The sequence below is a fragment of the Neovison vison genome, chromosome 7, assembly GCF_020171115.1.
Source record: "Neovison vison isolate M4711 chromosome 7, ASM_NN_V1, whole genome shotgun sequence".
NCBI lineage: Eukaryota > Metazoa > Chordata > Mammalia > Carnivora > Mustelidae > Neogale > Neogale vison.
In genome coordinates, this window is record NC_058097.1 from 147,147,798 (window position 1) to 147,261,994 (window position 114,197).

Consider the following 114,197-nt stretch of genomic DNA (forward strand, 5'->3'; position numbering starts at 1 on the left):
CAGAGACAGAGAGAGCACAAGCAGGTGGAGTGGCAGGCAAAGGGAGAGGGAGAAGCAGCTCCCGGTTAGGAAGGAGCCTGATGTGGGGCTCCATCCCAGGACCAAGGGATCATGACCTGAGCCCAAGGCAGATGCTTAACCAAAGCCATCCAGGCACTGCCGTAGGTATTTTTTTTAAATGGGGCAGTTCTATTTTTCTGATATGAAAACATAGTTGACATATTTCTTAGTTGAAAAGCCAAATGGCAGAACAGTATATGAAGAATAATTTTATCATAATGTATACATAAATGTATATATAATGTATATATTGTGCGTGTTCCTATCTGCACTGAAAACATTTTATAAAAATATATACCAAACTGTCAAACTCTCACTTTCTCTGGTCTGCAAATTTTAAAGTAGATCATTCATCTTAGTATTATGTTAAGAGAAATTTTGTATAAATGGACAGTGCTAAGAAATTTTTAATGACCTTTAAATGATACCAAAAATAGAGCAAAGACATTACAGAAGAACAAGACAAGATGGGGGAGTTTTGTCCTACCAGATATTAAGACTTAGTACAAAATTCTAGCAACGAATATTGTGAGATGTTGTTACAGAGACAGAAGAGAGAGGCGACAAGCAATATAGATTGATGTTGAACAGATGCTTATCTATATTTTAAAAACGAAACTAGCACCCTACTTCATGCCCTACACAAAAATCAATTCCAGATGAATTAAAGAGGTATGTGAAAGGAAGTATTTTAAATTTTTAGAAAAATATAGGAACCTCTCTTATAACCTTGAAATAAAAGCGTTAAAAAAAATTTATTTGTTTATTTGACAGAGAGAGAGTATAAGCAGGCAGAGCAGCAGGCAGGAGAGGAAGAAGCAGGCTCCCCGCTGAGCAAGCAGTCTAACCCGGGGCTCGATCCCAGGACCTGGGATTGTGACCAGAGCCGAAGGTAAACACTCAAACAACTGAGCCACCCAGGCTTTATAGAAGTGTTTTTAGGGGCACTTGGGTGGCTCAGCCTCTGCCTTTAGCTCAGATCATGATGCCAGGGTCCTGGGATCAAGCCCCGCATCGGGCTCTCTGCTCAGTGGGGAGCCTGCTTCGTCTTCTCTCTCTTTCTGCCTACTTGTGATCTCTGTCTGTCAAATAAATAAAGAAAATCTTTTTTTAAAAAAGGGTTTTTATAAAAAAGTGTTTTATAAAAAAAATGGTTTGTTAAAGCAGACAACAAAAGCACAGAGCATAAAGAGAAAAGATGGGTAACTTTGACAATGTTAAAATGAAGACCCTCTGTTCATTACAAAGCTTCACATAGAATAGGAAAATACAAGTCCCAGACTAGGGAACATAGTCAAAATAGAATAAATAGAACAAAACACATAATAAATTTATTATCCAGTAGGCCAATCTATTTTTCAATCTATAGATACATTTATGAATTCCCAAACTCAGTAAGACACACTTCATATCTCCACCTAATGGCCACCTGCTCCCTCATCTATATGCCCAGTGATGGGGCGCTCATTCCCCAGGAGCAGACACCTCCTCTGAGGACTCGCTCTGACTGGGAGAAAGTTTTTCCCCACATGAAGCTGAGAATCGGGTTCTGTTCTGCCCCAGGTCCCAGCCTATTTGTGTCCTGAGGAGAACCACCTCAGCTGTTTGAGTTTCCCAGGGACGCCATAACACGTGGATGGCTTAGAACAACAGAAATGTGTTCTCTCAACGGTTCTGGAGGCTGGAAGTACAAATCTAGGTGTTGGTTCCAGGGGAGGCTATCCTTCCAGGGGAGGCTATCCTTCCTTGCCTCTTCCAGACTCTGGTGCTCCAGGAATTCCTTGGTTCATGACAACATGGACCCCACCTCTGCATTTGTCCTCACACTGCTGTCTTCCCTCATCTTAGGAGAGCATCGGCCATCTTGGATTAGCACCCATCCTAACGGCCTCATCTTAACTTCATTACAGCTGTCAAGACCTTTTTTCCAAATAAGGTCACAATCACAGGTGGAGGACTAAGGCCTTCAACATGTCTTTTGCAGGAACACAATTCAACCCACAACGCCAGCCTCCCTCTGACCCCGAATTGGGTCTTGGTATCGCAGGACCTTGGGCTACCCGCAGCCCGTGGGGAAGGGGAACTCTGCACACAAGTCAGTCCAGGTCTCATTCTGTCCACCCACCAGCCCCCATGGGTGAGAACCAGTATAACGCAAAACACAGTCTTAGAGCCAAGTAATATAAAATCCGGTCCTGGGTCTCCCATACACTGGTTGTGAAACCTTGAACAGATCACACCCATTCTGAGCCTCATTTTCTTCATCTGTAAAATGGGTAGTGACAATATACAAAGGCTTACTGGGAGGGTCGAAAGGAATGATGTTAGGTGGAAGTGTCTGGTATAACCAGGCACAGGGTTGGCTCTCCCTAAGTATTAGTGCCCTCTCCCCCAGTTTCCACGAGCGCTTCAGGGAGAGAGGAAGCCCAGCCCTGCCACCCTGCAGCTTGTAAGCCCCTGGAGAACAGAGTTGTGTCATAGATTTCTTAGCTCTTTCATGCATCACCAAGTCTGAGATGAGTGACCCCTGGGAAAGGACAGCCTGACACCAAGAGAAAAGCCAGTCACCACTGGGAAATCCGTGGGAGTCTCCACACTCATGTCATAAAGCAAAGTCTTGACCCTCAAGAGAAGAACTAAAAGAACAGACGCTGGACTTCTCAGTAGGCAGCCGGGCACGTTCTTGTTCCCTTTCCCCCTCTTTGGAGTCTGGCCCCATTGAGATTTGGGAATGTTTATTTAATTTTATTTATTTATTTATTTATTTATTTATTTATGATGGGAAAACAGACTAGGATAAAATATTTCCTTGCGTCTGGAGAGCTATTTTGAGCCGGGCCAGCCGGGGGATGTTCCTGGTGATGGACGCTGGCTGACCTGGGCTGGGCCCCAGGCTTCCGGCCTCTCTCCCTCCCAGGCCAACCAGAGAGCCCTGGCAGCAGCACAGCCTCTGGGAGCCTAGGTTCCAACCCCAGTCTCGTGACTCATCCCAGGGTAGGCCTGAGGATACCCTTAGTGCTCCTGGACCTTGTCTCGGGAAGGGGAGACTGAGGCCTGTGCTGCCCCCTCCTGGGGATTGTGACAGGGACACCCAGCTCATGGCTATGACTGTGCTGTAGGGATGAGGAAGACGAGCACAGGACCGCCAGACAGCTGGTCCTGCTCAAGATCCCAGAAGTGGAAGGGAGCTCGCTGGGGGCTCACCAGACCCCCGCCAGCCTCCACACTTCTGGCTGGGCCGTCTTCCTGTCCATCTTCACTCAGGGGCCACGCTGTATGTCTGGAGAGCCAACCTGATTTGGCCCTAAACTTGTCTAATCCTCTACCAGCTCCCACGGCTCCCAGACGGAAGTCGCACTGCATGTGAGGGCTGCAGGCCCCGTCCGCGCCGGACGCCCTCCACCGCCCACTGCAGCCTCCTCCTCCCGTGCTCTAAAGCCAGGCTGGCCTCTGTGCCCTCTTCTAGCTGCTGACCCGTCACTCAAGACGTTCACATGCTTCGTTCTATTTCATCCTCTCAATGACCTTCCAGGCAAATGGACCTTCCAGGGCCAAGGGGTCGTCGGAAGTGATGTTTGTGAATGTGCCCACCACACAATAGGACCTTAATAAGTGTTGGGTTTCTTCCTTCCTTGTGAACACACACCCTCTTTTCTTTACAAACCCCTCCACGGCTTTCACATAAATCTCACTCCAACGGCGGCGGCTGTCGGGCCGGTGGGTGTGGAATGGGGGCAGGAAAGGGCAGCGGCAGGGGCCAGGCCTCTGGGAGGGACGTTCCTAGGAGCCTTCCCTCTGATGCATCCCAGCCTTCACAGGGAGCTGGAAAGCTGTCTAACAAGCTCCCGGCTTCCCCAGTGCAGATGGGGCTCTGTCTCCTGCAAAAGGCTGGAAGAGGGTCTTTGTGAGGCCATCCCAGCAGGAGGGAGAAGAAACTTGAGACTTCTTGATCCTGAAGGTGAAGCAGGAGCAGACAGAGGGGAGAATGGCCCAGAAGGAAGGACTTACTCCCAAGGAGGAGCTACAGGAACCCTTGAAGAGCTCAAGGACTGGGAGTGCTGGGCAGAGGGAAAAGGGGGCATTAGCTTTCAGAAGACTAGACCTGGAAACCCTTAGGTCTCCTCCAGGCTCTTGCGCTTAAAATGTGGTCTACGGCCGGCGGCATCAACAGATGATGGAAGCTCATTCGAAATGCAGACTCTCAGGCCCTGCAGGCCCCAGAGTTGCCGAATCAGAATCTGACTCTTACCAAGATCCCAGTGATTCATAAGCCTGTGCAAGTCTGATAAATAAAGAAATAATAAAAAAGAAATGGAGGCTCCACGAGGAGATTCCCACAGCAAGTGGGCGGCAATGCTAAGCCTGCAGCTGAACCCCCCAGGCCCCAGCAGGTATCCCAGGATTAAGGCCACCTCCTCTTGGGCCCCCATGCAGGAGGCCATCTTCTCTTCCTGGGTGCGTTCAAAAGGGAAAGGACTGAAACTGGAGTCGAAGAGCCCTGGTTGAGGAGACAGGGGGCCTGGAGTCTGGTCCCAGCTCTGCAACGAGTTCAAGGTATGATCTGCGCTGCTGGGGCCTCAGTTTCCTCCATGGTTCTCTGAGTTGAGCTGGAGGCAATGCAATCAGGTAGTACATTTATTTTCTCACAGGTGCCTGGTGAGGCAGGCAGACCAAGAAATCTCATCCCTGTTTTACAGATGGGGAAACTGAGGCCTGTCAGGAGTGGCTTTCCTGAGGCTGCCAGCTCTGGCTGCCTTCCACGCCCACCCAGGTGACTCTGAAGTGTGCCCCACGACCAGGCCGTCCTCTGCAATGGTTCTTTCAGCTCCTGTCAGTTACCAGGGCCCCTGGCTCGGCTGACAGCCAGCGTGTCTGCTGCTGCTGCTTGGATGCCCACATTCCTGGGCTGTGACGGGGAGCACACCCAGAGCCCAGGCAAGGGGCACCCGGAGGGGTTCCACTTGGCTGCAAGCCCTGGGGCCTGGCTGTCTGGGGAGTGTCGGGACTCAAAGAAGTTTCTCTCCTTCTCACTGACAGGGAGGCTGGGGATGTCTCTAGAGGTCGACATGGCAGGAGCTGGGTAGGGTGCAGGCCCAGCCTGGCCCCAAGGCAAGGCCTACCCCTGTAAATGCAGGGTGGCAGTGTGAGCACAGTCAGTAGCTGATCGGGGAGAAATGTTTGATCATCAAGATGGAAAGACCTCAGGCTAGAAGGCCAGACCTGGCTGGAATTTGGTTCAGGCTTTGACATCTTCTAGCTGTGTGCCTGGCGGCATGGTGCCCATCATCTCTGACCCTCATTTCCTCACCAGTAAAGTCCTCGACACAGCCTGGTGCTACCTGCTAAGCCTGCAGTGTGAGCCTTACAAGCCTAGAGATACTCACGGCTCAGCCTCTGGGGGCATTGCATTTTAAAGATTTTATTTATTTATTTATTTATTTGTCAGAGAGAGAGAGAGAGCGAGCGAGCGCACAGGCAGGCAGAGGGGCAGCAGAGGCAGAGGGAGAAGCAGGCTCCCGGCTGAGCAAGGAGCCTGATGCGGGACTCAATCCCAGGACGCTGGGATCATAACCTGAGCCGAAGGCAGCCACTTAACCCACTGAGCCACCCAGGCGTCCCGGCATTGCATTTTAAAAAATCCGCTCCTGGAGCACCTGGGTGGCTTGGTTAACTAAACTGTTTTACTAAGCCACGGACTCTTGATTTCCACTCAGGTCCTTATCTCAGGGTCAAGAGATAAAGAGAGCTACATTGGGCTCTCTGCTAGGCGTGGAGGGTGCTTAAGAGTCTCTCTTTCCCTCTCTCCCTCTGCCTCATTCCCCTTCCCCGCCTCTCGAGCTCACTTTCTCTGTTAAAGAAAAAAAAAAAGAAAAGAAAAGAAAAACGGCGCTCCTAAACAGATAAAGCCTTTAGAATAACCTAAATAATTATATTATTAAGTAATAATAAATAATCTAAAATAAGTCATTCTTGGGCGCCTGAGTGGCTCAGTCATTAAGCATCTGCCTTCGGCTCGGGCCATGATCCCACGGTCCTGGGATCCAGCCCCATGGTGGGCTCCAAGCTCAGCGGGAAGCCTGCTTCTCCCTCTCCCACTCCCTGTTTCTGTTCCCTCTCTCACTGTCTCTCTCTGTCAAATAAAGAATTAAAATCTTTTAAGAAAATAAAATATAATAAAATAAAATAAGTCACTTGTTTCCTCGATTCCCGCAAAGAGAAAACGAATCTAAAGACAGTCGGTGCGAGGCTCTCAGGATCCACTCTTCTCCTGCTCATGTCTATCCTCTGCCTGGTTCGACTCATCTCTCCTCAAACGCTGTGAAAACTTCAACCCCAAACTATCCACCTTTCTTCCTCCCTCGCCCCCAGTCCTTTATTACGTGGATCAACTTGGCCTCTTATCCAGCAATAGGGAAAATAAAGTGGGAAACTGCAGGGTCCCTCCCGGGCTCCCGTTGGCAGGATGGGGACCCCGCACAGGGACCGGAGGCCCATCCCAATTACTATTTCTTTGTTACTAGTGTTTTTTAAAGCTGCGACAGGACAAACAAGACTGACACAGGAATATCAAGGGCTGCCCCTAATCCCTGCCCACTGACAAGTCTCTGCCTTTTCCCTCCAGTTCCTTCCCATCCTTGCCCTGGCAGGGGGGGTCTTGCAGCACCAGATAGGGTCTTTTACTTTGGGAATGGAAATGGAGCTGGAGCGCAGCCAGCAAAGAGCCAGATCAGAGGGCAGCGGGGAGGGCGAAGGACTCAGTGAAAGAAATGAAGCCTGTTTACTAAGAATACAGGAGGGAGGTTTCACTACTGTCCAAGATGTAGTGAGCTGGAGACTGGCTCTCATCCCCTCTTGCGCTCTCTCTCTCTCTCTCTCTCTCTCTCACACACACACACACACACACACACGATAAACTACAAATCAGAACTTTTCTTGAACTCATCACAGATCTGAGGTCAGAGGACAACAAAGTACTCGGACTCGTCCAGAGGGACAGGCCCCTCCAAGGAGAGATCAAACCAGGGACCAGCTCACCTGAGACAGAGCGAGACATTATACGGCCCCAATACAGGCAGATAAGCAGACAACAGCTATAAGTTTCATAACTGCTCATGGCCGAGTGTTAGCTAGCATGACATAGCTAGCATCGAGCCCCAGACTCAAGGAGGATTTTAACATATTTCGAGGCTCCTTCCCATGGACCTCTACCAGATACTTATAAGAAATACTTCAGGAGGCCTGAGAGACTGTGGAAAGCCACCTCCAGGACTATAACAAAATATGACCGTAACAAAAATCAGAAGAGTGGTTTTCTTTTGAGAAGAGAGGAGGAATGTGAACAAGAAAGGTCACACAGACTTGTGCGGCTACTGGAGAGTAGTTACATGAATATTTGATTTTATAGTTATTCTCTAAACTGTGTGTATATGTTTTGTACACTCTTCTGCATGTGTTTCTAAACCGAAAAATTATTGAAGAGTATAGAAATATCTGTTCCTACAGTACTAGCCTCCTTCCAGACACTTAAGCCTGCTAACCTCCAGAAAGCCATCGATCTGTCTCCTTCCAGCCACACCACTCCTAGAGGCAATGTTGGTGTCATTTAGGCACAACCTTCATCCACTCTTGCAAACTTTCATGCCTTGCTTCCTAGTGCCACTATTTTTACCAGCGCAGACTTCTGGCAATTCTCTCTGGCCCAGATAGCTCTTATCCTGTCAACAACTGTGTCCCAGCCATTACTCCATGAACACTGGATACAGCAGGTAGTAAGACAAGAAATCTTTTCCTCAATGAGCTCACACTACATTCTAGTAGAAGAAGCACATACATCAATAAACAAAAGGTCGTTTCAGGTACCAAGTTCAGTGAAATAGGTAAAATAGAGTAATGTGAAATAAGAAGTAGGCTTTTTCCAGGATAATCGGGGAAGACCTCTCTGAGGTGATACTTGAGATGAAACACAACTGATGAAAAGGAAGCAGTTTTGTTTGAAGAGCTGGGAGAAAAGCCTTCTAGGCTAGCTCTTTAGCCTTCTAAGAGTTGGGGAAAAAGCCAATAAGTGTAAAGGTCCTGAGACAGGAATCAGCTTGCCATGTCCAGGGGCAGAGAGAAGGACACTGGCTGAAACATGGTGAATAAAGAGAATGGAGGAAGATGAGGTTGGAGAGGTGGGCAAGGATCAGTCACACCAGGGATGGGACTGGAGTGTTATGATAAGGGCAATGAGAAGCCAGCAGGTGTTTGTTTGATACTTAACCCAGGAGATATTTACAAAATTTAGAACTACTTTTTAATAGCAGCTGAATTGAGCTATAATTCACAAACCACAAAATTCATCTATGTAAAGTGCAAAACTAAATTATTTTCACAATCTAATATATATTTACAGTTAGGCAGTCACCTCCACAGTCAATTTTACAACATTTGCACCACACCGAAAGACAGGGAAAGAGAGAGGGAGAGAGAGATAAAGAGAGAAATACCCCCATACCCACGAGTAGTCACTCCTTCCCACTCCTATCCCCAAGCCCTAGGCAACCACCAATCTACTTTCTTTCTTTCTTTTTTTTTTTAAGATTTTATTTATTTATTTGACACACAGAGATCACAAGTAGGCAGAGAGGCAGGCAGAGAGAGAGGGGGAAGCAGGCTCCCTTCTGAGCAGAGAGCCCGATGCGGGGCTCGATCCCAGGACCCTGAGATCATGACCTGAGCTAAAGGCAGAGGCCCAACCCACTGAGCCGCCCAGGCGCCCCACCAATCTACTTTCATTATGGATTTGCCCATTCTGGACATTTCATATGAATGAAATTATACATCTTTTGTGACTGGTTTCTTTCATTAGTATAATGTTTTATTTGTTTGTTTGGGATTGGGTTTTTTGGCTTTCTTAGTGTGAAAGTTTTTTCTTTACTTCTTTTCTTCTTTTTTTCCCCCTTTACTTACTTCCTGTTTGTTCTATTAACAGGAAAGGAATGTTGAAGATCCTGGGCATAAATGTGAATTTGTCTCTTTCTCCTTGCAATTCTATCAGTTTTCTCCAATACAGCTAGAAATTCTGTTATTAGGTGCATATGCTTTTAGGATTATGTCCTCTTGATGAATTAACCTCTTTCTCACTAGGAACTGGTGTCCTTTATCTCTGACAATATTCTTTGCTCTGAAATCTACTTTATCTATTAATATAATCAATCCAAATTTTTTGGTATTCTTTATTTCTGGGCATATATTTTTCAATCCATTTACTTTTAATCTATTTTTTACTTTAATTTTGAAGTGTGTTTCTTGGAGGTAACATATAGATGGATCTTGATTTTATATTTAATATAATGATCTATGCCTTTTACATTTAGTGTGATTATTTATCTGGTTAGGTTTAAATCTATCATCTTGCTATTTGATCTATCAATTCTTGTTCCCATGTACACTCACCCAGATTCCCTTAATGACAACATCCTATATAACCACAGTGTATTGTCAAAACCATCACCTTCATTTTTAAAACTTATTTTCAGTGGGTTCCAAATTCTAGGTTGATAGTTATTTTCAGTATATTAAAGATGCTGCTCCTTTCTCTTGCCTAGAAGGTGTTTCTTGCAAAAGAAACTATTATGATCTTTATTTTTGTTCCTTTGTATTATAATGTGTCTTTTCGCCTCTGGTTCTTTTAGGGTTTTCTCTTTTCTCTCTTTTCACCGGTTTTGAGCAACTGCCTGTGAGGTGTCTTGGTGTACTCTGTCATGCTTCCTGTACTTGGGAGTTCTTTGAGCTTCTTGCATATGTGAGTTTATAGCTTTTATCAATTTTTGGAAAATGCTGGCCATTATTTTCAGGATTTTTTTTTTTTTTTGGCTCCTCCTGCCTTTTATTTCCCATAGGATACCAAATTATTCATGTTAGACCACCTGAAGTCGTCTCACAGTTAACAGATGCTGTGCTCATTTTTAAAATGTTTCTTCTTGGGGTGCCTTGGGTGGCTCAGTGGGTTAAAGCCTCTGCCTTCAGCTCAGGTCATGATCCCAGGGTCCTGGGATCAAGCCCCACATCTGGATCTCTGCTCAGCAAGGAACCTGCTTTCTCCCTCTCTCTCTCTGCCTGCCTCTCTGCCTACTTGTGATCTGTCAAATAAATAAAATCTTTGAAGAAAATAAAATAAAATGTTTCTTCTTTCTCTGTTTCATTTGTATTATTTCTATTACTGTCATCAAGTGCACTTCTGAAATGCCTAATCTGGTGTTAACCCCTTTTACTCTACATACGTATGTATACAATACATATACAGATATTGAAGTTTTTCATCTCTAGAAGTTTGATTTGGATTTTTTTATGTCTTATGTGTCTCCATTTAACATTTGAACACACATATGCTATTAGAACTTTTTAATGTCTTTGTCTGCTTATTTCTACATCTGTGGTGGTCCCGGGTCTGTTTTGATTGCTTGGTTTTTCTCATTGTAGGTTGTATTTTCCTTCTTCTTTGCATTTCTGATCATTTTTATTGATGCTAGTAATAGTGAACATTACCTTGTGGAGTGCTGGATAGTTTTGTATTTCTATAAATATTTCATGAATTTTGTCCCGAGGTACGGTTATAGTCATTGGAAATAATTTGACCCTTTGGGGTATTTCTTTTAAGATGTGTGAGGTTTAGGATTAGAGCAGCATTTAGTCTAGGGCCTGTTACTCCTCCCTACTGAGATGAGACTTTTCCGAGTGCTCTACCTGAAGCCTTGGGAAGTACAAAGTTTTTCAGACTGGTTGGTCAATATTACTCCCGGCCCTGTGTGAGTGTCAGCTAGTGTTTCCTCTAATCTGTCCAGGTGATTCTGTCCCTACTCCTGAATAGTTTCTTCACATGCATATACACATCAGTACTCTGGTGAATGCTCGAGTCCTCTGCAGATCTGAGGAGGGCTGTGATGCTCTCCCTTTTCCAGTACATTGTCCTGCACATTTGATCTACCTTAGTCTCTCTGGGCTCTTAGTTCAGTCTTCCTCGACTCAGGGAGTCCGTCAGGCTCTGCCTGGGTTCTCCTCCCAAGTGCTGGGGCCTGGAAACTCTCTTGTGCGTTTGTTTCCTATCTCTCAAGAATCACTGTCCTTTGAAGCTTGATGTTCGGTGTCTTGAAAACCATTGTTTCATATATTTTGATTGTTCTTGTTTCGAGCAAAAGAGAAAAATCTTGGTTTCTGTTACTCCATATTTCCAGAAATCAGAAGCATGTGGCCTCAAGGGACATACTGAGGCATGTTTGCAGGTTGGAATGATCTAGGAGAGAAAAACATGAAGGAATGATGCCACAGAGAAAAGGGATAATTGCAGGAGAGAAAACCTTAAGAAACAAGAGGGAGATAGTTTAGGTCCCTGGTAGAGGATATGTGACCTTATTAAGGAACTGGAATACTTTCTCCATTAGCACTATGGGAAAATCAGGTATGTGGGTCCAGAGCTAAGTGGATCAGTAGAAAGAGTGGTTGAAAGAAGTGTCTTTTTAAAAATATATATTATTTATTTGAGAGAAAGAGAGAGAACAAGCAGGGGGAGTGGTAGAGGGAGAGGGAGAAGCAGGCAAGCCCGAGCAGGGAGCCCAACGTGGGGCACAATCCCAGGACCCTGGGATCATGACCTGAGCTGAAGGCAGATGCTTAACAGACTGAGCCACCCAGGCATCCCAAAAGAAGTGTCTTAATGGGGTTCCCCCAATAGACCCTGAGATTAGGGTGTCTGTAAGTCACTTAGAAGACGATCCTAGGAAACACTACTGAAGGATTAGAGTAGCCAGGCAAGGAGAGGAAGGCAGCTGATAAAGGCAACATTATTGAGCAAGTTACCACTATGGGTAACTGGGGCTTAGTGGGGAGAAAGTGTCCCAGAGTTGCCCTGAATTAAGAGGAGAGAGAGTTGGCTTATTTTTACATCCACTCCTACCAATCCTTGGCTGACTGAGCAGCATGAATTTCCCAGCGCTTCAGTGCCTGCATGGCCAGAGAAAGCCCTCAGGCAGAGAGGCCCATTGCTGGCAGAGGGAGCTGGCCAGTCTGTCCTGAAATGGAAAGGCTCAAAGGGACAAAGAGTGGGGCACTGACAGCATTTCTGCACGTGCTAAGATGGTCGCTGGGATTCCAGCATTTTGTCCACAAGAGTCAAGGTCATCATGCAAAGACGGAGATTTGAGGGGAGAGGAAATGTGACTTTCTGTCTGAGTGTCCTACCTGAGACTGCATGGGTCCCATGTGCTACAGCTGTTGATAAGCCTTTTAATATTGGCACACGGGGACATGTACGTGCACTGTTTTCCCCACAGCATTCCCACAGTGCTGAGTCCACAAGGCTGAGTACAGCACACAGCATACACATGGTGGAGACAGCAAGAAGTAGTGAAAAGAGCACTAAACATGAAGCCATGAGCCCTGGTTCTGCCAATTACTCAGCTGTACAATGTCAAGTTGGTTTCCCAGCTGGTGAAATGGTGCTGACTTACCTCTCAGGACTATTGTGAGAATGTGAAGAGAAACAGGGAACATGAGACCCCTCTATAAACCTTAGAGCACTGTGCACATGGAGGAATTATTAGCACCACAGGCCACGTGGTGCTTCTAAGATGCCCCAGACAAAGAAAGAGCCGCTAGATAAGCTTCCCAATAAAACCCACTAAAGATCACAAGAAAAGCTCTAGGGGGTCAAATAAAGACTTGATATTAAAACTGTGGTCTGTGGTCAGCAGCATTTGACATTGCCTGAAGTCTTGTTTAAAATGCAGACTTCAGATTCCAGGCTAGAACTGAATCCAAATCTACTGAACTAGGAACTACATTTTAACAAGTTCCTCAAGGGGGCTCAACTGCACACTAAGGCAGAGTGACCAGCCCTATCATTGGGGTCAAGCTCTGCTTCTTCCCCTCACTCAGCCCTCAGGTTTCTGGGGCAGCTCAGAGACCTCCATCTCAGATTCTGAACACTAGTGTGGGAGAGACCGAGCCCGAGTTACTCCTCCTCTTATTCCTTTAGCGAGGCTGTGTATTCTTGTAGCTGAGATGGAAAATTATAACGATGTTCATGACAACATGATTCTGAAGAGACAAAGAATGTGTAGACTCATGTTCAGAAAAGTATGATAATGCATTTCTTAAGTTTACCATCTAAAATGGTTAAATTTAACAACAACAACAACAATGTCCTGTTGCTTCATTTATTTTAACTGTGGCAATCCGGAAAAGTCGTCAGTACCAAATGACTCATTCCCTGAGGGTTCTGAGTAAGATTCTAAAATCACCACCCATGGTTTTCCTGTACTTTGAAGTGACAGAACAAATGACAACAGAGATGGGTACTGTCCTCTGGGTCCAGAGTGACTGATACACAAACATTTCACAACAATAACATCCTCATCCCAAAACAACCTGCAATAGGGATGTTATTTCTGGATTTGCTTGTGCATTTTAGTTAACAAGCATTTGCGCACCTGTGGGCAGGGCCTCAGGACCAGTCTGGGAGTTTTCTACATGGCCAGTCAACAGACCCGACGGTGCCTCCTACACACCAGGTACTTTTTCCTAACGCCATGAAGACGATCCAACTCTCAGAGCAAAACTTCCATGCAATAAGAATTAGGAGCCATAAAGGAGATGTAGAACAGCCATAAAGGAGATAGAGATGAGGAGGCAAAGGAGGAGAGTCAGGGGAAGCATGCCAGGTGACCTTGGAGATGCAAAGAGGAGACTGGTCAATAATCAGAGGTCAGTGTGTTGTGTGTGAGGAGGGAACAGCCTGTGCCAGACTCAGAGTGCGAAAGGACTTGTCAGGGTTCTTCTTCAGCAGGACAACAATCTAACACTAAGGAAGAAAAACTCAAAATAAATAGCTCTTTAAATCCTGTAACCGCCTCCAGGTGACTGCTCTGAGTTCACTGCCATCTGGTCACCAGACACCCCATCTTAGAGTGCTCTGCCTACTTCGTTTTACTTCGCTTTACTCCCTTGCCCATGGAGGAAATCCACCCTTCTTCCAGCCTCAGCTCTGGGGCTGCCTTTTTATTGAGGCCTACACCCCAGGCCAAAAGCTGGCCTTTCTTCTTCTCAGCATGGATTGGGTGCCATGGACAGGTAGTAACACAGCAGGGAGCATGAATCAGAAGATAGTTCATTTGGGACAACGTTAAGTATTTGTAGGAAATCCAGTCAGGGATGTCTCAAGGCAGTAGGCTTTGGCCCAAGGAAGAGATAACAATTATAGACAGGAATTTGGGAGTCATTAGAAAATGGGAGACAGATGTAGCTACCTGCCTACCCACTACTACCCCTGCATATCTTCTCTTCTGTTATAATGGATGAACCCAGAACCTCCACAAATCCTAGCTCCTACCACTATTCTAAGAGTACACCAGCGATTTGACTGTCTTCTGCATTACAAACACTTTCTTCTCTCCATTGGATCAATCTCATCAGGAATCCCATTTCCTTAAATTAAAAAACAGCAGACCTCTTGACCCCATTTGCCTTTCCAGCAATTGCTCCATATCACTGCTCTTTACAGCAACTCATTGAATTATCTGTATTCTCAGTCTGTAATTCCCTCTTCACAACCTCTTCTAGCTTTTTTCTGCAACTCCACCAAAACTGCATTTTCCAAGGTCACTTATGACTTCACATGGCTCACTCCCGGAGTCCTCACCTTTTTTGATTTAGCAGCTTTATCTGTTCCCAAGATGAACATCTTATGTTTCCAAGACACTAGAATCTCAATTTCCAGCTTTACTTCCCATCCTTCTGGCCAGTCCTTCTCAGTCTCTTTTTTGGTTCTGCTTCATCTTCCTGACTGCTATGTGCTGGACCACCCAGGGATCGGCCCTTGGGAGCTCTTTTCTTTTCTACCTACCTACTTGGCTTCTCCACTTGATGTCTAATAGGTGTCTTGAATTTAATTTATCCCCAACTGAGCCTTTGATATTCTTCAAAATTAGATCCTCCCACAGTCTTTCCTATCAGTAAATGGCTAGTCTACTCTTCCAAATTACTCAAGACAGAACTGTAGTGTTGAGAGTGATGTCAGCAAAATAGCATAGCAGATAGCTCCAAGCTCCTACACTACCCACAGAAACTGAAACACAAGCAGAAACTACCCAAACCAGTTTTGTCAGAACTCTGGAAAATAGTCAAAAAGTTTTATATAGCAACACCAAATGCGGAATCAAAAAAAAGGTAACTTTGGAAGTATAGGGTGCTTAATAAGGGCTGGGGGAGGTGGGAAGGGGAATTATCATATAATGGCTACAGAGTTTCAGTTTGGGATGATGAAAAAGCTCTGGAAAAGAACAGTGGTGATGACTGAACAATATGAATGTACACAATGCCACTGAACTGTATGCTTACAAATGGTTAAGTTTTATCTCATGTATATCTTGCCACCTAAAAAAAAATGAGACAGAAACAAAACTACAGGAAAACTCTGTGGCATTTCTACTGGCCTTTACCCTAGCCTCTCCCTGGCTCAACAATGACCTTAAGGATGCCCATGTTGCCAGGGTGAGGCACTGGTCCTTGCTTTTGAAAGGAACACAGGACACTTTATTTGCAAATTACTGTGTACAGTTATTCTAACCTGCCTCGGGGCTATTTGAAGGACTGAAGAAAGGCAATCATTTCTGTTTCACCTAATTCAGAACTCGGTCATGCTGGAAATGCAGAATACATTGTTTGAAAACACAGTAAGGCCGACAAACAATCTGCAGACTGCTAAGGCAAAAGATTATGGTTGAGGCATGAAAGAACACCTAAGGCCTGGGAGGAAAAGATCAGGAGAGTTCCTTTGAGAAATTAGGACATTCAAAAGCACTTTATATAAAAGAGGAATTTACAAAGCCACATACACGCTTAGAAAAGAACTGAGAAGACCTCAAGCTTTCACTTCAGGTTGGTCCCTAGACTCAGTGGGAGTCTGGGTAAGTGCTGAAGAAGGACCACAGCACAAGGCTAATCTGCAAAGACCAAGAGGTGTGAGTGTGTATGTGTGTGCTTGCTTAGCTCCCGGGGTTCAAAGAAATCTGTCAAACACTAGTCGAACACATGCTGTGGAACAGAAACTTCAGTGACCACACATGAAAAGAATACAGTGTCGGGTTGGGGTGGGGGAAGATGTCAGTAGACAAATGAACCACTACAGCCTTTAACAATCAAAAAAAAAGAAAGAAAAACCCAGCAAATCCTGGGGGGAAAGGGAAACTCTGATTTCTAGTTACCACACCACAATATCCAAATGTTCGCTTTTCAACAAAAAAAATCACGAAGTATACCCATAAACAGAAAAATATGACCTATTCAAAGGAACAAAATTACTTGACACAGTTCTCACGAAAACCCAGACACTGGACTTATTATACAAAGACTTTAAAATAACTGTCTTAAATGTGTTCAAAGAGCCAAAGATGAAGAACTAAAGGAAATACAGAAAGTGATTTGAGAACAAAATAAGAATTTCAATAAAGAGAAATTATCAACGGAACCAAATGGAAATTCTGGATAGAGAGCTACCATGTGATCCAAAAATACCACTTCTGGATATATATTCACAGGAAATGAAATCAGTCTCTGTTCACTGCAGCATTTCATTATTCACAATGGTGACAACCTAAGTGTCCATCAGTGAATGAATGAAGTAGATACAGTATGTGTGTGTGTATATATATATATATATATATATGTGTGTGTGTGTGTGTGTGTGTATACATATACACACAGTGGAATATTGTTCAACCTTAAAAAAGAAAATCCTGTCATTTGCAACAACATGGATGAACATGGAGGACATTGTGCTAAGTGAAATAAGTTAGAAACAGAAGACAAATACTGCATGATCTCACTTATATGTGAAATCTTAAAAAGTCAAACTCACAGAACAGTGTAGAATGGTGGCTGCCAAGGGCTGCAGAAATGGAGAGATGTTGGTAAATGAATTAAAAAAAAAAACAACTTTACTAGAGGGGGTTCAACTTCTAGAAAATTTGAGCATGCAGAAGACAGAATGAGTGAACTTGAAGATAGGACAACTGAAATTATCCAGTTACAAAATTATCCAGGAACAGAACGGGGGAAGAAGAAAAAAGGAGCTATGAGACCTGTGGGATACTATCAAAAGGCTCAATATATGTATTATGGGAGAAAGCGAGAAAGGGGCAGAAAGAATATTTGACGACAATTGAAAATTTACCAAGTTTGATGGAAGACATGAATCTACACATTCAAGAAGTTGAATGAACTCCAAGTAGGATAAACTTACACAGCTACACTAAGACACGTCAGAGTCAAACTGTCAAAAGACAAAAAGAAGATCTGGAAAGAAATAAGAGGGCAGCAACTTGTCAGGTACAAGGTCTCCTCAGTAAGGTAAACAGCCGCTTTCTCACCAGAAACCATGAAGCCTAGGAAGGCAGTGAGATGACACGAAGTGCTGAAAGAAAAAACATAAAACCTGTCAATCAAGAATTCAATATCCAGTAAAACTGTCATTCAAAAAAGTTAGACATTCTCAGATAAACAAAAGCTCAGGGAGCTCATTACCACTAGATCGTCCCATAAAGAAATACTAAAAGGAGTCCTTCAAGGGCTTCTGGGTGGCTCAGTCGGTTGAGCATCTGACTTTTGATCTCAGCTCAGGTCTTGATCTCAGGATCCCGAGTTCAAGTCCCATGTTTAATAAATAAGTAAAATAAAAGGAGTCCTTCAGATTGAAACAAAAGGCCACTTGACAATAAGTTGAAGCCATATGAAGAAATAACGTCCTCCAGTAAAGGTACCTACACAGGAAAATATAAGAGCCAATATTACTGCAGCTTTGTTTTGTAATTCCACTTTTTATTTCCTACATAACTGAAAAGGCAAATGCATAAAAATAATTATAAATCTGTTATTGGACACACAACATATAAAAATGTAATTTGTGATGATAACAACATAAAGGGGGGAATGAAGCTATAGAGGGGCAAAGTTTTGTATGCCACTAAAGTAAAATTGGTATCAATTCAAACTGGGTATAAATTAAGGATATTAAATGTAATCCCCTTTGTAACCACAAAGGAAATATCTAAATAACTAAAAATCTACACAAAGTAAATGAGAAGGAAATAAAAACATCTCAATACAAAAAAAAATCAATTAAACATAAAAGAAGGCCATGGGAAATAGGGAATTTTAAAAAGTATTAGACATGGCAAACAAATATTAAATGGCATAAATAAACCCTTCTTTATTCCTAATTACATTAAAAATAAATGGATTAAACTCTCCCATCAATAGCAGATTAGATTTAAAATGATCCAATATGCTGTCCATAAGAGACCAGCTTTCAACGCAGACATAAGTAGGCTGTAAGTTAAAGGATAGAAAAATATATTCCATGCAAATGGTAACTAAAAATGAGATGAGGTGACTATACTAATATCAGACAGAATAGACTTTAAGTAAAAACTGTTACAAGACACAAAGAAGAACTATATACTGATAAAGGGGTTGATTCACCAAGAAATAACAATTATAAATATACATGTACCAAACAGAGCTCCAAAATATATGAGCCAAATATTAACAGAACTGAAGGGAGAAATAGCTCACAATAATGGAGACTTCTGGAGACTTCAGTACACCACTTTCAATCATGGACAGAACATCCACAATGGAACAGAGGTAGAAATCAGTAACAGAAGGAAAACTGCACATTTCACAAATATGTGGAAATTAAGCAAACTCTTAACCAACCAGTGATTGAAGAAATCATAAGAGGAACTAGAAAATACCTTGAGATGAGTGAAAAAAAAGCCCCATAACATACCAAAATTTATAGAATGCAGCACAAACAGTGCTCAGAGAGAAATTTACAGCTGTGTATACCTACATCAAAAAAGGAAATATCTCAAATCAATAATTTAACTTTACACCTTGAGGAACTAGAAAAAGGGGGAAAAACAAAACAAACAAAGCCCAAAGCTAGCTAAAGCAAGAAAATAATAAAAAGATTAGAATGGAGATAAATGAAATAGAGAATAGAAAAACAAAAGAATCAAAGAAATCAAAAGTCAGCTCTTGGAAAAGATCATCAAACTTGACAACCCTTTAGGTAATGACAAAGAAAAAAAGAGAGAAGACCTAACTCCCTCCATCCCCATTCACTCTGACCCTAAACCCTATCTGGTCTTTTTTTTTTTTTTTTTTTTTTAATTTATTTATTTGACAGAGAGAGATCACAAGTAGGCAGAAAGGCAGGCAGAGAGAAAAAGGAGGAAGCAGGCTCTCCACAGAGCAGAGAGCCCGATGTGGGGCTCGATCCCAGGACCCTGGGATCATGACTGAGCTGAAGGCAGAGGCTTTAACCCACTGAGCCACCCAGGCGCCCCATATGCCAGGCACGGATCTCAGGGGCTTTGTACTTGCTGTCCCCTTCACGTTGAACACTCTTTCTGCAGACATCAGTCCAGCTGACTTCCTCATGTCCTGGAGGTTTTTTCCAATTTCCCTTCTCAGTGAGAACTTCCCTGTCTATTTCATTTAAGATTTAACACCAACAGATCCTAGAGTTTCATATTCCCCTTTCCCACTTTGCTTGTTATAATTATCATAAGATACCATTTATTTTTAATTTACACTTATAGCCCATTTAGAATGTAAGCTACATAACACAGATTGCTTTATTTTTCAACTATTTTGTTCACTGCTATATCCCTAGTGGCTAGAATAGTGTCTGGGTCACAATAACTGCTCAATATTTATTCAGTGATTTAATTAATTAATCCATATATGGTAGAGGTCAAAGTGATAGCATAGATGATAGACCCTGGTGAACGCTGCCATGCAAGGAAATAGCAGTTGATCCTGTGGAAAACCAAACAGGATAGTACTGACTTGAATGAGTGAATCTTAAGATTACCAACGATCTCACTAAACTCTAACAAACTTGAATAGTAAGTCTTGAAAAAAAAAAAAAATCCAGAAAGCTCAGCATTTCTTACTTAAGCTAAAAGAATGTAGAATGACTCCTTAGAATACTGCATTTCAAGGGCTCTCCCAGAGGCATACTGTAAAAATTGCAACTAATTCACAGTAAAGAACCAATGGTAAGTGCTACGTAAACGTGTATTTCTCCCCAAATGCTAGAGGAACTCAGCAGTGGGGTAGGATTAAGTTCCCCTGCAACACATCTGGGCAGTCTTGGTGAAGGATGTGGTTGTTTTTTGTTAAGATTTTATTTATTTATTTGACAGACAGAGATCACAAGTAGGCAGAAAGGCAGGCAGGGAGAGAGAGGAGGAAGCAGGCTCCCCACTGAGCAGAGAGTTCGATGCGGGGTTCGATCCCAGGACCCCGAGATCATGACCTGAGCCGAAGGCAGAGGCTTAACCCACTGAGCAACCCAGGCACCCCAAGGATGTGGTTTTTAATCAGGGCTTTGGGAAATGAGTGAGCCTGTCAATTACAGAGCATAAACTGTATGTGTGATGGGGGAGACAGGCAGTAGGTCGGGGTAGTGAAATGGGTTATGAATCTACAGATGTAGACTGCAGCTCTGGCTAAGAACCTTGAATGCCAGACATAAGGAGATGAGACTGGCATTAAAAAAAAAAAAGTTAAATATATTTTTCTGTACTAATGAACTTAACTCCAAGTATTTTGTACATATATTAATTCATTTTGCCAGGGTCAATGGCTTAAAACTTTTCAGTGACTTCTTGTTCTAAGAATAAAACCTCAAACCTTTATCATAACCTGCAAGATCCACATATAGGTATGTCTCTACTTTCTGCTCCCACGCTTGCTGCCTTCACTTGCTGCGTTGCTGTCACATTAGCCTACTCAAGTTCCCCTCTCCCCAAGCCCCTCCTACCACAGGCCTTTCATAGCTGCTATCCTTCTGCCCCCCCCCCATCCTTCTTGCCTAGTTAAATCCCTTCCATCAAATCACTTTAAGAATCCCTTTCTGGGGGCGCCCAGGTGGCTCAGTTGGTTAAGCGGCTGCCTTCAGCTCGGGTCATGATTCCAGGGTCCTGGGATCGAGCCCCACATCAGGCTCCCTGCTCAGCAGAGAGCTTGCTTCTCTCTCTCCCCCTCTCCCTGATGCTCTGCTTACTTGTGCTCTCTCTCTAAAATTTAAAAAAAAAATAAAAATAAATAAAAAAGAATCCCTTTCTGAGTACAACTCCCCAACTTCCGTATTTACACACTATCCTAGCACTACTTATTTTCCACCATAGCACTTAGCAATGAATATATTTACCTGTAATCTTTGATCCATGTATCTCCTAAAGGAGATAAAGGCTCAAGTTCCAAGAGGGTAGGGGTGTCTTTCCCTGGCTATTATATCCCCAACGTCTGCACATAAGAAGTGCCCAGTAACTATTTGTTGGAAGGAAAAGAAAAAGTCAGGACATTTAAAAAATGGTTATTAGGTGACATAGTATAAACCATTCATTCCATCTTGTGCTAACTGAAGCCTTTTGGAGCTTGTCCAGCCACATGGCTTGTCAGGATTCAAACCTAGGCTTGCCTTTTTGTCTTTTTCTGAAGTGCCCTGTTTTCAGTTACAGTCTGTGTAAGCAAGGAAGAGGTAAGAAAGCAGAGCAAGACTTCTCACAAGTACAAATCTGATTCTATGGTGTTTCAATCCTTTTTTCAGTATGTAGGTCATAGGCCTCACTTAAAGTCTTATAAAACCTGTAAGCAGAGGCAGCAGACTGTTTTCTCACTCTTCTTGGAAAGGCCTTGCTTACATGGTGCTTTTTCACTCTACTTCCTCTTATCTGGGATTTGTGACAAATCAAAAAACAAACTTGTGTGTGAGCACCTCTGTGTGAAGGCACCCAAGACAGACAAAGAGATTATGTTACAGGCCAACATCAAGTTCCTCTGACTTTCCAAAGGCCAATTCTGTGTCTGGTGGCACACATACACTCCCATATAGAAAGTATCAACTTGGGGATAAGCATGATGCCTATTAGCATATAATCTGTGTGTTTTGGTACTTCATTTGTCTCTGAGCCCTCGTTTTCTATTTATAAAGTGGGACTGTTAATAACTATTAGACTTAAAAAATAGAGCACCTCTGTGCCTGGCATTTTTACATGCACTATTTCATGCACTCTTCACGATAACCCCAAGTGGGTCAGAAACTCACACTTTGTATTACAGGGAATGGGACCTGCTCAAGTTCATATGATCCATTAACACAGGAGCCTGGGACTCAAATCCAGACCACTTGGGTACTATTTCCTTTGTACTATGTCTCCCATCCAAGCAGGTCATTGAGAGAACCTCACAAAGAAATGTATTTTAAAACGTTTTCAATTAGCTCTACACAGTTTAAGAATGTTAAGCAATTTGTTACATTAGAGAGGAAGTAAAACGTGATTAAGGTTTTAAGGGTGATGAATTAATGAGAACAGGTTACTTTTAAGAGTGGTATTATTGCCTGTACTTCGAAAGCTCTCAATTTAAATAATAAAATAGAAAATCATTCAATTTGAAAATGGGCAAAGGACATTTCTCCAAAGATCAGTGAATGGCCAACAAGCAGATGAAAAGATTCTTACCATTAGCCATCAGGGAAATGTCAATCAGAACCATAATGAGGTACCACTGCACACTCTAAGATGGATATAATTTTGAAAAATAATGAAAACAAAAAACAAATATAGCAAGCACTGGTGAAGATGTAGAAAAGGTCAAACTGTCCTATACTGCTCTAAACTGTGCAGTCACTGTAGACAAGAGTTTGATAGTTTCTCAAATCATTAAACAGAGTTACTGTAGGACCTAGCAATTACACTCCTAGAAATGTACCAAAGAAAACGGAAAACATGTAAAAACTATACACAAATGTTCACAGCAGCATTATTCATAAAAGCCAAAAGTAGAAACCCTAATGTCCATCAAACAATGAATGGATAAAGAACATGTGGTTTATCCATGCGGTGGAATATTACTGAGCCATAAAAAGGACTGAAGGACTGAAACCTGTTACAATTTTGAAAATACTATGCCAAATGAAAGAAGCCAGTCACGGAAGGCCACATATTGTATGATTCCATTTATATGAAATGTCCAGAATAGGCAAGTCCATAGAGACAGAAAGTAGTTTAGTGGTTGCCTAGAGCTGGAGTGGCAGGGTGAGTTTCAGGGGTAACAGCTAAGGAGTACAGGATTTCTTTTTAGGGTTATGGAAATGTTCTAAAACTGGCTGTAGTGATGGCTGCCCAACTCAGTAAATACAGTAAATACAGTGAAAACCACTGAACTGTACACTTTAAATGGGTGAATTGTATGGCATGTGAATTAATTTCAATAAAACATTTTTTTAAGTTCCCTAAGTTCAGCATAAACTGCATTCTGCAATACAAAGCATTTACAAAGCTTACTTCAAACCAAATGAATTTTTCTTACCGCTGCCTGTAACAGTTGTTAGGACTCTAATAATTCTGTAATATTTGCAGCATAATCTCTGGATATCTTTCACAAGCACTGATTTAAAATTACATTTAATAATGCTAAGACTTTCAGTAAAAGGATACCTGGAGACCCATATACAGCACCACCATCCATTCACTTAAGCAAGAAACCTAAGGAGGAACTTGAATTTCCTCCTTCCTTTGGCCCTGGCATCCACTCTTCAGCAGGAAGCTCTGTTTGTAAACTCCATAAGGGTAGGATTTTCTGTTTATTTACTGTGGAATCCCTGGTGCTTAGAACAGTACCCGACACGCAGAAGATGTTTAAATAATATTTGTTGAATAAACAAAAGAATTCATGGTCTCCTTGAAAGTAGCATCTTTGAAGGAAAAAAAAAAAGTTAAATCCCTCACGTGATAATTTGTTAATATATACATACTAATTTTTAAAAGTGTAGCTTATGGAAGTTTCATCTGCCATTCCAGTTGCTAAAAACATATTAAGGTTAAATTCTCAAAAGGGACACAGGTATGCTATACTGCCAGAATATGTAGAAGTAGACATAATAACTTTATTCAAGTTTGCTCTTGTTACCTGACCCATGAATATTTAAAAGATATTTTATTTTATAAAAACTTACATCTGTAAGTAATGGACTGACCATAACAGAGGGCTTAACCTTGAATACACGGTTAGGCTTAGGGGCCCACAAACCCCTAAGATTGTATGTAAAATCTAACATGTATATTGGCATGTCGGTCTTTTTGGGGAGAGTTCATAGTGTGATCAGATTTTCAAAGAAGCCTATGACTGGAGAGGTTAAAAAGTTACTTAACTAGAAACAATCACAAAGTCTTTTAAACATGAATTTGTACAATAAAATAAAATCCAACAGCCCCATCTACGGGTAAGTCGTTAACCACTCGGGAGAAATGATGGCAACTACCAGAGGTCAGTGCATCTTATAAATGCTTGTGTTTAAATCTTCAGTGTCACTCTAGTGGGAATTTATTAACTACAGTATCACAGTTTTTTTTCTAGATATAGATGCAAAAATTAGGAGACTGTTGATGAAATCTACTTACAGTACTTCAGCACCAAAAAATTGGGCAGTTATGCTGAGATATGTATGTACAGTTCAACATTTGTCAGTCTTAAAATGCTTATTTATAGTGAAATCTATATAAAACCGTTAAAAACTTTTCTATTTACATTTTTTAAAAAATGAAAAGAATTACTTCCTTTGCCACAACTTGTCAAAACTGACCGTTACCCTCCCACCCTCTTACCCCTCACTCTACTTGTGACAGACAGTGATCACAAGACCCAAACATATTGCTTAAACAAACTGTGTCCTAAAAAGGCAGAATGCTTAAAAACATTACATTTAGAACTGCAAATTAATTTTTATACATTTCAAAGGGGTTTAAACAAAAGTATGTAAAAGTTATCTTCAAAGTCTCAGTCCAATATGAATGTGCAATTTCAATGTTAAGATAGCATCATATGGGTAATTTTTCCTGAACATAGCTGAACATTTCCTTTGGGCTAGAAAATGTTTCTTTTCCTCTCCTTCACAATGAAACATTTTCTCTTTTCTTAAAGGAGCGGGAGGGGTGGGAGGTGGAAAAGGCAGGCAAATCCTGGTTTACAGGAAATCTGTCAGAAAGAATATGGCCTGCTTTGAAATGTTTACATTTAAATAAATAGAAGGCAAGTGTGCTGCCTAGAGCACAAAGGAACAACAACACAATAAATTAGCATACAATTGATGAGAATGTACAAGCCACCCAAAAAGCACTTCCCACGGGTTAGGGATCTGATTTCCACCATCTAACAAGGATTCTTTAATGCCAGTATTTTTCTAGTTATTTTATAAACTATAAACTGAGCAAATGTAAAATTTTAACCAATTCAACACTTCCAGAGATTTTCAAAAACATACAAGGTTTTTAAAAAACTGTCCTGACACACCATTTCAAAATACAAACTATTCACATTCTCCTTTTCTGATGGTGTTTTGCTCAGCAGAAACCAGTTGAGGAACATTCACAGGAAAAGTCTCTTTCCACTGCATGACATACTTTACCATCAGCCGTGGTCCAACAGAGAAAGAATATCAGGTCTTTTGTCACTGCAGATGTGCACGTTTTTCTTTTTTTTAGCTTTCCTTTTTTTCCTTTTTCTTTTTTTCTTTTTTTTTTTTTTTTAAAAAGTACATTCCCCTGTGAGTTTTATCTTGTTTTAAAATGCTGCTCCTGCAGCAACTCTTGTTGAAACACTGTGATTTTGGGGTCCATAGCCTAAGCATGGGCAAAGTGCTATCTTTAGACATTAAAAATCAAGGGCTTCCCTGGACACTTGGTAACCAAGTAGGTTTTAAAGTGCACGCCTGTTTTCAAAAATTTAGGACCGTTCAGCAGAACTCTGAGAGGGGCTGGGCTCGGTTCCATCCTCTGTGCTACTGTCTATGTCTTGCTCCATTGCCGTCTCATCGTCATCCAACTGCTGGCTAGTGAAGTTGTTTAGCTCAAGAAGCCCACTGGGCTCTACAACCACGTTGGAACTGGAGTGACAAGGAATAGCATACTGGGGAATGGCCTGGAAGAGAAGACACAAGAGAGAGGCTTTATGGTAAAAAGAAGAAACAGGAGGATTTCCCCAACACTAAGGAAGGAAACAAGGAAACTGACATTTATTGGACAACTACTACACGCCAGGCACTGTGCTAGGTGCTTTTACCCATGATACTCTACTAAATCCCCATAACAACACCGTAAGAAAAATGTTACTCCCATTTTACAAATGAGGAAACTAAGAGGGTAAGTGACTTAATCAAGGTCACACAGTTGGTCAAAGTTAAAGTGCCAGGATTCAAGCTCAAGTCGTCTAACAACTTAAAGTGATCTTTTCACTTCCTGACTGCAGCTCCTCCAGTGAAGGAGGCTGAAGTCTGTGCCTAATTCAAGAGACAGACTTGATCATTTGATCATTAAGCAAATTTTAAATGTAAATGCAGTCAGTTTTCACTCATTATTATCTGCAAGGTATATGATTAATTTGCTGACACCACAATATATTTTAAACCCTTCAGTAACCTCCTGTAACCCTTTGGTAGTTCAAAGGGGAAGTTATTTATTTGGGTGACATACTAATTCTCTTTCCTAAGAGGACAAAACTGTCTTTTAAAATATGAGTAGACAAACACATATTATGGCCATATTGCCTTGTCAGGTTCTTCTTTCTCATCCTTATCAGGTCTATCAGTTCACATCATACCCCTGCTTAAAGTTCTACAACGGTTTCCTATGGTAACTGCTATAAAATCAAACTTTTTGTCATAACTCTAGGCTTATGCCAAGCACACTCATACCTTGGACCTTTGCACTAGGTTCCTCCCCTCTTCCTGGAATACTTTTTCTCTGAATCTCTGCATGGCTGGTTCCATCCTGTCATCTGCATCTTAGCTCAAATGCTTAGAGTAAAACATTTTGAGAAGCTTTCCTTCTATGACCATGAAACCAGATCACTGGGTAGGTCCCACTCCCACCTCTATTACATTGTTTTTTTTCTTCATTGTATTTATCATTTTTGTTAAATTTTTTTTTTCTCACCCTTAGAATGTAAGCTCCATGAGAATGTAAGCACAGACCTTGACTACTATTTTCATTGCTAGATGCCAAGAGATCTGAACAGGGCCTGTCATGCCTTAGTTGCTCAATAAACTCCTGCCAAATGAATTAATCTACCTTTAACATTCAAAGTCCCAGGGCAAAACTGAGTATCAGGAAATATACCTGACCAAAACAGTCTTCTACTGCCAGGGTGGGAACTGATGGGGAGAGGGATATAAATATAATGTTAACACTATAAAGAAAATATTGCAAGATGCCAAGGCACTCAGTCTAGATTAGTGGAGTCTTCTGTCACTTGTTTTCCCCTACTCTGTTCCATATAGCTGGTCACTGTGAAGAAGTCTGAGGTGGGGTCAGGAGACCTGGATTCTAATTCAATTCTGGCTCAGATGTGCTATGGACCTCTGAACAAGTCACTTCACCTCACTGAGCTTTAATCTCGTGCAGTATGATATACTCTAAAGATCTCAGGGTTCTAAAACTGTAAGTTCCACATATATAGATCCTTCAGAATAGAAGATATATTTGTTTTGTTTACTCCTCTAGCCTGCACCTAGCACAGCACCTAGAACACAGAGGTTAAGTAATACATGTGGTATGAATGAATGAATGAATGAACGAACAAATGAATGAAATACAGTTGTCTACAAAGAACAATGCTTTTCATTCAAAGTATTTATTATTAAACGTGTTGAATTCTTATAAAACATTCTTCAAGAAATCAAAGCACTTCTGTAGACTTCTTTCATTCATCCCCACACTATTTTACTGAATCCATAAAATCAGTACTTCCAGTCAAAGCTAAGTGTAACTAGAAGATCTGAAAATATCCCAACAATATATTCCTGATGATTATAGTAACAGGAGCTATAGTTATTGAGTGTTCCTTTGTATCACACACTTAACTAGCTATATACCATACAGCTTCCCATGAAATCCTTGAAACAACCTTGTGAGCAACTGTTATGGTCTTCATTTCACAGGGAATGAAATGGAGGTACAGAGGTGAACTCTGTTGCTCCAAACCACAATGCTGGTAAGAAGGAGTACAGCTGAGACTCAAACCCAGGTGTTTCTAACTCCAAAAGCTTGGTTCCTAACCACCACACTGTCCTTTCCTCTGATGTGGCCACCTAGCACATGGTATATATACACTGAAAGTTAGTTGTATGTTCTGTAGAGAGCCGATTCATTAGATACTATCCTTGATACACAAAGCAATTTTCAGCCCTGTTCATAAAATATAGAAAATAATTTCCAAATAAGCTATCCCAAATTATTTCCAATATAGTTGGCATACCAATTTAAACTCTTAGGAGCCACAGTAAATTTTAGTAAAATAGTTAACAGCTACCATTTATTGGGCAATCACCAAGAGCCAGGTACTGTGCTAGGTGCTTCATCTAAATTTTGTACAATCTTCCCATTAATCATGTAAAATAGGCACTCCTTATTCCCATTTTTACTGATGAGGAAACTAACGCAGAGTGGGGTAAAAGAGCCCTGCCTAAAGTCACACAATGAGTGGCAAAGCTAGAAACTCGAAGTCTTTTTCCACCTTTTCAGGGGGTGGGGTGGGGGGAGCGACACACCAATGACTCTCCCTGTCAAGAATGACTTAATATGCTAACAACTGTTTTTACAGAGGAAGAAATCATTTAATAATTCAATGGCCAGTTCTATTTGCCTTTAAGCATTTTCCCCATACTTATTTATATTAATAAATATACTATTGGTCAATTTGTATTCTCTTATAGCCTGGCATCATGGAAAAGGGAAAGTTTATCATAGAAACTTTCAAGTCACACAACAATGAATCTATGGTAAATCCTAGATTATCCACATTTCAATGAATCCAAATTCTCCCATTAAATAAAATGTGCTGTTCTGATAACCTTCCAAGCCATCTTACAAGTGTAGCCAAAAAAATGAAAAGTGACAAGAAAACAATCTGAAACCCTTCAAGGAGAAAGGGAAGTAAAATACAACTTCTAAAGGCTAGTCTGGACTCAGTAATTCTTTAGTCTTGATCTATTATGCATGATGACAGATGAGTTTCAAAATGAAGGGAATGTGAAGCACAGAAGATCTACTGCCAATGACTAATTCATTATGTTCACTAGCCTGTACTTACCAAGGCAGGACAGTAAACATAACAAGATTTTTCAACAATGATTGAAATAAAAAGCAAAGCTTTATGGTTAATCCCAAATTAAATATAAAATTAAATTATGTAGAAACATTTTCTTACAACATGTTTCTGCAGACATTGCAGTTAATTAAGGTTTAACTGTCCTGAAAACCATAAACTTAGATCAAGATAAAGAGCTGTGTATTTCCAAGGAAAGGGTCCCTGAAATTGACTTGAAATAAAAGTGTAATCCAGTTATATCCCAGGAATTTTTGAGCAAAGACCAGGGAGACTGACCCCATCAAGTTGCTGATTTTCTGGGTTGACTTACTGAGTTAACCCTGGCAAGCATGTCTTATATCTACAAATCAAGCTGACATATGGGCTCAGGGCCCTTGACTACCTCTAAGAGGGGGTGTGATAACATCCACCAATTTTCTAGAATTCTCTTCCAGAAAATAAAAATTTGTATATTTATAATAGGTATTAAACCCCAATTTTTCAAATGCCATCTCAAAAATAATTGCTACATCTTTTGCCATCTTGGCATGACTCTTCCTGTGACAGCCCCAATCACAGCAAACCCACAACCCCCAAGATGCCCAATACTTCTCATGTTCCTTCCAATTCTTACCTGGATGATAATTTCTGCTGGGCTCTCTTCAGCTTTCTTTTGGCCTACATTCTGAATACGCATGAACTGGCCTGTCGTAGGCACTCCTGGTGCATCGATTTTCCTTGTCGTTAAGGGAGGGCCAACAGCAGATGGACTTGAACAGGACTCTCTACATTTCTGTTGCTGGGGAGTGGAATTCGCCATCCCTGCCACCACCACATGGGTGGATGGTAATGATCCTGCTTCACCAGTGAGCATACCAGTGGCAAGAACCTTCTTTGGGGGATCCACTACCATATGCTCTACATTTGTATCAATCTGAGCTTCCATCAAAGACATTTTCAAAATGTCTGATACTGCTGTCTTCTCAGAGGCCTGAATGGGAGATATGCTTGTAACTGGTGATGTCAGCTTAGGCACAGAACTGCCACCAGTTATCTTTGTAACTGTGGGAGGCTGGCGCCCCTCAAAAGTTATCTTTGTAACAGAGGATCCTTGGGTTATAATTGGCTGCTCCACCTGAAAACAAATTGGGGTTGTGTGTGTTACAGCTACATCTCTTTGAGAAAACCTATCCAACACCCCAGATAATATGGCAAAAGAAACATTCGTGCGGTATACTAGGAAGACATTCTGAATGAAGCTTGGTGTTTTAAAAGAGGGCTGGATGGGAAAGTATGTGGTTATTTTTAAGAAACCTAGGGAATGAGGAGGGGTAAAAAGAACCTTTGTCTAGCCAGCCAAGGTTCACAGCAATAAAGGAAAAAAAAAGTCACAGAAGCCTTGTTTTCCTTTGGGATTTATATCCCCACACGGTATACCTTCAACCCGTTCTCAAATTATTTGCATTTTCTTCAGTTTTTCAAAATAAAAAGTAGGATTTTCAATTTTTTGCTTCAAAATACACCTATACAAATATATTCTCTATATACGTATTTATAATACATACATATACATCGCTCTAAAGCCACTGGTTTTCCTTAATAGAATTTTTCTTTTGATTATCCAGATAATTCCTCTATAATCTAGAAGATAAATCTAGAAGGTAAATTTATTAACTAGATGATAATGATGTAAACTACAAAGGAAGATGTTCAATGAAGCTTCTTAAAAGACTGTAGTTTACTTAGCATTACTGCCACAGATATAAGAGTTTACAGGCACGGAAAAAAAATATTTTATACCTAAAAAATACAAATAATTTAGGGATCTTGCTTCCATGCACTGCTGACCAATGCTGAAGTGATTTCATTAACTGTCTGGAAAATCAAGTTCTGCATGCTATGCTTTTTTTTTCTTCCTATTATTAATGCGTACATTTCTTCCCTAATATCAACCTTCTGATGGGGTAAAGTAATACCAGCATAAATGAGGCTTTTGAGTTTCCTCTTGCCAGGAGAAAGCACTGCTAATCACGACAGGGTCATGATGTTCTTATTTTTTCCGTGAACAGAGAAGTTTAGCTTTGCATGCTACCAATATTCCGTTACCTGGCTTGCCGGCTGTTTCTCTGATGCAGCTGGGAGCGGCATTTGGCTCTGGGGGGTTTGGGGTTGCACGAAGATTTTTGGTTGGTTCGGAGCCTGCTGCAGTTTAGGGAGCTGCTGCGTGGTTTTCACTGCGAGCACCTGTACTACAGTCTGCGGGGGCTGTGCCATTAAGGTAGGAAGCTGCCTGTCTTTGGCCACCATGGGATGCTGTGTGTGCTGTACATCTGGCTTGGGCTGTGCTTGTTCTTGCTGGAGAGGGGTGAGCTTTTGGTGCCTGATGGAAAGCTGGGGCATTTGCGGGAGTTTGTGCTGGAGCTGGTCTGCCTGCAGGTGGATGGTCTGCTTCTGTTTAGTCTGGAAGCACTGCAGAGTTTTCACTTGCAGCTGAGTCTGTTCCAGCTGGGGCTGGCTAAGTTTCTGCTGCTTAGCTGACTGCGACTGAGTCAGAGCAGATCGGTAAAACAGACCTGTCTGAGGGTCTAAAGTGTCCATCTCTTCAACCTCGCCCTCCTCAGTTCCAAGTTCCTCGCTGTGTTTGGTAAAAGCAGTGTGACTGCTTAATGCCTAAGTAAAAAAGGCACAAAGTAAGAATGAAATAAGAAAAACACCTACATTGCTACATTTTCCTCAAACTGAAGAGACTTGGTTATGAGATTCATTCAAAAATTTTCAGAAGGAAGAGCCTAAAAAGACCAAGAAACTCAAGTTTTCTAAATCTAAAGGGGGGTCTTTAGATTGAGACTCTTGTAATTTCAACTCTTAAGATATTAAGGACTGCAAAAACTGATCTACTCACTTCTTTAAGAGAAGTTCTTGAGAGCCCAGAATGTATAGGTAGGAGGAATAAGGTTGCCCTGCAAGCACAGCCCAACACAGAAAAGGAGAGGTTCTCTGGCTCAGGACACAGCTCTCTTGCCTGGTCATCAGAGATACTGACCCAAGCAAGAAAAGAATGCAGCAACCCAGGAATGAGGTGTCCAGAGAAAAGCTAAGGTTCAGAGAAGCCCACGTTGGCCGTGTGTATGTCCAACCCTGTCCAGAGGGAAGAGTCACTGTCTGAGGGACATGCCCATCCGGGTCCCCAAAGAGGGCCTCTCTGCTCAGAATGGAAATGGGTCATCAGGCTTCACCAAGGCCTGTGTGAAGAACCCTCTGCACTAGTCGTCCTCCCCACTTTGGTCATCTGGGTCCATTGGGCAACAGTTTCCCAGAGACTGGGCTGCCAGGAGGGGAGGAGACCAGGGAGGGGATGGAGAGCACTCCTGTCCGTGGAAAGGGAGATTGTTCTGTGTCAGTTATAACAGTGATGGGAGGAAGCATCGATCCTGAGGGACATGGTTAGGGCCAGCCTGTTTGACCTCTCTGGGGGTCTTGAGAAAGCTCAATGTCAGGACCTGCCAGCAACCAGGCTGAGATCGGATACTCAGCTAAACCTCTGGCCACCTGGCTTTCCTCAGTGACACAACATCCACCCCAACCCCATTCTTCCTGCTTCTTTGTCATGCTATTTCTTTATTCTGAACTTTAAAAACTTTGAGATTCATTTGAAACCCTCCTCTATCTCATAATGACCTTACACATACAGGTTTTTAATGCAACAATTTATTGTCATTCAGGTTAGTTTGCTTACAATTAGGATCAACTGCTACCAGTCAAATAATGGTGATTTATGTGACAACTAATCAGAAGTCACACTTAAATCTGGCATCTATGATATCACTTTGTATAGAGGCAGGATGCTTTGGGTTTAAACCCTGGCTCTGCCACCCAGAATAAGTTACTTAACTTCTGTAAGCATGAGTTTCCTCATTTGTAAGAGGGATAATACACCTACCTTGCAGGATCATAGTGGGAATTAAACAAATTAATGTATTTTAAAGCTCAAAGCACAGTATCTGACACAAAATCAGCTTATCAACATATTCTTTTTCCCTGTTACCCTTGATACCAGATTTCCTGTTTTGTATTAACTCATTCTCCTCCCCCATTAAGTCTCTTCCTCAATTGGTCACAAATAGTAAAAGAAGTGAGATATTTATACGTACTTATAAATAATGTTTCCTATGAGAATTCATTTTAAAACCAAAACACCTAGCAACAAACAGCTAAACAAGATAACTTCTATTTCATTTAAAAATCTCACCTCAGTGATAAATGCTTTCGTAACAACATATATAGAGTGACCAATTCTGAAGTCATAGATTCACCTAGATAATCCCACCCTTTTCAAATGTTCCAATTTTACAGAAGATCCATGAATACTGTTTCTTAATTACTTTCCAGTGTTTTAAGACTCTCAATTCATTTTCTCTACTCAGTCCTCACAGAGGAAAGAACTGCTCTTCAATTCAGTTATTTCCTCTCCTATAATCAATGAAACTGAACCTTATTTCAGGAAGGAGGCAGTAACAGAAGGTAAGAAGAGAAAGAAGAGATACAACCTGCTGCATAATGTGGGTGATTGCTCCAGGGGAAGATGCCGGGATGGACTTCACCACCACTGAAGTCTGTGTTGCAGTCTGTGACTGAGCCACATGCTGGAGCAGGGTCCGCTGGGGCTGGGAGGGCTGTTGGGGCTGGGAGCGATGGCTGACTGAAAATAGAGGAGGTGATGATATTTCTCCAGAAATCACCACAGCATCTGTAACCAGTAGTCATTTTAAACAAATGTCTGTGAGATTGCATCACAGAGAGAATGTGTGGTACTGTGAACTAGGAGGCAGAAGACCAGAGTCTGCCCATCTATGAGATGTGTGACTCTGAGAAAGTCACTTATCTTCTCTGAGACTCTGTGTTCTCATCTGTAAAATGGGAATAACAGAGCCATTATAAGGATGAGATGAGAAATGTGGAAGCACCGTGAAAACTATTATCACAAAGGAGGAACAAACCCCGTAAAGTTACAGCCTTCTGTGAGCTGTACTTAATTTCTCCAACAACCTTCACCCCTTTAAGGTAACAAAACAACAGTAAATTTCTGCAATCAAATCCAGGCTAATGTCTTTAAGGATATGAAGATAATACTAAATTTACTAAGATAATACTTTAATTTATTGGTCTCAGTTCCTAATGCAATATAAAACCCAGAAGCATTCAATCTTTTACATGAAGTGACACTGCCTTGCAGCCTTATAGTTCCTAAGGATGTAAGAGGTCAAGATGATACTGCAAAAAGAACTGGACCAAGAGTCACACCTGGATTCTGTTCCACTCTCCCACCAACCCCAGCTATGTGAATTTGAACAGGTCATTAAATTCTATTAGTCTCTAAACTTACAGGTTTTATTTTTGTTTTTTTTAAAATAGGAAAATAAAAAAAATTTTTCTACCTAGAAGAGGATCAAATGAAGTAACAGATTGAAAATGGTCCTTAAATCATTGTCTTAAAAGTAAACATAGGAATAGAAAAAAATCACAAATTTTGTTCATCTGACATAAATGGGTGAGAATACAGTGTAACAGGAAAACAACCCCATTTCTTATTCTCTCACTACATAAGTCCAAAGGAATAAGCTAGGCATTTATATCCATGTAACAGATGTAAAACAAGGTCTACACTGATGACAAACTATCTCTTACCAGTTTCAACTTCAACTTTTTAAACAGTAAAACATCCACCACTTCTTATTCTACAGAGCCTTAAAAATGCTTATGGTTATTGGGAAATGAACTGTAAGATTAGGTAAGGATTTTGAGAATATCAAAATTCTCTGAATAACCCACGATTCTAATGCTCAAATATCTCAAACTGAAAAAAAGTGTTGATATTAGAACTACTACTGAAATCATTTATAATGTGACTAAGGAGAAAAAAATAAATCATACTAGTATTAAAATTAAACAAATTAATTGAGTTTTTTAACTGACAGAAGCATCATCAGAAATGAGTGACATCTGAAATATAATAATATTTTATGAAATTATCAGATTAATATGGAACATTTCTGCTGCCCATACTAATCTTCATGATTATAACATTAAATTTTTTATTAAGAAAGGAAATGGATTTAATAGATCAACTAAAATCATTTAAGAATAATCCTCATTCAAGATCTATAAACCCCTTCATAGTAATTGCCCAGTGTGCAGGAAAGTCAGAGAAAACTAATACCTATTATAGGATAATACAAGACATCAGGGCCAGGAACCTGGATCTGAAGTCAAAGAAAATGCTTACTGTGGCTGAGGATACGATGGGGAGGAGATTATGGAAGGAAGTCAGAGAGTGAACATATGGAAAACAGCTGAAAGTGACCTTAACTGGGCCATATCAACAGCATAAAACAGTCACTTATTTCTTTAAATAGCTCTTATTTTTTTTCAATGTCAAACTGCTCATTTCTGAGAAAGAATCTCACTATCCTGCAAAAAGAAAGTCTCCTTTTTACTGAGTGGAGCTTACCTTTCCTCTACCAGATCAGAGTAGAGCGCATCCATTTAAGTGGTTCCCCCCCAAACAATAATCTTTTACCTTCAGTTATACTACAAATGGATGCACACCACTTACCTAGAAGGGGAAAAGCAACCTCTGTCCCCTCATCAGTGCGTTCTGAAAAGGATAAGTAAGGGAAGAAATCATAGGTCTTTTCCTCCATTTACCATCTGATAATCTAGTCTATCCCCAGAGGTTAATACTCATATTCCCAACATACTGCCCTCTGCTTTATTTAGCATTCTGCTAAATATCTCTAAAGAAAGATGCTAGATGGCTTTCCATAGTCTTTGACTGGATTCTCCCTTCTGGCAATTTTAACTCATTAATCTTTTTTAAAAATTAACGTATAATGTATTATTTGTTTCAGGGGTACAGGTCTGTGATTCATCAGACTTACACAAATCAGAGCACTCACCATAACCCATTAATCTTTTAAAATATCTCTTAAAAATGATACCAAAGAATTCCTTTTCCACTTTAGTATTTTTGACATCCTTTAAATATTTTTAACTTTACATTCTCCTTTGATCACTGCTTAAGAAAACTTAAGACAGGTGTTCTTGACATACTGCTTCACAAGTCATTTCTCCCAACCCCTAATTATTCAATTATTCACATTACTATTCTCTGAACTATTTCAAATCTCTAGGTAATGAAGTGTCCAAACCAGAAAGCAGTATTCTAGGAATGGTCTCACCAGAATATGAGAGAAAGAATCTATGATCCTTCCTGCTCCACTTTTCTATCTATGCCATCTAAAAATCTCATTAGTGTTTTATGGCCAGACCACATTTTAAAGAAATACCTAATTTGCTTTTCACCAGAACTCCCAAGTATTTACATGGATTTCAAGGTCTCCATTTTTTTCTTTATGCTAAAAAAGCATTGGGTTTTATACCTTCTTTCTCCCTTGACCCACATCCCCTCCCCCCAAACTAGAAAATTCAGATGCATCAGAATATCTATCCTTACATAAAAGGTATTTTATCCTCTTTACAGCTGTCACCTTATAACCACAGATTTCATTTACGGCCACCTTCAATTCTTTATTATTTGCAGTTTGCAACAACCAATTGCTTTTTTCCCCCTTGTCATTAATGATAGGGTAAGTCCCAAGGACAATGTGAATGTACTCTCAGACCAAATTGGAAAAGATCTAGAAATATAAAAACTATATTCTCCCCCAAACAACCATCCCATAAATCCAGAAAGGTAGCTCTCCTACCTTAATACTACTTTTTACAAGGACACCTACCAGTAGTGATGTATTCAGCAACTAGTTCTGACTCTACCACAGCAATGGATGGACTCTCAGGAGAATGTCTCTTTTCCTGGGTCATCTGAATAGGCACTGCCATCTGACTCAAGTCAATAGTGGGTTGTCTTGGTTTAGATTCCAATTTTTCCTTTACTGCATAAAAAAGTCAGGGGAAAAGTTAACTTTTATTACAAACAAGTATCAAAACCAGAGTTGTCCATGGGAGTATGAACCAGACCTCTGGGGTGCTATACTGGCAGTGACTAAGGAAATAGTGAATTGAAAAGAAAAAAAGCAGACTGCTATGTATGGTTGTAGAATGCACAACTTGTACAGCCACACCCAGCAGCCTGGCAAGAAGAACTCATTAGCATTCAGACTAAAATTCCCCCCTACTATGACTAGGCCAAATAATCTGTTTCTCTTATACACAGTTCTCTTAGAACATTTCCTTTACCCTTCTTCAAGGTAGTCCCTGGTTTTCTTGAGTTCACCAACCTGAAAACAAAGGGTGAATAAGCAGTATACACCATGATTTGCTCTAGGGCAGACCTACCCAGAATAGCACAATACAATGACCGGTTTAATTTGATCTATTAAAAATTCAAGATAATCTTCAAAGAAATTTACTAAGTCTTCAACGACTCTTAAAGAATAAAAATTTTCAGTGTTTCTCTGTTCCTACAAAAATGTTTTATGGAATGGCCTGGAAACAAGAATGGGTTCCATGAATAAATTTACTTTCTATCTTAACACTTTTTCTATAAAATCTACTCATTCGGTTTCTACCCTTACAAGACATTAATGCAAATGGCTGAGTATGTCAAAGACAAGAAGCTGAAGAAGTACCTAAGGCCAAAAATAACACCAATAGAAAGATTAAACAAAGATACTAAATGCTAGTATTCTTTGGCTAGTGTAAAGTGGGTGTTATGGCAAATAGTTACCAGTAACTAAGTCCACTGAAAATCATTCAGATCATTCCCATGAAGTTTAATGTGACAAAATCAAGCTAATCATTTAAACAAAGAAAGCAAAACAAAACCAAAATAATATCACAGTCACCCCAAAAGTAGAGTAGACACTGAATTCAGAATCAAAAGACACGGAGTCTTGCTCTGCCACTAGCCTACTAGGTAACATGTTTGGATCTCAGTTTATTTATGCATAAAATGAAGGTTGGATGAGATCATTGCTAAGGTCCCTTTAGTAACCTAATAATCTTTGACTTACTGTAACAGGTAAGTTGGTATAACTGATAGAGGTTTTGCCTGGAGTTTATTGAAGATATTTAAATAACCAGAAATACTGATATGATCTTGTTAAATTAAGGATGGCTTTGCATGGAAGCTCAAGTGGTTAAATTATACAATGAACTAGAAAGATAAAACCAATTAGAATGCTAGCAAGGGCTATTAATGGTGTTTTATGTCCACAAAACTGCCCAACCCGTATCGAGGAGGATGGCAGGGGCTGGGCTCTTCAGTCTGCTTCCTACTATTATTCTTACATAGAACTAGCAGCTATACTGGATCTACCCTTGTGCTAAGAAATGATAGAAACTACTGCCTTCTGGTGACAAAAGGCTACAAGGACTGCCCTTTTAAGCAGGAGACAGAAATGAAAGAGTTCTGCCCTTTTTTTCTCCCTGACTAGCCTATCCTTCAGTATTCCTGGGCAGTATTCTTACTGAACTGAATTAAGTATTCTTACTGAACTGACAAGCAAACAGATTGCAGCAATGACTATAGGCCAGTCCAGAGGGGGGAAATGTGCTCAAATAATAACAAAGAAAATATAACAGTGGTAGTATTTTAGCACAACCCATCTCTAGAGAAAACATGCTTCATTCAATTGAGCATGTGAATTCATACCTGTTGTCTGTTGGAGTTCTAACAGAGCTTTGATTGTTGAAGTAGCTGATTGTGATTCACTGGATACATCCTGATAAATTATGGTGGGACTAGTCTCCATTGCAATCTCATGTTCTGACCAATCCTGACGCCGGGAAGCAATTACATGAACTACAGGCTGGGAATCTGTTTTATATTAGTTAAAAAAAAAAAACCCTATAAACAAAGTTTCTCTTAAAAAAAAAAAACAAAATCTTTGTATTTACTGTAAACTTCATGCTTTATCTCCCCAATAAGACTGTAAGCCCCCAGAGGGCATAATATCTTTCGTGTCTGTATTCACTCACTCATTCACTCCTATACACTGATTCAACAAACTAGGCACCTATAAGCAGGAGTCTATATTGGCACTGAGGATATAAAGGAGCTTACGGAATAATCAGAGGATGCTCAAGAAGCACATAATCTGGCTGGAGAGACAGACATGTAAAAAGACAAATTACAATTTAATGTGGTAATTGCTATAATAAATAGGTGTGCATTTGTGTAAGTAGAGGCATGTTTGTGTGTAATAAGAGCAAAATACTGTAGGAGTCTTATTTTCCCCAGTGCACCTGAAAATGTGCTCTGTATTACAACCTGAGCATCCAGTCAACACTTACTGGATGGCTGAATTGCTGGAAATAAATCCTGTCCACCAACAACAAGAATGGATAAATGATCTAGAAACAGGATGATTTAATAGGACACATATAACATATGGAGTTCAATGTCTTAGGTTACAGTCCCAGCTCTAGCAATTCTTCACAGAAGAGCCTTTAGGTTTTAGTGCCATTATTTCTAAAATGACAATGATAAAATTACCTCTCTGCCTCACAGGAATTCTGAGGATATAATGAAATAATACATGTAAAAGAGCTCCATAAACTACGAAGGACAGTAGAAATGTTATTATTGTTGTTTCTTAAAAGTTCTTGATTCTGAGACTCTTATCAGTTTCAAAATAAATTAGAGGCATAACTCCAAGGTTTATTATATTTATACAATGAAAGTAGGCATGTGAATACTAAATGCGCATTAGAACAAGCAAAAAATTACTGAGTTTTCCATCTACAGAATAAGCAGGTTGGACTAGACTATTGCTCCTTTGTCAGGATTCCACAGAGGACAAAAATTATGTTGGATCCCACTCCCAAGTTTAAATTACAATGGAGGAGAATAAAATAAACACACATATAGCTTTGTATTCTTGGGTAAAATCAAATGACTAGGGCAAACAAGACAAATACATGGAAAGAAAAAGACTGTTTTGATTTGGATTAGTCAGTGAAAGCACTGTAGAAGAATTAAAAGAATTAATGTAGCCCCCTTCCAAAAAAAAGAAACAAGAATAAATTCAGTGTAAGTTCACCTTCTTTGAACGTTTTATTTTTGAACACCACAAAGTTGTTGAAAAAGGTTGGGGAGGTGAAATGACTCTTAAAAAACAAAACAAGCAAAAAAACAGCCTTCCCAAAGAAAAATCGATATATAATAGACATGGAATTTTTAATTACCATTAACAAACTGCATCCCCAATTACCCAAATACCAGGAAGACTATACAACACACCAGGGGTGTATAATTTCCATTAAACTTCTCCCCAAATTCTAGATAGCTATGGGACACTATCCTTCAATACGAAATGTCATGTGATGCATACTACGGTTTTTCCTTACTCGTTATAAGTAGACAAACAGAACTTACCCTTAAGAAAAGTAATTTTATTAGGAAATAATTCTTTTTATAAAACCCAAGTTCTCACATTTAAGAAATTCTCACAATGATGTAAGCACCCGTTTGGGTAGGTGAGAGGACCCATGGCAAAGAATGTTTGCAACTCAATTCTGTATATTCATTAAATATCCAGAATAAAGCAAGGATAACATTTGCAGAGAGATAAGGTAGAAAGAGACTAAAAAAAGAAAACAAATCTCTGCAAGGGAGCACCTATCACCCCAAATAACGTTATCCTGTAGGAGCCAGAGATTCTTCACTCTTTCTGCCCATACTCAAAAAGTAGCTGATCATTGCACAGTATCGCTGCAGCAACCCCAAGAGCTGTGACAAAGTTTCTACATATCTCAATGTAGAAACCAATCCTTAAGTGATTTTCCTCTTTACTTTGGCTTTTATTCTTAGACTAGATAAATCTATTGCCTATTAAGTCTGAGAATGAGGTCAGAATGCAATGACAGAGACATCAAGAATATGATCTCACAGCAGCACCATAGACTTCCCCTATCTGTCTTGAGGATGATGGTCTGCTAACCCTCAGGTATCTTTCCCCCCAGGTCACTTAGCAAATATTTACTGGATGTCTATTACATGTTAGGTACCAGAAATACACACTGTACTGTTATATGCAAGGACAGATCAGGAATCTCTATGAAAGAATGTCTCCTGTAACTTTACCATAAAAGGCCCATATCACATTTTCATGGAAAAGTTCAGACCTCTCAGCTAGCAGGGATCTAAAAGTTCATTTCACGCTATCAGCAATCCTATACTAAAATCTTCACAGTATCCCAATCCAGGAACTGCAACACCAGAAAGCTCACTACTTTCTAAGATAGTTTCCTCCCATTTCTGCAGTTATGACAATTAGAAAATTTTCTTAAATGGGCAGGGTTTCCTGTGACTTCTACCCAATGGTTCTAGTTTCCACCCATGTAGCCACAAAGGCCAACTCTTTTCCCTCTTGCATGTCACAGTCAAGAAAACTGACAGCTCCCAGTGTGCCCAAACCAATCCTCATCTTCTCTTCTCCATAATAAATGTCCTGTTTCCAACAACACTTTCTCACATAAAATGATTCCCAGATGCCTTACTCATCTAAAACACCCTTTCTAAACTAAACCCAGGGGATGCCTGGGTGGCACAGCTGGTTAAGCGGTTGCCTTCAGCTCAGGTCATGATCCCAGGGTCCTGGGATCGAGTCCCACATTGGGTTCCTTGCTTAGCAGGAGCCTGCTTCTGTCTCTGCCTCTGCCTGCCACTCTGCTTGCTTGTGCTCTCTCTCTCTGACAAAAAACAAATGAACAAGCAAACAAACAAACAAAAACACAACACTAAACCCAAGATGTCTATGTCCCTTCTATGATGTAGTATTTTTCCACTGAAGTACTGTCATAAAGCCCTAGTCCTTCGTTGTATTAAACTGCCTAGACAACATCACTCAAAATGTTTCAGAGAACATTAGTTCCTAAAGATGTTCTATAAAAGATGGGTTCTAAGGTCAAAAAAGTTGGGGAGCAGTTTACATTATATACTCTTCTATTCATCTTTCACAATATATATTAACACATAATAGCTCTGGAAAGTTTTGCAATAAGTATGTTTTGCTTAACCTAGATTTGCTTAACCTGGATAACCCACTCTCACCATGATCTACCAAGATCATAAAGCTTTTGGAAAAATCATCCTAGAAACCAATTTGTGGCCTCCTTAAAGCAATGTCTTTATACGATGCATTTTTGTATCTGCCTCATACCCTGTTCCATCTTAAATCCCTACCCTTGGTTTTCTCTCCTTGCTCCCTTCCATTTCACTTCACATAATCCACTAATCCACCTTAAACCTACTGGAAATAAACAAAATTTAAATAAAGAAATCTTTAAGGGGTGCCTGAGTGGCTCAGTGGGTTAAAGCCTCTGCCTTTGGCTCAGGTCGTGATCCCGGGGTCCTGGGATTGAGCCCTGCATTGGGCTCTCTGCTCAGCGGGGAGCCTGCTTCCCTTCCTCTCTCTCTCTACCTGCCTGTCTGTGATCTCTGTCAAATAAATAAATAAATGAAATCTTTAAAAAAAAAATCTTTAATATTTCTCTCTTTTTAATTTAACTCTTCTTGCAAGTTTCTTGAAAGTTTGAAATTACATTAAAAGAAAAAGTTACCAAAGGTGAGGGAGTGGCAAAAACTACAAAAAAATATAAAGGAAAAAATGAACTGCTATGTAATGCTTACATTCCCAACAGGTACAACCCTCATATACTTTGCATGATCTTAGACTAACCAAAATCTATCCCTTTCTCTTTAAATCACAGCATATAGATCATTAGTCATTGTGAGAATGCACTAAGGAGCTATACAAAGATATGAGTGGGATAAGGATGATAAAAACTGGCTTTATAATCTAGATATATGTATTCCGAATTGTTAACTTTTTCTGTATTACAGAATATTTTAAAAATAATATGTAATGATACATGACAAATAAATAAAAACAGATGAAACAGATGTATAATAGATTGAAAAGCAGAAAACCTTCCACTCAATCACTTCCAAAAATATCCAAACTTCTGTCCCATTCTTAGAATGAACACTTAAGACTGCCTAATGAAATGGCATGTTTGGGAACTAAAGACTGGCTTACAGCTTCCTTAGGAAAAGACTTGAAATTTCATAAGATAACCTGAGATTATAGATATAAAAACATCTACTGTTCATGCCCCCCTATTAGGACCAACTCATAAGCTAAACATTTTACCTGTCCTCTATAAAAATATTTCTCAAGGAAAAAAATGACATGTATTATTCAAGGAACCAGAGACTAAAAAGTAAAAGAGAAAAATACAGCTGATGTGTGGAAGAAAGAATGGAATCTTTAAATAGCAAATCATTATGAAATAAAGATCAAATGAAACAGAACAGGCATCACTCCATTGTAACTTGTACAAAGACTGATTCATAATAAATACAGAATGATAAACTGAATCTTCTCAGTAAATTGATCCAGAAAATATTACTAACATTGATAATATGCTGAAGAAAATTATCCACTCTCTAAAATGAGTGTCATGTTGTTTGTTAAAATCAACAGTTTTATTTATTTTTAACTGAAAAGTTTTCAAAGACCACTTCAAATGCTATGTCCTCAAGAAGCTTTCTTATTCTCTCCTCACTGGAGTGTGAATATTTAGCCTTTGTCATTTTTATTTGTTACTAATAAACTTATTATACTCATACTGAAGTTGTACGTGTATTTTTAAATCTCCTATTCTAGATTTTAACAAAAATTACATTTTACTCAACATTTATAGGGCCTAGGATAATACTTAATATATAGCATAAAAAACATATATATAAATGTCAAATTCAATTAATGGACTAATCAGGAATTTGAACCCTGTAAGCAATCTGAACTTCCCATTAATCTGGAAAGACTCTGCTAAACAATTAGAATAATAAAAGTGCATAAGATGAAGAATCTGCATTAGAAAAGTGAAATGTTCAGAAAGCACTCCAGAAAAAATAATAGGGGGGTAAGGAGAGGGAATGGAGTGAGTGAGGAATGATCAAGGGAAGATAAACAGCTTTGCTTAGTAGATGCATTGGAGCATATAAGCAAGCATAGGCATAAATATACCTACCATCTGACAATAAGGGTGTGGTTAAGGTAACTGACAAACATTAGTACTAGATTTGTAGGTTTCAGAGCTTATGATTAAGAATTTATTTCAAGAGATATTCTAGACAAACTACATAATTAAAACAACAATGAGGATAAAGAGCTTCCCTACTATAGAGTCTGGCTTCATTGCTCCTTCCTTATAATTAGGACAACCATACAGTATCATGTAAATTGGGATACTTTGAGAGTGAAAAGGAATGCTATTAATAGTTATGCTGGAACAGATATAAACCAGGACTTGTTCTCTGCAAACTGCAACGTATGGTCACTCTACTTATAGCTCAGTTATGGCCCACCTCTGGCCACCCTGATTCTTTCTCAAGGTTCAACAGTAACCATTCAAAAGATACATTTGCTTTCTTGCCCACTTACTTCTCTTACTACCCAAAAGGAAACAAGAAGAACCACAGCATTATTCAAGTTTGGTTAACACCTACCTGCCAAAATCACCATCTAAAGTTTACCAATTATTTGATGAACATAAGCTACACAGGAAAGAATGGTTAAATCTTATCAAAAACAAAACTTCAGCTCACTGATTACATATCAAACAACGGAAAATAAAATCAAAAGAATCAACAAAGCAAACCATACATGTTTGTTTGAAACCCCTAGATTCAACTATTTTGGTACTGGGGCACTATGTCAGAAGCAATTACATAAATCAGAAGTAAAATGCATCTTACCTTGGGAACTTTGGGAGGACTCTGTAGAAGAGGAACTACTGTCTGTATAACTCTGTGGGTCTTCTTTTCCCTCTTGAATAGATGAATTACCAGCTTCTGCCACCCTAGATGCTTGCTGTAATGTTTCTGTGACCAGTTGCCTTGTCTGTTCACTAACAACTGTGGCCTGAAATGTCACTGGTTTGGGTTTAATTAGAACCTAGAAGAAAATCAGAAATACACCCAGCTTAAATTTTAGAACACTATTTAAAATGCCAAACTTCAAGTCATGAAGAATTTTTCCTGACATGGGAAGCTGCATTCTGTATATTTATTATGCTTTGGGCACAACACTGTCCATCAAAGACTAATTCAATCTATGAACAAATCAGAGTCAAGCCACATACAAGATTTTAAGTGGTACATGCCAGACTGCAACAGCCACAATTTTGACAAGAGGCTCTCCCCTGTTTTTTCTTGCCTATGATGACCTCAGAAGTCATTTTACAATCTGTGTGGGCTATATAGTAGAAAGACAGCCACACACTATGGACAGCAGAAGAGAAAGACACAAGGAGCCTGGATTCCCAATGCCACAAGAATAGTCTAGAATTTTCTCCCTCTGAACATTTATTAGCATCATAAAATAATTAACACATTATTATTAACATAATAAAAATAAAACTTTATTTGTATAAGCCACTTTTCTTCAGGTTTCTTTTCATTAACAACCAAATGAAATTCCTAATTGAGAAAACTGCACAAAATGGTGGGGACCTAAGTCATCTTCGAAAGATCCCCAGAACACTACTGACTTAGACAACTGTTATTTGAAGCAATTATGACACATGTGGTAGATCAATTCCTGGCAAAGGTCAAAACCACAGACATTAAAATAAGTGAAATGGGAGAAAGATTTCAAACTGAACCATTCCACTTCAAAATCTGAACTCTAGGAGCTGACTTCAGTTGGGTGCCTAGAATAAAAATGTTGACTGAGCACATTTAGTTTTTATTTCTCCAATATGTAAGATTCGAAACCTATTTTGACGCCACTAATTCACCCATTTCCAAGAATTCAAGAATGAAAACATGGGTTATTCTATGATGCAAATGATGGAGCAAATGAGGATTATTACCAGTTAAAACTTAAAGGCAATTTGGACTTATCTCTAATCACAAAACTTGTTTGTTTAAATGTGTATACTACTTCACTATCATTCTAAGGGAATTGATCCTAAAGGCAAATTACTAAAGTAAAATAAAACCTTTTACAAGAATTCTAGGATAACATTTCTCAACCAAAGTTGACATTACTTCCTTTGCTGTTCTCATAAAGAATTTAAAGTAGGAACTTTATAAAATAAATAGTAGTCTAGCAACATAAGATTAAATCCTTAGCCTCAATTTTCTAGGCAAATTTCCAGAAAAATTCCCTTATCTTCTATTGCTTGAAAAATGAACAGATCTCTAGCTACTCTATCACTTAGGTTTCAAGTAAAACAAATTTTGTAAGTATTTAAAATGCTTTCAAAAGCCATACCAGCTTATAAAAAATACTTGTTTCTGAGAGATTCCAAATAACTACCACTGTGCCTCAAGCATCTACTTCTCAAATAACAATATATCCCTTCAGCAGATTTTATTCCAAGGGTGTTCATTTCCCCAAACTTTGCTCATGACGTGGCATAAATATTTAGATACCCCCCTCCCAAAAAAAGTACTGAAGAGAGAAACACAGGTTTTGAAAACAGATGATTAAGCACATTTGGTCATAACTTAACAATCGGATCTTTTAAAAGATTATATTGATCTTCTCATTCAAATTTCTAGCATGGAATTTTAGGAATTTGAAATATGCCAGAGCCAAGAAAAAACACTGTATCTTTTTTTTTTTAAGATTTTATTTATTTATTTGACAGACAGAGATCACAAGTAGGCAGAGAGGCAGGCGTCGGGATGGGGGGAAGCAGGCTCCCTACTGAGCAGAGAGCCCGATGTGGAGCTCGATCCCAGGACCCTGGGATCATGACCTGAGCCAAAGGCAGAGGCTTTAACCCACTGAGCCACCCAGGGGCCCCAAAAGCCACCATTTCTTATAGCATACCTGTGTTTTCCCTTGCTGCCCATAAACAATTTTCGTCGGGATGATTTTAGCTGCTGGTTGAACTGTGGAACCTATTCCTTTTGGTTGAGTTACAATCATTTTGGTGATGGGTCTTGTAGCAGTGATAATGGCTGGCTTTGCTCCTGTTGGCACCGTCTGAATAGTTTTTTCTCCCTAAATTAAAGTCAGTGAATATATGAGACTTATATGTATTTAAATGACAAAAACTAAAAAATCCTTTTATTGAAAAATCACACAGCAAGGTTTTACCAGGATGATCAGGAGAGGACTGTAAATTAAAAAGCAAAGTACAATGTTTTCAGGTGACCAAAAATCCTAGACATAGTTGAGACAGTCCTAAAAGTCATCTGCCCAACTTTTGGTCCAAAGAAAGCATAACTTATTTCTTGACAAGTGTATTTTAAAAATTATCTCACATAAGAATATTTACTACCATGTCACATTCATAAAATACATACATTAAAATAGTCAGGAAATTACATAAGAATATATACTAAAATGTTAACAACAGCTATCTCTAAGAGTTGGGATTATAAGTCTCCCCCTTTATTTTCTAATTTACCCAAATTTTATTTTGGGTAAAATAAACATTACCTTTATTTTCTAATTTAGCCAAAATAGACATTAATACAATAAGAAATTATTATGCATTATACCAATAGCTAAATGGATACCTACAAATAAAATAAGCTCCCCAAATACAAAATTATAAGGACACACAGCAATCTCTATGCAAAAAAGAATGGGCAAGAGATGAAATCAGATATTAACAAATGTTCTGAGGTTATACGGGAAAATACAGAAAACAAACCTAGATCATTTCCCACGTTTTATTATTAGTATGTTACTAATATCACTTTAGTCTATTAACTAAAGAGCTTAAGCCCATTAACTTTTCACCATTTTTTCACTTTTGTCTGCTCTATTCTTAAGTACCTTCTGTCATTTATAGAGTCAACACTTGAGTTAAAATTCAAAAACGGTGATTTTACTAAATAATTCATTCTTAAAGTTAAAATCATAAAACTGAAAAGAAAAATTTTTACCTTAATTGGTTTTTAACTTTTAGTCATCATCATCTGAATGTATGGCCATCTAAATTTAGCAGCCAGTAAGAACAAAGTACCCACGTGAGCTGGCAGAAGGTAATTACTCTGAATTTAGAGCTAAATAGGATTATAAAAATCACAAGTTTAACTATTTGCTGTAAGGGAGATAGTTATCTTAGGGAGATATGAAGTGTCTATCACTGCTGTTATTACTTATTTTAATACAAACACACCGTTCACAGCAGCAGCTTTGGAAGGAGCTCTAGTTCATACGCCAAGAGCCATTAGCTTGCAAGTGGGCATGCCTACCTATCAAATAGCTTAATGGGCCCTGTCCAAGTATAATGACTCATTCAAAGCCTATCAAAACCAACTAGCAGGCTATTTGAAGAGGCTCTTTTGATGTGTAGACATGCCCACGTAAACAAGCTGTTGAGTACAGATGCATATACATATGTGTAGTCTTATGCTCTGCTCTATTTTACTAGTATTTCCTGAGTCAAACTCCTGCGTTAGATATACCTAGCAGCTAGGATTCATACACAACTCTTTGCTGTATATGACCACAGGACTTTGGGTACATGGCATCCCCTCTTACATATCAAATTCTATGAAACTGTAAACCAGACTATAAAAGGGTTCTGAAAATAGGAATTCTAATCCAGGCTTTATTTTGGCTTACCGTGTAAACTCAGGCTATGTTTTCCCACATGATGAAAAGATCTAATGCCAACATTATAAAGATTGTGATGCCTACTCAAGATCTACTCAAGATAGATACTCAAAATCTACTAAAATGAAGTACAGCATTTTTTTTTCTAGCAAAGTCAGGACATTACCAAGCCTAAATAGTTAAGTACCAAGAGTAACAACAGTAAGAAAAAAACCTACTTATTTAGGACTTCCTACACACGAGGCACTGTTCTAAGCATTTTCAAAATAGCTACCAGTTACTGAACAAACTCAGTGGTAAAGATCATCATCCCCAACTTATAAATGAGGAAATTAAGGATGACAGAAGTTGAGTAAATTTGCCAAGGTCAAACAACTACGATACTACGAGACAAAGCCCAGGTTTGTCTAACCCCAAACTTCTGCACAACTGCCTTCACAACTACAAATGAAGCAGTTAATTATGAAAGTAAATTCCTGTCAATTAATTTTCTTCATTCCAAATATTTCACTTTGCCCAGCCTGGGCTAATACTATGCTTGTGTCTACTGGCCAGAGGCAGGAATAAAACTGTCCTCTAACAGAGGTCTCCCTGTAGTTAAGCCAGTGGAATCCTCCATCTAGACTAAGCTAAGCATCTAAATCATGGTCATAAGCAATTTAGCTATGAGCAACATGTTTTAGAAATTACTGTGAAAAACGGCATCAGTTGGTGGTATTTTAACAGTTATTACATCACAGTAGTGGTAAATCAAACCATACAGGCCATTGTGGGGTTCTGAAGTCCTTAGGCAAATATTTATATAGCTGGTCTTTAAAATCCTCAGTGGATTCGCTCAGTCTGCAGTACAAGCTCTTACTTACTCCAGCATTTAGCAATGTTGTGACAACGTTTTTGCCCGGGAGGCCTTGAATAGTCGTTCCTTTTCCTGTAGTCTTTTGCACAACAATCACATTAGGCTTGGAAGTCATTGGGATTGTAGTGATTTTGGTAGTTGTTCCTTAGAGAGGGGGGAGAAAAGGAGGCCTGAGTTAAGGACTAGTGATATTTGGTTATTTCTGTTTATGCTGTATATAATTAATACATGTATTAATGTCATTCTCAGATGACACAAAAGTTGTCGTGAGGATGAAAATGAAGGCTTGGAACAGTAAGCAGAAGCTGTCCCAGAATGAGAGACTATTAAGAATTAACTTTTACAGCAATCATCTTTTTGGGAATTTGAAAACCTGTACACCAAAATCAAAATCTAAAATATCACTATCAGTTTCCCTGTCAATATTCCTCCCCTGACTAGTTAATTGACACAAATAAAAATCTGCCTTCCACGACAAAAATTTCCCCAAACCCAGTATTATATTTATTTGACTAGTGTGATGCAAAAACTCTTCAAAAAAGAACATTAAAAAGAGGTAAATACTTAACAAAACCACATAACTTTAGACTGTACAGAAAATTTATGAAAGTAAGCCATTTATATTTATGTGATTTAAAAAAAACCAAACACTCATAGGCCAAGGCACAAATTAAACACATGCTCTTGTGATCTGTAGCACTCGGAAGAGTATGAGGATGAAACTCCAATTTACATATTTTTATGAATGGATCTATATTTTCAACAATTAAGATCTATTCAGTAGATCTACATCTACTGATCCAAACATCTTCCTTACATCCTTCCACAACCTACTTCTCTTATACCTATCAAATTTGTACCCTATACTCTTCTGATTGTCGCAGTTAGAAATCCTGGTGCAAATCTTGCTTTGTGAAAGCCCCTGGAGCTCCAAACTCTATCTTTTTGCATCCCTAATTCCTCAGGGTTTATCACAGACTGTATAGGAATTACTCAGTAACAGTTGTTCAGTGAGTATATGAACAAACTCGATTTGTCATCAACTTAGGTGTTCTTTCAAAATGTTATCAATGTCAACAGACCCTCTTCTCTTTTGGCTTCCCATATTTTCTCCCTATTTCAAGTTTCTGTATCATACAAACAGCTCTCATGCTCCTGCTATATCAAACATTCTTTTTCTTTTTATTTTTTTTAAAGATTTTATTTATTTGAGAGAGAGAGAGAGCATGAGAGTAGAGAGGTCAGCAGGAGAAGCAGACTCCCCGCCGAGCAAGGAGCCAGATGTGGGACTCGATCCCGGGACTCCAGGATCATGACCTGAGCCAAAGGCAGTTGCTTAACCAACTGAGCCACCCAGGCACCCCCGAAACATTCTTTTTAAAAAACCAGTTTGGGGGCGCCTGGGTGGCTCAGTGGGTTGAGCCGCTGCCTTCGGCTCGGGTCGTGATCTCGGGGTCCTGGGATCGAGTCCCGCATCGGGCTCTCTGCTCAGCGGGGAGCCTGCTTCCCTCTCTCTCTCTGCCTGCCTCTCCATCTACTTGTGATTTCTCTCTGTCAAATAAATAAATAAAATCTTTAAAAAAAAAACAAAAACCAGTTTGATCATGTCAAGAACCCAATGTAAAACTGGTCAAAAACCTGCCCAGGGCTACTGGTTGACTCAGTTAGTATAGCATATGACTCTTGGGGTTGTAAATTTGAGCCCTATTCTGGATAGAGATTACTTTAAAACAAAACAAACTTTCCTAATCCCTATTTGATCTAGATCTAACTTTCCCTCTTAGATTTCACAATCCTACATGACCCGATCCTTAAATCTACCTACTTGATCTTATTTGTTCCTATTCCATAATATACACCACAAACTCTAGTCTAGTAAGTAACTTCTTCACTATGGTTTTCTAGTACCTGTCACATAGAGCCCAAATTCCTCTTAGGTTTTCAGGTTTTGCCAGACTTTAATTTTCAGGATTATTCTATCTATCTATCTATCTATCTACCTATCTCCTTGAGTATGTTATTTTCCACACTGATCCTCGAGCATATGTTATAATGCTACTTCTATGCCTATGATTTCCTCTGCCCATGAAGACGTCATACTTTTCTTTTCTAGGCTTGCATATCATTTATCAAATGACCAAGCCCAGAACAGGTACCATTTAAAAACATGATGGATTAATAAGTTCCCAAGAAGAAAAATTAAACAAAATTATATTCTTTTCTACAAGAAAGACAGCATTCATGACGAGAGTTTTAGAAATAAGGTTACACTAAAAACAAGAATATTCTAGTCAGTTCTTGGCAATCTTATTGCTTATTACTTTATATATCTTTATAATATACTTGCCATCATCTAATGTCTTGTCTGTCCAAGATAACACCATCAGGTTACATAAAAACACACTTTTATCCAAACACCAACTTCACAAATGATTTTCCATCTATCTGTAGTTTTTGAATAGTAAGCTGTTAAGAGCCACAAAGACCACACTGCCCATTATTCATATGTATCAACTTCAACTCTTAATTAGCTTCAATCCTTCATACATGACTGATTACTATGACTCCTTCAACAATACAGCCTCACTAAATATTTGGTTAATAAAAATGTTTTTAGAAAGTAAGCATTAAAAATTATCTCGAGGAAATATAAACTAAGCTTTCACCAAAGTACAAGGACCATTTTTTGGAAAAGCTTGCTAAACAAGTGCCTTATATTTGTATCTAAGTCACTGTCTAAAACTTTCTATTACAGGGATTTGTCAATTTATTGAACAGTTGCAAATTAAGTTCACCAGCTTAACAAAATGAAGGGTGCGGGGAGAAGGTAGAAAACAGAAGAAAAAGGCATAACGTAAGGAAAAGTACAGTGTCATATTAAAACACAGAATTATCCAGTTATTAAAGTGTGAAATTCCAGTGAGCATGTTTCTTTCAGTTGATAACTATGTTGTATGGATAAAACAAGTGTTATTCATTTTTTTTTTAAAAAAAGATCTTCCTCTAGGGGTGCCTAGGTGGCTCAGTTGTTTGAGCATCAGACTACTGCTTGGTTTCAGAGCATCAGACTATTGGTTTTGGTTAGATCATGATCTCAGAGTGGTGAGATCAAGCCCCCACTTGAGCCCCACCTCATAGGGCTCTGCACTCTAGGGGAGTCTGCTGGAGATTCTCTCTCTCTCCCTCTCCTGCTGCTCCTCTGCCCACTTGTACAGACAACCACTCTCTCTAAAATAAGTGAATCTAAAAAAATTAAAATAAAGGTCTACCTCTACACTTTCATTGTAATTAGTTTACAGTTCTGATGCTACAACAGAGCTTATAAAAGTTCATTTGTTTAGCATTCTTTAGGGCAGAGAATGCATCCATGTACATCCCTATGTATCACAGCACCCAGCCAAAGATCTGGCTCATAGAATATCAGAGCACCCACTATATATATGGTCTTTAGTTATAAATTGCATCTACTGTGCAAATTAACTATAACTCACATTTGGATCATGGCCTATGATATTGGATGCATTCCAGGGATTTCTTTTTTTTTTTTTTTTTTTTTTTTTTTTTTTTTTTTTTTTTTTTTTTTTATTCCAGGGATTTCTATTTAAAAATAAGATTCCTGTAAAAATTATGCATTATGGTAGGATGGTTTAAAGAAACTAATTTATTGGCCCAGATTTTACTATTCAGATATCTTTTACATCACTCTAACAATCTGGACTCTTGGGTAATGTTTTATGCTGCTTTGCTCAAAGAATGAGCAAATGAACGAACAAATGGAAAGATAGATAAACACTAGGCCCTTGCCTGAACATTGTACTAAGGATCAAGAAAATCAAAATCAAGTCTTGCCAATGTCACAGGTTCTCATAATGTCCTTCGAGTGAAGATGAGTTCATCTCTGAAGGATGCAACAATCTTCTGTATAAAATAGCCATGGTTCCTTAACCAACCCTCAACAAAGTGCACCAAAAAACTTATATATCTGATAGGCCTACCTACATATATACATAGAAGTAAATATCTGATTCTGAGGAGTTAAATAACTATAAAAATAGTCATGCCTTCCATTTAGTTGTTTATTCTAATGAAAGGAAAAACTTGACCTTTCTAGAAAGCACTTTGGAAGCATGACCTTGCTTTCTAGAGAAAAGGAAGTAAGAACATCACGTAATTGATTTATAATAACCAAAAAAATTGGAAGAAACCTAAAACAATCAATAATGAGAAAATAGCTAAACTATGGTGCATCATATAAGGAAACATTGTGTAGCCATTAAATGGGGGCAGAGGAGTTCTCAAGATACATTTAAAAGAATAGGAAAATAAGATTATTCTATGAAAAAAGGGTAAAAGCTGATTATTATAGATTTCAATGTAATTTAAAAAATATACATACATTCACTTATAACAAAAAAAAAAAAAAATGAACAGAAAAAGGAACCAACAGAAATACATACACTTGAATTTTACCATAGTTCTCTGGATGGTAAAAATCATATGTTTTTCATTTTCGTTGTATCTTTCTGTATTTTCCAAATTACCCATGATAAGGGGGAAAGTACCATTTTCCTTTTTAAAGCCTTCTATTTTTACAGCTAGCTGTCTGGGTATCTTTTTTTAAAAATTTTTTTTGAAGATTTTATTTATTTATTTGAGAGAGACAGTAAGAGAGAGAGCATGAGCAGGGGGGAGAGAGGGAGAGGGACTCCCCACTGAGCTGGGAGCCCAAAGTGGGGCTTGATCCCAGGACCCTGAGATTATGACCTGAGCCAAGGGCAGCTGCTTAACCAACTGAGCCACCCAGGCACCCCAGATGTCTGGGTGTCTTTTAAGAAAAGTATTTAATTTTTATTTGGGGATAAGGGAGTAGGGTAGGCACAAACTCTAGAATCCAGCATCTAATTATGGATTACCCAAATTCATCCAACTAGGCTTACCAGTTCTATATGAATAGATAACCAGGGTCTGAAAACTGCTAATAAACTAAACTGTGATCCCACTATCACGAAGTAACAAAAACATTACAAAATAAGAGAACTGTCTTCATAAGGGATATTGATATGCAATAAGGATCAGCTTAGAGCAGTCAGAAATGAGAGATTCCTTAAAATAAAAGTGTCAGTGAGGTGGGAGTAGGCACAAAACAAGCTCCACACAACAAATAGCACCATTTCAACTTTGTGCCAAGTATATCCTATAGCTAGAAAAGTTTAAGAACTCTTCTCATGTATACCATATGTACTTGAAATAGCAGCTAACCATGAGTTGTTTTATATTTACATACAAAGGTAGATAAAATGTTTACATGTGTAGGATACAGATCTCTGGCTTCCAGAAAAAATATGCTTGCTTACTGTACCGCTCTAACCTGGTACAAAGCAGCTAAATCATGAAGAAGGTCTGACAACAGTGGCCTCATGACATCTAGACATTCCTTCAAGCTGTAAAGTTATTATGAATTCATATGTAAGTAAAGAAAAACTATTATAGTGATAAAAAGCTACATACCAATGAAGAATGATCACTTTTTGAAAAATGTTTTAGACTGTGCTCTATACCATTAAGATACTGTCAGGTAATAAATCATAATTTGAGTTTTCACTGTGTTATTTTAAAAAATCCTCTTAAAGCTGGAGTATGATGATTCTTTCCCTACTGGTTTCACCTTCCTCAGTTTGGCAAACATCAGATTTTCTCACTTACACTTAAAAACAGAGCCAATATTAGCAGCTTTAAATACTGTGCTTTATGCCAATATCATGCCTGCTTTGTTGTTTTTTTTTTTCTTTCAGTCCCTGAGTTATCAGCAACATCATATATTACCAGGTACTTCAATCCCTTCACAGAACAACTCACCAGGGGCATAAAAAATATGGCTAGTCCACAAAAATGGTAGACAGTTGAAGTCCACAGGGCTTGCTTGATGAGAGATTATTTACATAATTTTAATTAAAAACTAATGAAGAAAATAGATGCTATGTTAACATTCCACTTCAGAGTCCATAGTCCAATACTGCAGGAATTAATGAGCTGATAAAAACGAGGTAAAGTCCCAGAATACCAGTAAAGTATTAGCTTTCACTATCTGAGTAAAATATTTCTTAAAAGTAAACAATCAATATAATGGTGAAAAGAAAATAAAAAGATATTCAAATATCTTTATTTTTAATAAGCTAAAGTGACATTAGTAAATGAAATTATGAGATATAGTCCTTCAAACATATTTAGATGAATAGCCATTAAGTGGGGGCAGAGTTCTCAAGATACATTTAAAAGAATAGGAAAATAAGATTATTCTATGAAAAAAGGGTCTTCCTCTATCTCGCTTGTGTGGTCTTGGATAGGTCAATCTCATCTCTCTAAACTTCAATCTCTAAACTTCAATCTGTTTGTACCTGTCAACTGGGGGTGATGCCAACTATTTGGATTTATCAGTTCTGAAAGGACTGACAAATGGGAGAATACTTAGTAAATGAAAAATCTCCATAAAAATGTAAATCAAAGTATTTCCATTCTGATGAAAAACAACTAAATGTTCTATTTTAAAATCAAAAACTTAATGTGTGAAAACTCAATACTAGAAATAAAAAACTACACTTAAAATCACTAAACATCAGGACTAAAAATAAAGCTCCAGAATCGTAAGCAGAAAACAGATCAAAAAGAATCCTTCAACAGTGAAAAGCTTTTTCCTCTTACAAGTTACCTATAGATTTAACATATTTCAGATATACCTACCAGAAACTATATTACTGCTAATTATCTTGCCCCCCAAGGTGGCTAATGACTTGGGTACAACTGTAATGATGCTACCACTGGTAGTTTTCACGTAAGTTGCAGCTCCAGGGGTTGCAGCCATCCGACCTATGGACGGGCTCACTGTCGGCCGGGTATAGGTTGCCTGTGTGCCTATAAAAAGGGAAAAGCCGAAGAAAAACTTGTCATTACTTATAGAAGAATGACAATTGATACAGTTCAGCTATAATTCAACGTAATCTACATTGCTTTAACTTGAAAATGGAATTTCAAGGTGTCAAGACATTAAGTAACAATTTATAGCCAGTTTTCAATGCACATAGCAAGAACTAAGGCCAAGTCAATTTGAATTAATTTTACACATAAAATTTTGTGATGTGTTGCATCAAATTACTAACCTCAAGAAAAAGTACAAGTAACTATGTTCCTTTCTTCCACTACCCTTCTTCCACTAGTTCTATGCCAAAAGAAACTTAAGTTTAATCATATTCCCTGCCAGAGCATTTTAGATATTTCTGTTATAGACTTTAAGGTTTCTGCATCTGTTTTATGCTGTCTCAGTGCCAAACCCAATGTCAGCACTCAGCAAATAAGGCAGTATTGTTTGCTTAAAATTTTATAAACTTTTACTATTTTGTCCTCTGCTACTCTCTAAATATATTTCCATCTTTTAAAGAATTATTCCATCATTTTACTAGAGATTAAAGTTGAAGCTGCCAAAGAGTTGCCAGAAATATTTCTTCTAGCCAAAAAAGTTCACTATTTACATATTTCCTCAACTCTAACTGACCTGTTAGAGTATTTTTCTTCATGTCTCTCAAAGGATTTTGCACTCTTGCCCACTATCCTAAGGACTTCTTTTCCCAAACAGGAATTAAAAACTAATCAGATGAGCCTGTCATAGTTTCCTACAAGTCCAGTAACTCAGAAATACTATTCTTGCACTAAGAACTATTAGTCTGGGGGCACCTGGGTGGCTCAGTGGGTTAAAGCCTCTGCCTTCAGCTCAGGTCATGATCCCAGGGTCCTGGGGTCAAGCCTGCATCAGGCTCTCTGCTCAGCAGGAAGCCTGCTTCCCCCTCTGCCTATTTGTGATCACTGTCAAATAAATAAAGAAAATCTTTAAAAAAAAAAAAAAAAAAGAACTATTAGTCTGGGGAAGAATGAATATACCTTCTTTGATAGGAAAGCATTTTCTCATGCTTTCTCATCGTCATCGTGATAACCATTTTCAATGGTTATCCTGCAAAAATGCTTTTAGCAAGATATTTAAAAAGTTTTTTAATACAATCACAACTCAAAGAATATTAGGTAGAATTAATTTAAACTGGTTACAAACATACATCTGAATCCCCCTCAAAAAAATCGAGTGCAAAGTAAACATGCTACAAACATAATGTGAATCAGCTGAATTTTAACAAAACATTTTCCACTTAAGCTTTTGTTTTAAAAATAGAAACACCATGTCTAACATAGATACAAAGGCACAGACACATTATTATTTTTACTACCTTTCCCTAAGATAAAGAATCATATATAGATAACACTATTATCTTTGTACCAAATGGAAAAAAGTTTGGGGCAGGGGGTGAGGAGGGTGGAGTATGATAAATTTAATGCAAGAATACCACGTTTTTAAGCACAGGCTTTGAAGAGACAGAAAGTAGAATGCTGGCTGGCAGGGACTAGGGGAAGGTGGTAATGGAGAGTTATTTAGATTCTATCATCTATGTACTGGCTGGCCCTTCTCAAAAAAATCTGGTAAGAGTTATACAAATTTAAAATAATAGTAATAGCTAATTCTTAAGTTAATTAATAATAACAGCTATTACTCTGCTGGGGACTTTACATACCTGATTTCCTCTAATACTTACAATAACCTTATGGTACAGGTATTGTTAGCCCATTTAATAGACAAGAGAAAAGACTTAGAGGGATTAGTAAACTGCTCAAAGATACAAAGGGTGGTATTATTTAAAATGTTCTACACTGTCACTTCCTTGGACACAGCCTGGGTGCTCTCATATCTGGGCAAAAAGGTATCCTGTGCTTCTCTCAGTCAGAGTAACGCTTACTATACCACAATGTAATATAGACTTTCAACCTCCTAAGATTACAATCCTTCTGGGCTGAGAGAGTATGTTTTCAGTCCCACTAAACACCTACTTTCAGACCAGCTCAACATATATATGGTGAATAAAACAAAGAGTGTCCCTTATCATGGAGCTTATGGTGTAACAAGGAGAACTACAGTAAATCAACAAATAATCAAAGAAATGAGAAACTGTAGTATGTGCTATAAAGTAAAAAAACAGAAGACCATGACAATAATAAAAGAAAGCTAATTTTAGTTGGAGGGAAAGCCTCTTAAAGAACTGTCTGATTAATCCCTCATTCCCAGTGTCAAGCACTATGTTGATACAAAGAAACTACTCAATGAACAAATGATGAATGAATGGGTTGACGCTTAAGAAAACTTACCAGTGGGAGTGGTTACCAGTTTAGTTGTCATAATTGCACCATTACTGCTAACCACCATAATAGGGGAATTGCTACTGGTGGGCAGAGTTGCTGTCACTGGTTTGGGTAAGATTTTACTTGGTTGAACTTGTTGTGTGATAATTTTAACACCTTTAAAAGAAGAAAGAGAAATCTCAACACAGATTATTTTGAAAAACATGTTCCTTATACCAACCCAAGAGGGCAGTAGTTACACATATTTACTCAAGTCTTGCCTAAACAGGAAGTTTTTTTTTTCCCCAAAATGATGACACTCTCAATTTTTATTCCTTAAATTCCTATCTTTCCTAACTTCTCTCATTCAAGAATATAATTAAGATATTACAGAAACTATTAACAATTTCTTTAAAAATTTTTTTGTATATGATCATGTCAAATAAGAGCTTTCAAACCAAATTAGTGTAATAATGTGGATTTTTTTTACATTTTTCAAAATTTTTATTTAAGTGTTTTAATTGTTACACTGACTCTCCAAATGCAAAATATCCATTTAAAAGAAAGCTCTCCAAAAAAGTAAAATAAAAAATAAAACGAATCCCTCATGCTAACTACAAATTTAAGTACTAATTGTTAACTGAGGAAGGAAAATTTGGTAACCCTTTTCACCCCACTAACTTCATTGAAAAATCCATGGGATGGAGTATATTGTCATAGACAACTAAAAATTATATTAATTTTTGGATAGTGATTTAGATGGAGACATTAGGAAGTAAATACATCTATTTATTTAACAACCTTAAATAATTTAAAATTTCTGTAAGCCAACTAAGAAGTTAAAACTATGATCATCACCTAGGCATAACTGGGCAAATTATTTTCTCTATAGCTCAATTTTCTCATCCATAAAATAAAGATACTATCAGTATATACATTCTTGGATTGTTATAAAGATTAAATAAATCAAAATTGTAAAGTGCCTAATACACAGCAAGAATTCAATAAAGCACTATTATTGTAGAAATAAAGAAACCCTGATTATAATAAATCATAACCAGACAAATTGTAGAGAAAATTTTTTTTCCAGTATTACCTCATTAGTGAATTATAATAATGCTTCAGACATATAAAAATAAGTACATCCACCCCCAAATAACCACAGTCAGAAAAAACTTAATGGAATCGTAAGAGATTACTTTGCTCAGTCCTATGCAAATAGGTTGAAAATTTAGATCAAATAGATAATTATTTAGAAAAATATTAGTTATCAAAATGGACTTCAGAAAAGACAGGGATCTAAATAGACAAATTTCTTTAAAATAAATTTTAAGGAACTCCTCCCCCTTCACCAATAAATAGCAGGCCCAGATAGTTTCACAGAACAATTCCACAGCCCTGTAAAAAAAAGATAATTACAATGTATTTAAAACCATTCCTCTTTAAAGTTCCCATCATCAGAAAAAAAAAATTTTTGTTAATGTGCAGTGATAAATGTTAACTAAACTTGTTGGGGTGAGTATTTAATAATACATACATATATATATCAATCAAATCATTATGTTATACACTGAAAACTAATAGTGTTATATGCCAATTATATCTCAATTAAAAACAAAAACCATTCAGAGATCAATTTCTGACAAGAGAGCATGAGGAGCTCTGCTAATCTGCTAACCCAATGGAACTAGTAAAATGATACCAATGAGAAGCTCAGGAAATAGTCCCAAGGACAAATGAGGAAAAATGTATTCAAGAATATGCAGAAAAATTCAGTAAGAAAGGAGAGATCTGGGTGCCTGGGTGGCTCAGTGGGTTAAGCCTCTGCCTTTGGCTCATGTCATGATCCCAGGGTTCTGGGATGGAGTCCCTCATCAGGCTCTCTGCTCAGCAGGGAGCCTGCTTCCTTCCTCTCTCTCTGCCTGCCTCTCTGCCTACTTGTGATCTCTGACTGTCAAATAAATAAATAAAATCTTTTTAAAAAAAAAAAAGGAAGGAAAGAAAGAAAGGAGAGATCTGTGGTATTTAAACTAAGACCTGTCCCTCCCTACCCACTACGAATGAGGCAAACTCCTCTCCAGACTGCTGTAGTCAAGAACACAAGGTTTCCGCTTATTGAGCTCCTTGTTGGAGGGTTTACTTCTGAGGAGCCCCAAGACTTCAGTTTACCTCATCTTGCCCCCAGGTAGGTACTGCTAAGCCCCAGGCAAGTGATGTCAAGAAGTGAGCATTCCCTTCTTTGGCCAAGCCCCCAACTTATGGAACAAAGGCTATACTTTGGGCACAACTCTACTGAGAAACTAGAATCCTAATCACCACTGCCCTGGCTTGTGAGGTGGTGGCTCTAGAGAAGCAAGCCAAGAGGATATCAGGTTGCTGCCCACACTCCCACCCTTGCCTTCACTGAATGCTCAAGCCTCTAGAGCAGCAGTGTCATTCAGAGAAGAGCTCCAGAGCTGCCTGAGAGTAGAAATAGATAATAAAACAGGTAGTCTGTAATCTTTTCCCAAAGGAACTGACTTCATTTGTAATACCACATGGAGAAGTTCAACCTCCCAAGAACAGCTGAGGATGTGACACCTGGAAGAAAATTTATGGATTTAAGAAAAAAACATTCGAGGCACCTGGGTGGCTCAGCTGGTTAAGCATCTGCCTTTCACGCAGATCATAATCTCAGGGCCCTGGAATTGAGGCCCGAGTAGGGCTCCCTGCTAAGAGGGGAGTCTACTTGTCCCTCTTCCTTTGCCCTTCACCCTGCTCATGTCCTCTCTCATTCTGCTCTCTCTCTCAAATAAATAAAATCTAAAACAAACAAACAAACAAACAAAAAACCAACAACAACAACAACAAAAAAAAACACAACCACCACCAACATTCAAGACAATAGGCCAGATAGCTTGCAGGAGAGAACTGAGGTATAATGAAGCTGGAAGGAAGCTTCTTGTGGTAGAAACACCTCTGAAACTATTCCTTCAAAGAAGCCACAATTTAAACTAGTTCGTAAAGCAACTTAAGACACCAAGACATTTTTGAAAACAAAAGAGCAGTTAATGTAGTTTGACAGTTGGGTGTGGTCAGAGAAAGAGCAGGAGAGAATCACTGTCATCTCAGAACAACTGTGGGTATACGGAGAGCTGTGATTCCCTGAGCAACAGCATCAGAAGATTACTTCACTAAAATAAGTGACCTAATTACTAAACAACATTTAATGAAGTAAATAACAACAACAAAAAAATTACAGATTGAGAAGGTACAAGACCAGTGTCTACCTACAATATATAATGTCTATAGCTACAATATATAATGTCTAATATCTAAAATATCAAGGGGTGGTTGGCTGGCTTAGTCTGGTAGAACATGTGACCATCCCAGGCTAAGTTCAAGCCCCATGTTGGACAAGGAATCTACTTTTTAAAAATATAATTAAGTAAGTAAAATAAATTCAATTAGCAATATAAATATTTAGAATGTTAAGTTCCAACAAACTACAAGGAGACGTATAAAGAAACAGGAAAATATGACCCATACACTGGGGAAAAAAGCAGGCAACAGAAATTCCCTATGAGAGCATCATATGTCAGATTTAACAACAACAAAAGACTTGAAAGTAGCCGTTATAAACATGTTCACAGAAGTATAGGAAAGCATGATTATAGAAAAGTAAAAGAGGGGCTCCTGGATGGCTCAGTGGGTTAAGCCGCTGCCTTCGGCTCAGGTCATGATCTCAGGGTCCTGGGATCGAGTCCCGCATCGGGCTCTCTGCTCAGCAGGGAGCCTGCTTCTCTCTCTCTCTCTCTGCCTGCCTCTCCATCTACTTGTGATTTCTCTCTGTCAAATAAATAAATAAATAAAATCTTTTAAAAAAATAAAAAGAAAAGTAAAAGAGGGTATGACAACAAAGTTGCATCAAACAGAGAATATTAATAAAACAGAAGAAATTACAAAAAAGAACCAAAGGGAAAATTTGGGGTTAAAAAGTATAATAACGGAAATAAAAAATTCACTAGAGGGGCTTTAGAGTACATCTGAACTGGCAGGAAAAAAATAAAAAATCAAATGTGGGGAGCCCGGTGGCTCAGTTGGTTAAGTGACTGCCTTCAGTTCAGGTCATGATCCTGGACTCCCTGGATCTCTGCTTGGCAGGGAGTCTGTTTCTCCCTCTGACTCTCCCCCTTCTCACGTGCTCTCTCTCTCTCTCTCTTTCTCTCTCTCTCTCCAACAAAGAAAAAATCTTAAAAAAATAAAAAAGAGCAAATGTGAAAAGAGCAACTGAGATTATGAAAGCTGAAAAATGTCAAAGAAAAAAGAATGAAGAAAAATGAACAGAACCTCAGAGAATGTAGAACACCAACAAGTGCTCAAACATAGAGTAAGAGAACTACCAAAAGAAAAGAACAGCAAGAAAAGAGAAGAAATATTCAAAGAAACAGCAGAAAATGTCCTAAATTTATTGAAAAGCAGTAACTTAAACATCCAGGAAGCTCTTCAAACACCAAACAGAATAAACACAGAGAGATCTACAAACAGACACATCATACTAAAAATGGTGAAAGTCAAAAGCAACAGAAAAATCTTGAAAGTAATGAAAAAAAAAATCACTTATAAAGGAACTGCATTAAGGTTAATAACTGACCTCTCAGTAGTTATTAAGAAATAACTATTCCAAGTATTCAAAGAAACTGCCAATGCAGAATCCAATATCCAGCAAAGCTATCTTTCAGAAATATAGCTTTACCAGGTAAATGAAAATGGAGTTTGTTGCTAGTAACAATGTGTTGCCTTACAAAAGACATTAAAAGAAGTTCTATGAAAAGAAGGAACAAGGAACAAAACAATGATGCGCACTCTTGAAAGTTATACTCAACATTTTACTAGAGACTCTTGTCAGGGAAATTAGGCAAAATAACAACAATAACAACAACAAACCTCCCCCCTCCAAAAAACAAAAAACAAAAAAACAAGGCATCCAGACTATAACAGCAGAAATCATCTCCATTTGTAGATCACATGATCTTTTACATAGGAAATCCTAAGAAGTTCACCTAAAACTATTAGAACTAAAAATGACTTCAGCAAAGGTACAGGGTATCAAACAACACAAAAATCAGTTTTATTTGTATAAATCAGCAATGAACAATCCAAAATATGAAATTAGCAATTTCATTCATGGTAGCTTCAAAAAATACTTAGGAATAAATTCGACAAAACAAGTGTAAAACTTATACTCTAGGCACCACACAACATTGTTGAAATAAATTAAAGAAGATCTAAATAAATGGGAAAACATCTCATGTTCATGGGTCAAAAAACATTATTAAGATGGTAATACTCCTAAACTGACCCACAGATGCAATGCAATCCCTATCAGAATCTCAGCTGACTTCTTTTCAGAAACTAATAAGCTGATTCCAAAATTCGTATGGAATTTCAAGAAACCCAAACAGTCAAAACAATCTTTAAAAATAGAGCAAGATAATAGCAATTACATTTCCTGGTTTCAAAACATACTACAAATCAATGGTAATCAAAACAATGTGGCACTGGCATACGGATACACATACAAATTAATGGAATAGAATTCAAAGCACAAAAATAAACCGAATGATTTTTCAACAAGATGCCAAGACCATTCAACGGAGCAGGCAGCAGGGTGGGGTGGGATAGTCTTTTTAATAAATGGTACTAAAACAAATGGATAGACATATGCAAAAAAACGAAATGGGAGGCTTACTTCACATCATAACAAAATTAACTCAAAATGGATCAAAGACCTAAATTTAAGAGATAAAACTACTGAACACTTAGAAAAAGACAGAATAAATCTTTATGATCAGGAATTTGGTAAGATTCTTAAATATGATACCAAAAGCATAAGGAACATTAGAAAAAATAAACTGGACATCACCAAAATTAAAAACTTCTGTAGGGGTGCCTGGGTGGCTCAGTGGGTTAAGCCATTGCCTTTGGCTCAGGTCATGATCTCAGGGTCCTGGGATCGAGTCCCGCGTCGGACTCTCTGTTCAGCGGGGAGCCTGCTTCCCTCTCTCTCTCTCTGCCTGCCTCTCTGCCTACTTGTGATCTCTCTCTGTCAAATAAATAAATAAAATCTTAAAAAAAAAAACCTTCTGTAATAGGACATCACCAAGAAAGTGAAAAGACAACCAACAGAATGGCAGGAAATATTTGTAAATCATGTATCTAATAACAAGGATTTAATATAAAAAATATATAAACTAATAAAAAAAAACTTAACAACAAACCAACCCTTACAACTCACTGATAAAAAGACAACCCAATTTAAAAGTGGACAAAGGATATAAATAAATATTTCTCCAAGGAGGATATAAAAAGGGCCAATAAGCAGAGGAAAAGATGTTTGACATCATTAGTCATCAGAGAAATATAAATCGAAACTCCAATGAAATACCACTTCACAGAAACTAGGAGGGGTAAAATCAAAAAGTCAGAGAATATCAAGCATTGGAAAGGAGGCAGAGAAACTGGAACCCTCATACACAAATGCAGATGTAAAATGGTATAGTCATTATGGAAAACAGTCTAGTAGTTTCTCAAACAATTATAGAGTTACCATAAACTGAGCATGTCCACTCCTCCAAAATATATACACAAGAGAACTGAATACCCAAAACTTACACATGAATACTTTCCAGAGAATATACTCATAACAGCCAACAGGTGGAAAAAATCCAAATGTATTATCAGTGGACAAATGGATAAACAAAATGTGAAGTATTATTTGGCCACAAAAACAAATGAAATACCAATATATGTATGAACCTTGAAAACATTGGTAAGTGAAAGAAACTGGTCACAAAAGACCACATATTACATGAGACCATTCATATAAAAATCCAGAAACAGAAAGTAGATTAGTGGTTGCTTAGGGCTGGAGAGGCTGTCATAGGGAGTAGAGAATGATAACTAAAGGTTACAGGGTTTCTTTCTGAAGTGATGAAAATGTTCTAAAATTAACTGTGCTGATGGTCACACATATCTGTGAATATACTAACTACTACTAAACTCATCTGAATGGTTATTTGAATGGTATATAAATTAAAACTCAATAAGCTTTTTAAAATTCCAAGCATTTTTAAGAAAGAAAACACTGCAATTCTTTCTCAAAAGCACATAATATTAAACTAAAGCCTAACAAAGACTGTACACAAAAAGAAAACTACAGACCAACTTCCCAAGACTGCAATACGTAATCAATTCCTCATACTGGGATAAATTGGAAAAATATTTAAATGTAGAAAATGTGAATCATAACTAAAAATCTAGAAGCATTCAAGACTACACTGATAAATTCAACTATATAAAAACAAAAAAAGATCTATACAGCATAAGTCCTCATAAATAAAGTTAACAACAGACAAGCAAACTGGGAGGAAAATCCCTGCAAATCATGAAACACACATAGGGTTTGCTAATTATCCTGATATAGTAAAATTCCCAGAAATTGATGAGAAAAATACCACAGCAGAAGTGTGGACAATGAATACAGATTGTACACAAAAAAATGAAATACAAAGGGCTCTCAAACATAAAGAGTTTTTCAAACTCACTCTCAATATGAGAAATGAAAATAAAACAACACAGAGAAAATGAAATATGTTAAGTATAAATGTAACAAAACTTGTACAGGATTTGCACACTGAGAACTGTGAAACACTGATGAAAGAAGTGAGAGAAGACTTAAATAAATGGAATGCCACACTCTGTTCATGAACTGGATAACTCAACACGATGTCAATTCTTCCTAAACTCATCTAGAAGTTTAATGCAATTCCTAGGAAATCCCAGTAAGGTATTACTGTACACAGATATATTTAAGCTTAAATTAGAAAGGCAACAAAACTAGAATAGCTAAAATAATTTTGAAATAGAAAAATAAAGTGGAAGGAGTCACTCTATCTACATTAAAGCTTACTATATAGCTATAGTAATCAAGACAGTATGGTCCTAACAGAGAGAGAAATACAAAGATCAATGAAACAAAGGGAGTACCTAGAAATAAACCCACATAAATATGCCCAACTGATTTCTGACAAAGGTGTCAAAGCAATTCAGTAGAGTATGACAGCCTTCTCAACAACGGGCAAGGAAGCAACTATATCCACAGGCAAAAAAATTAACCCTGACTTAAACCTCACATACTTTATATGAAAATTAACTCAAGGGGCACCTGGGTGGCTCAGTGGGTTAAAGCCTCTGCCTTCAGCTCGGGTCATGATCTCGGGGTCCTGGGATTGAGCCCCGCATCGGGCTCTCTGCTCAGCGGGGAGCCTGCTTCCGTTCCTCTCTCTCTGCCTGCCTCTCTACCTACTTGTGGTCTCTGTCAAATGAATGAATAAAATCTTTAAAAAAAAAAATTAACTCAAAATAAACTATGGCTTAGATACTAAAAAAAAAAAAAAAAACCTGTAACAAACCATAAGAGACTCTTAATCTCACAAAACAAACTGAGGGTTGCTGGGGGGTGGGGGGTAGGGATAGCTGGGTTATGGATATTGGGGAGGGTATGTGCTATGGTGAATGCTGTGAAATGTGTAAGCCTGACAATTCACATACCTATACCCCTGGGGCAAATAATACATTATGTTAATAAAAATAATTAAAAATATATAAAACTTTTAGAGAAAAATGCTAAAATCTAGAGCTATGCAAAGTATTTTGAGTTGATACCCAAGACATGGTCCATAAAACAAAAAACTGATAAAGCAGACAAAATCAAAATCTAGTATGAATGAACAACTCAGAACTATTAGTGGAATTTTATTAATAACATATTCCCTGTATACCTATGATGGTTAGACTTCCTAAAGAAGTCATGGCATAAGATTCCACAATTGAGGCTTAAGGCATATGGGGAAAATAAGGTTAGCAGACAGATTTTTGAGTCAATCTAGAAAAGCTTTTATAAGCATTTTCACATAGAGTAAAAGTAAATCCAGACAACATAATAAGTATATAATATCATACAGCTTTTACTAGCTATACTAGAATTTGTGTGATTAATTACATCTTGCTCACTAGAAATTTTTTAATATCTCCTACCCCTGCTGTTCAAAAGAGATAATTAAAAATTAATTTTTGGAATAAGACAAGCATCACCTTGACACCAAAACCAGAAAAAGATACCAGGAGGGGAAAAAAAAAAAAAAGAACTACAGGCCAATATTTCTGATGAACAAAGACACAAAAATCCTCAACAAAATACTAGCAAACTAAATCCAACAATACATTAAAAAAAATCATTCACCACCATCAAGTGGGATTTATCCTTGGTTTGCAAGCGTGATTCAATATTCACAAATCAATCAACATGATACATCACATCAATAAAAGAAAGGATAAGAACCATATAATCATTTCAGTAGACAAAGAAAGAGCATTTGACAAAGTATAATGTCCATTCATGGTAAAAGCCTTCCATAAAGCAGGTTTAGAGGGAAGTTCAACATTATAAAGACCAACTATGAAAAACCCACAGCAAAAATCATACTCAATGGGAAAAAACTGAGAGCTTTCCCCCTAAGGTCAGGAACAAAACAATGTTGTCTACTCTCACCACTTTTATTCAACATAGAACTGGAAGTCCTAGCCACAGCAATCAGACAACAAAAAGAAAAGTCACCTAAATTGGTAAAGAAGAAGTCAAACTTTCACTATTTGCAGATGACATGACACTGTATAGAAAACCTAAAAGACTCCGAAAAAAACCCTGCTAGAACTAATACATGAAGTTAGAAAATTCACAGGATACAAAATCAATGTACGGAAATCTACTTTATTCCTATATGCCAATAATGAAGCTGCAAAAAAGAAAGAAAGAAACAATCCCATTTGTAACTGCACCAAAAACAATAAAATACCTACGAATTAAACTAACCAAAGAGGCAAAAGAGTTATACTTTGAAAATGTAAAACACTGGGCGCCTGGGTGGCTCAGTGGGTTAAGCCACTGCCTTCGGCTCAGGTCATGATCTCAGGGTCCTGGGATCGAGTCCTGCATCGGGCTCTCTGCTCGGCAGAGAGCCTGCTTCCTCCTCTCTCTCTCTCTCTCTGCCTGCCTCTGCCTACTTGTGATCTCTCTCTGTCAAATAAAATCTTTAAAAAAAAAAAAGAAAGAAAGAAAAGAAAATGTAAAACACTGATGAAAGAAACTGAAGATGACACAAAGAAATGGAAAGACATTTCTATGTTCCTGGACTGAGAGCCCAAATATTGTTAAAATGTCTATACTACCCAAAGCAACACATTTAATGCAATCCCTATCAAAATACCACCGGCATTTTTCACAGAGCTAGAACAATCCTAAAATTTGTATGGAACCACAAAAATCCCCAAATAGCCAGAGCAATCTTGAAAAAGAAAAGCAAAGCTGGAGGCATCACAATTCCAGATTTCAAGTTATATTACAAAGCTGTAGTCATCAAAGCAGTGTGGTACTGGCACATAAGGACGCCTGGGTGGCTCAGTGGGTTAAGCCTCTGTCTTCAGCTCAGATCATGATCTCAGGGTCCTGGGATAGAGCCCCCATTGGGCTCTCTGCTCAGCAGAGAGCCTGCTTCCCCTCTCTCTCTGCCTGCCTCTCTGCCTACTTGTGATCTCTGTCTGTCAAATAAATAAATAAAATATTAAAAAAACAAAACAAAAATAAACACAAAGATCACTGAAACAGAACAGAAAACCCAGAAATAAACCCATAAACAAATGGTCAATCAATCTTTGACAAAGCAGGAAAGAACATCCAAAGGGAAAAAGACAGTATCTTGAACAAATGGTATCGGGAAAACTGGGCAGCAACACACAAAAGAATGAAACTGGACCACTTTTGGGGCACCTGGGTGGCTCAGTCGGTTAAGTATTTGCCTTGGGCTCAGGTCATGATTCTGGGTCCTGGGAATGATCCCTACATCAAGCTCTCTGCTCAGCAGGAGCCTGCTTCTCCCTCTGTTCCCCCACTGGTGCTTGCTTTCTCTCTCTCTCTCCCGTTCTCTATCTCAAATAAATAAATAAAATCTTTAAAAAAAAAAATGAAAGAAAGAAAAAGAAACTGGACCACATTTTTACACCATACACAAAAATAAATTAAAATGGATTACAGACCTAAATGTGAGACCTGAAACCATAAAAATCCTAGAAGGGAACACAGGTAGTAACTTCTCTGATATTGGCTGTAGAAATTTTTTTCTAGATATGTCTCCTAAGGCAAGGGAAACAAAAGCAAAAATAACTTGCGGACTTCATCAAAATAGCAAGCTTCTGTATAGTGACAGTAAAGGAAACATCAACAAAACTAAAACCTATGGAACGGGAGAAGATATAATGACATCTGATAAAGGGTTAATAGCCAAAATATATAAAGAGCTTATAAAACTCAACACCTAAAAAACAAATAATTCAACTAAAAAATGGACAGAAGACATAAACAGACATTTCTCCAAAAAAGACATCCAGATGGCCAAAAGACACATGAAAAAATGCTCATCATCACTTATCCTCAGGGAAATGCAAATCCAAACTACAATGAGATAACACCTCACACCTACCAAAATGGCTAACATCAAAAATACAACAAACAGGTGTTGGCAAGGATGCGAAGAAAAAGGAACCCTTGTGCACTCTTGTTGGGAATGCAAACTGATGCAACCACTGTGGAAGACAATGTGGAGGTTTCTCAAAAAGTTAAAATAGAACTACCTTATGATGTAACAATCGCACTATTGGGTATTTACCCAAAGAATACAAAAACACTAATTTGAAGGGATACATATACCCCTGTGTTTACTGCAGCATTATTTTCAATAGCTAAACTATGCAAGCAGCCAAAGTGTCCACTGATAGATGAATGGAGAAGGAAGACATTATGTGTGTGTGTATACGTGTGTTTGTGTGTGATGGAATATTATTCAGCCATAAAGAAGAATGAAATCTGGCCATTTACAACAACATGAATGGAGCTAGAGAACATAATGCTAAACAAAGTCAGTCAGCTGGACAAAGACAAATATTGCAGGATTTCCCTGAAATGTGGAATTTAAGAAACAAAGCAAATGAGGAAAAGGAAAGAGAGAGAAGCAGAGGGAGAGAAAGAAACTAAGAAACAGATTCTTAACTACAGAACACTGATGGTTGCCAGAAGGGAGGTGAGAGGGGGAATGAGTGAAATAGGTGATGAAGATTAAGGAGTGCACTTGTGATGAGCACCAGGTGATATATGGAACTGTAGAACCACTATATTGTACACTTGAAACTAATACAATGTATGTTAACTAATGAGTTAAAATAAAAACTAAAAAAGAAAGAAAGAAATCCTGCCATTTCCAACAACGTGGATGGGCCTTGAGGGCATTATGTTAAGTGAAATAAGACAGAGAAAGACACATACTGAACGATTTCACTTACATGTAGAATCTTAAAAAAACAAACAGAAAAAAGACTCACAGATACAAAGAATATTGGTGGTTGCCAGAGGCAGGGATGGAGGGCTGGCCAAAATAGGTAAAGGTGGTCAGAAGGTATAAACTTCCAGTTATAAGATAAATAAATCCTAAGCATGTAACCTATAGTATGGTGGCTGTAGTTAACAATACTGTACTATATTTGAAAGTTGCTTAGAGAATAATTCTTTATTTTTTTAATTTTATTTATTTATTTGTTAAGAGAGAGTGAGCACAGGCAGAGTGGCAGACAGAGGCAGAAGGAGAAGCAGGCCCCCCACCGAGCAAGGAGCCCGATGTGGGACTCGATCCCAGGATGCTGGGATCATGACCTGAGCCGAAGGCAGCCGCTCAACCAACTGAGCCACCCAGACGTCCCACTTAGAGAATAAATCTTAAAAGTTCTCATCACAAGAAAAAAAATGTGATTATGTATAATAATGAATGTTGACTAAACTTGCTGTAATGATTTTGAAATATATACATAGATCACTATGCTGTACACCTATAATACAATGTTTGAGATATGTCAGTCATATATCAAAAACTAATTAACAAAATGTTCCTATCAAAAAATAAACCAAATGAAACTGAAAATGCTGGCATCTTCAAACACTTTTTTTTACCACCAAATAAAGCCCAGATTCATTGGAGGAAGAAAAAAGGCCATTTCTATTTCTTAAAGATATAAAGTATATTAAAAGTCTAATTTCCCCGTGTTTGAATCCCCATCCTACCTGCTTTTCTATTCAATACTTTTTTTAAAGAAAGATTTTATTTATTTATTTGACAGAGAGAGAGAAACACAACGAGAGAGGGAAAACAAACAGGGGGAGTGGGAGAGGGTGAAGCAGACTTCCAGCAAGAAGCCTGACACGGGACTCGATTCCAGGATCCTGAGATCATGACCTGAGCTGAAGGCAAAACGCTTAAGAACTGAGCCACCCAGTTCACCTCTATTCAATACTTTATGATTCAATAACTTAAACTAACTCCTACTCCTGAGTTCCCACTGTCCTAGAGATGCTTTCAATAAACTCCCAAATTATTATTCCACAAACTTTATTGTACACAGTGTCTTATAATCCTAGTGCTTCTGCTCATACCATTTTATGCCAAATTCATAATACAGCATTCTAACACAAAACTCCAGACTAATTTTTCAACTGCCTACATTCTATAACCCCAATGCATCCAGAATATAATTCTAAAATCTGGGTTTGCTTCCTCAGCTTCCTTATCTCCCTGGAGAGTTCACTGAAAATAACTTCCTGCTGAGCAAATTGCTTTTTTCCTCATTTCTATGCCCAAGCTCTACTTCTTTATATAAGTATTTGCAACAGGAGGCTCTCAAAACATATTCTGGAATTTAAATTCTGGTGCTTGAGGAAACTGTATATCCATATATACTCACAGTTTTCAGAGAAGCAGTGACTGGGGAAGAATTATATCTTATAAACATTTTCCAGTTACCTGACTCCTGTTTGATTTGAATAGTTGGCTTGATACCCGGTGGCAAAGGAGACTGCTGAGGTTGCTGCTGATGAGATACTGGCGCAGGCTGGCCCACATGCTGCTGTGTCTGCTGCTGCACTTGATGTAACTGCTGCTTAGGAGATTGTTGATGCTGTTTAGGAAACTGTGCAAGAATCTGAGTTGGGGCGCCCACTAAACTTTTGGGGGAAGGAAGCCTGGTTGATGCCATTTTGATCGCTGATGTAGACACACCTGCAGAAGAGTAGGGGGCAAAGAATTTATTTAATAGCAAAGCATACTTAAAGCTACTTCTTGTAGTAGATAATAAAGACTAGGTAAATCAATAAAAACAATGATCAAGCACCTGTTAAGTGTCATACATAATATGTGGTGTTTTACATATTTGATACACAGTCCTCAAACTTGGCAAGGAGGGTGTCATTGCTCTCACACTTGAAAATATTGATGTTCCCTTGGTGAACAGTAGAGTAAAAGAGAGAAAATAACAGGAGGAATACTCACATGTCTCTCAATAAATTTTCTTTTGAGAAACACAAGTTCTTAGTGTGAATAATATAAGAACACAGCAAACTAAGTTTTGAATCTTATTTGTGATACATTTTTAAAATACTACTTTTCAGGTTCTAGCAAGTCAATTTAAACAAGGCCAGAGAAAATATTTCACACTGAAACATTCATCTTTTGAACTACTCAGCATGGCAAAGCAATTTTCCTATATCTCATTTCTGATGATCTATAAATTAAAGTCATTGCTTGAGAACTCTAACTGGGTCATTAAGTAATCTGTGAAAAATTACAAGCGGGTATACTCAATATATCCATAGCAAAACAATTCTGATGACATAAGGTATTAAGACACTGCTTCTCAGTGCAATGCTACTATCAGTAGCAAGCATAGATTAAGAAGTACCAGTAACATACACTAAATATGTACGAGTTTGAGAGAAATTCTTCCCTCTCCCAGATACTTCTCAAGTAATTCTCTTAAAATTCCTCAACTACATAACAGGATGATTATCTGTAAATGATTTAATCTTCCTAACAACCTGGAATATAACTCATCAACTTTTTGAGCATTGCTGAAATGAAATGAGGCTCATAAATTTATTATTTTATTGCCAAATTCTTGGGCTATTTCATACCTTGTTCTCCCACACCTCCCATTATGACAATTACATTGCATTATAGAAAAAATGTTAAATACTATCATGTTCCTATGTAAAATGTTTCTGGAGAATGATAACGATGGAAAAGAAACCTTGGGAAGTCATTCTAATTCCTGGGACCTCAGCTCCTGCATCTGATAATTTTCCTTACCCTGCAAGTCTCTAAGGGTTGCTGTGTGGATCAGGTGAAATCACAGACTAAGAACTATTTAAGAGACTAAGAGTGTAATCAGAATCACCTGGAGGGCTTATCCACATTACCTACACATTCTCCCACCTCACCCAAACCCATCCCTCCCCAAATACTAGTATTTGACAAGTCTGTGTTACATTGCTTAGCTGTGCTGAACGAGATTATCTCTGGAGCCCCATTCAGCACCAACATTTTATGACTCAATGAATATAAAATTTTATATTAGTGAATGATATTATTTCTAAACTATTTAAAAGCTCTAACCTTTATATTGAATCTATAATGAACCCTTATACTGAGATAAATTGTGTACATGGGAAACTCCCTCTGTTCTCCATAGTTTTTTATAGTGTAAGTATGTGATGTAAAAGCAGTCAGGATAACTTTAGAATCAGAGAACTATGTCCAAATCGTGGCTTCAACACATAAACACATTAACAGCTGTATGACCTGACTGAAGTACTTAATCTGAGAATGTTCATTCAGTAAAAATTTACTAAGCACATACTTCATGCTAGTTCCTTGGGACCATATTGTATTCATGCAACAGTCCTTACCTTCAGAAAGGTTACAAGAGAAGATAATCAAATGACTATACAAATCTATTACCATAAACTGTAATGAAGACTATTTTTGTTTTAAATAAGTGAAATGTCCTCTTCCTTCGGCCCTTTGTTTCCCAAACAATTCAGCACTAAAGAAACATTAAAAAAAAAAAAAGAAAGAAAGAAAAAGGGGCGCCAGGGTGGCTCAATGGGTTAAAGCCTCTGCCTTCGGCTCAGGTCATGGTCCCAGGGTCTGGGATCGAGCCCCGCACAGCGGGGAGCCTGCTTCCTCCTCTCTCTCTCTGCCTGCCTCTCTGCCTACTTGTGATCTCTGTCAAATAAATAAAATCTTTTAAAAGAAAGAAAGAAACAAGTCAAATACACTTCACTAATAAAAAGGCAGAAATCCTAAATGTGCATGCACCTAATAAAAGAGATCAAAATACAGGAGACGAAACTGATAGTGCTGTAAAGAGAAATGTACAAGGCCACAGTTACAGCTGAAGTTATTTACACTCCTCTCTCAGTAACTGATATTACAAGTAGACCAAAAAAAAAAAAAAGATTAAAAAAAGGGTATCTGAACAATTCTTTTAACCAATTTAACCTCATTGACATGTAAAAGACCAAATAAAAAGTCAATTCTTCTAAAACCACTTACCAAATAATCTAATGCAGTATATACTTCTAGTTGCCCGGTTAATATTCTTTCTCCTCTGCCTTTTGTCCTTTCTAACAAAAACCCATTTTCTCCCCTCAAAAGGATCCACCTTCCTGGGTACTGACATTTATTTTATGGAGGACCCCAAACCAGCCCTAGAGAGCAATTTCTAACTGATCTAAGCCAGTCATGATGGCTCCATTACTCTTGCCAGGAAGTAATTTAGGGTAGGGTGTATGACACAGTTGTGGCCAACAAGACTTAAGTTCCTTCTCCTGGGAACTTCTGGGAAAGGTATTCTCTTTCCTAAGACAGATTCACAAAAGGGTACTGACTGTCTATTCTTTCTGTGCCTGTTGTCATATCTGGATGCGATACATGAAATTGCTGCACTCATTCTGCAACCATGATGTGAGCTACCTGAAAAAAAGCTGACCTACAAGGAAAGCCTAGAAAAAACTTCTTGATGGCTTCAGTGAGCTATTTAACTTAACTGGGGACACCAGGGTGGCAACTATCTTCGGCTCGGTCATGATCGTGGAGTCCCAGCCCTGACTCCTGTATCAGGCTCTCAGTCCATAGGGAGTCTGCTTCTCCATCTGACCCTCTCCCCTTTCATGCTCTCACTCTCTCTCTCTCTCAAGTAAATAAAGAAAAATTTTTAAAAATAACTTAATTGAAAAAAAAAACCTTAATTGGAACTTCTCTGCTTCTGAACTTTTGGTTTTATGAGATAATAATAAGATAAAAAATTTATTATTAAAAACCAGTTGCTGGGGTGCCTGGGTGGCTTAGTCAGTTAAGTGGCTGCCTTCGGCTCAGGTCATGATCCTAAGCTCCTGGGATCGAGCCCAGCATCAGGCTCCCTGCTCAGTGGAGAGCCTGCTTCTCTCTCTCCCTGCCTGCCGCTCTGCCTACTCATGCTCTCTATCTCTCTGTCAAATAAATAAACAAAATCTTTGAAGAAAAAAAAAAAATTGCTCAGATTTATATGAAGTCATTCAATTACTTATCAAATTTTGCAATTCAGTTTATGTATTAATAACCCAGAGCTCCAAAACAATCAAACATCTGAATGCCAAAAGAATACAGGCAACAGTGAATAGCACTGAAGCAAACATAATAGGCCATATTTGGAGACATTAAATACAGTTCAGGCTACACAGGTATCTGAATAAACACAAACTGCTTGGAGTTTTAACATGAGCCCCAAAGAAAGAATGAAGCCAAAAACACACTAAAAAAAAAAAAAAAAGTCATTTAAGTGAAGGGGAAAGAAGGCATATAGCTTTAAAAATCTCACCTGTGTTTTGTTGTATAGAGATTAAAGGAAAAAAAACTAGTATTAAACAACTGACTGATTAAACAGTATGCCGTTCAAAATTTTTTTTAATCCTAGAAATTACACTCCTTCCCAACTTTTGTGAATAGGAGGAACAAAGACTTAACAGTGGAAACGTACTAGTAAAATATTCTAAGATGATATAGTTCAGGGAACTAAAATATAATATTTAGCAACCTCTCCCCCAAAATTCCATCCCTCAGGGAGCTTGGGTGGCTCAGCTGGTTAAGTGTCTGACTCTGGCTCGGGTCACGATCCCACAGGTCTGGGATCAAGCCCTGAGTGGGGTTCCCTGCCCAGTGGGGACTCTGCTTCTCCCTCTCCTTCCCCCTTTGTGCTCTCTGTCAAATAAATAAATAAAATCTTAAAAAAAAAAAAAGAAAAAGAAAAACTCACACAGTACTTATATAAAAAAAAAATTCCAACCCTCTGATTTGGTAATCCTGCTCCTGAAAACTGATTTTAAGAGAGGGCTCAATTAAATTCACAAAGATATTTGCTATAGGTAAATCTATAATATCAAAATCTAGAAATACTCTAAATATCCAACATTGAGAGAATTTAATAAACTACAATAGAAAGAGAAATATTAAATAGCATTGAAAATAATCAGGGTAATTTAGAAAGATAGAAGAATGTTTTGAAGAAAGTATGATACCAAAGGGAATATGAGTTTTTAATTCTAAATAAATAAATAATTTATCCACATAGGTAAAAATGCATTAATACATAAAATGGAAAGTTCTATTGTGATACAGTGGTAGGATTACTGATGGGCTTTTATTCTCTGAAATTATTTAATCCATTAATTCTTTGAGGTTTTAAAAAACTTAGGTGCTAAATGAGGATCATTTTGAATTGACAGGGTTGGGGGATTTCATAAGGAAAGGATTTCATGAAACAGAAATGTTAAAATGGGAACTCCATTCAGGGAGACCCTAAAGAGAATCAATATAGTGAAGAAAACAGGAGTTTTCAGTGGAAACAATTGAAAACAATATGTTACTCAGGTTGAGGTGGGGTCAAGGACATAAAATAAACTGTCAGTGGAAGACAGATTCAGTATTGGGTAAATAATTCATGAAGTCCACAAAAGAATATAAGTTGAAGAATGACATGAAAGAAAATTTCTCTCACCAAAATATGAGAAAAGATAATGGCATCAGGATTTATCTGAGAAGCAGGTAGAATAAAAAGTAGAAAGGTCACGGTAATCAACCTATGTGGCTTATGAGGAACAAGAAGGGACACACATAACAGAAAAAGCTATGTAATCTACAGGGGAAAAAAGGGGAGGAATCAAATATGAAGCAGTCATCTAATAAACTTCTTTCTATGCACATAAAGCACATTTCAACTTATCACCATCATTTTGTATTACCAGCACCAGACTTAAAACCACCAAATTAAAAATTATCTCTTTCAACACTGAAGTGCACGGTATGTATGTGTATGTTACTTTCCATTAAACAGAAAGAGAAAATATAATTATGTACATACATACTTACATATTTAAAAAACATAAAAACAAATAAAAAACTAATTAAAGGGGAAAAAAAGGTTATTAAAAATGTTCAAATGTTCAATCAGTTAAGTGTTGGACTCCAGTTCAGGTCATGATCTCCGGGTCCTGAGATCAAGCCCCACTTAGGGGACAGTCTGTTTGTCCCTCTCCCACTCTGCCCCTTTCCCCCACTCGTGTTCTCTCTCTCTCTCAAATAAATAAATCTTTTTAAAAAAATATTCAATCCCACATCTCCCCAAAACAATCAGATTTAAATCTGATCAAGCTTCTTGATTTAACTACCAGTTTTATGGAAGGAAATACATGCAAGAGGAGCACTTGTTAAACCACACCATGCAGATAAAAATCAGTAAAATCTAGACTATGGGAAACTCTCATGAAAAATGACAGATTTCTTCAACAAATAAACTGCAAAGGGGGGGGGAAAGGAAGACAGACTTAAAAGTTTAAAAAGACATAACCATATCAATCAATGTATGGACTTTGGATCCCAATTTAAAAAAAATTTTTTACGCATGATCAAGGATTCTTGGATAGGAACTAAATATTTTATTATATCAAGAAATTATTGTTAAAAATCCTAAGTGATAGTGGCATTGTGAGTTGTGATCTTTTTTTCAGGGATACATACTCAAGTATTTATAGTTGAAATTATATAATGTCTGGGATCTGCTTCCAAACATTCCAGGTCAATGGTGTGTGGAGGGAAATAGCAGGTATAGATGAAATAAGACTGACCATATATTGTCCATCTCTGAAGCTGGGCAATGGGCTCATGGGGTTTCATTCTACTGGTCTCTCTACTTATATGTGATTGGAATTTTCCATAATAAAAAATGTTTTTAAGTCATCCTTCAAACTTTTATTTATTTATTTTTTTAAGATTTTCTTCATTTATTTGAGAGAGAGAGAGCACAACCAAGAGAGCACAAGCAGGGGAAGCAGCAGAGGAGAGGGAGAAGGAAACTCCCCGCTGAGCAGGAAGCCTGATATGGGGCTTGATCCCAGGACCTTGAGATCACAACCTGAGCCAAAGGCAGCCATTTAACTGACTAAGCCACCGAGGCACTCCTAAATCGTCTTCTAAACTTTCAGATGACAAACCCCAAATAACCACTCTCATTGGCAAAATTTTAGGAATTCCCATATTTGAAATTAAGGGGTTCCTTTCCATCCCCTTGGCATAAACCAACCATAAGAACATACCCCCTAACTCTGGAACCATCTCTACACTTTTAAACATGGACTCACCTACCAAGTTACTGCCATTAAGACTCTTCCCCCCTTTACCACCAGCTGCCCTTACAAGAATAACCAGAGACAGATACATCAACTCTGAAATAGCCTGTTTCTAGTCTGTGACAAAAGTAGACACTGAATGCCCTTGTCCCCCAGTCAGCCACACAGAAGCTGCTACATTAGCCCTACAGTCAGAATGACAGCTCTGGTCTGTATATTACCACTTCCACTATTTACTTTTTTTAAAAGGAATTGCTTTAATTTTTTAGTAATATTTTAGTAATAGCTAAATTAAATATCTCAAAGACTCAAAAGAATCATAGTTTCCCTGAGTATCTGCATTCATGAGTTTATTTTTATAGCTCTCATGTTCTATTGAATTTCAGTGAATTTCCAAGAAACCTCTGAGATATTTTGTTCAATTCCCCAATAACTACCTGAAGCTCAAAAAGATACAGAATACTATAAGAAGCAAAGGAGAAAACAGGGAAGTCCTAAATTCCCAAGAGTTTCAGAGGATACCTAGAAAAAACAGTGTGAGAGATAGAAGAACGGAATATTCAATTTGCCTAATGATACTTCATTAGTAATGGGATTCCTGGGTGACTCAGTCTATAAGTGTCTGCCTTTGGCTCAGGTCATGATTCCAGGGTCCCGAGGCAGGGGGGTGGTCTGCTTCTCCCTCTGCTCCTCCCTCTGCTAGGGCGCACTCTCTCTCTCTCTCAAATAAATAAATAAAATCTTTTAAAAAAAAAAAAAAAGATATTTCATTAGTGGCCAAGAGAATCCCCCTTTCATCTCAAGTAATAACATCTTCCTTTGGAAAAACAGTAATTCTTCTAATAGTTCAATAAAACTTCAACAAACTGTGTGATGAGTACTGGAAGGGAAAAATAATTATCAGTGGATGATAGTTTTGATACAAGGGTCACTCAGGTAAGGATAGAGGTGGCCGCCCCTTCTCTCACCTTCAAATTTTAAAATGATGAATTTGGATCATGTTTGTAACTAACATTTTCAACAAACTTTCTGTATAAAAATTATTATAGTTTACTGCTATGCAAATAGAAAAGTTGGAATTTTTTTTTAATTACTTAAAATAACAAATAAAAGAAAATTTCAAGACTACTATTTTCCCAACCTTGATGGAGATATTAAATAGGTGTAAGAGCCAGGAAATAATGACAGCTGCTTTCACATCCTAGCACTGGAGCTATAAAGTAAAGGAATACTGATGGCGTCACATCTATATAGCTTCTTCCTTGCCTACGCAGCTGCAGAGAACACACTAAACATTACTAAAACAATGATGAAAAATACTTCTGTTTTCCTATGCTAGTGCTTGCATTCACTACTAGCTCATAAACTAGGACACTTTCAAGTCCCACTCTATCTTTAGCTAGGTATTGTTCAAGTAAAATTCAATGAAAACTAAAACTAAGTTGTATTCCTTATTGTCTCTATGCTCCCTTTGATATGCTCTATGCTCCCACAACTATGAGTGTGATTTCTGTACAGTACTTCTCTCCCATCCCCATCTTAAGACTCACTAGCACAATGAAAAAGATTACTGCAAGTGTGCTATCTGGCTTTCACAGGGAGGAAGACAAGGATATGGAAGAGAGCAAAACTTATTTAGACTAATATGGAACTAAGATTCCCACATTTCCTTTCCTCTGGAATTATTAAGAATCAATTGTTCTTCAGTTCAGCCTTAGCTCCTTTTAATATCTCCCATCATCTACCATAGAGAAAAACTTAGGAAGACTGAAGAAAAGGTGAATGACATGTCATCCTCTTCCTCCTGCTTCTTATCATTGGGTTACTTACTCTGAAAAAGTTGTATACTTAATGTTTCCCCTAAGAATCTTTTTTCTTTTTTTTTTTTTAAAATTTGGCAGACAGAGATCACAAGTAGGCAGAGTGGCAGGCAGAGAGAGAGGGAGGGGGAAGCAGGCTCCCCACTGAGCAGAGAGCCCGATGCGGGGCTCAATCCCAGGACCCTGAGATCATGACCTGAGCAGAAGGCAGAGACTTTAGCCCACTGAGCCACCCAGGTGCCCCCGCCTAAGAATCTTGAGTAAGACTGACTCGAAGAACACAGGTTTGAACTGTATGGGTCCACTCGTACACAGATTTATTCAATAAATACAGTACAGTATGAAAAATGTATTTTCTCTTCCTTATGATTTTAATAACATTTCCCTTTCTCTAGCTTAACTGACTGTAAGAATACAGTATTTGATGGCTACAACATATGAAATATATTGATTGTTAATCAATAAGGGTTCTGGTCAAAGGAGGCTATTAGTAGTTAAATTCTGGGGGAGTCAAAGTTATACATGAATTTTCAACTGTGCCAGGGGTCAGTGTTCTAACCCCCGTGTTGCTCAAAAGTCCATTGTAATTTCAAGTTCCTCATTTAAGAACTGCTGATATAAAATGCAGGGATCCTCATACCCAAAGCAGAAAAATATATCCAGCTGGTTGTCTTCAAAATCCCCATACACCACAGGTACAGAATTACACGGCAGGTCACCACTCACCTTGTGCTACTGTTGACATGACCACGGATGGTGTGGAAGATACCACAGCTGTCACTGCAACTGTGTTAGGAATAGGTGATGGTGTAGAACTGCTGCTGCCACTGCTGCTACTACTGACCAGGGAGGACTGTGAAGCAGTTATAACCACTGGTGGCTTCTGGGTTGTGGAAGCAATGACTGATGTTGGTACAAGCTTAGTGACTGCTGCATAGTTATGGGATTTGGAGAGAATGTTGGGCACGAAGGTTGAGCTTGGTGATGTGGTCACTATAATAACCTAAGGAAGGAAAAATAAGTTATTTTTATGAACACACTATACTACTAATGTATCTAGACTCATAGTGACATATAATCTAAAAATAGTTTATGAAATATGAAGAAACAATTCACCAAAGAGAAATACACAACTAAAAATATGTGTAAGCTTTCCTCTACTAGTAACCATCAAAATATGTTTAAAAGAAACAATTTTTACCAAGTATTTTTAAAAATAATGTTCAATGCTGTGTAAGATACCATGAAATAAGCATTTCAATATACTGCTTAGGGAGTATAATGGGCACAATCTTTCTAGAAAGTAATTTGGATAATCATTCATTTATAAATATTTGTTGAGCATCTACTATGTGCCAGGCATGGTTCTAGATGCTGGGGATAGTGGAATGAACAAAGCAGACAAAGTTCATACTTTCATGGAGCTAAATTCTTATAGGTGGGGAAGAAAACAATAAACAAATTAGAAAATATATGTCACATATAGGTCATATAGAGATAAATGGAACAGACACTAAGTAGGGTAGGAAATAAAGAATACTGGGAGTACTGTATTATAGTTTATACAGGAGTCCATGAAAATCTCTCTGGTAAGGTAACATTTGAGCAGAAGCTAGAAGCAGGGGTGTGAACCATGTTGCCACCTTGAAGAAGTGCTCCAATGGCATAGAAAACAGCAAATAAAAAGGCCCTGAGGCAGAAGCAAGTTTGGTATCTCCAATAAATTTCAACGACTTAATGAATGGGGACCGGAACTTAGGACACAGAGAGTAGTAGGAGATAGAATCAGGGATGTAATGGAAGACCAGATGATATAAAATCATGTTGATGCTATATATCCTTGATATGATAAATGAAAATGGCACTTTATCAAGGTGGTCTGCCTTCCAAAAACCCCAAGCCCTAGTCTAATGATGAGAAAATATCAGACAAATTCCAATAGTGGAGCCTCCTACAATATATCTGACCAGTATTCTTTAAAATACTGGTCAAATGAAGTCTTGAGAAGCTGTCACAGACAAGCGAAGTCTTGAGAAACTTTCACAGCCAAGAGGAACCTAAGAAGACATGACATGTAAATGTAATGTGGTATCCCGTAAGAGAGAAATCTGAACAAACCATGGACTTTGGTTAATCTTAATGCATTGATACCAGTTCATTAATTACAACAAAGTACCACAGTAATATAAAATGTTAAGAACAGTGGAAACTGAGTATAGGGTATATAAGAACTCTCTGCACTATCTCCTCAATTTTTCTGTAAATCTAAAACTATTCCAAAAAATATTTTTTAAAAAGCATTACTGTCTGCTAGATGAAGAGTACAGTAGGGCAGAGGTAGTAGAAAGAGGGAGACGATTAGGATATTCCTGGAATAAAGCAAGCAGAGATGGTCGTGATCAAAGTGTTTGTAGCAGAAGTGATGAAAAGTAAACAGATTCTGAATATACTTAAAGATAAAATCAACAGGATTTGCTCATAGCTTGATACAGGGAATGGAGGGGGGAAAAATGAAGCAGGAAAGAGACTTCAAAGTTAGCCTGTGTGGCTAGAAAAGTGTAGAAGACATAGGGAGGCAAAAAATTTCAGATTAAAAAAACACAACAGAGCAAAGGACCTATAGTTGGAATCAGCTTGATGTATTTAAAAACAAAGAAAGTCAGTGTAGCAAAAACTATATAAAGCAAGGAGAGGTTGGTAAAGTGAGGAGAGGCCAGGTTATACTTATAAGCCAGAGTAAAGGATTTAAATTTTATACTAAGTACAACAGGAAGCCATAGGGGGATTTTTAAGTGAGGAAACAGCAAAATTTGATTTAGATTTTAAAAGATGATTCTAGCTGCTATGTGGTGAGTGCCAAAAATGGAAGCAGTGAGACTAGTAAATAACTGTTGCAGTAGAGCAGGCAGGAAATGATAGAGGCTGCCTGGACTAGGGTATTAATAGTGGAAATAAAGAGAAGTGATCACATGCAGATTCTTTTAAGAGGTAGAGTCAATAGGACTTGTTGATATAGAGAAACTGTAGGCCTAAGGAAAATAACATAAACAAGATGAACTCCTAGAGCTAATGTGCATTAGCTAAATTTCAATCTCCCCCAAATTCTGTAACACAGACACTATTATTATCCCCATTTTACAGCTGAGAACACAAAAATCATTTACAAACCTACAGTATCACAGTTTTATTCTGGGTGGGCATAATGGTGGTATGGTGATACCCAAAACAGAGCAGAGTTTCTTTTGTTCTTCCACCAAAATTCCCTCTACCTATCTAGGGCAGAAAACTGTTTTGAAAAATCCGAAGAAATTAAGGGAGAAATTCTCTTTTATTTTCACATTAGTCCTAAAGAAGGCCTGATATTACATCAGTTGGTCAAAATTTACTGAGTATGTCTGCACTCAATACTGACACCTCAAAGATGACTATATCATCACTATTTTGTCTATATCATCATTTTTATACATTTGCAGTATCATGGAGAATTATAAGACGTAACTACATATCCACTACTTTAAGGAGTTTGTCAATTATTTGATGAGTTTAGACAGATATCTAAGTCTTGACCAGCAAACATCTATCTAGAGTTGACCAGTATACTTCTAGATAGACTTGGTCAGCAAATATCTATATAGCATTATTACAAAAACAATCAAAAGCTATCATATAAACTGAGAAGAAATAGACCAAAATGGTAAAAAGACCAGAAGTTTAAGAGTCAAATGAACCTGAGCTTAATTCTGCTTTGGCCACTGACAAATGGCAGGCCCTGAGACAGGTTAAAATCTCTGGACTCCTATTTTCATCTATAAAATAGGGATAATAATACCTACCTTGCAAATCATTACAAGGACTAAATGAGATAATGATGTGAAGCATCTAACATAGTGCTAGGCACATAGCAGGTGGTCAATATTTGGCAGTCAACAAACAGTAGTTATTAGATTACTACTACTATTCAGTAAAGGTATAATGGATCAATTCAATCTGGAGATATATTTTATGTAGTCTTTTTTTGTTCCACTAAAAAATGTTATATATCTTTTATATATATACATATAAAATGTTATATATCTTTTCACCAAATTCTGATACCCCTGAGAATCCAAAGAACTCATAGCTACTACCACAGTCAAACCAATTATAGTGGTAATGGTAATTAGGTTTCACATCTTCACATCTGCCAACTCTGAACTCATAGTAGTAGCTTCCTGGAGCAGCGTTTATAAGGACTCTGTGACACAGGTAAGGATTCACCAAGGCTTGGCAGGAAAGTATGCCACAGTCAATTAACAATGTCTGTCATGGGCAAGGAAGGGGAAGCATTCACACTTGTGTCAAATAATTCCAATGTTTAAAAACTAGAGTATCCATGTAGGCTTCTAACATTATGACAAAATTTCAGCAAAATAAATCTAGAAGTCCTTAAGAGCATTTTTTAGGCTATAGACAAATGATAAAATATATTTTAAGATTTCAGTCTGCATGTTGATTTCTGATCTGAAAAGGGGTTATCCAAAATTAGAGATCCACCTTAAAGAAAATGCACTTGTACTTTAAAGTTATGAATTACAACAGGGGAAATAAAGGGATTTTGAAACCAAGTGAACCAAACAGTGTTTATTCAGGCCATAATTCAAATTACTGACCTTCTAGCACTCACAAAAACTCCTTAAGAGTGCTGGGACTTGCACCCTAAGGATAAAATGAAAAATATCAATCAAGCATGTGAAAGCATAAAGCTATATTTTGTTGTTTTTTTCATATAAGTGCTGTACCAATGTTATACTTAAAATGAAGGCACCATATTAACATAGGTGGAAATATGTCTACCCTGAAAATATGACCTATTTGAATTTGAATCAAGTCCACAAATTCATAAATAATTATACTTAAAGTCACTTTACCTAAAATAATTCCTAAGTTGACTTACATAGGATTTGTGAAAAATCAAAGGTGAATGCAATAATGAAAACAGCCTTACAGAGATTTCAAGAAAGTCCAATTACCCAGCAGAAGGAAAACAAAAAACAAACAAAAATCCCAAAGAAGATCTATTAGTGCTACCATACTGAGCCTGTCCAAGACCTAACAAAACTGGGCACTGGGTACAAATGAAATCAAAGAGTATAGTTTTGCCTCTGGAACATAGTAGATACTCAGTAAATATCTGTGGAATGAATGAGTCTTATTTTTAATTTGTTTTAAATGTTTATTTTTTAAGTACAGTAGGACAAATCTAAGGTTTTGAGCTTGGAATCTCCTGGTATGGTTCATATGACCGTGGAGATAAACAGGCTTATAAGCATCATATGTTGACAACCTCGACTACCCATTCTCAATTGGCAATTCCGAAGAAAAAGCAAAAATAAAGATATGATAAAGTCAATGAATCAAAACAAAACAAAAAACACCAACTTTACTTACAGGTGAACCTTCCATCTTTTACAAATATTTTTATCTATGTCTATCTTCCAAAGAAGATTTGAAATATAAAAATGTTAAGGTGACATTTACTAAGCATTCATCGTATGTGCTATGTTAAGTCTCCATGAATCATCTTATATAATATTCCTGATAACTCTAGGAAGTAAGTACTATGATCTTTGTTTTATATAGAAACTGAGGCTCAAGAGAGCTGGCAGAATCAGAACTAGGAATCAGATCTATTTATTCATTTTTTCATTCATTCATTCAACAAACATTAATAAACACCTTCTACGAGCTATTCTAAATACTAGGGAATACAGTGATGAATAAGATAAAGTTTCTACCCTCAGCAACGTATGCTCTATGGGGGAAACAGGAAATGAATAAAAATATAATATGTTACTAACTGGCTAGAAATATAATAAATAAAAATAAAACGAGTAAGGAAACAGAAAGACATGATGGGAGATGGGTGCTCTTTCAGATATACTGGGATGCCTGGGTGGCTCAGTTGGTTAAGCATCTGTCTTCAGCTCAGGTCATGATCCTAGGGTCCTGGGATCCAGTCCCGCATAAGGCTCCCTGCTCAGTGGGGAGCCTGCTTCTCCCTCTATCTGCTGCTCTGCCTACCTGTGCTGTATCTCTCTGTCATAAATAAAAAAAATCTTAAAAAAACAAACAAACAAACTTTGCTACACTATTTCTTAAATACCAAATTAAAAGAGTAGTTAAGAAGGGGCAGACAAGTTAAGTCCCAGCAAAAAAAAGGGGGGGGCAGTAAAAAATTACAGTAAGCAGACTTAAAAACTCATAGAGGAGGCTGATAACACTTAATATAGGGTTAGTCCAGAAAGCATTAACTGTATTATATTATATGAAAAGTGATACTAGAAGGATTACCTTGGAGTCATCAAAAACAAATGCAAAAATCATGTTCAGTTTAACATTTAAAAAGTTATCAAAAATAGTCAATTTCTACATATTAAGGGGTAAGCTTCAGTTAATTGATGAATTCATTTAGAAGAGCTCATTCTCAATAGTGCAAATAAATAAAACACTGCCTTACATAAAATACTGGCAAGGAAAGACAACTAACGTTTTTTTGAGTATATAGCTATTGTTGTACTTTAAAATACCCAATCTCATTTAATTCTCACAGTAACTTTTTAAGACTGGCATTATTCTCATCTCACTAATGGGAAAACAGATTCAGAAAGACATACTAGAAGAGCTGGGGTTCCAACTCAGGCCTCCCTGACTATAAAAATTCTTGCTTGATTTTAACACTGTACCATAATGCCTCATCCTGAAACTGAAAACAGAATTATATTCCACAGATCAGCTCATTATCGCTTACAGTTTACTAAGAAAATAATTTCTCATGTATTATGTAATGATATCTTTCCAGGAAACTCAAGGGGGTTCTTTAAATGAAAGTTACTGTGTGTCTGAGGGTTCAAAGGTAGGAAAAGATCATCTGCCGAAGATAAGAATGTACCTCTCCCTTCCTTCCCCCAAATCCCTCTAAAATGGTATGAAGGAATGTTTTTTTAAAAGGGGAAGAGGCATGTAAATCCCTAAGGTCAAAATGGAAAGAAGGTAACAGCTGTGAAGTTTTGTAAAGTAGACAACAGATAAGTAGTAATCAATCAAGCATAACCTCAAAGTGGAAACAGAGAACCCCAGAAAGACTCAGGACTTGAGAGCAGGAGATATGTCTTAAGTGGGAGTAAAAGTAGCACTAGAGAGAGGAAAATTAGTTGAAAATCTACTTAAGCAGCATATGTATCTACAGCTATCCTCCCCGCCCTAAAGGAAGTTTAGATTGAATTTAGTCCCTTGAGGGAGAGATTGAATCCAAGAGAATTTGCTAACACTGGGCCAAGGGAGCTGAGTACTGTGCTACAGAGGGGTTAAGTGAAGTCTATATACTGAATGGTCAGACTACCCAGCCCTTCCCTCCATTTGCTCCCAAAATACTAGCAGACTGGCTAACTATTCTAAGCAGCAGACTGGAAAATTCTTCTCTGGGGAAATCTGACCAGTCCATAATAAAGCCATAACGAGATTGGTAACTGATAGAGGTAAAGGGGTAGTAGGTTTTTCTCAACAGAACAGTCTAGGTAGGTCTACAATGAAAGTCGCCAGCCCACATGCCCCACCCTATAGACACAGCTTTCTGTCAGTTTTTACTGCCCATATTCATATATAATAAACAGCTAGCCAGCATTTAAGGAAACTCTAAAATGAAACAGAGATCAAAACAAATAGATACAAGGAACTTACAGGTAAGAGAAAAAACATAAAAGAATAAAACATCAAAAAAAAAAATCACGTTATCATCAGGATACAGTGGTTTTACTAACGAACAGGATGCTATTTTTTAAAAAAGGAACTTTTGGAGATCAAGAAAGAGTTACCAGAAGTTTAAAGTATAATAGCTAAAAGGACAAATCCAGAAAAGTAGTGAAGAATAACATTAAAGGATAAAGAAAATAATACTTAAAGAGCATTTACTATGTGCTAGGCTCTATTCTAACAGTTTTATATTTATTATCTCATTTATTTACACCCCAAAATCTTATAGGTTGTCTTCCTTGTTTTCAAATGAGAAAACTTAATTCCAGAATTTAGTTTCCCCACAGTCAAAAAACTGGTTAAGTGGCAAAAACTGAGATTGAAATTCAGAAGTCTAGTTCCAAAAATCCAGGCTTTTAACCACTATTATAGTAGAAAGAAAAAGCAAACAAATAGAAAATGGGAACAAGAAAAGAAAAGCAAAAGGATCGATCCAGGCAGTTCAACATCCTAAACAGTTGATCCAAAAAGAGAGAACAGAGAAAGACCTAGGAAATAATTCAAGAAATTTCCCAGAACTGAAGGATCCAAGTGTCTAAAGTAAAAGGGACCACTGAGTTATGTACCAATGGATAAAATAAAGACCCACACCAAGAAAAATTACCTTGAAATTTCAGAACTCTAAGAGTTACCAAGAGTTTTCAAAGAGAAAAGAGGAAATTAAAACGGCATTGGGCTTCTCAAAAGCAATACTGAAGGCAACAGCCAATGGAGCACTAGCTTCAAAGTTCTCAGGGAAAAGTACCTCCAACCTAAAAAATACTTTACCTAAACTATCAAGAAAGTGGGAGACTAAAATGAAGACATTTTCAGTCCACCATACAAGGTCTCCAGAACTGTACCTCCCATACACCCATACACCGAGAAGCTACCAGAGGATGTTCCAGCAAATGAGTAAATAAACGAAAGAGGGGTATCAGCATGCTAGTGAAGGTAGACTCCAGAAATACAGGTGTGCAACAAGCCTAGGGTGCCATCAACATCCAGATTAGTGTGGAAAGTTAGTGTTCTAATAACATATAACTGACAGAATACTGATGATTTGAACATACTAAGGAGAGTTTCAGAAAAGAACTACGGATACCATACAAAGAAAAAAAAGAAGGCAACAATAATTATTCACTTAATCATATCCTTCCTTTCTTCTCTAAAACACCCACTTCTGACAACTTTGTTACTCTGGCAAAGTAAAAACTGAGTTCCTAAAGGCAAAGTTATCCATATACAGGTTAAAAAAATCTACATTTTCACTTTTTTCCCAAATGGCATTACAGTAATAAAAGAGAACAAGTCCTAGAAGTATGACATCTGCTGGCTGTGTGACATTAGACAAGTCATTTGTCATCTCTGAGCCTTGTTTACAAAAAGTGAATTAGAAATATCTATCCCAAAGCTTTCTGTGGAGAATTAAAGAAACCTGATCATTCCCAGCATAATGCCAAGCACATAGTAAGCACTCAGTGTACGTTTGTTAAATCTGAATCATACTGACTGAAAGAGATGGAAACAGCAATTGGCAGGCAGAGACTCCCTCCTTCACATACCTTCTGTGTTGTTGTGTTTGTCGTCTGTGTTGATGGTTTGGTGAAGGTTATTTTCACAGGAGACATGTGGGGTGGTAAGGAGTTGGCAATGCTCTGCATGATGTTGCTCATCTTGGGACTGCCACTCACAGGCACAGTGATAGTCTTTGAGACCGGAACAACAGCCTTTGGAACTTCCTTTAGGACAACGGGGGAGGAGCTAGAAGAATTTGTTCGCCTTCGTTTTCTGGGTTTTTCATCTTCATCTGAACAGCTAACACCTGAAAGGCAATGACAGTTTTGTTGTACTTATCACAATCTAACCCTGCATTTTATACTTCATTTTAAGTCTTTGTGTCATCAGCTGTCCTTGACCTCTCTCCCTTTGCCTCAAGCCCAATCAAACAGTAAGTTCTATCAATCCTCCCTCAGAATTTTTCTCTGAATCCCTTTCCTTCTTTCTCTAACACTTTGGCTATGTCAGGCCTCCTTATCCCCAGCCTGTATTTTAGCAACCTCCTAAAAGGTGTCCATGCTTCCAATCACTCCAATTCAACCCTCCATCCTGCTGTCAGTTACAGAATCTTGTATCTAATGGTGTCAATGCTTTGCTTTGCTTTAAATCCTTAAGTAGTTTTTATCTCCCTACAAGAAGAGGCACTTAGGGGATGCCTAGGTGGCTCAGTTGGTTAAGCAGCTGCCTTCGGCTCAGGTCATGATCCCAGCATCCTGGGATCGAGTCCCACATCGGGCTCCTTGCTCAGCGGGGAGTCTGCTTCTCCCTCTGCCTCTGCCTGCCATTCTGTCTGCCTGTGCTCTCTCTCTCTCTCTCTGACAAATAAATAAAAAAATCTTAAAAAAAAAAAAAAAGAAGAGGCACTTAAATCATTACTACATCATTCAAGGTTCTACAGCTTTCCAAGAATACAAACACAAGTCTTAACTGCAGAGGTCCACTAATATGTGCTTTTTTTTTGAGAAATATAGTATATTACTGTAAATGTTTCTTTTTCCTCGTATGATTTTCTTAGTAACATTTTCTTTTCTCTAGCTTACTTTATTGTAAGAATACTGTACATAACACATATACGAAATACATACTAGTCAACTGTTTATGTTACCAGTAAGACTTCTGGCCCACTGTTGACTATTAGTAATTAAGTTTTTGCAGAGTCAAGTTATATGCCGATTTTTGACTGTACAGGGAGTCAGCGTTCCTTAGTCCCACATTGCTCTAGGGCCAACTATACCCTATTCTACCCAACCCTGTGCACCCCTGTAATCCCGATACACTGAACTGCTCACGATTCCCCAAAGCCACCTTACCACATTCTACCCAACCAGACTCTCCAAACGCTATTGTTCTTTGGGGAATACTACCTACCAACAATGAACTCTTCATCATCCTGCAAATCATCACCTCAGTGATGTTCTCCCTTACTCCTCTAAGCAAAACTAATCCACATCTCCTCTGAGCTTAAGCACTTTGTATATTCTCTTCTGTATCACTTACCCCATGGCACTGTAGCTGTTGGTCTGCATATTTCCCATTATTAAGGGGCTCCCAGATGGCAATGACTAAGACTTATTGGTTTGTTTCCCTGGCAAGTGCCTTGTACATATGAAGTTAGATTAATGAATGATTTTATCTCCAACTAATGTTGCCTGTGTGACTTCTGAGAATAAAGCAATAAACTTCCCATTACTTTAAACAACATTTTAAGTTTAAAGGTTTCCTTGGGTTTGGGATTCACCCTCAATGTTTTAAAAAATGATTAAAAAGAAAAAAAAAGGTAGATTGTGGGGCACCTGACTGGCTCAGTCAGAAGAGCATACAATGATCTCAGGGTTGTGAGTTCGAGCCCCATGTTGGGTATAGAGATTACCAAAAACAAACAAAAAAACAGATCTCTTACAATCACCTTGGCTCAATCTACAGAAATCAGATAGAAACCTAACAGTTCCAGATTCTTAGTTTTCTTCGTTGTGAACTAAAGCCTCAACTATTTTTGCAGACTTTAAAAAAAAAAAAATCAAGTGAGAAACATAAAACCTTGCAACATACACAGGAATCTCTATAGACAAAAACAAGTATACAGCATGACTTATGGAACTGCTAATAAAATGTAACTCCTTACACACTTATACCTTCATTTTTAGACTTTAATTTGAATAAGGCTGACAATGACCTAAAATCATTCCTAAAACAGCAACTCTACCTCTAAAAGTTACAAAGAAATCAGGTTTATCGCCATATTGAGAAAAATGAAACTCAAATGTTAGTAATCTCCAGCTGATAACAAAAGTAAAGCAATACTGACATAACAGACACTAAAACCAAAACATGACCTGGTCTCTAAACTGTTTCACAGGAGAGAATCAAGGGGTTAAAAACTGTAAATAAACTTCAAAAGCTTACAGTCAACTAGAAATATAAAAGATGGACTCTCTAGAACGTAGCACTGAATGTAACAGTTGGATGATATGCTATATAAATAATTTTTTTAAGAACATTACAGAGATTACAATTATAGGAGTAAATGCTGAATAAATCACATAAGCACATTTCTTCAGTTTCCATTCACATTTCTATTCCATGACAACAAAAATAAGTGACTATTTGGAAGATAGCACTGTTCAAGACAGATTTCCCACGGAGAAAAAAAAAGGTCATTTCTCAACCCCCAAAACTGATTAAAAAGCAATATATACCTAGTCACATGTAAAGAAAGGAATTTACAACCTTCAAAAACTAACCACTGCTAATAGCCAGTGGACCGATGATTTAATCCAGGAAGGCAGATCTAATCGGAGCCTATGTTGCAGCATTTAGCCAAGATGGCCCTGATAACACTGAGAATATCACTTACTTTTGACATAAACAGTACTTCCACTTGGCAAGACAACTACATTGGAGGCAGGACTGGCAGGTCTTGGAGACTTAACCGTTGCTATGCTGCCACTTGGAACAGGGGTAGAGGTTGGGGTTGACGTGGTACTTGTGTAGGAATAGCAAACCACTACTGAAGGAACGATAAGAAAGTTTGCTGTTAACTTTCACCAAAACTGTCCACGCATATACAGAAAAGTAATTTTTTTTTTACTGCAGGCCAATTTTAACATTTTCATATGATCAGAAGTTAGAGGCCATTACAAGGTATTAGGTCCACTAAGTTAAAAGGTATTAATAACCCTTCCTGAAAATCATCACTTCACTGGGTTTTACTCAAGTATTTAACAGCTAGCCTACAGGTGACATCGCCAATGGAAAAGAGCACAATTATAAAGAAATCAAGTTTAAAACTATACTGAGAAAAATAAAAATTTTTCATTCACGGCAAGAGTTAGACAAAAGGCACGTACTTGTATTCCCTTTTTAATACTGAGAGCAGCACCAATGATGGAGTGATGCGTAATTTTTCCCTAACCATGGTAATTTCCAACTTGGCTACTGGGGGGAACCACAGCAAGGTTACTTTATTATAAAACAACTTATAGTCACTTGCCATCCGAGCAGTACCACAATAACTCAACTAAATCACAACATCATATGTCAATTTCTTGAATGACAACAAGAAGGAAGAATAGTTCATAAGACACCATTTACTGATAACATGCATTACACTAAATCCTTCTCCATATATTAGCACGAATTCTCACACCACCACATCCTCATTTTAAAGATAAGGAATCTAGGGTTCACAGAAACTTAAGTTGCTGGAGGTTATATAACTAAGAAATGGCTAACTAGGACTCAGAGGCAGATGTGACTACTGGAAATCCTATATTCTTTTCACTTTACCAGACAGCTGGTGGATAGAAAAGGTAAAAGTAAAAAGAGAGAAAGATAACTCCCCTACAACAAAGAAAACAGGACTTTGTATATTGGTACCTGTCTCTCTCTAAATATAGCTTCCTGTAGTCGAAAACAGAGCCTGGCATGCATGAAGTGTCTCCTTTTGCTCCACAATCCACTGCTAGTCAAGAAACGACAATTCCCTAAAGTAATCTGACAACTTCATTCATTATTTTCAGGGTTACTTTCAAGCAATACCAAACTAAGCTACTAGAATCAATCTGAATACAAGCTCTCGAATTTAATATTAGTCTTGGTGATCTCAAGGGAATTCAAGTAAAGCACATACCAATTACTAGATTAAATAACAATAAAAAGCCTTCTCCTCTGCCAGGTAATCCCTAATAGATTCAGAACACTGACTAGAACAGAGAAACACCATATACCACTTACTCCAGAAGATAAAAGAGAGATTTATTGTCTAAGTAATCAGTTAGGCATCTTTCCCCAGCAGGTAAGTGACTTCCATCCTTTTTTTTCTATCTCACCCATTAAGGCCTTTTCTGTACTTCTCACAAAATACTCTGATATCAAAAATTCTCTCCAAGAAGGCTTTTGCAATTTTCTGATTAATAGAATTCACACTTTGAATAAAAGGGAGATTTAGTTTTGGCTGAGACTAAAAACTTGGCAGTTTCTATTTTCAGAGTAAGAGCTGCTTACTGTGTTTTTGTAACCTTCATACACTGGGATTTAAAAACAGATGAAAAACAGGATACCTTTCCTTGAAGAATCTGAGAAAAGTCATCTCTATATATAGAAGTACAGTTTTCTACTCACCTTCCTTACTTCCGGTTTCTGCAGGCACTGGAAGAGATGCATTGTGCTGGATAGCTGCATTGGCAACAGCGTTAGCTGTTACCGTGAAGGCGGTTTGGGGAACCAACCGGGGCATCAGTGGAACCAAGCGACGACCCTCAATGGACCATTCTGAAGAGCTATTAGGTCCAGACATACTAAACAAAAAAGAAAATGCTGCTACAAGGGTTCTCAATCACTAAAAATGAATCAACTATTTTCTCAAGCAAATATAACTTTTTAAATTATAAAAACTATCCTGAGTGAATAGGAGAGACTTTATTTTAAGCAAGCAAAATCAAAATTATGAATAATTATCAGAATTCAAGGGATTTCACACACAAAGTTCTTACACATTTTATTCTAGAATCTAAATTTTATAATTAACACAACTGAAACTACCAAAGAATGTTTTATGCCTTCTAAATATTGAACTTGTTTTCATTACTTTAAATCTGGCATTGCTAATGAAAACTAGTACATCTACTACTTTTAGACAATTTTGTAATTCAACTAAAAAGATAAAAGGTACTTAAAATTTTTAAGATTGGATTTCAATAATTGAGGATAGAATTCACTGAATCTTTGCAAAAATTATCTAACTGCCTGCATGGCCAGAGGTTCTAAGGCTTTCAAACAAGGGAAACTGAGGCAGTAAACGAGGGAGACCAAGTATGGAGGGAGAGAAGAGGGCTGTATATATAACTGCATGTGTCATTGATGGTGTGTTATATTAGTATCCTTCCTATTAAAAAATAAACTAGATCTGAGATCATTGGAAGAAACCTGCCACTACTTTAATTTTACTTATACCACTCTTTAAGAAATATTTGAGGCCACTGAACTATCCCCCTAAGTAGACACTATTCTGTTTCTCTACTCTAAAAACTTGAGTGAATTTTATCCCAGGAATCCAACTGAAATATGGTTGAAATATGAAAAGACAATTGTGTCACTTCTCTTGATTTGGCTTCACAAAAGGCAGTTGCATCACTTCTCCTAATGATTAGTGTGTCAAGGTTTAAAATATACCCAGAATCAGTTAATCAATCTCTTTACTAAATCAGAAATATTTCTGTACCTTTTCCAAACCAAGGATTCTACAACCCAATCTAAGGCCTAAGAGCTGAAATGTCCACTGATTCTTCATATTTAGAGAGCGTACACAAAAGCCCTTGTTAGTGGATAATGGAATAATGATAATGACGATGATGATGATTATGGTAGTTAACATCAACTAAGCACTATTTTAAACATTTTCTATGTATTAACTCATAATTCTCTCAATAATCCTATGAAATTGGTAATATTATCATCTCCATTTTGTGGATGGAAAAACTGAATCACTGGAAGGTTAAATAACTTCCTAAGTTCATACACTTTTGCTGAATGGAACAAATAAATTACTTTACAACTTAAGATTTACTTTCAGTTCAGAAAGGAATTTCTAGTTGATGAATCTAGTTGGGTTACTATAAGAAATCTGCAAACCATTTAACCAGTCCTACCTAAAACGAGGGAAAGAAGAGTTCCTAAAACCCCAATTAACTCCATAAATTTGTTATCACATAATCTCCAATTTGACACTAGTTATGAAATAGAGAATGGTATAAATAAGAGGAACAGAAATGGGCTTCAGCTAACTGTCAAAGGAAAAAATTCTAAAAGCTATTTAGTGTTTTCTTGACTGACTCCTATTTTGCTATCATTTTATTAGAACATCACTAGTAAATTTGCTAGGTGATTGTTTACACACAAATAAAGTGATGTCTACACTTACCTGGTGCATTGCTTAAATGGTGGCAGAAATTATGGAAGATTGAAACACATGAATATTTGCTATTGAAAAGACAGAATTTGCAGTGCAAAAGACAGAACTGCAACTTTTTTAAAAATCTGTAAATCTTCCAAATTTCTACTCATGCAAACATGCTCAAACTTTTTTAAGTGAGTGAAAAATTATGTTAGATTAAGAAATTCCTATTTGCTTAGTAATGAGGGTGTAAATATGCATTAGTTGCACAAATCATCTTAACTGAATTTTACATCTTACTCGGGGGCTTCCCTGGAGCCCCTAAGTTTCAATATAAAGATCGCTTCTCTATTTAGATTAAGAATGGCAAGGGAGGGTAGAAACCTTGCTCCAGACCCTTTCCTGAGAAATCTAACATGATACTAATGAAACTACCTTGGCCCTCATATCCTTTGCAGTGCACCAGCAAAAAAAAAATCTTTACCCTCACACAGAAATTCACACACAGTAGCCTATGAATGTCCAGCTTACGGGGAAGGAGTTTAAAAGAACAGTAATTCCAGATAGCCACTTTCTTTGAGTGTTAGAGACAGTACTGGCGGGGGGCGGGGGGGGGGCCACAATTAAAAACTCTGAAGCCCCTTTGACATTCCAGGCTTTAATATTATAATATTCTGACATGTTTCAAACTGAATTCGAGTATCAAACTTAAAAAATGGTCTGGTGCCAAATAATAAACACGTGTTATGCTTCCAGCCGTAAGCAAGGCTTTTCTTTGATCCCAGAAACCCAGCTCCTTTTGTTTCCACCTCCTTTGTGCTCAATCTTCTCGGCTTTCTCTTCACCTTTCAACCACATTCCTTCTGGACTAAGCTGCGATTTTGAGTGGGGGAGGGAAGGGCGAGGGGAAGGGAATGTAGTCAGCTCAGATGCATTCCCCTTGGCTCGCTTTTTTCCGGCTGAGAGTATGAGGCCATCCTATAGATAATCTTTGGATTTAGGTTCTGTTACTACTTCTGAAGGAAAGAAGGCAGAGGAGGTATAGAGAATAAGGGATCTATGCCTTCCTCACCACTCCACACTCACCAACCCCTGGGCTCAACAAGTAAAATACGACACCTAGTCAAACTAAAACCACAGCATAAAATATTAAAACAGGAGTACAGAAAGACCTAAGAAGCTTTTAAAATTATATGCTGAAGTAAACTCTTCAGAAAATTAAATTCATGTATTAAAGAAATCAGAAAGGAGAGAAAAAAGGAAACACAGGCAGATAAAAGCCAACTCTCAATTATCCATGCTAATAGAGAGAGGAGGGAAAGGGAGAGGTCAAACAGATTAAAGAAATCCATATATTATCCAAAAATACTTTGGTAAATACTTGTAAATTCTTCCACCAAGCCATTTCCAGGTTAACTAACAAGTAGTAAAATGACTAATTAAAATTTTCACCTCCTCTCCCTTCCCACCCTCTGACTAGAGGTACTCCCAAGCAGCAAAATGGCTAAAGGGTGGGCAGTATTAGGAGGGGGAGGAGGGGAAGAGAAGGAAAAGCAGAGGGCACGGTTAATTCGTAAATGGGAATATGTGCCCCTGAATAATTGAGAGCTTCAATTTTGAAATAATACAAGAAAAAGCCTGAAATAATAATAACCTATTTGCATACCTGTAACTTGGTCTTTCACCCAAATATAAGGATAAATTCATTCTTTAAAGGGGAAAAAAGGAAAAGGAGACTAAATAAATGTTATCCTTTAAGTATGAAACTGATGCATCAACTTACAACTAATTGCCCCACAACATTTCTCCAGTGCTTTTAAGGTACTAACTGTCTCTAAGTGCCTCTGAATGTTAAGCTATTGTTTACTACTTTATTATCTAGCACATAAGTTTCCTATTACCATCTCAAATTAGAATCTAGGTTCAGTCATTATTTTTAGAGCAACCCAATTCAAAAGTTTAGAGCAAATTAAAGGAACACATTAATATTTGAATGGTTCAACCATGTTGGCCTGACAACTAAATACTTAATGTCTCTAGTGGAAAAATTCCAAACTTCTACAGTGCATACATACCCACCACTGAAAAACCTCAAAATCCAGATACCTAAGCTTTCAAACTACACAGTTAAAAAGGTAGCACCCCATTTCATAAGTTAAGTAAAATGAGGAACAACGAAGCACAACATGAAGCTAATGAATCTGCAGTGTCAATTCAAACACTGCCAACTGGTTTAAACACACTATTGATCACATTATGGAAATGCACTGAATTTTTTCCTTTAGTTTTATTTCACATTAAAACATAAAAATTTTTAAAAATGAATTATACTGTAATAAATCTTATTTTTAATGAAATGTTCCTGTCATCTTGCATTAACATTTAAGGATAATTTCTGTTTCTTTCTATTCTTTAGGAGGCACTATCTCCATACAATGTTTGATCCTTGCCCATAGTCCTCCACCCCCCTTCACCACCCCCATCTATCACATAGTTATAATGATCTGAAAATAATTTGATAAGAATCCTTCATAATTTTATTTTGTTGGCTTTTTTAAAGTAAATTAAGATATATTCATGTTTCTTAAAAGTAAACCATATATTCTTATAATCTTTCTGACTCTCAAAATACATGAAATATTAGTTATAAAGAAAATATATAATGCCTATTTATAAAGCAATATGTATACCACATACCATTACAAAGAACCTCTAAGGGGCTGTCAAATGAGGGGAGCATACTACTTTATTACTGAACTTTGCTTTAAGTAAGCAAATCATCTGCTAAACTGTGGTGGCCTTTTATCCAGAGATCACATTATAACTGGATTTGACCTGAGTACTTAAAGCTTGCCTAACCAAATGCAAAAACATAACCAACTGAATAAACAGTTAATACCTCTATGGTCAGGATCCCTGAGTAAAGAAATATTACTATTAAGATAAAAGACTCAGGAATCTGCTATACAACAGGAAGACTGTTTCAAAACTATGTTATACTACGTCATAAAAATCAGGGGTTGTATGACTAATGGCTTACTTATGTGCAATTGTTGTTAACCGTTCATCGTTTACTGCTCTCCGAACTTCAGCACGGTGGCGCTCTGTTGAGATGCTATGAAAAAAAATAGCCATTATAGAACTCTGCCAAGCAGGCAGCTCTTTTCTATATTTTTATTAATGTTTAAGTCAACATTTTGTTTGGGGAAGAGGGGAGACAAGATTGATCTGTGAAAAGATATAGACGGGGCCTAATATATGTCTTCAGATCCTTTAATTAAAATCATAGGAAAGGGTTCAAAGTGATTCTGTGTAACTGCAGAAAGAATTAGTTGCAAATTAGAAATCACAGGAAGACAAATCAGCTTGGTAGCAAGTCATTACTTCCAAAACGCAGCAGAAATGTCAGACCATGTTCAAGATTAGCAGAGGTTCCTGTTATCTAAATATGCAAACAGCCACTGAATGACCCGTAATTGTGGTTACTGAGAAGATGTTGGCACTTAGAGGCAAGTCTTCTAAAGTTCTTTCTAAAGCTTAAGAATCTATAATTTTATGTTCAGTGAATATAATAAAGAAACAAAAGTGGCAAGATAATCTGTTTCCTGTGGCTATATGCTATGAAATTTGACACCAAGACATTACTCCTCTACTCAACACCAGCTGTATGTCTTCCACATTACACTGTTACTATTCCAGTCAAAATGTGCAGATACTGATCCTGACTAAATGAACATAAAGTTAATACTAAAAAAATGAAAAAAGGCTACACCCATTCCACTAGTAAATATTCAGTAAAATGAATAACCACTCTTCAAATTGTAATCTTTACTGCTTAAGCTAAATCTGTATCATGGACTAAAATATAAAATAGGTAAGGGGCTGAAAAGCAGATTTATGGGGAACCAGAAACAACAAACAAAAATTATATATAAACCATTAAATATGAAGACAATAAGATTAAGGATTTAACTTAATAATATCCCTATATTAATGTCAACCATAGATAGGAAACAACTTCCTTCTCTATTTTCATTTTAAAAAAAAGAACAGGACAAAATGGTTTTAAATGTAGAAAGGAAACTTCAGTTAAAACAGTATTTTCGGAGAAAGCTCAAGATGTCAGAATGGATCAAGACAGGTATCAAAGAATTCCACTCACTAGAATTTTTTAATGGATTCAAGTGCCACTCTAGCAGGAAAATGGGGGTATAAACTATCTGCAGGGCTATGACTATTTCAAAACCACCCGTTTCTATAAATTAAGATAATAACTTCCTAGTATGTCCTTCTTCCCTCCCAACAAATGACACTGGGACACTCCAAGTCTTCAGATCTTGTTGCTACCAGGTCTTCTTCCCTTCGCCCATGTCAAAAATACCTCCTTTTCCCAGGTGACCAAAACCTAAAATAACCTGCCTTAAACCCTTTCTGGTTACAGAATAAATGATAAATTACATAACTTTCTGTAAAAAGCACATAATTAGGATGAACTAAGTACCAACAACCTGAACAACTCTGTCTTCAACTTGAGAATGAAAAGTATTAAAACTCCTCAAAATGAAATTTCTAGAGTCACATCTCACAAACTTTTATGATAATTTACCTAAGAACTTTTGAGAGTTCTCCAAGAAGATCTTTCTTTTCCTTGGTGAGATCCCCCTGTGCCCGAAGTGCACTGATAACTCCAGCATATGCCTCCAATTCTAGAAGAAGAAAATTATTTTATCAAGATAGGCCTTCAATATTTTAATACTGTGGCTACATATAGTGAAACTTCAGGGCAAAAAAACCTAGAAATCAATAAAAAAAAATCAACACACAAAATTTTTAAAGTTCCTCTCAAAAATGTTATCTAAGAGCACTGATTAAAATGTGGCTTTTATAATTGTATATCTTTTTCTTATTGTGTCACACAAGTCATGTGTACAAAATGTTTAGGTAGAAAAATCTAATGGTAAGTATTTTATCTCACACATTATCACATGTAATTCTGATGCTACCAACAATTGGGAACAGGCTCCAAGTGATACAAGGCTGATAAGAGAAATTTTTAGCTTTACTGACAGGTTACCTACAATGACCAATCCTTGAAATAATTCCTTAGTCCTGCCTAGAATTCAAACTACATTCTACCTCCCTCCTGGGGTTGAGAATATCATGAGTACGGCACAGTAGAAAACTCCTAGAACAAGAGTCAAATGACCAGATTCTGGCTCCAGCACTCCCACTTACTAGTTGTGTGACCTTGGGCAAGTTCTTTCTCACTCTTGAACCTCAATTTCTTTATCTAGAAGGGACATCGAAGGTATCTTCCAGATCTAAGATCCTCTGCATCTACGATCCAAATGACTAAGACCAGTTAGGAAACATGAGTTGCTCTTATAGCAGCCAGCATATAATATACTGAACCCTAATGCCAGACAATTTCATTTCACTATCTTTCCACAGCAATAACCATTATGAAATGAAACTGCCAGTCTCCAATACTGGTGAAAATATAAAAGCAAAAAGTCCTCACTGGCTCCTAATGAACCATGCCTGCCTCCCAGCACACTCCTTGGGAACTGTACTACTTTTGAATACTCCCTTCTCACACTGACTCTGGGCTTGGCATGTGACTTGCCCTGGCCAGTGGAACATCAGCATACAAAATACAAACATTATGTATGAAGCTCACTAACATCTGCCTGCAGGGCTTGCTCTCTCTTTTGAGATCTCTCTTGAGATAACCAAGCTGCAAAGAAACCCCGGATAAAAGCCACATGGAGAGAGGCCCAGCCATCTGAGCGAAGCCCAGCAAACCAGCTAACATACCAGCTGAATACGCCACATGAGAGAGCGCGGGCAAAACCAGCAACCACAGAATCAAAAGAAATAATAAATAGTCATTTTAAGCCACTAACACTATGAGACAGGTAAATCTAAGCAAACTAGAATGATGGGAATAAGTGTCCAAAATACAGTTATCTTCTTAGTCAATTCAAGCTGCTACTAGTATTTGGTATTTCCCAAGGCCTGACGCACAAATAATGAAGGTATACATATGTGCATCCTAGGTACTGCACCAATAATAAACAAGTAGCCTTGTTTAGTTCATGTATTCACAGTTCTGAGAGCCAAAAAAGAGTGAGCTGACTATATTAAACAGAATGTCGATCCATGGGGTGTCTGGGTGGCTCAGTCAGTTGGGTGTCTGCCTTCGGCTCAGGTCGTGATCCCAGGTTCCTGGGATTGAGGCCCCACATCAGGTTCCCTGAGCAATAGGGAGTCTTGCTTATCCCTCTCCCCCTGCTCCTCCTCCCTGCTGGAAAGAAATGTCTGATCCAACTGAATTATCCCATGTGTAAACATTTTGCATATTCAATCTATTGTAAATACTATGTAGATGTTTCATGGGGTATCTCTGGAAGAACAAAGCTTTCCTGCTCTTAGCATAGTGAAGAAAATACTTAGTACCAAGAAACATTTATTTCAGCTTTTATCAGGACCCAAAGTAAAGTTCAGAAAGACACTGGGAATAACCAATTAAGAAATCGCTATACTAAAAGTTTACACCTCATTTATGGAATATTTTACTCAACAGATCACTACTGAGTCCCTTTATACATACCAGATAGTATGATAAATCCTGCCTTCAAGAAGTTAACTCCAGAATAAAGCTACAGTGAAACAAGTCACCAGACAATGATGATACAGTTTATAATACAGTGGTAAAAGCAAAGAGAAGAAACACATCACCCAGTCTAGAAGTATAAGCTTTCATCAAAAAGAGAAAGGTGCTCTAAGCAATTAGAAAAAAAAATGCAAATATGCAGAAGGAATACATTAAAAGAGCAAATAATGTCTCATACAGACATCAAACTTCCAGGAACAGTCAGTGAATATTTTTGGAGTTCTACTTCAGTATAAGTAAAAATATGCCTGTACTTGGATAATCACTAACTCAAACCAAACTTAACTGCACCTTACTACTACTACAAGGTACCATGGAGAATATCTACATGAATAAGACAAAGTCCCTATCCTCAAGGTCATTAAAATCAAAGAAGAGACCTGTACATAGGAATAAAGAAGGACAAAAATGGAAAAGTAGTTTGGGGCCAGACTAAGCCTCTAGTTCCAGGCTAAAAAGCTCTTATTTGTAGGATCCAGTAGTTGACTGAATGTGGAAGGAACAGCAGAAGGAAAGGAAAGAGATTTTGTAGTCCGCAAGATATTTAGGTGAAGGGCAATACCATAAAAAGAAATGGAGAGGTCAGAGAGAGGAAATGGTATTCACTTTTGGCCTATGCAATTTATGGTGATCAAGATACTACTTCAAAAAGAGTGAAATTAATCATAGAAATGCAGCAAAGGTTTTTGACATTTCAAGTCTCAATCCAAGTCTAACTAAAAAGTCATGGACAAAAGTTAAGAGGTGGTAACCTCACACTAAACCGGAACTCAGACCACAGTTATAGTCACACAATCTGAGGCACTTCCTCCATTCTCCAGAAATTCACTCATTGTAAAGAACATTTACTGACTTCCCAACTTCCTTGACATATGATTTCCATTTTGATGGGTATCCTCAGATTCTGACAAATATCAAACTTAATTGAATTTCTCATAGTTTTGGTGCCATTCTATTGTAGTATTAACTCTAATGGCACATAAATATTAGAGATACATGCAAACACCACGGAAAACAAAAAGATTTGCCAAATCACTCTACAAAGTACTCAGCGTTCCACTTAAACAAATCAGCCATTCAATTATACTACAGTCCATGAAACCCCATGTAGGTGTTGTAACTGAGGAATGGTTTTTTTAAAATAAGGCATGGGAAAGGCAGGATAGAAAGAGGGAAGCATTTATCTATCACTGGCATGTTCAGTATAGTATTAAAAAAATTCTTGGGGTGCCTGGGTGGCTCAGTTATTAAGCATCTGCCTTCGGCTCAGGTCATGTGGGATCGAGCCCCAAACCGGCTCCGGGCTCAGCAGGGGGCCTGCTTCTCCCTCTCCCACCTCCCCTGCTGTGTTCCCTCTCTCCCCGTATCTGTCAAATAAATAAATAAAATCTTAAAAAAAAAAATTCTCGATCTCAGTGTTTTTTATCTAAGTAAAATTTAAATGTTTAGCATTTTATGTTAAATGATTTATAACTATTTTTAAAAGAACAAAATTAATTGTTAAAATATTTTAAGTTAATTCTCAAGTACAGTACTTTTCTCTAAACTTTGGACTGAGAGCTAGCGTTTGAAGGCAATTCAAAAGTTTCATTGTTATGATAATGAGCCAACGGGTGGGGAGGAAGTCTTTCTGCAAATCACTATCAAGACTCACCTCCCAAAGTGAAGGGTCATTGAAGATGACATTACCCTGTAGGAAGGCTGTTTTCTTTTGTATAGAAACAGCTCTCCCGCAATATTACCCACACAGCTCTGGCTAAAGTTAAGGATAAATTTAGACTTAAAGGTTACCATTTTTATATTTAAACATAATCTCTTGACTCAAGGCCCCAAAAGCCCAGAAACTCTAATCCAATCTACTGTAGTTGGGATCTGTTCATCTGCAATTATTTTAGTTATGGAGTAAATAGCAGTCCAACTCTATAAATGGTAGATAGCAAGCAATAGCAATTGCATGCATGTGTGTAGAAAATCATCTTCGAATTAGTACTAAAAGTTTGGATATAAGGTTAAAGGAAAAAAATGATAATGGATGACTGCCCAAAAAACCTCTCTAAACATGCTAAAATACAATGCTAAGAAATAGTTTAAAATAAGAGAAATCCTCCCAGTGGCCTGATCGGAAATAAAAAAGAATGTTACTAGCAGACTGCACCAGGGCAGCTATGATTCAGATTTACACAAAAGAATTCCCAACCAAGATTTCCTCTGAAGATTCTCCTGCAAATAATGTCTGAAAGCAACTGCTCTAAAACACTATACCCTCAGATGTCAAGCACTATGGTAGGACCCTTTTATATACAATGAATCCACATAACAAACTTATGAGGCAGATATTGTGCTTTTTTTACAAAAATGTCAAAACATTTAAGGAGATTAAATAAACTGTCCTTGATCCTGTGGGTCATTAGTGACAAGACCAAGACCCCAGGTCCCTCTGAATTCAAGGCCCACACTTTCCCCTTTAAAATTATAAACAAATAATTCATATCTACTTCCAAAACATTTAATGTTCTTTTTCAAATTATTTTTTCATTTACAGAGCACTCACTATGTGCTAGCCTGGGACTACAGTGGTAAAGAAGACACAAGGTCACTCTTGGACCTTAGAGTCTAAAGCATTCGTTCTCAAACAAGGATCTTCATTTGAGCCACAGAATATAAAAAATGATTTGAGTAGTTTTCTCAAGAATAGTACAAAACTATTACCATTCTAAATGCATAAAAAGAAGTTACATACAATTCATTACATACAATGGATTAGGTTTGGGATTAGTGCTTAATTCTCTCCCTAAATGCTAGTTGAGAAAGGCTCCTCTCAAGGAAAAGAAGCTCAAAATAATGAATTATAAATATAGAGCCTGTTTTATTACTGACTGTAAACATAATTTAGGAAAGTCAGCATAGTTAACATTTACTTAGAATTCAGAAACAGTTTATAATTTACACATACATTCATGAAAATTAAAATAATGCTAAAGACTGGAATCATATTCCCTGGGTTACAGTCCTGACTCCCTGACTTATTATCAGCATCATGTTGAATTCTAAACTTCAGTTTTGTCATCTGTAATATGGAAACACACACATACACAAATACCCACCTTTCCCATTTGAGTGAGGATTAAATAAGATATTGAATGTAAAGAACTCCGAATGGCCCAGTACCCCTCAAGAACTCTGAGCTACTATTTTTATTATTATGGCCCATGCATCTACTACGTAAAAAAAGCACTATGCTAGGCAGTGGGGAAATAATGAGAAGATGAAAAGTACACCTCTAAAGAATTTCTAATGCTGCGTGAGATGACATCCAGGCAAACAGCCATGACAAAAACAGAAAGGGAAAAGTATCATAGAAAGGTATAAACATCAAAAACGAAAATCGTACCCAATTTTCTAAGAATCCTTTTGCATTCATCCCTGCTGAGATCCAAAAGGGTTGGCCACACAACAGGCATTGCTGCTTCTTTTTGGTAGCCCCAAAGAGCTTGTCTTCCCTACCAAAACAAATGAAATAAAAATCAAATTACCAAAGTATATTCAAAGGCCACTTACCTGGAGATCCACACACTAAGAAGTAAAACCAGTAAGAACATCTCACAATCCTATTTCACTACCACACTTTCCAACTTCTGATAAATGAAGAACTAAGCAACCATTCCGCAGCTTATTATTCCAGCACAGGGCAGTGGAAAGAGCATAGGCTTTAGGGTCAGACATCTCTAGTTTCTAGTTCCAGCTTTCAACTCACTGGCTGAGTGATCCTGGTAAAGTGCACTATCTGAAAAAAAGTTTTGCACATCTGTAAAACAGAAGTACTATCATCCAATCTGTTTAAGGATTAAAGAACAGTATGTGAAGTTCTTATGATAGTGGCTGGCACGTTGTTTAATAAATAGGTGCTACTACTGCCCGTGTAACCTTGGCCAAGTTACCTGATTTGTGTCTGGTTTCTCACTTGCGAGTTACAAGAGATAAAACACATATACCTCCTACCACGTTACATGGGCTAATGGAACTTAACTAAAAACTTTCTTCTCAAGTCTTAACAATGAGCGATGAATTTACACTCTGTAGTCATTAAAGAATCATTTACCGAAAGTTTAGATGTCAGGAACTTACTTCATACTGGGAATTGCCTGGTCTAGAGGATAAAAAGACAACAGCGCTGGGCGCTTGCACAATACCTGCTTTGCACCCGGTAGACCCAGTGTAAATATTTGTTAAGTAGATGAATGAAGATAGAGAAAAGTGGGTAAAATGAATGAGTAAGCGAGTGAGTGAATGAGTGAATGAGCCAGCTCAATGTCTAGTCGAGGAAACAGGCACCGAACCGTAATAACTGCTACATCGCGTTCCAGGCACTGGGGCTCCTAACTCCAGCTCTGCGCCCGGAGTTGATCCCCCCCCTCCCCCGACTTCCCATAGTCCTCTCAGCTACAAACCAAGCCAGAGCAAGGAGAACCGGACTGCGCGCCCCAGCCGGGAGGATGACATAAAGAAAAGGGGTGGGGAGGAGGAAGAAGGGGCAGAGCCAAAGGAATCCGCTCCCTCCACAGGCCAGTCCCCGCCCCCCGACAGGATCTTGGAGGCGGCCGGCGACCGCCCGAATCAAGCACCACGTCACGGCATCCCGACGCGTCCCAGCCAGCGCACCCCGCCGTGGGGCCGCAGCGCACTGGAAATCTGGGCAGCAGTAGCAGGAGCCCGCTCCGGAGCCGGGATCTAGAGTAATCCTTCCCCCACTCAAGTGTCAAGGAGGCGAGCCCGCCCCGCCCCCTCCCCAAACACGCACTCTCTCGCAGCACCACAACAAGAGCAGCCCGCCCACCCTCCTCACCGGTGCCGCTCAGCGCCAACCCCAATGTCAATCCCACTACCCAAACCCTTCAGGACCAGTAGCCGGTGTCAGGGGCCCCGGCCGGCATCAGCACCTCGCTCGCTCCCTCAGCGGAGAGGACAACGGAGAGAGTAGGCGCGCGGACAGCCAGACGGACGACCGAGACTCACAGGGAGGCTCCCAGAGCTGGACCCCGAGGATCCCAGCACCAGGCCTGCCAAAGTCCCCCTCAGCCCACCTCGGGGAGCCCCACGATCCCGTTAGGAGACAACGGAGGATGGGGCTGGGCGCCCCAAGCCGGGGACCAAATGGCTAGGCCGGCGCTCCTCCAGCCTGGCTAACCTGCCAGCTCTTCCCAGCACCCTAACTGAGAGTCACCCACCTGCCCGGCCTTTCGGGGCTCATCTAAAAGGCTCCTCCGCCAAGACTAGGGAACACCAGGAATTGGGTTTGTTTGCGGTGCCTCAGAAGGGGCAAGATGGCGACAGGCGTCAGGGCGCAAGCGCAGCCGCGCGCTGCCAGTCGGGAGGTGTAGTTCGCCTTTCCCGCCTTTCGGAGAGCGGATTCCAGAAGGCCTCCGTTCTCCCAGTCCCTCTTTTCCTCCGCGTTTTGAAAGGAAAGAGGAGACATCGCGGGAGGTTCTGGGAATTGTGGTCCGAAACCAAGCTCCCTTCTCTTTCGCTCTTGATATGCCGTCGTAGGCGCAAGGAAGGCCGGGATTGTAGTTTCCTTGGCTTCTCCTCCATACCCTCCTCTCGGGGTTCGCGCGCCTCTCCTCCGGCTGCTGTCTCCCAACCAATCAACTGCGTTCTTTGCTACGTGTGGCGTCACACGTAGAGGCCAAAATGGCGTCGGTATCTAGAGCAGAGGGTTGATCGCGACCTTTACTCTAGGCGAGGTTAGGGACTGTAGGAAAGAAGCTTTGTCCCTGAACCGCCGTTCAGTATTAGTATCGGATTCCTCAGAGTCATGGGAGCAATTACCAACGGCCTCCAGCCCCCACCAGACGCAACTCAAGGAGAGAATCCACGCTACAGGAACCGACATAGCTGACGTCTCAATTGCCCAAACCCAATCTGGGGGTTGCGGAGTTGCCAGTGGATAAGGAGAACCCGAGCGTTCTCCACGTCGGGTTTCTCCGCGTGTGAAGTGGGAATGATAGTGATATCTCGTGCTTTAGCTGTCAAAGGGAAGAAGGAGAAGGTATTTATTAGAGGCCCTACGGCGTGGTAGGTTCACCCTTCTAGCCTTTGTTCTAATTTAATCCCAGAACAATTGTGCGAAGAAGGTATTGTTGCCCCTATTTTACGTATGAGAAAAGGGACCCAGTCTGTAGTTACTCGTGGCCATAAAATCGAAGCCAGTGCTTGGTATTGTAGAAGAGTCAATCCCAAGTTTTGTGATTGTTCTTCCGCTTAAATTTTGTATTTTTGGGAATGTAGGATCTGGTTAAAATGCCCAAGTCAGGGACGCCTGGGTGGCTCAGTGGGTTGGGCCGCTGCCTTCAGCTCAGGTCATGATCTCAGGGTCCTGGGATCGAGTCCCACATCGGGCTCTCTGCTCGGCAGGGAGCCTGCTTCCCTTCCTCTCTCTCTCTGCCTGCCTCTCCATCTACTTGTGATTTCTCTCTGTCAAATAAATAAATAAAATCTTAAAAAAAAGAAAAAATGCCCAAGTCAAATGGGGTTCTTAATACGCTTTCTGATATTAACAGTTTTCGTGTAAAATGGGGTTAATCGTACCCTATGGGGATGTTGGTGATACACAACATAGAAAAAAGTTATTTGTAAATTGTGGACCTCTGTGCAAACGTGTGAGACTGGTGATATTCTGAATGGAGCTATAGCTTAAAAAGAGAAAATAAATAGCATCTAAGTTTCTTATTTCTATTTACCCATTAGCTAAAAATAGTCTCTGAGGTCCCAGAAAATTGTTACTGTTGAAACCCAAACCTGCCCCTTCAGAAAGTCATGTATTGGGACATAATACCCAGGCCCTTCTCTCCCTCCTTGATCTTTTTTTTTTTTCTTTTTTTAAAGATTTTATTTATTTATTTGACAGAGAGAGATCACAAGTAGGCAGAGAGGCAGGCAGAGAGACAGGAGGAAGCAGGCTCCCTGCTAAGCAGAGAGCCCGATGCGGGACTCGATCCCAGGACCCTGAGATCATGACCCCAGCCGAAGGCAGCGGCTTAACCCACTGAGCCACCCAGGCGCCCCACCCTCCTTGATCTTAAAATGCATTCTGTTCCATCTATTTCCCACCTGTTTTCAGGTCGGTTACTTAACTTTTGGAAAGATGGTAAAAGAAACTTCAGTTTTGAGGCACCTGGGTGGCTCAGTGGGTTAAACCTCTGCGTTCAGCCCCTGTTGTGATCTCAGGGTCCTGGTGGTCTCAGGGTCCTGGGATCCAGCCCCACATCAGGCTCACTGCTCAGCAGGGAGCCTGCTTTCTCCTCTCTCTCTGCCTGCTGCTCTGCCTCCTTGGGATCTCTCTGTCAAATAAATAAATAAAATCTTTTAAAAAAGAAAAAGAAACTTCAGTTTTTAGTTTAACATACATTCTTTGAGCCTCACAGCATCTCAGGTAGGCATAATTTAGATCCTCCTTCCACCCCCACAAACACGTTTGAATGAGGAAAACACAAATTGAAGAACTCACCCAATTTCACAAAGCTAGGAATTAAAGTGAAGTGGACTTTATAACCCCACATTTTCTGACTTCCAAGTGTCTTCCTCTACATCAGATGTCAAGGAAACAGTAATGGAGTAGAAATGGAAAGACAAGCCGCTTATAAAACGGACTCTGACCATAATACGTAGCATGTAAGTCAAGAATTATAGCTTACTCTTGTGCTTACCTGGTGCCAAGTATTATTATAAGCATCTCACATATAAATCATTTAGTCCTTAAAATTTTACGAGGTAGGAACTATTATTTCTAACTACAAATGAGAAAACCGAGGCACAGGAAGGGCATTAAATAACTTGCCTAGAGTCATACATTTATAAGTAAATAGTAAAGCCAGGACTTAAGCAGCTTGACTCCAGTGTCTGCTCTAGACCAGTGGTTCTCGAACTTGCCTGTTCAGTAGGAACTACCTGAGGATCCTGTCAAAAATTCCCATTTGACTGAGTTATGTCTAGGTAAGGCCTAAGATTCTGTGTTTGTTTCTTCCTTTAAAAAAAAAAAAAAAAGATTTTATTTATTTATTTGAGAGACAGAGACAGAGTGAGAGGAAGCATAAGAGGGGAGAAGGTCAGAGGGAGAAGCCGACTCCCTGTGGAGCTGAGAGCCTGATACAGGACTCGATCCCAGGACTCCGGGATCATTACATTACCTGAGCCAAAGGCAGCTGCTTAACCAACTGAGCCACCCAAACATCCTAAGATTATTTCTTTTTTCTTTTTTTAAAGATTTTATTTATTTATTTGACAGACCAAGATCACAAGTAGGCAGAGAGGCAGGTAGAGAGGAAGGGAAGCAGGCCTCCTGCCGAGCAGAGAGCCCGACTTGGGGCTCGATCCCAGGACCCTGGGATCATGACCTGAGCTGAAGGCAGAGGCTTTAACCCACTGAGCCATCCAGGCGCCCCATATTCTGTATTTCTAACAAAGTCCCAATCTATCATATATCCTTCCTTTCCTCCTAACTATATATGTTTGTACTTTGTGGCCAGAATCTGCCTTCCCCATTCTGCCTCTGATTGCTCCATGTTCCCAAATATTCCCAATATTAACTTCTCTTCCTTAAGGTTCAGAGTCAAACTTTACCCTCAAGAAACGTATCCTGGGGTGCCTGGGTAGCTCAGTGGGCTAAAGCCTCTGCCTTCAGCTCAGGTCATGATTACCGCCGGGTCCTGGGATCAAGCCCCACATCGGGCTCTCTGCTTAGAAGGGAGCCTGCTTCCTCCTCTCTCTCTGCCTGCTTCTCTGCCTATTTGTGATCTCTGTCTGTCAAATAAATAAAATCTAAAAAAAAAAAAAAAAGAGAGAAAAGAAAAAAAACCTTATCCTGTCCCTAACTTAACCTCTAGGATAAGACAGACATTTCTGCCTCTGCTTCTACATACCTTATTACAGAATCCAGAACATTTAAGTTATGGTCATTTGTTCAGAAATCTTCCTGACAATGAGCTCTTTAAGGAGAGGTCTTTGCACTTCAGTGTCTTAACCAACCAGGTTAAGCAGGTTTCTTGAAACAGACTTTTTCAAGAAGCCTACCATCCACTACTCTAATTTTGTAGTGCTGTATTGGAGAAGTTGGATTTCACAATTATCATGAAAATATCTGTTAAGTTCCCTGTAATATTATACAGGTAGGCAAGTCGAAATGGATAAGACTTTAGAGATTCATTTTCAAAATGAAAAAAAAAAGGTCCAAAAACATCAAATGAGTTAACCAGAGTCATACAGGAACTTTATGGCAGAGTCATACAGGAACTAGGACTGAAAACCAACCCTTTTGACTTGAAGTCTGCTTGTATTTTCATTGTACCACACTGCCTTTAGATTCTTACCTTCAGAAAGATTTTTTACCACAATGGTATAAACCAAGGTACATACTAAAAACGAGAAGAGCAAAAGCAAAAAATTAAATTAGTAATATTTAAAAATAACTTGGCAATAAACTATATTAGAAGCATATAAAATAGTAGATCAAGATAAGTAGATTTGGGAGACAGAAAAGAAAAGGTAAGTAAGGGGAGATGGCAATTACATACCTGGCTTTCTTGGAAGATCAAAAATGCACTGAACAATCTAGAACAGCTTCAGAAACGAGGTGAAAGATCTGGACCCTGCCTTGTCAACTGCCTTATCTCCTCTCCCTTACTGCCCACTAAACTCTGTAGTCTGTACTTCACAAATAGCTGGCCCCAGTGTTTCAGTGAGCTGATAATGAGGCCTCCTCACACCACCTGTTTGGAGTAGACCTTTTTCCCAACCCTTTTCCTCTAAAAGAACCTCTCTACACTCCTTCCCCAGTACATCCACCATACTGTCACTGCTGTCAGGGTGACCTTTCTAAAATTCAAAGCTCACCATGTCAGCCACCTGTGTAAAACTTTCCAGTGGTTTCCAGTGGCCAACAGAATAAAGTTCCAGCTTTTTTACAAAGAAAATTCTTTATATATCTAACATTTTCCTAGAGCATTGCCATCACTTCTTTATCTTGCCTAAAATCTGATATTGTCCTAGAGTTAACTGCTGCTCTTAACGCCCTTTCAAATGGAATTCTGTCCCCATCTTTAGTATCTTGAACCAGAAGTAAAGGCTGGCATTCTCCTCACCTTGTAACCACATTTCTAGATCAGCTACTCCTGCACTGAGGCTTTTTCTATCAAGCCATGCAAACTCCATTCCATCTACATTCCATCTCTCAAGGGATGATGGGATCTTATAAACTTTTTAACAGCCTGCTATCATTAGTTTATGTTGCCCCGTTGTCCCCTCTGCCTTTGTCCTCACCAGAAAGATTTTTAAAAAAACAAAAAACCTTCCCCCAGCACTGCCTTTCAACCACCCATTTCTTTGATCATATCTGTACTTTGTTCTCCAGAACTCTTCCAC

The 114,197-nt window shown here is 38.4% G+C and overlaps 1 protein-coding gene across 13 annotated transcripts; it reads right to left on the minus strand.

The window, feature by feature from the left end:
- Positions 1–24,038: 24,038 nt before the first annotated feature.
- On the minus strand, positions 24,039–109,119 carry EMSY (EMSY transcriptional repressor, BRCA2 interacting). Of its 13 annotated transcripts, none has more exons than XM_044258486.1 (22): positions 109,010–109,118; positions 107,176–107,284; positions 101,715–101,814; positions 100,149–100,223; positions 98,775–98,816; positions 95,338–95,513; positions 93,572–93,724; positions 90,723–90,982; positions 82,117–82,393; positions 72,876–73,130; positions 58,963–59,112; positions 56,464–56,634; positions 49,733–49,869; positions 47,127–47,300; positions 45,041–45,239; positions 38,927–39,091; positions 37,050–37,205; positions 35,867–35,908; positions 33,801–33,952; positions 31,360–31,923; positions 29,888–30,388; positions 24,039–26,088 (listed from the first exon to the last, which is right to left on the minus strand). In XM_044258486.1, exons 2-22 carry the CDS (start codon positions 107,243–107,245, stop codon positions 25,894–25,896), a joined length of 4,014 nt encoding a protein of 1,337 aa, XP_044114421.1. In that variant the 5' UTR covers positions 107,246–107,284; positions 109,010–109,118; the 3' UTR covers positions 24,039–25,893. The 13 variants fall into 13 exon arrangements, with proteins under 13 accessions (XP_044114421.1, XP_044114418.1, XP_044114419.1 ...); XM_044258483.1 differs by having other exon boundaries at positions 33,801–34,000; XM_044258484.1 differs by lacking the exon at positions 109,010–109,118 and adding an exon at positions 108,233–108,251 and having other exon boundaries at positions 33,801–34,000.
- Between the last annotated feature and the right edge of the window lie 5,078 nt (positions 109,120–114,197).

What these genes read in the sequence shown, in the direction of transcription:
- EMSY (XM_044258483.1), bottom strand. Translation starts at nt 107,245, where the DNA reads ATGCCTGTTGTGTGGCCAACCCTTTTGGATCTCAGCAGGGATGAATGC. An exon ending in AGAAACCGGAAGTAAGGAAG is followed by an intron (nt 93,725 to 95,337) that starts GTGAGTAGAAAA and finishes TCGTTCCTTCAG; the next exon opens with TAGTGGTTTGCTATTCCTAC. An exon ending in GTCCTCCCAAAGTTCCCAAG is followed by an intron (nt 39,092 to 45,040) that starts GTAAGATGCATT and finishes AATATAAAACAG; the next exon opens with ATTCCCAGCCTGTAGTTCAT.